Source organism: Punica granatum, chromosome 1 (assembly GCF_007655135.1).
Source record: "Punica granatum isolate Tunisia-2019 chromosome 1, ASM765513v2, whole genome shotgun sequence".
NCBI lineage: Eukaryota > Viridiplantae > Streptophyta > Magnoliopsida > Myrtales > Lythraceae > Punica > Punica granatum.
This window is the reverse complement of record NC_045127.1, coordinates 2880903-2993158: the sequence shown is the minus strand read 5'-3', so window position 1 is coordinate 2993158 and position 112256 is coordinate 2880903. Positions and strand designations below refer to the sequence as shown.

At 40.0% G+C, this 112256-nt stretch overlaps 16 protein-coding genes across 26 annotated transcripts; 8 read left to right on the top strand and 8 right to left on the bottom strand.

Annotated features, from left to right (window-relative positions):
* The first annotated feature begins 12847 nt into the window (after positions 1–12847).
* Positions 12848–15808, top strand: LOC116192112 (inorganic phosphate transporter 1-4-like). Its single transcript, XM_031520557.1, has 2 exons — positions 12848–13000; positions 13913–15808. The coding sequence occupies exon 2, from the start codon at positions 13940–13942 to the stop codon at positions 15572–15574; it is 1635 nt and encodes a 544-aa protein (XP_031376417.1). The 5' UTR covers positions 12848–13000; positions 13913–13939; the 3' UTR covers positions 15575–15808.
* Positions 15809–18438: 2630 nt separating this feature from the next.
* On the bottom strand, positions 18439–20420 carry LOC116202709 (11S globulin seed storage protein 2-like). Its single transcript, XM_031534346.1, has 3 exons — positions 19772–20420; positions 19228–19689; positions 18439–19141 (listed from the first exon to the last, which is right to left on the bottom strand). The coding sequence occupies exons 1-3, from the start codon at positions 20360–20362 to the stop codon at positions 18749–18751; spliced, it is 1446 nt and encodes a 481-aa protein (XP_031390206.1). The 5' UTR covers positions 20363–20420; the 3' UTR covers positions 18439–18748.
* Positions 20421–21066: 646 nt separating this feature from the next.
* On the bottom strand, positions 21067–25480 carry LOC116193039 (mitochondrial import inner membrane translocase subunit TIM44-2-like). Its single transcript, XM_031521771.1, has 14 exons — positions 25106–25480; positions 24886–24992; positions 24401–24484; positions 24234–24309; positions 23675–23719; positions 23145–23570; positions 22827–22895; positions 22620–22684; positions 22422–22490; positions 22194–22266; positions 22006–22110; positions 21857–21928; positions 21686–21748; positions 21067–21555 (listed from the first exon to the last, which is right to left on the bottom strand). The coding sequence occupies exons 1-14, from the start codon at positions 25181–25183 to the stop codon at positions 21424–21426; spliced, it is 1464 nt and encodes a 487-aa protein (XP_031377631.1). The 5' UTR covers positions 25184–25480; the 3' UTR covers positions 21067–21423.
* Positions 25481–27828: 2348 nt separating this feature from the next.
* Positions 27829–30199, bottom strand: LOC116193150 (11S globulin-like). 2 transcript variants are annotated; one of them, XM_031521933.1, is made up of 4 exons: positions 29817–30199; positions 29421–29701; positions 28559–29314; positions 27829–28464 (listed from the first exon to the last, which is right to left on the bottom strand). In XM_031521933.1, exons 1-4 carry the CDS (start codon positions 30157–30159, stop codon positions 28066–28068), a joined length of 1779 nt encoding a protein of 592 aa, XP_031377793.1. In that variant the 5' UTR covers positions 30160–30199; the 3' UTR covers positions 27829–28065. The 2 variants fall into 2 exon arrangements, with proteins under 2 accessions (XP_031377793.1, XP_031377794.1); XM_031521934.1 differs by lacking the exons at positions 29421–29701; positions 29817–30199 and having other exon boundaries at positions 28559–29320.
* Positions 30200–30970: 771 nt separating this feature from the next.
* LOC116212827 (structural maintenance of chromosomes protein 1) lies at positions 30971–38958 on the bottom strand. Its single transcript, XM_031547542.1, has 18 exons — positions 38363–38958; positions 37771–38007; positions 37260–37493; positions 36842–37080; positions 35878–36144; positions 35494–35764; positions 35034–35158; positions 34453–34562; positions 34266–34373; positions 34006–34145; positions 33790–33879; positions 33467–33675; positions 33039–33208; positions 32532–32641; positions 32063–32433; positions 31662–31913; positions 31354–31581; positions 30971–31253 (listed from the first exon to the last, which is right to left on the bottom strand). The coding sequence occupies exons 1-18, from the start codon at positions 38798–38800 to the stop codon at positions 31205–31207; spliced, it is 3648 nt and encodes a 1215-aa protein (XP_031403402.1). The 5' UTR covers positions 38801–38958; the 3' UTR covers positions 30971–31204.
* Positions 38959–40838: 1880 nt separating this feature from the next.
* Positions 40839–45295, bottom strand: LOC116192712 (U-box domain-containing protein 3). Of its 6 annotated transcripts, none has more exons than XM_031521324.1 (5): positions 45182–45295; positions 43892–44783; positions 43484–43600; positions 41618–43348; positions 40839–41264 (listed from the first exon to the last, which is right to left on the bottom strand). In XM_031521324.1, the coding sequence occupies exons 2-5, from the start codon at positions 44165–44167 to the stop codon at positions 41199–41201; spliced, it is 2190 nt and encodes a 729-aa protein (XP_031377184.1). In that variant the 5' UTR covers positions 44168–44783; positions 45182–45295; the 3' UTR covers positions 40839–41198. The 6 variants fall into 6 exon arrangements, with proteins under 6 accessions (XP_031377184.1, XP_031377189.1, XP_031377185.1 ...); XM_031521329.1 differs by lacking the exon at positions 45182–45295 and having other exon boundaries at positions 41618–43031; positions 43143–43348; positions 43892–45129; XM_031521325.1 differs by lacking the exon at positions 45182–45295 and having other exon boundaries at positions 43892–44175; positions 44434–45129.
* Positions 45296–45939: 644 nt separating this feature from the next.
* Positions 45940–48736, top strand: LOC116192713 (rho-N domain-containing protein 1, chloroplastic). Its single transcript, XM_031521330.1, has 2 exons — positions 45940–46095; positions 47428–48736. Exons 1-2 carry the CDS (start codon positions 46072–46074, stop codon positions 48538–48540), a joined length of 1137 nt encoding a protein of 378 aa, XP_031377190.1. The 5' UTR covers positions 45940–46071; the 3' UTR covers positions 48541–48736.
* Positions 48737–49073: 337 nt separating this feature from the next.
* On the top strand, positions 49074–51839 carry LOC116192715 (TOM1-like protein 2). Of its 3 annotated transcripts, none has more exons than XM_031521333.1 (4): positions 49074–49223; positions 49540–50074; positions 50509–50763; positions 51167–51839. In XM_031521333.1, exons 2-4 carry the CDS (start codon positions 49583–49585, stop codon positions 51428–51430), a joined length of 1011 nt encoding a protein of 336 aa, XP_031377193.1. In that variant the 5' UTR covers positions 49074–49223; positions 49540–49582; the 3' UTR covers positions 51431–51839. The 3 variants fall into 3 exon arrangements, with proteins under 3 accessions (XP_031377193.1, XP_031377191.1, XP_031377192.1); XM_031521331.1 differs by having other exon boundaries at positions 49075–49223; positions 51061–51839; XM_031521332.1 differs by having other exon boundaries at positions 49121–49213; positions 51061–51839.
* Positions 51840–56005: 4166 nt separating this feature from the next.
* On the bottom strand, positions 56006–60506 carry LOC116198601 (NAC domain-containing protein 21/22-like). Its single transcript, XM_031528822.1, has 3 exons — positions 60111–60506; positions 57923–58188; positions 56006–56820 (listed from the first exon to the last, which is right to left on the bottom strand). Exons 1-3 carry the CDS (start codon positions 60277–60279, stop codon positions 56395–56397), a joined length of 861 nt encoding a protein of 286 aa, XP_031384682.1. The 5' UTR covers positions 60280–60506; the 3' UTR covers positions 56006–56394.
* Positions 60507–74070: 13564 nt separating this feature from the next.
* On the bottom strand, positions 74071–77089 carry LOC116192813 (serine/threonine-protein kinase 19). 3 transcript variants are annotated; one of them, XM_031521462.1, is made up of 8 exons: positions 76783–77089; positions 76624–76692; positions 76442–76522; positions 75999–76091; positions 75700–75819; positions 75089–75160; positions 74892–74969; positions 74071–74577 (listed from the first exon to the last, which is right to left on the bottom strand). In XM_031521462.1, exons 2-8 carry the CDS (start codon positions 76651–76653, stop codon positions 74386–74388), a joined length of 666 nt encoding a protein of 221 aa, XP_031377322.1. In that variant the 5' UTR covers positions 76654–76692; positions 76783–77089; the 3' UTR covers positions 74071–74385. The 3 variants fall into 3 exon arrangements, with proteins under 3 accessions (XP_031377322.1, XP_031377320.1, XP_031377321.1); XM_031521460.1 differs by having other exon boundaries at positions 76624–76697; positions 76783–77088; XM_031521461.1 differs by lacking the exon at positions 75700–75819 and having other exon boundaries at positions 76624–76697.
* Positions 77090–77775: 686 nt separating this feature from the next.
* On the bottom strand, positions 77776–83649 carry LOC116192810 (dolichyl-diphosphooligosaccharide--protein glycosyltransferase subunit 2). Its single transcript, XM_031521457.1, has 20 exons — positions 83491–83649; positions 83158–83335; positions 82798–82990; positions 82601–82690; positions 82401–82463; positions 82126–82195; positions 81671–81735; positions 81082–81136; positions 80737–80852; positions 80521–80636; positions 80312–80381; positions 80046–80150; positions 79796–79885; positions 79559–79707; positions 79283–79394; positions 79123–79203; positions 78953–79033; positions 78642–78866; positions 78264–78386; positions 77776–78177 (listed from the first exon to the last, which is right to left on the bottom strand). The coding sequence occupies exons 2-20, from the start codon at positions 83328–83330 to the stop codon at positions 78061–78063; spliced, it is 2094 nt and encodes a 697-aa protein (XP_031377317.1). The 5' UTR covers positions 83331–83335; positions 83491–83649; the 3' UTR covers positions 77776–78060.
* A 1142-nt stretch (positions 83650–84791) lies between these two features.
* Positions 84792–87980, top strand: LOC116192812 (ABC transporter I family member 19). The gene is made up of 6 exons (XM_031521459.1): positions 84792–85149; positions 85716–85876; positions 86411–86462; positions 86714–86850; positions 87056–87142; positions 87346–87980. Exons 1-6 carry the CDS (start codon positions 84981–84983, stop codon positions 87625–87627), a joined length of 888 nt encoding a protein of 295 aa, XP_031377319.1. The 5' UTR covers positions 84792–84980; the 3' UTR covers positions 87628–87980.
* A 420-nt stretch (positions 87981–88400) lies between these two features.
* On the top strand, positions 88401–93814 carry LOC116192811 (serine/threonine-protein kinase tricorner-like). Its single transcript, XM_031521458.1, has 15 exons — positions 88401–88704; positions 89069–89384; positions 89823–89997; positions 90135–90218; positions 90356–90597; positions 91132–91348; positions 91606–91685; positions 91965–92049; positions 92206–92337; positions 92431–92544; positions 92650–92697; positions 92817–92901; positions 92984–93040; positions 93300–93320; positions 93414–93814. The coding sequence occupies exons 2-15, from the start codon at positions 89161–89163 to the stop codon at positions 93416–93418; spliced, it is 1569 nt and encodes a 522-aa protein (XP_031377318.1). The 5' UTR covers positions 88401–88704; positions 89069–89160; the 3' UTR covers positions 93419–93814.
* A 1091-nt stretch (positions 93815–94905) lies between these two features.
* LOC116215287 (ribulose-1,5 bisphosphate carboxylase/oxygenase large subunit N-methyltransferase, chloroplastic) lies at positions 94906–98812 on the top strand. Its single transcript, XM_031550935.1, has 12 exons — positions 94906–95326; positions 95641–95804; positions 95889–95972; positions 96082–96139; positions 96468–96521; positions 96852–96923; positions 97020–97100; positions 97184–97356; positions 97732–97834; positions 97911–98042; positions 98184–98306; positions 98491–98812. The coding sequence occupies exons 1-12, from the start codon at positions 94961–94963 to the stop codon at positions 98575–98577; spliced, it is 1497 nt and encodes a 498-aa protein (XP_031406795.1). The 5' UTR covers positions 94906–94960; the 3' UTR covers positions 98578–98812.
* A 386-nt stretch (positions 98813–99198) lies between these two features.
* Positions 99199–102803, top strand: LOC116215295 (indole-3-glycerol phosphate synthase, chloroplastic-like). The gene is made up of 11 exons (XM_031550947.1): positions 99199–99350; positions 99695–99936; positions 100261–100521; positions 100617–100793; positions 101013–101087; positions 101232–101276; positions 101373–101537; positions 101837–101915; positions 102110–102192; positions 102304–102372; positions 102508–102803. The coding sequence occupies exons 2-11, from the start codon at positions 99778–99780 to the stop codon at positions 102589–102591; spliced, it is 1197 nt and encodes a 398-aa protein (XP_031406807.1). The 5' UTR covers positions 99199–99350; positions 99695–99777; the 3' UTR covers positions 102592–102803.
* A 1355-nt stretch (positions 102804–104158) lies between these two features.
* On the top strand, positions 104159–109271 carry LOC116192336 (subtilisin-like protease SBT2.2). Its single transcript, XM_031520867.1, has 10 exons — positions 104159–104863; positions 105398–105551; positions 105967–106364; positions 106522–106617; positions 106718–106790; positions 106913–107195; positions 107283–107614; positions 107790–108060; positions 108164–108445; positions 108624–109271. The coding sequence occupies exons 1-10, from the start codon at positions 104643–104645 to the stop codon at positions 109052–109054; spliced, it is 2541 nt and encodes an 846-aa protein (XP_031376727.1). The 5' UTR covers positions 104159–104642; the 3' UTR covers positions 109055–109271.
* The last annotated feature ends 2985 nt before the right edge of the window (positions 109272–112256 follow it).

Here is a 112256-nt window from a genome sequence, read left to right as displayed (position 1 = left end):
TTCGGTAGAATTAAAATTGTGAGAGACATCACTTTTGCAATTCTGGGAGATCGAGTAGAAATGTTATTCTCCCTCTCAATAAATGCGCTTCTTCGGACTCGAACTTGCGCTCTCCTTGTTATACAGGGCTGGAGCTATTTACCACTCAATCAATACTTTGTTGATTATATATCTTATTTTTTTGCAATTATATCCATGAATCTAATCATTCAGAAGAATATTTTCTATTGGGCTATATGCTCAGCCATTGGCCATACTGACCTGTATTGTGAACTTACAGAGTATTTACGTGCATCGTGAAATTAGTCGGACGAATTTCACATTGCCTCATAAATTATATATGTATATATAATCTTTATATATTATATATATATATATATATTTATATCTTACTGACAAATTCAATATGGACTCTCTTTTGCTATATCAAACGTTCTTGTTCTCGAATTAGTATATCATTAGGAAAAGCATTAAAAAATTAGAGCCCTTATTAAATGTCTGTCTGGTCTACAGCATTGTTGGAAAGAAGAATTTGGCAAGTGCTGACGAAGAGAAACGTACGCAATTTCTTCTATTCCCAATAAAATGTATTTTTAATTTCGTACCTATTACCCCACAAAAGAAAATGTATCTTTCCGTAAAAGTAGAACAAGTGAAAGGTTTAGCTAGTTATATATGTGCATCTCCTTGAAACTACACGTACGTTATAAATAATGATTTCATCGGACCTTCCATTGTACGAGTAGTTGACCGGTCCCGGAACATCTTGAGCTGACTCACGTCTATGGTCTGCTCATATCAAATAGGATTGCCAATACATATTCAGAGAGTAATCACTTGCCGAATCCATTTTGAGTATTGCCCATCGAAGAGAGGGATGTACATAAAGGCATACGAAGTGAGCCATGATCATGACCCCATAGGCCTAGTTATTGAAGATCGGCAACTTTTTCAAACCTTTTATTTTTTTTCCCGGTATGCACCATGATATTGGAAGCCGAATAGACCCTGACTAATGCAGTTCGAAGTATGTTGGTCCATAAAGGGATGAATGTCTCCTAACATGCTCAAGTCATAAGACTCAAATCCGAAATTTTATTTAAGGGAAATAAACACAAACCGTTTGAACCAACCAACGATAATTTTTCACATCATTCTTACATTACGGATCATGTGAGATGATGTTGTACTACAAATAATTTCACTATATCTTTTACTATTTCTGAAAGTAAAATCTAGAATTTTCTTCCACCCAAGATTAATGATATAGTGCAGTGGCACAAGGCGTTATCCGGACTCAAGATATTTAAGATTCGAACCTTACAGGTAAAACTTATGTGTCCCTTTGTCTAGCTTTATTTATTTTTTATATTAGATTTATATACCTCATTTATTATCGAAGGAATAAAAAAACCTTGTTCGGTTTATTAATTGGTTTTACTTTATAAAAAAAGGTCATTCCTTTGACTATCAAAAAGAGTGACAAAAATAATAATTTAGAAGGACGATGTATAGGATGCAGATGCATGCGTGAGCATGATGCAATTGCGTAGCAAATAAGGCGGGGCAAGCCGGCCAGGGGAATGGGAAAGTGATGTACGGGCCCCACGGCAGGTGCTTAACGGCATCCTCCCCTAGACGTTCAAATTAACGGTTTTCATCCATCAGACTTGGCGGCGAGCGGCGGCTCAAAGTTTGTCTTTTTGTTGTCATCCAATCGCCATGCAGTTTCCAGTGATGCGACCGATGACGCACGTGCATAGTTGGATTCGTCCGATGAATTTTTTTTTTCTTGGGAGGTGCTACAGTGACACCAGCGACCATAACCCTCGCTTCCGAGCCGTGTGTAGCGTGTGGATCCCACATCTTACTCACCCATCCAACGGCCGAGGATAAAAGGTCATGGGACCACATATCCTCAATTCCTTTCTCTTGATAAGTGAAATCGATAAAAACGAATAATATTTGATTCGTCTAAGAGTGTTCTGCTGATTATCCCCATTTTCCGCACTAATTAATCAATCATATGATTGAGTAACAAATTATATTACGAGTAAAAATAATCTCTCATTTGAAGAAATGCGTGCATATGACTCTTCTCCCAAATCAGATTTAGCTATATTTGCTTGAAACTTGGTGTTCCCGCATCGTCAGGTCATACACTCCTTGGAGCCAACTTTTCCTTAGAGAGAGAGATGTCCCTAATCGTCATAAGTGCCCCCTCATGTAGATGGTTAGAACGGCATCCTTCGAACTTCTGTTTTTCAATGTCAAAGCAGCCGTTGCATCTCCCATCAACTCGAATTTTCAAACGAAACAAAAAGAGTGCAGCGTAGTGGCACACGCTTTCGCATGGTAATTAAGAAGTTGCAGGTTCATTACTCGTTATGAGACTACTCATGCCTCTTTATTAACTATTATAAAAAATTTTTATCCGCTATCTACGAGCCTTCCTCGTAACCCAAAAAAAAAAAATTCAAGTGAAATCAATAAAACGAATATCCCGTAACTTAAGCGAAAAAAGGACCATACAAGAAAAAAAGGAGCACCCCGTTTCCCATTGTAAGGCCTGAACTGGACGCATTTGCTCAATTTCAATCCACAGAGTAGGAGTCCTATTAAGACCAACATTTAGGGTGGGGAAATTTGACATTCCCAAAGCCCAAAAGGGAAATCCCCATCAAAATCGCCCAAATGCTCCGCAATGGCCCGAGTCATGAAATCTTTCTTCAGCCTTACTGTATATAAACATTTCTCTCACCCAATGCACACATACGAGTAGAGCATATACAAGGCCCATCGGTACGATTATCTTACTGTGTTTCATAGACAGTTTTGCTTAGACCATCTCCAGCGGCACAAAATTGCCGTCTCTCTTGGCCATGTGGAGCTGGTCAGAGACGCGCCCAAGAGAAAAAGCCGCTGGAGCGGCTCAGAGATGCTCCCTCCCACATGGCCAGACAGTAGAGACGCGCCAACCAGCGGCTGCCACAAACTTTTGACCGTAAAACAGGACATTGCAACGGGTACACCGCTAGAGATATATATGTAGTCCAATACCTGAACTTGTTGAGGTGGAGACTATAATGAACAGTCAACAACATGCATGAGACATTATTAATGAGGTTTTTGGGGATCGATGGTTGGTTCATCGCATGTGTCATTCTCAGTTAACTGCCGATTCAAATTGACAAATCAGAGAAGAACTGTTACCATACACGCACACATGCTCGACACAGGCCCCTAATGTCGGGAAAGGATTTTGAGTGGGAGTCCACAGCTCAAAGCACTTTCTTGGATTTTCTAGGATGATGCTCTATGCTCTAAAGGTAGTGCTCTTCCTTGATTTCACTGCAACAATGATTTTGCACTTTCTTCTCTTGCCAAAAGAAAAAAAAGTTTAGTACTCAAACATGCCTTAGTCTCGATAACTGGTAAAAGAGTACGGATAATCTCATCATGATAATCAAATTTAGAACCTCTTAATTATCCTGCAAGGATATGCGCTACTGCGCTATACTACTTTTCTTTGTTTGATGCATTAATTCAATATGATATTGGGATTGAACAAGAGCGCTGTCCCATCATTGTAGCAATTCAATATCATCGACATACTGAACCCGTAAGCTCATACTCTTGACTGGTAAGTACATATTTAGTAAGATGGACAGAGAGTTATAAATACTTGAATAAAGATGAGAAACAAATTCCATGCACAAACTATCGGTGGTCGGCATTGTTGAATATTTTAAGGTGTATGAAGGAAAGTCACCACTAGTGGAACTTAATCGGATGCATATTCATGAACGTCATATTCTCTTCTTCTCTTTTCATTCCCTTTCATCATGAACAATGAATGTTAATGAAATATCCAGGAACACTCTCTTTAAATGACAGCCCTCAAGAATGGACTTCACCACTTGGTTGTGTTTCTACAGTTTCTTATTTTTATATAGGCACATGGCGGCCAAAAACCATAGTGGGAGTGGGGGGATAAGTACAAGTTGGAAGAGATTTTCTGTTCTCCATGTATCTCCTCTTTTTGAAGTTTCCATCACCTTCATGGCACTAGCAAAATATATTATCACTATCAATATGTATATTGGTTGATGTGGTTCGGTGTTTATTTCCTCTAAATTAAAAAGATTTCAAGTTCGAGTCTTGTAACCATAGAAAATTCACAACTGGGAGAGTTCTATTCCTTGATGGATTTGCCCAACTTGAAATTAGATTAGTCAAATCCTATTAAATTTTTAGATATCAAATGGTACAAACCGAAAAAAATACTATCACTGCAACCTCTTGTTAAAAAATGAACAAAAAAAAATTCAGAATTCTCTCCCAAGCCAAAGAATATGGACGAATGTTACTCATCTACCGAGAACGTGTTATACCCAATCAGAATTGCTATGAGAGAGACTCTGTAAGTCACTGTGGGTTTTTTATTTTTTTTATTTTTTAGACTTGGAGAAATACTGACCAAGTGTTACTCATACATGATGGATGTATATCACATAACACCATATCACCAGACAAATAAAAAATCTATTTTAAATAAGAGAAATTTGAAAATTCTATTAGTTTGTGATATTGTCACGTGATATACTCATTATATGTAAGACTTTCTTGAATGAGTGACACTTGCCTAATATTTGCTCGAGTTCCAAGCCAACACTTCATCTCCCTATATAGAAATGTTTTCAAAGGCCTAAGTAGGGTTAATTATAAGTTCTGATCTTTGTAAAATTAAACATAGTCTCCGAATCACCCATAATGTTCTTTAATTAGTTTTCTCTATAACACACACACACATTATATATATATATATGTATACATAATATTTCAGAAGTATATATGACCACAAATGTCATTTTCCCTTGTAGTTGACAAAAGTCATTTTTTCTATGAGAAATGGAAGGCATAAGATATTAGTATTCCATAGAAGTTAGAAAACCAGATAAATCGCCAGGGCATCCCGCATGAATTTAATATCACATGGGATAATTAAAAGAAATCGCATGAAAGAATATTAGAAAAGAATCTTCTTTCATATAAAATACATTTTGCTGGTCAATAGATGGGTTACATAAAATCAATTAAGCATCACTGCAATGATTAATCTAACATCAAAGTTTATTAAAAGGAATTTATAATGCAAGTCGTGGCTATTGCGGCGGTCTGCTATTTTGCCTTACCTAATTGTATGACTGTCATTGTCCGGCGGTATGCATCATGCTCTTTTCACCTCTCTTTGTTTAGAACCATTCGTAGTGGAAACATAAAAATATACATTTTTTTGTGTGTATTTTGATAAATTTTTTTATTTACAAGACTCGAATATAAAATTTTATTTAAAAGGAATAAAAACCAAATCACTTGAGTTAATCTATGTTAATAAACAACAAAATATATATTTGGGATTTGGCCCCTTAATTTACCCGATAAAAACAACTATATATATATTGGAGATTCTATGATGTTGGCTAGCAAAAATAACTGTCACGGTTGTTTTATTCTTGACTGTTAAATCCCATTATGTAACCTACTAGCTTTACACGTGTCCAAGATTATGATTCACCCCTCATAATTTGATTATCGATATTTTCGATCATGCATCTTCTCGTCGACGCTCAGTCTCGCCTGTAAAAGAGTCGGATCCGTTTTGATATTAAACTGAACCGAAATATACCGGTTAAATCAAATAAAATGATTTAATTAATTAACAAATAATAAACAAACACTAAATATTATATTATGTTCGTACACTCCCAATTGAATAGAAATCAAATCTCCCAAATTGAAAGAAAAATTCAATCTCGCCAAATTGTAAGAAAAATTCTCCTAAAAGTATGATAAATGGATTGTCAATAAAAAATCAAAAAATCATAGCAAGAATCGAAAAAATTCTCAGAAATTCTAGTATGATATAAGATATATATATATATACAGGATTGTCTATCTTATAAAAGAGTTTCTTTTGTTAAAATAGCATGAATATAAATCACATCACATGCAATTAAGAAATTAAAAACGCAAATCTTTTGCATTGACTCTGGTCGGAGAAACAAAATTCACAGATACACAAACAAAAAGGAAATCGGTGTCAAAGAAAAGACATTCCAGCAAGTATATTTGAGGCAAATTGCAAAGGCAGCGGCCTCGACTAGTCAATGCATATGTTATATGAGGAGGTCTATCTATAGAGAATGCCACGGATGAGTTTCCGGCTTTTCTCAATTTTTCTTTCAATTTAATGAGATTGAATTTTCCATTCTATTCGGGAAATTTGATTCTTGTTTAATTGGGAGGATATAAATATAATATAACATTTGATGTTTGTTTTTTTTAGAGTAAATAAATTATTTTTTATTTGATCGAACCGGTACACTTTGGTTTGATTTAATATGAAATTGGATCCGGCTCGTTAACGGGTGAGATCGAGCGTCAATGAGAAGACGCGTGGTAAAAAACATTAATAGTCAAATTATGAGGGATAAATTTTAAACCAAAAGAATCAATGACACGTGTACGGTCATGATCTAAGTAAGAGGATCGGACGGTAAGAAATAAAATAACCATGGTGATTGTTTTTCCTCGCTAACCATATTATTAAGGGATAATTTGGATTATATAATTGTATTAAGGAAATTTGTATAATTGCCAGTCGACATACTTGGTAGTCGTAGATATTAGCCTAGAATGTTTTTCGGTTTCCTTTATTGTGTAACACTAAACGGCTATTTATCCGTTCATTGACATAATGGAAAATAAGTTGGATCGTTCCTAACTTCACATGGTATCAGAGCGTCTACGTTCTTGGACCAACTGAAATCCTCCCGGCTACGAAAATGTCTGATGTAAGTGATGATGAAAGGAGCCCGAGAAGGGACATCGGCTCATCAAAGGGCAGGAAAGCAGGGAATGACACTGGTAAGGGCGTGGAGATCCCAGCTGTTTATCATCTCACAGCATCAGACAGCACGGGAGCACAGGTGATCGGATGTACCCTCAATGGCAACAATTATTTGACGTGGTCGCGTACCATGATAATCGCTCTGCGGGCAAGAAACAAGTTGCCGTTCATCGATGGCTCTCTCGACAAACCGGGAGAGGACGACCCCCTGAGAGAAAGGTGGGAGAGGTGTAATTCGACACTCATAGCATGGATGTTCAACACTATGGAAGAAAGTCTCCAGGCCACCGTTGCGTACGCAATAGACGCAAAAAATCTGTGGGACGACCTCAAGGAGAGATACTCCGAGGGAAATCAGTCACGGGTCTTTCAAATTAAGACCGAGATCTGCCTCTTGAAGCAGGAAGGTTTAAGCGTCCGAGAGTATTACGGCAAATTGAAGATGCTGTGGGACGAGCTGGAGGTTTACCTGGAACATCCGGGTTGTAGCTGCGGAGCCAGTGCCACGATTTCGGCACAAAGGGAGACAGAGAAGTCATTTCAGTTCCTCATGGGACTGACCTCCGAGTTCAACACAATCCGATCCACCATCCTCAGTATCGAGCCGATGCCGAACCTTAATAAGGTTTATAAGATGGTTGCAAACGAGGAAAAACAGAAAATCGTCGCACGGGCTCGTGAATCGGTGCCTGAAGCTGCTGTGTTTCTCGCGAAAGGAGAAACAGGGGACGGAGGTGCAGTGAGCAGAGCACTGCCGTATCTGGAGATGGGGCACGGAGAGAGAAGACCTACATGTTCACATTGTGGAAAAGTGGGCCATCTGAAGAATTCGTGTTGGGCCTTAGTGGGCTATCCATCTTGGCATCCAAAGTCCAAGACCATAGCAGGAAGGGGGCCCGGACAAGGACAGGGGCGACAAACTGATGGGCCGCGAGGAAAGGCCCAGTATCAGCGAGGCCCAGAAAGGGCAAATATGGCCCAAACTGGGCAATCGGGCAGGTCACGGGCTGAACGACTTGAGGCCCTACCCGACGAACAATTCCAGAAATTATTGTCCATGCTTACTCAGGATAGCACGGATGTTAATCGGCTAGTCGGTAATAAATTTAATTTTGCAATTTTGCAAAATGAATGGATTTTGGATACAGGAGCTTCACGGCACATGACCGGGTGCCTTGAAATTTTTTCGACATCTCTTCCGATAAAGGGCAGTGCACCTGTTTATACACCTAATGGGAGCATGACACAGGCTACTCGAGTAGGAAATGTGATGATTGCAAATACTATCGAGATCACTAACGTGCTTTATGTGCCTGTATTCAATTGCAATGTAATTTCCATTGCCCAATTATCAAAAGAGATGAATTGCTTTGTGACTTTCTGCTCCGACTTATGTGTAATACAGGACCGCACCTCGAGGAGGACGCTTGGAGTGGGTGAGCTTCGAGGGGGGGTCTATTATCTGAGGCGAGTGGCCATCGCACCACAGACATGTCAGACCGTCTTGGAGGGATCAGTGGACATCTGGCATCGGAGACTTGGTCATCCGTCTCGCACAATAAAGTTAAATGGTATCGATCTAAATTTAGAAGATGGAAGCAATAAGGAGTGTGATGTATGCCTTAGAGCGAAGCAGACACGCTCTCAATTTCATTTGAGTATGAATAAATCTGAGTACCCTTTTCAGTTGATACATTGCGATTTATGGGGACCGTATAAAACTAAAGCTAGTTGTGGGGCCAATTATTTCTTGACCATTGTTGATGATTTTAGTCGAGGTGTGTGGTTATATCTGCTGCGAGAAAAATCTGAAGCTCGGCGATTTCTCATTGATTTTTATAATCTAATCAAGAATCAGTTTGATCGCACGATTAAAGTCTTGAGAAGTGATAATGGGACGGAGTTTTTGTCCAGGGAGCTACAAGATTTCTTCTCTTCGCATGGCATTATACACCAGACATCTTGTACGGATACGTCACAGCAGAATGGTCGGGTGGAAAGGAAGCATCGACATATTCTCAATGTTGCTCGAGCGCTTATGTTTCAAGCCTCATTACCGACACGATTTTGGGGAGAGTGTGTTTCGACTGCTGTTCACCTGATAAATATTACCCCATCACCCTTACTCGACAACAAAAGCCCACACGAGGTACTTTTTGGCAAGCAACCTAATTATTCAAATTTACGAGTTTTCGGGTCATTATGCTATGCTCATGCACGCACCAAGGACAAATTTGAACCGAGGTCGCGGAAATGTATTTTTATCGGATATCCCCATGGAAAGAAGGGATGGAGACTTTATGATTTGAAGAGCCGACAAATGTTCGTGTCAAGGGATGTTCGATTTTGTGAAACGATCTTCCCTTTTGCTGAAGAAAATGAGGAATCGAAGCAGCAAAGGAAAGGGAGCCCATTGTTTATGGATGGAATTAGACCAGCTATTTCCCTGGACGATCCTGAAATTGATCAGCCGAATTTGAGCCCAGCAGGCTTTAGATTGCGGCAACATGAGCAAGGTCCAGCAGCTGAGGAGAGACAGTCCAGCCCGAGCCAGCCCAAACGCAATGAGGGTTGGAAAGACCTAAGTCCAACGGGCTCTTGTATGAGACAGCAAGAGCACAGTTCAGCGACTGAGAAGAGGCCTAGAGGTAGTAGCGGGCCCAGTCAATCAATTTTGGGCACTGCTCCGCCAGAGCAGATTGTGGGCGGGACTTCTGAAATAAGGGGGAGCGGGATAATCACTATCGAAAGGGAGAAAGAACTCAGTGCGAATGAGGACAATTCTTCAGAGGAAGTAATTTTACGACGGTCTCAACGGGTTCCTAGTACACCCAAACGCTTCAGAGACTTCATCGTTCATACTGCTCGCCATGAGATCCCCCCTTCTCCATCCATCTCCGCGTACTCCTCAGGTATGTCCTATCCCATTGAGAGATTTATCGATTATTCGAATATCTCTAAAAATCACAAAGTATTTCTAGCTGCCATTGATTCTGACAGAGAGCCCACATCTTATCGAGAGGCCGTTCGGGATCAAAGATGGAGAGTTGCGATGGCGGAAGAGATTCGCGCTCTTGAATTGAATCAAACATGGACAATCGAACAACTCCCTCCTGGCAAATGCCCTATCGGATGCAAATGGGTGTATAAGGTGAAGCGCCGAGCTGATGGTAGTGTAGAGCGTTATAAAGCTCGATTAGTTGCAAAGGGGTTCACACAGGTGGAAGGAATTGATTATCATGAGACCTTTGCACCGGTAGCCAAGTTGGTAACTGTGCGATGTCTATTGACAGTCGCAGTAGCAAAGGAGTGGCAAATTCATCAAATGGACGTCAATAACGCGTTCTTGCACGGGGACTTAGACGAGGAAGTCTATATGGAACTACCTCCAGGTTTCTCCACTTCGAAGAATGGGAATGTATGTCGGCTCCGCAAATCTCTATATGGCCTACGTCAAGCATCGAGGAATTGGTTCTCGAAGTTCGCTGATGCACTTCGACAATATGGGTTCATTCAATCCGGTGCAGACCATTCTCTCTTTACCATGGCTCGAGGTGACATCTTTCTTGGCGTATTAGTTTATGTTGATGATTTGATCATAGTAGGCAACAGTCACAGTCATTGTGATTCCTTCAAGAGTTATCTGGATAAGTGCTTTCGCATAAAGGACTTGGGACCCTTGAAATATTTTCTTGGCATTGAAGTTACTAAAATGGACTCTGGACTTTTCCTAAGTCAACGGAAATATGTGCTTGATATTTTGACTGAGTGCGGTATGTTGGCATCACGACCATCACCGTTTCCCATGGAACAGCATCATCGATTGTCTATGAGTTCTAGTGACTTACTATCAGATCCTGCGAAGTACAGACGTCTAATTGGAAGACTCATTTATCTTACCATCACCAGACCAGAGATCAGTTATTCTCTTCATATCTTGGCACAATTTATGCAGGAGCCACGCCAAGACCATTGGGATGCCGCCATGCGGGTTCTTCGATACTTGAAGCAATCTCCTGGTCAGGGAATTTTACTGCGGCCTACTTCCCTCAAGCTGGAAGCCTTTTGTGATTCAGATTGGGCAAGTTGTCCTTTAACCCGTCGCTCTACTACGGGTTACTTTATTATGCTTGGAGGCTGCCCAGTCTCATGGAAGACGAAGAAACAAACAACAGTCTCACGCTCCTCTGCTGAAGCAGAATATCGCGCAATGGCAGCAACTGTAAGTGAGGTGATTTGGTTGCGGAGTCTTCTTTCTTCCCTTGGAGTACAAATGACCGCACCAACTCGTCTATTCTGTGATAACCAAGCTGCGTTACACATTGCAGCTAATCCTGTATTTCACGAGAGAACAAAGCATATTGAGATTGACTGCCATTTCGTTCGTGAACATCTCAAATCCGGTGTCGTGACAACCAACTATTTGCCTACGCGACTTCAATTGGCAGATATCTTTACGAAGGCATTGGGTCGAGATCGATTCCGCTTCCTCCTATCCAAGTTGGGCATTCGAGATCTTCATGCTCCAACTTGAGGGGGAGTATTAAGGGATAATTTGGATTATATAATTGTATTAAGGAAATTTGTATAATTGCCAGTCGACATACTTGGTAGTCGTAGATATTAGCCTAGAATGTTTTTCGGTTTCCTTTATTGTGTAACACCAAACGGCTATTTATCCGTTCATTGACATAATGGAAAATAAGTTGGATCGTTCCTAACTTCACACATATATATAGGGGTAGGAAAACAAGGCAAACGCCCAAGAAAGAACAGCAAAATATTTTTTTCGGTTACAAAGGACAAAATATTTAAATTCCTAGTTTACACATCATGCATTGACTATGATGATATAACCCTTCTGATTGAGAAATTTTGACCTTCCAATGTTATAAAATTCCAACTTATCACGTAAGCGTCCCTAATAAATAAATACTATACTACATGGGACTAATCAGTGAGTGCACAAATATTTGAAAAAATGAAATAGAAAAACCAAGGAATAATAGCAGGACGAGTTTTCAAGCTTAGTTGTAAGCCGAGACGAAGAAAAATTAACTAAACTTCGGGAAATAATAATAGCTAGGTTCCCTATTTCGTGATATGTTACACAACTGTTCCTTGCTAGAATCTATATATTTTAACCCAGCAAAGTAAACATCGAACGCGGTATGTTCCGATGAAAAATTATCCAAAACTACTTCCATATATAGAATGCTGAAGACCAACCACCATCACCCACCCCTCTAAGATCCTTCTTCATGTTAATGGAGAAGCATAACACAGGTCGTATATGTCGGTGAAGAATCCAACTCCGGTGATATATATCACTGTGTTGATCTGCGATGATCGCTGTGAAATGATATATGCCATCGATACTTTGCAGATCATTAGAACTTGCCTCCTCCCCGGATCCCCCGGCAATCATATTAATCATACAGACCGACCTACAATCGGTCAAGAGCTTTATATATATTTAACAAAGTTATATATGGACATATCATCGCTATCTTATTTCGCCGCCGACTCAATTGAATCGAATCCCATCCCATCCCATGGTATATGTACACACAACACTAGCAATCCATACTACGCACCTATTTATTGTATAATTACCAATTGGGCTCGCTTAGACATAAGAAGAGGGGATGAATAAGGTAAAATCTCAAGATTTGGTAGGAGTGACCAGTAATAATAATGTAATTATTAACTATCTAAAAAAGGGAGAGAAACCGTCCCCCCAGGCCAGGTGTTAAGAGAGGGTTCAGGGAGCAAAGAACGCCGTCGTATTGACAGCGAGGTTGACCGAGCAACCCAGAAAAAGCAGGAGGCGGGAAGGGAATATCCCCTTGGAAGATTCGGTTTGTTATCGGTAATGGCTTTCCTTCCCCATATCATGTGTCGTCCCGTCCCCTCCATATATATATATATAAATAACCCACAACCTCGTATCCGCACATCACCCCCTCCCATAAGAAAGCCTCCCTCGATCTCTCACTTCCTTGTCATACCCTCCTCCTCTCCCCCTCTCTTTTCAATCTCTCCGTTTCGTTGTCCCCAGCGCCGGAGCATCGGGACGACAGGAAGGTCAGTTCAGTCTCGTACATTATTTATTGTAATCTCTCTCGATCGAAACGTATATAACTCTTCAACCGAGTGCGAATGCGTTCATGTGTTATGGGGTTGATTTTTTTTTTTTTCCTTTTTTGGCTTTGGTATGATGGGGACAGACACAGCTTTCTAGTAGATTCTGGTTTTGTCCTCTTGTATAGTACAATCAATTGATTGATCAATCAACGACCCTTTTTTTTTTTTTTGGGGGGGGGAGAAGGTAAATCAAATTCAAGAGAAAGAAATGAATGATTCGTGAGATATGATTTGCATGTACAGAAAATCAAAGTGAATCTCTGGATTTTCAATCTGGAAACACAAAGAAGGAAATGAATTTTTGAAAATAATTGTAATGGTAAAAATTCGGTGTATTTTATTGGTTTTTTTTAATGGAGTATATTTATTGGCTTAATTTGTGGGGAGGTATGTGACCAGAATTTATTTCGGAGTCGGCATATTAGTGGCGGGTTGCCCTTGATAATCGTCTCGTCCATTGACTTCTTAGCTGCCAACTCTTTTTCTTATTTTTTTTTCCCCTTATATATATTTTTCACTAATAGTATAATTCTCCTATATTTTATAATCTTTTTGCTGAATTTAAGGTTTGTTTTTCCCCGTCAGAAGATGGTTGAATTTTTCGTGTTAACCAGACCCAAATCACCTGCTTTTTTGTCTTTTATGTTTAATTTTCTTTCCCGCTTTTGTCCCCATCTCCCCCGTTGGGTAGAGCAGTTGGACCTACTGTTCTCAATATCATCTCAAGCCCCAACGTCACCACACGAGAAAATTTCATATTTTTCGAGATTAAATCAAAGATGAAGATGGTTTTAATAATGTCTATGTATGTATATATAGAGCTTATAATTGTCATTTTGTGTAACTTTACAGAGAAGAGCAAGAGAAGGTCGGGCTCCTATGGCTACGGGGCAGAAGTTGCAGGTTCTGAACGCTCTTGACACCGCGAAGACGCAATGGTACCACTTCACCGCGATCATCATCGCCGGCATGGGCTTCTTCACGGACGCGTACGACCTGTTCTGCATCTCCCTTGTCACGAAGCTGCTCGGCCGCATTTACTACCACGTGGAGGGTGCCGCCAAGCCCGGGAGCCTGCCCCCGAACGTCTCTGCAGCTGTTAATGGCGTGGCCTTCTGCGGGACCCTCTCTGGTCAGCTCTTCTTTGGGTGGCTCGGGGACAAGCTCGGGAGGAAGAAGGTCTACGGCATGACTCTCATGCTCATGGTCATTTGCTCCATTGCTTCGGGACTGTCCTTTGGCCATGATGCGAAGTCGGTGATGGCCACCCTTTGCTTCTTCAGGTTCTGGTTGGGGTTCGGGATTGGGGGTGACTACCCGCTCTCTGCCACGATCATGTCCGAGTACGCCAACAAGAAGACGAGGGGCGCGTTCATTGCGGCGGTGTTCGCGATGCAGGGATTCGGGATCCTGGCTGGTGGAATATTCGCTATCATCGTGGCTTCTGCTTTTAGGGCGAAGTACGACGCTCCGTCTTATGAGGTGGACCCTGTTGCGTCGACAGTCCCACAGGCCGACTACGTGTGGCGGATTATTTTGATGGTCGGAGCTCTCCCGGCTGCACTCACGTACTACTGGCGGATGAAAATGCCCGAAACTGCCCGGTACACCGCCCTTGTGGCAAAGAACGCGAAGCAGGCAGCCTCAGACATGTCCAAGGTGTTGCAGGTGGAGATCGAACCTGAGCAACAGAAGATCGAGCAAATGGCTGCCGCAGAGAAGAGCGGACGTGGATCATTCGGGCTGCTCTCTAAGGAGTTTCTCCGCCGCCACGGGCTCCACCTGTTGGGAACCACGAGCACATGGTTCCTGCTGGACATTGCCTTTTACAGCCAGAACCTCTTCCAGAAGGATATCTTCAGCGCAGTTGGGTGGATCCCCCCGGCAAAGACGATGAGCGCCCTCGAGGAGGTGTTCAGAATTGCACGGGCCCAAACCCTCATCGCGCTCTTCAGTACTGTCCCCGGTTACTGGTTCACCGTGGCACTTATCGACCGGATCGGGAGGTTCGTCATCCAGATGATGGGCTTTTTCTTCATGACAGTGTTTATGTTCGCGCTTGCAATACCCTATGACCACTGGAGCCACAAGGAGAACCGGATCGGGTTCGTGGTGATGTACTCCCTGACCTTCTTCTTTGCAAACTTCGGACCCAATGCCACGACATTCGTGGTCCCTGCAGAAATCTTCCCAGCGAGGCTGAGGTCCACCTGCCACGGGATCTCAGCGGCTTCTGGGAAGCTCGGGGCCATTGTAGGGGCTTTCGGGTTTCTGTATCTAGCCCAGAACAAGGACAAGGCCAAGGCAGACGCGGGGTACCCTGCAGGGATTGGGGTGAAGAACTCACTCATCGTTCTCGGCGTGGTCAACTTGCTAGGAATGTTGTGTACCCTTCTAGTGCCAGAGTCGAAGGGCAAGTCCCTGGAGGAGATGTCAGGAGAGAACGACGAGGAGAGCGGCGGGGCCGGGGAGGAGGCAGAGTACAACAATAGCAGGACGGTTCCAGTGAGTTAAGAGGAAGAGTCCTCTCCGCATCCATCGTCTCGCTTAGTAATAATTCTTCATCTGCTCAGACATCGGCTGCGGGAATGACCAACTGATGTTTCGCGGTCTCATTCCAGTTGATTAATGCTGAGCTTTTGTTTTTTCGTTCTGATCCTTTTGTTTGTGTAGTAGTGCCTTGAGTTTTTATCTGAGTTATCTGCAGCTCAAGAAATGAAGCAGGTTTTCATTTTTGATTTCGTTTCATCGGACAGTGTCTCCATTCTTTCCATACGCATTTCAAATTGATCTAATTCACCTAGTTTTCGATGGTCATCGAAAGCAATTGCCATAGCGATGGCACCATACATTCTCGAAATGGTCCTTGCTAGCAATCGTTGGCTTAACAATTAGGCTGGAATATGACTCAATTGAATGGGAAAGGTTTTCCATGCTATTGACTTCTGGTGTGGAAATTTGTTCCATTATTGGAGAGACACAAGCAGAGTAGGTTGAGTTTCCCATCAAAATCAAGCCTACTTGATGTCCACACCCAAGTTGAAAACCCATGAAGACCAAGTGACTTTCTTCCTCGACTTTCGGCTGGACCAGATCCACAGACCCATAAGCCAACCTGATCCAACAGATGTTACGGGACCGAACCACAAAGCTTGATGTATATATCCTGATAGATGGACAAGAGTACTGGCGGACACTGGACATACTTCACTTTCATGTCGGGCTGCTTACCATCAGACAGCAGTTGTCATGCTGCTGTTGTCCAACATCGAACAGGTTCGGCATCTTCAAGACAGTCGCGAATTTCAGCCTATCTCCTAAATTATATAGCAAAGGTAGTTTAAGTCCATTGACAGTTGGATGGTAGTTTCCGAAATAAATTGATGGAATGTTGGAGAAGATCATATCTGCTGATTACTCGCAGCCTATGGGAATCGATTGTAATACATAGAACTTATGTACAGTGGTCCTCCAAATTACTGTTTAACTTATTGAAAATGGACAAACGCCTAAAACCAAACACAGAACAAGCTACAAACACACGACAGATAACATCACAATGCTATAATTGTCGTCGGGCCATCGCCTCCTGGTTCTTCATTTCGGCCCAGAACTTGGCAATGAACGCCTCTGCCCTCTCATCGATATTCTGCATCGACGGGGATGCCAGTCCCACCGACTCCCACATACAATCGTCATCATCACCGCCACCATCTCCTCCACAAGGCATCCCAGCATCCTCCGGGCCCGTGGGCATGTCGCTCTCCTTGCAGTCACTAGTCCCTGACCCGGACCCTGACCCCGACGACTCTTTGATACCCCTAACCCCTGTCTTATAATCCCCAAGTTCAGTCACACTCAAAGTGCTGTTAGTACAGGTAGGATCCTTAAAGAGCTTGTCCACGAACACGGGCGCGTTCCGCTTCTTGAACGCATAGAGGCGAGGTTGATGAGGACGAGACTTAACAAGCTTGTCACTCGATGATGGGCGGTTCTTCCCATGGACTCTCATCGGGACAGCCTTATTAGTCGTGCCAAGTGCTCGGGGTAATTTGTGAGTCCTCAGCGACCTATGGTACGTGAGTTTATTGGGGCGCCGGTGGAAATTCGGAAGTTTCTTTTGGAGCTTGGAGGTGAAGATCTTCCATGCCTTCCGGGCCGGCGGAAGCTTCAGGCTCAAGCTCAAACACGACATGCTGGGCGAATAACTATATCGGATGAATCGGGATAGCAAAGGACTTCGTTTTATAAGATTGGCTTTTGATTTCAAGGGGATGACATCGCTTATCTTGTACGCGCAATGCGAATATGCATATAGCTTAGCTTAGCTCTTACGCTAGCCATGTGAAAAGCTTAAGCTCCGCGTAGGAATGGACCCGACTGGAAGACAAGCAATAGCATGAACCGGCCACATACACCATCACTCTAAGATCACACCTCGCTGCTCCCCAGGGCGTATAGGCCCGGTACAGAAGATGATGTCTGGGGCTCTAAAGTGATAAAGGAGAAGTATACTTTGGTATTCCTCAAGCAGAGCAAATTGAGGAGACGCTTCTATGCTAAGGCTATGCCTACCTCTTGTGATTCGAGAATATATATACGTGAGTGGGGATACATTGCATATAGCTTGTGCCGAGACGAGCCCGGAAAATAGTCGAAATCATGTGAGGTTCGATCGATGAATATTGAGATTTTAGTAAATAACCAAATATAACACTTGAGCTAAGGATCAAGTTGGTAATTTTTCGTACATCTTCCCGTATCATATAGGGCTCCAAAATAAAGAGCCTTGAATACTAGAAGAAAAGCACCCATTCCTAACAAGATTAAGTGAATACACAAAATTGTGGTCATTTTGTTGCGGGGCTCACTCGAACATTCAGCACACGAAACATAACTTGAAGTTTCGGTGTAAAAAGGGCCTCCCATGAAATGATTAGAATTTAGTTCTTGCCTTCTTCGCCTTAAAATATCAACCTGTACATGCGAAGTTGCCGATTAGTTTTGGTACCTCGTGGGATCACATCGATATAGGCTTGGAACATCAACCCGCATAACGAGAATTAACCTTGACTGAAAGACAACTCATGTAATATATAAATTGAGAAGAACTTATAATATAAAAGATATATAAATTGAGAATAACTTATAACATAACCCCAGTGTGCTTGATCCGATTTATTTTTCTTTCCAGTGTATTTTTCTTTCTCTTTCCAGTGATCTAGGAGGAGCAGCTATATTTTTTATCTCTATAATATACTCTCTCGACATTTTCTGTTATACTCATTTTTTATATCAATCGACTTTCATTGATTACCGAGAAAAATAAAAGATATATATAATGAAATTCGAAATTGAGGGTGCTGACAAAGAGCTCAGATAGACAAGGATTTAGTGGCCACGTGTTTTATTGATCATAACTCAAAAGCTCTTCTTCTTCGTACATTTGACTTCTTAAGTACTCTCTCCTAAATATTATCCTCAAAACAACAAAGGTTTTATGTTATATATTTCACCATATAGGCATAGCAGTGTGGCCCCTTAAAAAGAGTACTAACTCAAAACCATACATACATAATATAGTTGTACGTACCGTCCATAGATAGCTAGCTAGCTAAGACAGATTAATTTAAAAGGGAAACGCTACATAATTTACTTAGGCCTTGGCCTGGGCCTAGGGCGGCTTCCTTAGGCTGACATTCGGATCGATCGACGGCTCGGCGACAGGAGGAAGGTCTGGTGCTCCCTGTTGTACTTGAGCTGCTGGGCCTCCCTGTTAGAGACCTGGTAGGCATTGGTGATGACTTGGATGGGCAGGGCCCGGAACACTGAGGTGTATCCTGCGAGCGGGCTCTTCATGGGCTGGCTCGACGTCTTGAAGGTGATCCACTCGAACCCGCTGCTCCCGGCTCGTGTCACGGAGGCGAAGAACTGCGGGATCACGAACATGCTGCCCTGGCTCACCTGCTCGTCGAACACGTTCCGCCCGTTCTGATCCACGATCTGCACGTGAGCGTCACCTCCCGTCACGTACACGATCCTGTGGTCCGTCATCGACCAGTGCAGGGTGTAAAGCGCATTCTGCAGTCGTCAAAATAAGTTAAGCACTAGCCAAATGAATTCAGCCCATACTCAAGCGGGTTTCAGTATATTGAATGTCGACTTACCGGGAGGAGGTTGCCTCTCTCGGCACTCATGTCTATCCATTGGAGGATCGGTAGCTTGTGCATGTTGACGATGTTGACCCTCCCGGCCTGCCTGGAGTAGACGTCCGCTTCCCTCCTCGTCTCAGTGTTGTGCTTGACCCTCATGGTGCAGAAGGTCTCCTCGAACCCGTTGTCAGAGCCGTATCCACGTCGGGGGTGGAACCGTCTCCTCCCCTCTTCCTCATAGTATTCCTCCTCCTGCTGCTCGTCGGGGACCATCACACGCATCCTCTCCTGGACGTTGAGGATGATACCCCGGTTGTCATCCCGCTTCAAGTTCCTAGCAATTTCAGTCGGGATGTTGTAGGCCTCGGCTAGGAGCTCGTCATCGAAGGGTTGAAATATGTTCTGGATGTTGAACCTCTCTCCTCTCTGGCCGGGCTGCTGGCTCTGCCGCCCTTGTCCTCCGGCCAAGAAGAATGCCTGTGATTTCAATGTAGATTAATGCAAACGTTGATATGACAAATTAGTTAGTGTAATGCAAAGAACATTGACTTCTACATACTCGAAGCCTTTGGTCGAGCTGGTTAGCTTGGTTGTTAAGGTCCGCTACAGAGACGGCCACAAGCTCTTCATTGCCGTCGTTGTGGCACCAGTGGACCGTGCCCTCGGGGATGGCGATAATATCGCCACGGCGAATCCGATGGACCTTTTGGTGCAGGTCTGGGGTCTCACCTCGCCCATACTCTCCCTCCTCCCATCTCTGCTGCCTGCCTCTGATCGACCTGCCAGCCGAGCGCCCGGAGTGGAAGGTCTCGGGGCAGCCTGGGAAGGTGATCCCGAGAATGCCTTCACCCTGCTCAATGAAGATGAGGTGGGGTGCACTGATGAACTGGGGTACCGATATGGTGTTGGGGCGGAGTACGGTCCTGATGGGAGCAACACCGGCGCACTGGAACTGGTCCTCTTCCTCGTCCCAGAGCTCAGTGACACCGCCCTCAGACTCAATGCGTCGGGTAGGCTGGCAAGCCTGGATGCGGTCGAGGCGGCACTGCTGGGCCGAGGTGAGGCCGGTCGTGGCGGAGCCCTTGCACAGGGCGACATGGAGGAGCTGGAAGGAGAGGGCTAGGACTAGGAATAACTTGGAGGCCGCCATGGCTGGAGCAGCAGCTTGGAGAAGAAGAAGAAAGCTGAGTCCTGAAGGGAAGAGAGGGTTAGGGCAATGGCTTTATAAGGAGGGACGGGGAATTTGCATGGAGGGCATGTCTTTGATTGCAGAATGCCACATTGCAATGGCTTCTGGGAATTGGGATTATGTGTTGGGCATGCAATGCAAAATGCAATGGAAGCCTTCCATGAAGTATATTTCAAATGTAGATTTTGCACCCTCCATTTGTCTTCCTGGCTCTGTATAGTTCTATCACATGAGACAATTAACTCTGTTGTCTTACTATTAGGTACTTCCTGGCTCGGCATGGTTCTGCATGGAAATGCCACCCAAGCCGTATAGGCGATGCGCGTCAGCATTTCACGGAAAATTATCGGGCACCAAAGTGCTAGGTAGACCCCGCTAAGTACGTGTGCAGACCGTTGCATCTATGCGAACTCCACTTAACACCCGAAAGGTCCTTCCCGGAATAGGATTAGCAGCCCTCGTCGGTCGGACCAGCATGATTAATATTTATATGTTAGAGAGCGTTTCTATGCAGCCACAACCAAAATTGGGGTCTGCTTCAACTCACGGGGAAACTATAAACAGTTCCATGTACATCGTTGGACGTAATTACCAGAAGCCGGAGCCGGAGCCGGAGCCGGAGCCCGAACGAGGGATCAAATGCTGATAATGAAAAGACATGATCAAGAGGGAACCCGATAATTTCCAGTGCATTTTCTTCACATCTCAAGAGTTGGAACAAATGGAGTTTTGAGCATTTTCTCTTTTATGAGGAGATGACTCTCAATCAAAATCATCTCTTCCTCAGACTAATATGTCCTACTACATAGAATCAGTTAATGGATCTTACACTTTCAAAATTGTAAAACACCGGGCTCTTGGCCAAAATCGGAACGAATATTGGGAAAGACCTTGATTATTTTTCCTACCTAACCTCGTAATAAAATAGGACAATTTCCCCTGCCCGAAGAGGGAAAATAACAAAAACCCTAGCAGAGGCAGGCCAGTTATCGTCCAAATGATTCAAATGTATTCATAAAAACTCATATGAGAGCTCGTACACCGATCTGCTGCATTTCTCGTAGCTTCCACACTGGGTAGAGTGCACCTTCTCCAAGCTCTTCGGGGTCTACTTGCTGCATCGCCCAAGCATAGTAAACTGTGTGTATCGTGTCCTGTACACATTATAAAGATTTTACAAGTTATGTTCCTACTGAAAGTGGAGCAAACAGAAGTTTGATATGCAATAGAATGAAACGAGGATCTATAAATTGCAAACCCAATTTTTTTTTTAAAAGTAATTACCTTGCCTCCTTCAGTCACTGCACCGTTTCTATCGCGTACACAATATACTTGCTGAGTTTGAAACTGCAATTAATTGTAGAACAAGTTATCTCTTCTTCGAGAAATTCATGTATTTTTAAACCAGTCATGACTGTCGGGTAGATTAGCGAAAAAACAGAGTACAAAACTCACGGCTAAGATGATTATGGGAGAAGTTCCCATCATTTTCATTTCTCTTACTTCCACCTCAGATACGTGAAGAATCTACATCAATGTAGCTTTAATATTAGGAACAGCATAACTTTTCACATCAACATCATCATCATATTTCAGTGCAGTACCTTATTATCGAAAAAAATGCCATGGCTCTGATAGGCACTGTGCTCTGCTTTACACCTCTCAATAACTTCGGAGCTACAATACTTCTTCAAAGTTTCAGCATCCCCCTGTACAAAGTATATGTTTGTTAGCAAGATAACCAATAATAACTATGTAAAAAGATAATGCGGTATGAAAAGAAAGTTCTGACCTTCATGTAAGCATTAAGCACAGGCTTCACCGCTTCTTGGATTTCTGCAACAAACTCCGGTAACGAAAAAGACCTAACATAAAAAATAAAAATAAAAAAGGAAAAGTAAAAAAAAAAAAAAGCACCAGGACCTTAAGCAAAGCAAAATAAAAAATTAGGGGGGGGGGGGGGGGGGGGGGGGGGGGGGGGGATGGGGGGGAGACAAAAGAACATCGGATGTGATCTTACGGGTCTCTACGATGGATTTCCTTCATTGATGCTGCAGCATCCGTCTCTTGAAAAATAGTTTCATTAATACTGCCAATGAGTGATGGAAGTTAATGCCAGAACATATAGGAAAGACAAAGAAAAGCAATACCATGCTGAACAAGATAACTCATGGGGTATTTGTTTGTCTAAGAAGGGGGTTTGGACTGAAGAACTTACTCCTGAATTTTATGTACAACGGGATTGTCAGTAGTATCCCATCTCTCTCGCATGTCTTCTGCAATCTACAGGACCAAATGAATACACTCAAAGTTAGACACGAAATGATTAATCAACAGAAACCATCTGGAGCAGAGATTGCTTTAGACAAAATGATTATGATACTACACAAATTACAAAGAAAGGACAAAAAGGTTGAGAACATACTTCTTGACTTTTTGTGACAACAGGTTCGCTCATATTACTTATCCGCTTGAACATGGGATGACCTTGCATCTGTACATTTAAAAAAAAAAAATTCACATTCAAGCAGCAGAAGATATCTAGTATTAAAAAATATATCCACCAACAATGATCATACACATTAATCACATATTATATTGTCCAGTTTTGTACAACATCTCAAGTTTTTTTTTTCTTGCAGGAAGAATATGTTTATTTAAGTTCCTTTTTCTATAATCTTTGGTAATTCAAGAAAAAGAAAACACAAAACTGTCGTACTTGTTCAAGTTAACAAATCCTAACCTTCCCCTTGAAGGCCTCCCACTTCTTGCTCCATCTTGACTGCTTAGTAGGCACAACAACAACGTCCGTTTTTGTACTTCTTTCACCGGCTTGTGGTGGAGCAGCTGGCTCGATGTGCTTTTTTCGGTTAGTCGGGGTACCATTCAGTTCATCCTTCAGAATATCGTATCCCTTCTTTGCCAAATCAACTACCTTTACTTTCTTAAGCCTCTCAAAAGCTGAAGAGACCTTAGGAGAACCAGAGAAGGCACTCGACTTAAATTTGTCATAAATTGTTTCCGTGTCATTGCTGGACCCTGCTTGCCGGCTTTTCCCTTCCTCCGAAGATGGATTAGTGTTTCCATCTTTGGCTTTAGCATCATGATCAGCTGAACCAGTAGAAGATTTAGAAGACTCTTCCTTCCCAATGCCAAGACGTTCTTTAACCTATAAGTGTGATTTCACATATTCAACTATATTTTTCAATACTGTGGTTATTTCTGATTATAAGGGTATGGCATCAGTAAGCAATAACAATAAGAGCATCCCACCTCCTCTCTAGCAGCGGAGATCTTCTCCTTCATATTAGCTGACACCTGAATAAAGTGATGATCACAAACTCCATATTAGATCGCGTCCGATTCTGTCAAACGAAGCAGATTAAGACATTGGGTGCACAGCCTTTTTGGACTCCCAAATACAAAATGCGACAGAGTACAATAGCCGAACTAGCCCTCAACAGAGATAACATGACCCAATTACAGTATCTATTGCATGCAAAAAGTATCATTATGTTTGTCAAATTAATGTTTACTTTGAAAGTGGGTGGAGAAGAACTTAAGCTCTTCTAAGACATGATCTATTTTCCATGTTCCACTATGTTCAGACATACATAAATGTGTGTGTGTGTGTGTGTGTGTTTGTTTGTTTTTCATGATTCGTCATGCATATACTTTGCATCAGGAGCTCTCTTACAGCCATTCGCAGCACTGCTGAACTAAGGCCAAAAGTGCAGTTCCAGATATAAAGGGAGAAACAAAATGGCCAAGTATCCCTATAAAGATGTCTCATCTCTTCTAAAGAACCAAATAAACAAGAATCAGAACACACCTTCTTTGCAGTGGCTTCGGCATCAGTCCAAACACCATCGACATGCTTGTAAAGTTGCTCTGTTGTCTGTTTTGTCCTGCACATGCCAGTTGACTGTTTCAGACCTCCATTGGAGCATATCAGAGAAAGCTTTCTAAGAGTACTGTCCATCTATAGCAGAATATTACCGAACTTTAAGATCCTCTTTAAACCCTTTGAGCTCATCTGCTTTATCCTTCAGCTCCTTGACTGATTGCTGAAATTCTTGATTGCTGCCATCAAAGGAGTGAGAAGACTGTCGGTATGTTGCATCCCAAAAAACAACCAGTCACAAGGACATAAACTGAATAAAAACCGAAATCATAGTGATAACCGAAACATCATCAACTGAATATTACCCGATAAAGAGGTTCTTTAGAATGAGCAAAAAAAATTTCAACAAGGGAAAGACCTACTACTTCAGGTTATTTTACTTATTGAAAATCAGTTTAGCCGTCAACATTCTTAGGAATTAATCCGAGCATACACCATTAATGCACTGGAGCCGTGTCCAAAGTCCTACATTTTGACAACTACAAGCAAACTATCAAACCTTAAAGTAGAACCAATCTATGAGAATCCATATGCAGCAAATGAATGAACAATTAAGAGAAGATAACAATGAGCAAAATACCCGGTGGCTTCACCCTTCACTTTCTTGGAGAATTCATTGAAAACACTGAACCGCCGATCACCAGAATGTGCATTCACCGGAATCGATCTCAGTCTCGAATTCAAAGGCTACAATCCCCACCACCCAAGAATTACGCAGAACAAGAAACAAGTCAGAAACATTTTTCAGCTTCCGAGAGAGTGAAAGTGATGCACATAGAGCCCCAAGAACGAAGCAGAACCTGTTGCTGAGACCGGAGGTGGATGAAAAGGGGCTGCCCCAATAGCGCCAAGTCTCGAACCAGCTTCCTGCTCGCCATTGGAAGGTCAGGCCTCGTCGGAAAAATTAGGGATTTGAGGCAATTACAGCACTTCTATGGTTTGCTTCACATTCGGTCCGCCGGACAGGAATTTAGACCGGCAGCTCAATCTCCTCTTTGAACTAAAAGGGAGAGGCTTTACAATGACAGAGGTTCGCGGCGCAGCTGGGTTTGCTCGCCGATTGGCGTTTTCGGAGGTAACGGCCGGAGACGAGGCGGGTGGCCGGCAGCGACGGAGGTTCGTCAGTTGACAGGTTGGGGGAGGGAGGGCCAAGGGGTTGGGGCTTCAAGTAATAAAGAAAGCTCTAGGGTTTTATATGGTGGAAATTAACAGAAAATACGGGGGCAATTTTGGGATTTAATTGAAGTAATTGTAATTGATTGCTGTCCCCTTGTCCAAGTCATGTATGTATCAATATAAATAAAATTGACTATAATATAATAAATAGGGATATAATAGCGATTTATGATCAAATTATAAAATATTTGAAATGAATTTAATATAAATATTTATATATAATTAATTCATATAAATATAATTGCATCATTTTCAATAAGTACACAATTAATTATAAATATGTGAATCATACACTATAAGTGAAATTGTAAGGATCTACTTAATTAATTAGTACAAAAATATTTTACGTTGATAATTTTCAGTATGGTGAATAAATGTAATGCAAATCATTCTTACGAAGATAAAGAAAGCTCTAGGGTTTTAATATTATTAAACTTACATTATTATTAATTTATTTACACTAACTACATTATATTAAAAAATTTCAAAGTATTATATAACTAATCTTATTAAATATTAATTAAATAGATCTTCCATCAAAATGATTGAATCATTTCATCTGAAATTATGGAACTTAATTTATGTAATGTTAGAAGAATAAAGTACAGGAAAATACTAAAATTAGAAAATTTTAAAGATTTTATAATTATCATTCTTTCATCAAATAAAAACTAAATATTTTGAATATTTCAGAATTTAAAATTGTTTTCATTGGATATAAGATTGATATTTGAAATATATATGCATCTATTACATAAATTATTTATAAATTGAATAAAAAAGTAAACTTTTTTGCCTATCAAGATAAACTATAAATTCATATTTTTTTTTCGGTTTCATGAATTCATATTATTAGTACTTTCATATTTAACTACTTGCTATAAAATTTTCTTCACAAAAAGTGCAACGTATGGGTTCAATGACCTAATTAGCAGATATTTCCTTGCAATCGGGGTTTAATGTTGCCAGAAAGAATCAATAAAATTATACAATTAACAAAGAAAAAATTTCGATAATTTGTGTACTTAATATCCGTTCATTTACTTGTCAATTGTTAAAATCCTATTGTTGATGCACACATACTCATGTCACCGGAGAAAGGTAGTATCACTTAAAAACTCGAGCATATATGAACCTGGCTACAACGTGTTTGTAACCTGAGCAGTTACGGATTCGTTTTGATCGTAGGCTGCATTGTATGGTCATTAAGTGAACTCTCAGTCTCAGGATCACTAGTCTACTATGTAACCTGAGCAGTACGTATAACGTGTGTACTCTAAATAGTAATGATGGGTTATTCGATATAACGTTTGGGTTGTATGTGAAGTTGTGCGAGCATTATACGGTCATTAGATTTCGTGCTTGCTGATCATCTACTATGCTGTAATTGAGAAGAGGAAGTCATTTGCAATGGTTGCAAGTGTCTTAACTAGTATGTATGACTTGATCCTGAAATGGTTGATGGTGTTGTTGACTTGATAATGCAAAAGTGTGTCATGTTCCACACTAACAAGAGAGAAGATCTCGAATTTATGCAGAATGGAGTTGTCTCATCTAACGATTAAACTTTTTAGATCGGAGATGGGCTAAAACTTTCTAACAAATCAACACATCAGTCCTCCTCAGACAAAATCTTAGATGTAACGATATATCATGTAATATTTATCACGTGACTATATTACAAGCTAAGCAATATTACAAGCCAATTAAGATTAGTCATTTTGATTTTTAATGTTATCACTAATTTAAAAAAAAATTCATTATTAACAAAAATAAAATTTTCATGTTTTAAGATTAGTCAATTTTAATGTTATCACAAATTTTTTTAAAAAAAAATTCATTATTGACAAAAATAAAAATTTTCATGTTTTATGAGAGAATATCACGTGATATACCCGTTACGCATAAAACCTCCTCGCAGGCTCGAGAAACCACCTCGTATAGGCGTAACCCACGACTTGATCCCAAATTATTCGATGTCGAAAGATATCCAAGCAATGTTCAATCCTGTCTGACTTGCCTGGCCCTAACATGGGTTTACTTGAAACCAAGGTCAATTGTAGCTTAAACTTTTTTTTTTTTCAATTTCAAGGGATATTGACCTTAAACTCTTCTTTCTTTTTTTTTCAAGAAAAATCCATCAAACTGAAAATCTTAATATCTAATAAATAAACATAAACTTAAAAATCTTAATTAAATCTTAATATCTAATAAATAAACATAAACTTAAAAATCTTAATTAATTAATATCTAATAAAGAAATATGAATATTCTAACTAGATATTGAATCTAAACTTATTAAAATTATTAAAGTTGAGATTGCGAGCGTAAGTAAAAGCCCTTGAAAGGTAGAAGAGTCATTATTTATTATTAGCCATTTACGTACTCTTTCATTTTATTGATTGTTCGAGAAAAAAAAAAGGCCATATATAAGGCCTATTACGTACACAGCTTAAGTACCCTGACTACAAAAACGACATCAAATCTAGTACTCCTAGGTTGGATGGAAGCCGTACGTACGTAGTAAAGTACTAGGAAGGAACTCATCCACGAACAGGACATGGATCCATCCCATCCATTGCTCTCAAGCCTCGGCCCTCCTCTGGATCATGGAACCCGACGCCGCCCTGAACAAGGTGCTCTCCTTCCTGCTGTACTTGAGCCTCCTGGCGTCCTCCCTCGAGATCTGGTACGCGTTCGCAATCACCTCATCGGGGAGTGCCCTCATGACGGAGGTCCTGCCCGCAAGTGGGTTGATCATGGCGTTGTCGCTGGTCTTGAACGAGACCCACTCGAACTCCTCGTTCTCAGCCCGTTTCACGACCGCAAAGTTCTGCGGGACCACCAGGATCCGCCCCTGCTGGAGCTCCTCGTCGAACACGGCCTGCCCGTTGTTGTCCACAACCTGGATCCTGGCCCGCCCTCTTAATGCGTAGATCACGCTGTGCGCGTTCAAGTTCCAGTGCGGCCCCATGATAGCGTCCTGCACGCACACATTTATCCATTTTTCATGTATATATGATGCATTTCATAGTACATATGACATGGAATCAACCGAACCAATCTTTTCGACATACTTGATGCAGGCGACCGTACTCGGCGCTGAGTTGGAGCCAGGAGAGGATCGGAAGGTTGTGGCTGTTGAGAGTGCTTATATGACCGGCTTGCCTGGTGTAGATATCAGCACGAGCGGGATCCTGGATGTTCTCCCTCAGCCTCATGGTGCAGAGGGTCTCGTCGATGCCGTTATCATTGTTGTCATTGCCGTTGCACTCGAGGCCATCGCAGCGCCCGCCACGACCACCACGCCCTTGGTACCTTTCCCTCTCCCTCTCCCTCTCCCACTCGGTTTCCCTCCTCGGCGAGGGCCGCCTCTCCCTCTCCCACTCAGTCTCCCTCCTCGGAGAGGGCCGCTCCCTCTCCCACTCAGTCTCCCTCTCCCACTCAGGCTCCCTCCTCGAGGGCCTCCACCACTCGGTCTCCCTCCTCGATGAGCGCCGTCCGTACCTATGCCTCTCCCTCTCGCTCTCGCCTTCCCTCTCCCACCCGCTCTGCCTTCTAGGGGGCCTCACGACCTGAAGGCGGCCCTCGACCCGCACGATGTTGTTCCGGTTGTCGTTCTCATTCTGGAGCCTCCTCGCCGTCTCCATATCCACATTGAACGCCTCCGCCAGGAGCTCTGCGTCGAAGCCACAGAAGATGTTGTCACAAGCGCTGCCTCCACCTCGGCCTCCGGGGCGGGCGAAGGGCTGCTGCTGCTGCTGCTGGCTGTGGCGCCCTCTCTGGCCTTGGACTTGATGCTCGTTCTCCGGGTTTCCGGCGAGATAGAACCTCTGCATGAAAAACACCAGTTCAGGTTTACTTCTGCTAATATATATATATATATATAGAATGTTTTCCTGATGGTGATGATCAATTGGTTATAATAATGTTACGCACCCTCGGGTTGATGTCGAGCTGGTTGAGACTGCTAGTCGTGTCTAGGAGGATGATTGCAACGAGGGGTCTGTCGCCTTCATTGTAGACCCAGTGAGCTGTACCGGGGGGCAAGACCAGGATATCGCCCTCCCTGAAGTGGCGCACCTTCTGGTGCCGGTCCTGGAACCGGGGTCCGCGCCTGCCAAGCTCCTCTTCGCCCCCGCTGAATCGGCCGCCACCGAATTGAGACTGCTGGAATGTCTCGGGACATCCCGGCAGTACCAACCCTTGAATACCCCTACCTGTGCAACCATGACAATATATCCATAACATCACGAACAAATGCCATGACATGCATATATATATATATATATATATAAAGCCCGCCATGTGCAAAATAGGTAGAGAGCGACGGACCTTGTTCGATGAAGATGAGTTGAGGTGCATTAGCGAAGGAAGGTAGGAGGAGGCCATTGGGCTCGATGATGTGGCGGACAACGGCGACGCCAGCACACCGGAGCTCGTCCTCATTGGGGTCCCATGTTTCGATGACGCCGGCCTCGCACTGGATCCGGTTGGTGGGCTCGAGAGAGTTGAGACGGTCGAGCTGGCACTCGCTCTCTCCCTTTCCCCGGAGAGAGGGCTGCCTACGGCCCACCCGGTCGGCCTCGGCCTCGGTGGCGAGGCAGCCGTTGGCCAGCACCAGTAAGGAAACCGCGAGGGGGAGCAGGACAGCGCTAGGAGGAGGATGGTTAGCCATTTTCCAGCGATGTAGTAGTGGAAGTGAATTGAAGGGGAAGTGTATGGAGATGGTGAATTTATAGGAAGGAGAGAGGGGGTGAGGGGCTGACACATAAGGGAGCTCTGAGGGTGCCATTCTTCGGCTTGCATGGCCGTCTCAGCCTTCACCTTCTTCCACCTCGCAGCCACCTTCATCGCCACTGCATGCGGCTGTCTGTAACCTCAGACGACGACAGACATCAAAAACAACGTACGAATACATACAAATCGCATGCAAAGTCTCTCGTACATGTTGTGTTTGTGTCTCCGAGTGTGTGCAGTACCTCACGCGGTCGTGTCGCTGCATTCCAAGGATTACATGCCAATTTGGGTGCAAAATTCTATGGTAGCAATCAATTTTTGAACCACTGAATTGCAATTATTAATAAATAAATAAATAATTTATTGACATCCAATGATCAAATAAGTTCATTACATCGTATAACTAATTGCACCATACTCCTCCTTTCTGGACACTAATTTTCGATTATAAGGGAAATCTATAAACCTAACCAAATAAAATAAAAATTTTAATAACTAATATTGAATTTGAAACCTTCGTCACGTCTTTTTTTGAAAATCTGGGCACTAACTTGCTAGGCTAAGACCCCCTCCTAGTGCTAATGTTTAAGCAGTCGAGATGTCAAAAGGATGTGGTTGGGATTGGGACAAGATGAGCTTTGAATCCCCGCGCGTATAATTAAATAACGAGTCGCCTTGCTATCGCAAGTACATGCTGATTTTTCATCGACTCCATCAAACTTCGGATCGTCATCCAGGAAGTGATATGATTTCAATTGTGAGATCAAACTTACTGCATGTAAAGGCGGAAGTGAAATCTACAGAGATTGTCATAAATTGTACATCCTACTATTCACAAATTCACAGGAGCAGTGACATTAACAGTCTCCGTTGCACTAGTAAAGACGTCACACCCCATGTATCTACCTGACCTATGAAGCAATAAACTCGAGTTATAGCTATTTACGACAATCATTAACAAACTCCCAAGGTTTGAGCCTCTCTCAGGCTTCTCGATACTTTGTCAGGTCAAACGTCAGGGTCCTCGAGCAGCTGCAGAAAGGCCGAAAAACAGTTAACATTCCTCGTTAAGTTCCGGTTCAGATGCCCATAACTTGGATAATAAAGGCCAGAAAACTAGGCGGGAAATTACCTTCTCTCGGAGTCCCTGTAGACCCCGACCAAGGACTCGGCCTTATCGTAGAAGCTGTCCTTGAGGGATATCACGATGCTCTGGAACCCATTTCCCCTGTCTGCATCCTGGGCAGCGCGGGTCCCCTCGCACGATTTCGAGCGTATGAACCCAGCCACCTTTGCCACATTCAGGTTGTCCAGTGCAGCGTCGACTTCATCCAATATAAAAAACGGTGATGGCCGATAACTGAACCAAAAGAGAACAAAGGTCATGGAACATCTTATGCTACCAGCTACCATCTCATTCGAGGAATCCTTAAGAATTACCTATGGATGGAGAAGAGTAATGCGAGGGCAGCAACTGTCTTCTCGCCACCAGAGAGTTGTTCCATGTCCCGGAACCGCTTGGTTGGGGGCATAGCAGTGTACTTAATCCCATGTAGGAACGGGTCATCCTCGTTCTCTAAATTTAAATATGCCGTCCCACCAAGTGGGTGCGTGCTGCTCTTGGTTAGCTGCTTGTAGATCTTATCGATATTCCCAGAAATGTGGTTGAAAGCTTCCATGAACAATTCGTATCTGTCTCGCAAACAAATAATGCCCTCATCAATTGCAAAGTAAAAGGTGATTATTTACGCACATGATTTGAGATCATGACCAGGTGTAATGTCTGATAAATGCGTTTTATCCCCTTCATGATTGTTACGTCATAAAAACTTGAGTAATACCTTCTTTGCTTAACAGCATTGTATCTGTCAGCAACTTCTTTTTCCTCCCTCCTAGCTGCTTCAAACTCTTCGGTCACAGCTCTTTCCTTCTCTTTCAATGCTTCGTACTGGTCCAGAGCCTTCAGATTGGGAGCAGTTCTTTCAATTTCTGATACTATCGCATCCAACTTTTGCTTGAATTCAGTATCATGCTTTTCTCGGTGCCTCTCCTGCAGAAGGGACCTATTCAGGTCACTAAAATCAAAAGTTGGGGCCGGTATTATTGATTCGGTGTCCATTGGATCCGGGATAGTAGGAAGTTCTATTTGCTCAAGTTCACACTTCTCCACTATTTCCTGCCTCTGGGTCAACATGTTCTCAATCTGTTGTTCCTGTATAACCAAAATATAGTTCTCTGTCAGGTAATGCACCCAAGAAAGGAAGAAGTAGTTCAGGAGTTGCTGCACATAGAAGGAAACCCCTGTCTAACCTTGGTGTTTATCTGACGGTTAAGTTTAGATATGCTTGTCGTAGCATTTGAAGCCTTTTTTTTCCACTCCTGCACCTCCTTTTCGCATTCATCAGACTTCACCTTCCACTCTATAGGAAAAAGAGGATGAAAATGCTATTGTTGAGACTGCCGAAAACATTTAATTTCATTCAAAAAAGAAAGCAAGGATACTCAGCTACCCGCATTCATGAAGGTAAATCCACGTAAGCCCATCCAGAGGAAAAAGTAAGCCACTTTTAATTTTGCATGGGTGTAGCATACTATGCCCATTGACAAAAAATTTAGGAAATTAGACAGATGATTTTCAATGCAGTTTGGAAGATCAGATGCATGTATAGCTACAGTCATCTGAGTAGAAAATGGTGATCTCTTTAAAGCTCAATGCCAAATACTGCACGTGGAATCTCTGCCATGGGTTGGGGTTGAATTTGAGATGAAGGTAATCATTTCCACTGAAAAAGATAAAGATGATAACGATAACCATACCTTTGATTTCTTCCTTCCAATTGCCGATCTCCTCAGCAGCTTGTTCTGCTACTGCTTTAACTTTAGCTTCCTCATTTTGAATGTCCTTCAGTTTATCCTCCATGTTGCCGATAGAAGACTCGAGCTCACTAATTCGTGAATCCACATCCCGCTTCTTTTCATACTCCAACCTTAAAGTTAACAAAGATACAGTTGATCACATATCTTGTGAAATGAGAACAACTGAAATAGCCGTAGCTTTCTATTTTTATCCGCGGGGGGGGAGGAAAAAGACTTGAAATAGAATCTAAGTAGCATTGACAAGATTAAGTTGCTGGGACAAAGTCATATTATCAGAGTGTGAGGAAATTAACAGGTCATAATTTTTTACAAAAAGCAAGCCATAATCTGCAGTTCAATAAACAACATAGAGCAAACAAAAAACGTACTGGTACTTCAACTTTGCTAGTTGGTCGCTAACGTTAAACCTCTCTTCAGCCATACTCTGTGCTTCCTTCAGCTGGTTCTCTTCATACTCGCGGATGTTTTTCACACCAACTTTCTGACTGAAATCCTTGTAGATTCGATCAACAATCTCATTAATCCTCTTCTCCAGCTTTGTGATATCAGAGTTCCTCTTGTTAATGGAGTCCTTCAACTGCAAGTATAAAAGGAGAGTCAACTCTGAGTGTGGCACTTGTTGAACTTATACATACAAATAAAATTTATGGAGGTTAGCAAAAGGAACATCAGAGGTAGCACAACATCTCACCTTCAAAAGTTCAGGATTCATCCGATTGATCTCAGTCCTTAAGTTCTGCCTCTCTTGTTTCAAGTTTTCAAGTTTGTCCTTTAAACTTTGCTGCATGAGATACAAGTTCACAGGTCAATAACCAAAAGGAACATCCTAAATAGGCTCTTTTTTTTTTATTTCATAAGCCAAAATGATATTACAGCTAAAATTGATAATTTGTGAAAAGGAAAACACCTTCTCAATCTCGGCATACTGTATTTTCTTCTCAAGTGCACTAATTTTTCCAGATACTTCGGATTCCTTTAGCTGCATCTCTCTAATTGAACCAAGCTCTTCAAGCTCTGACTCATATTGTTCTTTCAATTTTTGAAGACCTACAACATGTTTATAGAACAGGACTTAAAACACTCAGAGCTGTAAGCTTTGAATAAAAGGAGAGAGGGGGGTCTCAGAATCATGTAGCTCAATATGTCCCAAGATAGGGACGAAGTCACCTTCAATCTCCGCGTCATCCCATTTTTTTGATCGAGCTTCCATTCCGCCACTGGTACCTCCAGTCATCGTGCCAGACTTCGTAAGTAGGATTCCATCAACCGTAACAACTATGAAATCACAAAGATTGGACATTCAGCATAAATATAAATTAGGAACAGAAGACTAAAAAAAATGTAACCAACTCACCTTTGAACCTCTCCCCACTCCAACTGAGAACTTTAGCCTCGTCAAGATTGTCACAAACTAGAGTGTTGCCAACAGCAAAAAGTATAGCTCTCTCCAATGCAGGATCAAATGTACCTTTAGTTAAGCAAACACAATTTGTGCAATTTACAGAGAATGATCAATGATGACTAATATTCTAGCACATCTAGCATATTGAGCGAGAAGATGAAAACCTCAAACGCACACATTGACACACAACAGCAATGTAATAAGTGATGACTTGACAGAGGACTCTGCAAAACGCTGACACTTCCCACTACTTGTCCTACAGTTTGTCTATCATAGTAAAGGGTAAAACTCAATAAGGAGCTAGAAAGTATGATAACAATAACCACCACAGGACAACTGTTTAACATAATCCATGTTCAAGCATCATTCGCTCAGGCAATCACCTTTTGTACCATCACATCTGGTCACTACTAGATATGAAAAATGAGAAGGAAAGTGGTACATGACGAATGAATGGAAGCATATATAGTGGACTAAGGCGTGCAAAAAGAATATCAGTAAAATTAAACATTTCTCTGAATGTCCAAGGATATTGGATTACATCAAAAATAAGTTTCGAAGTCCTGCCTAGGGTGCGCAACCTCTCAATAAGTGGCTTTACACGAACTGATTGGAGCGGTATAAATGTCTGAGGTGGAAGCCTTGAATCTTTCAAGTACTGCAGACAAGAACACAAAGCAAAACCCAGATGGCTAAATTTCAGGCATATGACAAAACAAACACGCAAAAGAATCAAATGAAAGCTAACAAGCAAATTCAGTATGTGAGATAGTAAATCTCCAAACAAGATCATCAAGATATCTGATACACAAAAGTGCTCGATGATAGTTACAAGGCGTCTTCTGCATATTCAAGAAGGGGATGTCATTGTTTCTTCTTTATCGGTACCATAATTTTATTGTTACATTAGAGCTCATTTTTTCCACAGAAAAGCAACATAAATATTTCCAGATATCATACAAGCTGAATAGCAAGATTGGATAGCACTGGCACCTTGATGCATTCCTTCCCAGTATTTTCATCGTCAACAACCACAGCATCCATGAATTTACCCATTGCAACAGTAACAGCAAGATTATATTTCTTCTGTGTTGGCTTGCAAAGTTCAGTCACTCGACCGTGGACTCCTGGGAACAACTGTTTCAGTGTTTCCACTGCCTTAGACAACTTAGCATCTCGCTCAGTTTCATGTCTATCCGCCCGAGACTCACTTAGTTTATCCTCAACTTCATCAAGTTTTGACTTCAGATTTTCATGTCTAATCCTGTATAAACAAAACAGAGAAATTAAAGTTATGTCTGAATGTAGTCAAGTGCGAAAAACATGGATTAAAATTGGAAAGAATGAATTTGAGAGAAAACTCAAGATCATGAATACCTGGATTTTTTATGTTTATCTTGCATTACACGCAATTCCTTTTTCAATGCCGTGAGATCTTCCTTCTTCTTCGCAGATGATTTAAGGATTCCGTCCAGTCTTGACCGCATTTGTTCCTCCTGCAGTTCTAGCTCATGGTCTCGATTCTGCAACTGCTGAAGATTTTCTTCAAGATTCTTTTGAGCTTCAATATCAGCATGCTGCTGCCTGTCTAAGACTTCTTTCTCATCTCTCAGCTTCGCTGTTCTCATCCCAGCATCCTCTTTGCTGAAACATTATTTTTCCAAAGTACTTGTCAGCACTTTCTCATGATACATACATTTACGGCGACAATAACTTACATGCATCAAAAGAACAAAGAAGAGCAATTTGCTTGGGAAAGGGTGAAGCCACCGCAGCAATGGCGAGGCAGGGTGAAACATATCGAGTTTTTGGAACCCAAGCTCAACTAATCACACGACTTCCTCCAACTAACTAAATCACTATATCATGGAAAAAATTAAGCACCCTCACAAACCAATCAGAATAAACTTCTCCACAAATAAGTCCTAGCTTGTTTTGGAACACTAGAGGATAATTTCTCTATGCTGAACAAAAGAAATAGTAACCAAATTTGAAATTTGGAATTTGAAAAATTAACTTAAAAAATGCTCCGATCTGTCCCCATTTTATTGGTGTCTCCGAAGAGACAATCTTTCACTACAAAGATGCATCAGCTTTTCTTCAATCTACGAGAAAATCCTCAAAGCTATCATCATTCATCTCAATATGCAGTAATCTCAACAGGACCTCTTGCAGGCAAACATTTCTCATGCCAGAGCAAATTATTATTATTTGCTTTTCTGAATAGAAAGACATAATTGATCCCAACAGGAGTAAATTCAATTAAGTCTCAAGATATTTATCATCGACAAGAAGAAAAATTAGAGAGATTGACAATGAGAATGAAGCCAGAGGAAGTTACATTCTAAAATACTGCTGGAGCGCATCGTCATCCAACTGAAGTTTCTTTCCACCATCTCGACCTTTTTCACGCAGTCCCTCCAACTTTGCAGTCAGATCTTTTATGCCCCTTTCTAGCTCCGCGATATCATTGGCACGCTTCTTCCTTTCTTTTCTTTTTCTCTCAAGCTCTTTCTTGTTGCTCTCTATTTTTGAGCGGATGCGAGACTTTTCTTCCTTCAGTTTCAGAAGCTGAGGTTGCTGTCAACAGAAACAAAACAACAATAAAAGCAAGTCCTCTTGAAATAATAATTTAGCATGAGTGACCCAACTAACCAACCTTAAGCAAAGACAAAACAAAAATGAGCAAAATATGGAACTAAAACAACTCATATCTAGGTAACCTGAAAAATTCAAATCCAACAACCTAAAAGACTCACATTCTTGTCAAGCTTACTGCTTCTCTCAGCAATTCTCTTTTCACATTGCATGATCTCTTTTGAATATTTGGCCTGCTCTTTCTTCTTCTTACTTGCTTCATGCTCAAAATGTTCAAGTTCACGCAGAACCCCTTCACGATTTCCCTTTTCGTTCTGAAGTTCCTCATTTGTCTTTGTGATGTCTTTCTCAATGTTATACAATTGCCACAAATAGTATTCCTGCTTCAAATTTTTCTGCAAAATAAAAAGTTATCTAATTAAATAGAGATAAAAACCAAAGAGACACCATCAAGTATGAAATTGTGAACTTGGTGCAATGCAACAAGTTGCGAAAGTAGAATTAGACCTTGTCCAGGGATCATATTTCACTCCAGAAAATTCTCCAGGCTTCATGTGCAAAATATGTTAATAGTACTCAAATACATGCTGCAGATTCCACAACTAATCATTTTCAACTCGAAAGCAGATACATTACATAGTAATGCCGGAGCAAAGTATAACAGGAGCATACCAATTGCTCTTGCAGGTGGAGATGTTTCTCAGCCTCTTCCTTCTGTTCTTTCTTCTGCTTTCGCTCCATAACTACCGTTCTTTTCTTCTGATACACTAGCGCAGATTTTTCCTCGGCAGCAGCTTTTTCTACTTCAAGCTGTTCATAATCTCTCTTGAGTTCTTCAGACCCAGATATCTGCTCCAGCAGCACTGTGAGTTCCTTCGGATTTTTCGACGCAATGGACTCCACATCACCCTACATATGAAAGCCAATACCCAGAAGATGATTCCAGGATCTAATCCAATCAGCAACTACATACAATCAGATCATTGTCAGCTAATTATACAGTATTCTCTCTTTCTAAAATCCACCTTAGCGTCTCTTTCTCGTCCCTTGCTTCTCCTTTCCCGTCTCCATTTTGCCGTATTCAAAATCATCTCTTAGCTCAAATTAAGGTTTCGATATCAATTATTTTCTTCTTCAAAATTTGACAGGAATTTTGTATCATTGTATTCCGCACACACTAGCAAGTCAAAAGTTCCAGAAGCTGCCAACTAAACCGACATCAAATTCAAACAAGGCAAAAAATGTCAAACTCACAAACAATTACCTGAAACACGAGGAAATTCCTTGCATTCACGAGAATCCCAAGTGACTTCAGCCTCGCCTTGTACTCGTCCCAAGTGACCACCTTCCCGTCGATCCTGTACTCGCTGCCGCCAGTGCTGGTGATGGTGCGGGTGAACTGGAGCTCAGAGCCATTCCCCATCAGGTACACGAGCCTGACGAAGGCCCTGCGGCCCTTCTGCTCCTTCTCGGAGTCGTCGAACGCGTAGATGAGGTCCTTGAGCTGAGCGCCACGGAGCTGGCCGGTGCGGACACCGAGAACGAAGCTGATGGCGTCCATGAGGTTGGACTTGCCGGCACCGTTGGGGCCGATGATGGCAGTGAAGTCGTAGAATGGGCCTATCACCTGATGGCCCTTGTAGGACTTGAAGTTCTCCAGCTCCAGCCGGAGGATCTTCCCCGGCGACACCAGGGAAGGCATTATTAGGGTTTACGGCGGGGAGGAACTTCAAGGGAGATCGGATTACTGCCACAATTGACACTGAGAAGGAAAGCGGAGAGCTGAGGAGAAGCAGAGAAATTAGGGTTTCAGTGACGAAATTGGATCAGATTCGGAAATGGGGAGAAATTTTGGGGAAAATGGCGGGAGATGGAAGATCTTTATCGAGTGCAGTCATGCCGCAGTGACCAGTGATCGGACAATTTTTTGCATTTTTACAATTACGTCCCTCTTGTTGATACTCAGTTTCATTTATGCCCTTCCTTTTAGATACTATACTGTGTATGGTGAATGGTGATTTTATCAAAATTTTCAAATATTGGAATACTTTCGTAACAAAAAATCAAATAGATACCAATGGTTGATATCCAGAAAATAGCGTTTTCGTGTTGTTCGATCTAGGGATGTAAACAAGCCGAGACATTCGTGAACCGTTCGGCTCGGCTCGATGAAAACTCAAATTGAGCCCACTCTTATAAAGCTCGAGCCCAACTCAGATCGAACTTGCCAGTTAAATGAGCCGAGCTAAGTTCAATAATATTCGACTCGTGAAACTTGAGAGCCTAAACAAGCTTTATATATATATATATATATATATATAGGTATATACATTACAAGTTTCCAATCCAAATCCATGTGAGCTCGAGCTCACGAGCATATACAAGTTTGAGCTCGCAAGCCTGTACAAGTCAAGCTCTGTCGGCATGACGAGCCTATACGAGCCGAGCCGAGCCTTCACAAAATACAATGACCTTAGCCCAAGCTTGAAGAGTTAGGCTCACGCGAGCTCGAGCTCAAGCCCGAGCTCGCAAACTAATAAACGAGCCGAGCCTAGTTTATTCAGGCTCAACTTGGCTCATTTACACACTTAATTCGGACAATAGAAATGAAAATTACTGAGCGTAAAGGACCAGTTTCAAGTATTCAAAAAAAATTTAATTCGAAGGATTTATATCGAGGAAAAACAAAATCGCATTAAAAAGTAGGGTATAATTTTAGTTCAGGAATTTCAACTAGTTTTTTTGTCCTGTGCGTTGGACGAGTTGATTTTCATATATTTCTATATAATTTATTATTATAATTATTTACATTTTGAAACACCAATTATTTTATATAATAATTTTCAGATAATAATCTTCAATAGTTTTTTGTTATGAATTAGAGTACGTTAATTATAATAATAATAATTTGAAATTAATTATTTCAATTATATGTGTCATTTTTTAAATTAATGATTAATATAGCTCTATCTCATATATTAAATTTTGTAATTGAGATAAAAAATTGTCTAGTCCTTAAAATTCTGTTTAAGAGATCCATATTTTAAATTTTTATTTTTATTTTATTTATGAGTTTAAGCTCATAACGCTGTGTTATATATTTTTCTCCTATAGGATCATAATTTTATTTTATAAATTCTAGATATAATTAATTAATTTTTGTGAAGTTCTAGATCATAATTTTCCATTGTATATATGCATATGTTCGTTTTAATACACATATATATATCATTTCTTATAATAATTAGTTTGATTTTTGAAAAATATATTTACTTTTTAACATGAGAAATATTTTTAATGCTAATTTTATGTTTCATACGATAACCAATTAATAAAGTTAGACTAATTTCGAATGGTTCGATAAATAACTTCAAGTAATGAAATTCAATTATTATGTATTGTGTATTTATTTAATCGTTGTCTATTACATGTTTACACAAATTTAAACATATTTTTTTAAATATAAAGTTTTATGACATCTTTATTTCATATATTCAATTGTTATTTTTATATTGCAATAAGTCCAAAATTACAATAAGAAATGCTATATACGAAACACATTAATTATTTCAAATCAATCTCTATTAATCTTTTTAGCAAATTATTTTAATTATTTTATTTTATTAATGAGGAAGCATTATAATGTAGGAGTCAATTTTACTATTAATATTAAAATATTTATATTAATATTTTAATTAAAGTTCTATTCTATTATAGATAATAGATGGATGGCAAAACTATTTGTAAATTAAAAAATTTTCAAGAACTTCAGCAGTATATACAAAAGAAGTGTTTACTTATATACAACTCACTCAAACGAATAAAAGAATGCGATTACAGCGTAAATATGCAATCACGTGAATAATCTAAGAACGACAAAGCTCTACCCCAATTGCACATCCTTTAGTTTTTCTCCAACGGCAACTTCGATCAACAATCATTCGATCGAGGAAGATTTGAGAAATTAATTAACTACCAAAAAGAATGACAGCGAAAGACTATTTATAGATATCGAACAAAATGCTCCGCAAAGAACTTGCTCGAAAAGAAACCAATGACGAGCGGACAGCCAAATGGGTGGAAGAGCCATCGGTATGATTTTAAGATTTTCCCTTTGCCAAAGCTGCCTCTCGCTGGTTCCGGAAGTGACTCAGTAACTGCTGAGCCTGCAAAGAATGTCAAGAGTACAATTTGGCAATCAGATTATTATTCAATTACGGACCTTTCGATCGATAATGTGATGAAGCACAACAGAAGAAGATAAATTCATTTCACGTGAGAAGGAGCTGACTGAGGGAAATTGGCACGACAGGCTCAAATATACGGCCCTTAATTGATATAGTCCAGTGACCGTATGAGCTTATGGAACACCAATTCTTCCCGGAATGCATGCCCCAGATTCACTTGCAGTTTGGAATGGCTAAATGGGAATTGGATGCAATTGCATGGCATTACAGTTGTTATATTACTCTACCCAGTTTCCATATTGCATCATATACAGACCATATGGTGAACATACCTTTTCTTTTGCTCTCGGGGTGCCCGACTGGGATAAGGCAACTAGCGGAGGGACAGCCCCCTCTTGTAGGACTAGAGTGCAGAACCTCGGATTGTTAAGGCAAAGTTGCAAGAGCACTGAGGCCGCATTCTCCTTTCCCCTGCGTGATCCAGACTCCACGGCTTCAACTAATAGAGGAATCCCTCCTTCCCTTACAATCGCAACTCTTCCCTCCCCAACTGTTGAGAGATTTGCAAGGAGTGCCAAGGCCTTCTCAGCCATCCCAGAGGCAGGGTCCATCAGCTGAACGAGGCTTCTCACTGCTCCTGCCTGGACTATCCGGCCTTTGTTCTCGTGGAAGATTGAGAGGTTGAAGAGGGCCGTGGCAGCATCTTTCTTTCCCCTGAGCGTTCCCGACCCAAGAAGATCTACTAGGGCCTTTACGGCCCCAGAACGTCCAATTTTGGCCTTGAAGTCCCCTAGCGCTGAAAGGCTGAACAGTGCTGCAGCCGAATTCTCCCGAGCAGCTTCATTTCCTGACTGCAAAGCATGGACAAGAGGCTCAATAGGACCCAAACCAGCAATCAGGGCCTTGTTTTCCTCATTGATCGAGAGGTTGAGGATTGCAGACACAGCGTGTTCCTGTGTGTGCTTCACAGGAGAATATAGCAATGACAGTAAGTGCGGGATGGCCCCACACTGGCCTATAAGAATTCGATTCTCTGTATTGAGCTTCGCAAGCAGCCTCAGCTCTTCAGCTGCGGCTGCTTCTGCTTCTTTTGATTGGCTGTGTAGATCCTCCACCAGCTTCTTAACATGAGATTCTGTAGTCAAATTATCAAAATCTAGTCTTCCGTTCGGCAAATTTGTAATACTTGCTTTGGAGCCACTCAACTGATCCAGTGGAATGTGTGGATTATTATCAGGCTTTCCAGAATATCTTGGTGTCCCATCAGATTTCTGGGGCAGATAATCAGTACTCGATATCAAACTGGAGGTAGACTCACTTCTGCTATGAATGCTCACTTTTTCAACCGACAGAGAATCATAGTTCTCGTTCTCACTACTTTGCCCTCCGAATTCTTCTCCACTTGATCTACACGAAGCATCACTCCTTCGCGGATCACATCGGCTGCTATTTCTCCGAAAAAACCCAAAACTATCTGCTCGCTTATACTCCTGAGGGGACCCATGACCTGACGGAATTTGCATGTCAGAGCTGTTTGAAACCCTGACACTGTTCTGTTCACACCAACTTAGCACCATAGCTTTCACAGTATAATTTGGGATGAGGTTCTTATGGGTCAGCGGTTGATAGGTCTTAGGGCAAATATCTAGCCCGTGGTCAAACCACTTCTGTATAGAGGCCCTCTCATATGTTTGACCCGAGGCCACAATAACCGGATCGACCATGAGCTCCAAGGACAGAGGACATCTGAAGTAAGGAGGAATTGGAACCCCATTTGTAGTTTCAATATAGTAGGTTTCAACCATGTAATCGCGTATGTGTGAAATGACATCAGATATTTGGGTAACTAGACCTAACCTCTCCCCTGCTTCTTGGGTTGGAGCATTTATCCTCTCCTTCTCGACAGCAATACTTTCTTTCAGCAGTCCCTGATTCGACTTCAGATCAAGCATCTCAATAATTTTGGAAATGGTATCAGATCGAGAAAGTCTACCATGCTCTAGATCTCTAAGCACCTCCTCTATCAAATCGGCTACTGTATCCTGCTTGACAGGTCGGAGTTTCTGCAGAGACCAGTGAGGTTCACATAAACAACCAAATACAAGAAAATAAGGTATTTCTGCTATAAATGTTGCTCTCTTTTGTTCTCTTATTCCTTTTTTTAGCCAATTCAAACTTCACACATAATAATTGCATACCTCAATCATAGATAGGGTCGATGAAGATACTGATGATGGTGATAATCTCGATACTATTCGACAGATCTCGAATGAAGAGTTCTCAATCTTCATCAGCACTGGCTCACTCTGCAGAACCTGCAGAAAGTTTGATACTTTATCAGAAGCATGGAAAGAGAGAGTTAAAATACCAAAACTTTCTATCTAAAGCTCATTTATTTTCTGAAGGAAAATTACATTCACTTGCAAAAAGCAAAGAGCTTGGGAACTTAAATCAATTTCACACTTCCAAGTGACACCACTACAGATAGATTCTAAGGTGTATGTTAGAGCCAGGAATTTGGACAGACCAAAGGCATTGTTTATTTTATTACAGTACCCGCCAAATTTATTACTATAAAAGATGAAAGAGTCAGGTAAATCATTTACACTGGAAATTTTGCTCATCTTGGGAGACCAATTCTCCATCAACTCCCTGGCCTCATTAACGGCCACATCCAGCTCTTCACACTCCTTGCATAGAATTCGATCATTAAGTGGTGCCTTCTGTTCAGAAACTTCATCAAGCACTGGCTTCAAAAGCTTCAAGATTTCCATCGTCTTTCTATAACGAGGTTGAAGATGGACGGAGAACGCAGTCTGACAGAGAACCAGATGAATGAAGCGGGAAATGCTGTTGATTAAACCACACACAGCCGTGCCCATCTTTCCTGCTTCAATAACATGAGAAGGAAAAAAGCCCTCAGAACACTAAAACTAACAGATCATCAAATGCACCAAGAAGCAACCCGAGAGGGTCGGAGTGGCCTTTGCTTATGCTCCCTCCCCCGCTATTAATCCACGCTCTCACTCTCATGAGCAACAAATTACCCCAACTTTCAGGAAACATTTGATCAAACAGCTCTCAGGCTTCAAGCATTCATCAACAGGACACCATCAAAGGCAACGAAATTACATCGACATGCGCTTACCTTTGCAAACACAAACCTTATTTTCTCCGAAATTAAGCCATTCCTACCTCCCACCCAAGCGAATAATCAACAATTCATCAAACCAAGCTACCCCAGGAGCTCAAAATCACCTCTTTTCCCTCGAGGACTTCAGGGCATGGTCAGCAGAGCCTCGAAGAACACAGAGAAAGCAAGAACCTTTGAGGAGAACCTCCAATTGGGTAGCTGAAGATCAATGAATCTCCCAACAGAGAGATGCCCAGAGCCGTAAACCCCTTCAATGAATTCCCAATGGGGGCCGAGCAGGAGCAGGTTAAAATGGCGGGACCCCTCGTGGTTGAGAGATTTGTTGGGAGGGGTTCTGCTAATTGCTTTTGTGGGCAGAAATAAACACAGAGAGAGAGAGAGAGTGGGAATTGAGTGAGCTGTGAGCTGCTTATCGAAGAAAGAAAAAGAGCTATATATTACTGAGAAAAGTGAGCTGTTTATTAAATGTCAGAGACAGAGAGAGGGACAGAATCATCATCATTCATCATCTTCATCAGAAGTTAATGACTCCATTTAGAGACTGCAGAAATGGGGAGTCGAAGGTCTTCGGCCTTTTCTTTTTTCTTTTTTTGGTGAATTGCAGGCGGCAGATTGCATTAAAATAAATTACGAAATACAAAATCGGAGCATAGCAATCCATATAACATCACCAAACAATAGAAAATCGAGCTCAGATAGACAGTGACGAGCTCAGATAGACAGTGACTAAGAGAGCGAATACCTAAGGGGGTCGAAGGTCTTCGGTTTTAGCTCTTTTTGTCTTGCTCCACTGTCGATCTATCATGACCACAAAGTATGCTCGTGTTTTTCCGAACCTACATGGTCGAAGGTCTTCGATTTTAGCTCTCTTTGTCCCGCTCGACTGTCGATTTATCCCGATCACAAAGTATGCTCGTGTTTTTCCGAACCTACCTGTAATGTAAAATTCGCATAGTGGCAATACCTTTTTTTCTTTTTAATGTATCGAGAAATTCAATAAATTTCGACTAATCCAATTTATAGTGTTTGCCAATTACATCATGTTTAAGTATTGATGTCTGCTATTTTTTCATGCATTTATTCAGGACTATATAAATAGACACGAAGATAAGTAATTTCAATTTAATCCCTATAGTTTTAGCCAGTCAAAAAAATATTCTCTTCCCTTATTCAGTTGTATAAAAACTGTTTTAGTTTGTATAATGATTCGTAGTTGGCCAGTGACTTAGCACGTGAAAATCATCAAAGCACTTGTTTTTCTGATGCAGACTGTGTTGAAAAAAAGAGTGTTTAAATGTGAGTAATTACATCTTACTAATTGCCCATGTGATCGTCGACGAGAACCGATAACCATTCGTAAATATAGTAAGGAAAACTTTGGGGCTCTCGTTCTCGACCTCGAAACTCAAATTACAAAAGTTACGGTGACTAAATAGTAAATAAACATAAGAAAGGTCCCAGCAGAAAAAAGTTACTGCGGAACAGTCTGAATTAGGGCATGGAAGCTTATCAAAGCGGAGGGAGGGAGGGATGTAGTGAAAGCCGGCACATTTGACAGCTGCAGCTTGCAAGTTCAAGCTCGTCAGAGCTTAAACCCTAACCCCTTGCCTCCAAGTTCCGGACTTTTCCCTCATGGAGCTGATTGCAGGTGCACCGGTACCAATCCCATTTCATCTTCTCGAGTTCTCTTTCTTCTTTTGGTTCTTCTCATGCGTATCATTATCCTTCATTTTATCCGCAAGCGATTCGTTGAGCATGCCCAGCTTTTGCCCTCGGTCGTAGCCATTGATTAGTAGAGAGCTGCTGCTTGCTATTAATTTATAGGAAGTGAATGCTGCTGAGAAACCTGTTGGTGGGTTGGATATGTTCAGCAGTAGCAGCTATGGCGGCGAATGGTTTTCTGTTCGTCAGAATGATGTCATGAGAGTTTGGGAGTTCCGGCTGGTTTTTATTGTTCAAGTTTCTCTCTTTGATAACTTTCAGGATGAAATTTTGTTTCTTTTCCAATCTGAAGTAGGTGAGTTAGATGAGCTTGATTGGAGGTTCGGGGAGTGCTGGGTAGTAAGATGGTGGATCGGTAAGGAATCAATGGATAGTTCGGACAGAAAAAAAGATGAGAGAAACGAGCAAGAAATGAGGGGTGATGGCAGTGTAAAATTTAGTATCCGGGGATAAATATAATATAATTCTAGGACATTGCATTTGCCTCACACCTAAGATATCCTTGTAACCATCTTAGATTCATGTAAGCGGTGCAAGAGAGCTAAGAGACTCAAAGACGAGTTCCTTCTTTTGATGGTCAAAATAACTTTGAAACAAAGCGAGCATCTCAGAGGGTGGTTGAGTAGGTTCTCTTTAGACTGACGGGTCAATCCGCTTCTTTTGACCATCTTGTGGGAACCAATGCGCCTGTTCTGGACATGCTATATGTTGTTCATTGTGAATGGAAATCATTTTGTACTGATCTCTCTTAAGATTTGAGTCGATGGCACATCTGTCATTGGCTTGAGTTTTGTTTTTCCCACATTGTATTGTATAGGGCAGCGGGGGTTCATATCTATGCTCAAAGACTCTGGCTTGCTTTACTAGTATATACGGCATTAGTTTCTTTTGTAAAGTTGATGTTCAAATTGTATGGCGGGGTAGACGTCAAACACGTTTGGCTTTTGGAGAATGTAGCTTGTGGCTGTTGCTTTAGGCTTAGGCTCTGGTAGCAGTTACAAGTTGAATCTATTCTTGACCTATTCTAGGATTCTTTCTTCTGGAAACCCTGTACTAACCGCAGTCTGAGCTTTTCCATGGAAAGTAAATTACATAAAGAATATCTCATTCAATTAGATAGACTGATATGGAAGGAATCTCTGCTCCATGTTAAAGATGGAATAATTATCAATTATCTTTGGGCTTTTTTGAGCCAAATTCAGTGATGATTCTTCAGCACATTGTTTTCATGCAACACACTTGATGTTTTTTCTCGTACTCTTGCAGGGTTATGGACCAGCTGAGGGCAAGTGTCTCCCATGTTCTGGAGTTTCCAGAACAATTGTCAATGTATCGCCAAGATCTGCTTTCATTGACCAATATAAAAGCACTTCGCAAGTTCAATTCGGATCTCTAAGACTTTCTTCCAGAAGGGCAATTGTTTGCTGCAAATCGAGTTCTGCGGGTTCGAGAAGAAACCCGGATTTCCCAAGGCACAACAAGCATGGGTTCTCCAGTGGAAGAAACCGCCCGATGGAAGAGAGAGAGAGCTTTGATATCCTGGATGAATCAGATAGTTTTCCTTCAAAGAACGGTCCAGTTCTCTCCATTCCCAGTTCCCCAAAATCTCAAGCTACTGCTGTGCCAGGGCCCAGGGAGAAGGAGATTGTGGAACTCTTTAGGAAGGTCCAGGCACAGCTTCGGGAAAGAGCCGCAGTGAAAGAGGAAAAGAAGTCACAAGACGCCACAAAAGGACCGGGTAAAGAAAGCGAAACTGTGGACTCTCTCCTCAAGTTATTAAGGAAACACTCGGTGGAACAATCCAAGAGGAAAACCACAGGCACAACCATCAGAAACCTCAATACAGAACAGACCGAACAGCAGCCCTCGTCATCTTATGAAGAGAGAGGCCTGAGCTACTTTGATTCAGGTAACTCCGTCAGAGATGCAGCTCGAGTGCCTAACAATAATGCCTCTTTTAGCAGGCCTGTTTCGAACTTCCGCCGGAAGTCCCCGGTCCCAAGGATGAAGTACCCGCCCATTAATCTGGAGACAGAAAGAAATAGAAGTCGGGTCGAGATGCATCCAGAGCCTGAAGACGAGTCTGAGTTAGAACCCGAACCTGAGCCTGAGGCCGAGCTTGAACAATTTGAGGAAGAACCGGAAGCAGTTATTTCTGATGAAGCTGTATATCATGACATGTCAGGCGGGAATGACTTGGAACCGGATGAATCTGGAAACAGTGAAAATGGTGAAGAGCAGGACCAACTCGGAACTGAAGACCTCACTGGGTTGAAGGTTGTGGAACTGAGGGCTTTGGCAAAATCCCGGGGCATGAAAGGGTTCTCTAAGATGAAGAAAGAGGAGCTCCTCGAATTGCTCAGTGAAAGCTCAGCATAGTCACTTCACCTTAGGCGCATCGAAAATCTAAGCAGAGACCATGTTTTTACATTTTGATACACGAGATGAGATTTTTCTTGTTCCTGTGACAGATTCCATTTTGTTCTTAAGGGTTAGTGACACTCGAAACACGGAAATATTCGTTAGTTTCTTTCTTGATTACATTAGACAATCTGAAGTTCATCTTGTGTCCGAAGCCTCAAATTTTACCCATTTATTCTCCGTCAATCGTAATCTCAATGCAAATCCTTTGACATTGTCAAAAGTGAAAATAAGCTAAACATGTCATGAGATAGATTATTATGAGTTGAATTAAGGTTCACCTGATATAATGATTCTTCTGATTCTTAGATAAAAAGATTCATCTTTGAACACGACGGATATGCCATGTTGCAGGATTATATGAAATCGATTTATCGAACAATGGATGCTTAGAGAATATCACTAGAAGGAACTAACTATTTATCACAAGTACAAGGCTTCCTCTTGAATAATTGAAAAAGACAGGGGTGCCTGTGCAAATTCAGCCTTTTCCCTCTCGCATTTAATGCAAGAAAGACAGGACCAATTCAGTATCAGAAGGACGACGAGCAGAGCACCTCCCCGGCTTTTCCTTCTGGTTGGGTTGATGACGAGCTTCAGCTGGTGAACGCGGGATTTGCATCTCACCAAGGTCTGATTCGGTAAGCCCAGATCCTCGATTGAGCTCCTTACCTCATTCCGACGATCCATCGTCTTCTTCTCCTTGTTCTTGCGCTGCTTTTGGCCTCTGAGCTCTGTAATTCGTGTACTCTGATTGGTATATGTCCGAGTATCTTTGCTCAATGAGCATTTCCTATGAATTCTGAATCGACCCACAAATCAAGGTTAGGTTTTGATGCTGCGGAGCCGCTCGGAGTCGGGCTGGTTCATGTAAATTGGTTACAAGGTTGTAGTTTGATCGTATCCTGAAAGGAAGATTCTGAATTTTTTTGTTCCCGGGACCCAATCTGAATGCAGGTTTGTGTGAGAAATCGTGGAAGGATTGGGTGCAGCGGAGAAGATGGAACGGTTCGGTAATCTAGCTCAGTGGGGCGAGAAGTTGAAGACGAGCGGGGCTCAAATGAGTCGAATGGTGAGCGAGAAAGTGAAGGACATAATGCAAACCCCGACTCTCGAATCGAAGATGGTCGATGAGGCCACCCTGGAGACCATGGAAGAGCCCAACTGGGGCATGAACCTTCGGATATGTTCGATGATCAACAGGGAGGAGCTCAGAGGGCCTGAGGTCGTGAGGGCCATGAAGAGGAAGATCGCCAGTGGTGGGAGCACCGTGAGTCAGAGTCTGACTCTCGATCTGTTGGAGGCTTGCACGATGAACTGCGAGAAGGTCTTCTCAGAGGTGGCTTCGGAGAGGGTGTTGGATGAGATGGTGAGGATGATTGATAACCCTCGGACAGATCAGGGCAATCGAGACAAGGCCCTGCAGTTGATTTCAGCATGGGGCCAGTCGGAGAGCCTGGATTATCTTCCTGTGTTCCGTCAAACATACATGGTCAGCCATCATTTCAGCTTGCTATCACAATCGTACATGATTTGTTCGTCTTCCCATTTAGCTTCAGCTTCCAGAAAAGTTTATCTTTGAATTCTTGTTCGTGGTATATCAATTTCATCATTCTTCAACTAGATTACCTCTTAAATACTCGGGGAGAACAGGGCATGCCGTATCTGGATTAAGTAGTTAAGATTGTGGGAGTTCTTGAATATTGAATCGACTATGGCCTAACATAATGTTTACTTCATGATATGACAGAGCCTTTCATGCCTGAAAATGTTAATAATGTTGAGGCTTCGTGTTGCTGCCTCTATTATTGTTTCTTTTGCCTCTAAAATTCCAGGCTTTGGTGCCTACCTACCATGGATTTCTAGATTTTGTGTTTAAATATCGACTTTGCTAACATAGGGACATTTTCTTGCCCTGCCCAACAGAGCTTGAAAAACAGAAGGGAGCGTCAGCATCATGAAGAGAGCTCGTCTCCTGAGCAGTATGCCTTGGAATCATACATTCATCGAGAGCCTTTATCTCCATCTAGGGCTGAAGGATACCCTATTCCTCGCACAGAATTCCTGGGCACTGTTCAATTATCAACTGAGGAAAAGAAAGAAATTCTTGTCGAGACGAGAAACACCATTGATTTGCTCTCAAGCATGATCAATACTGAAACAGGACAAATTTCGGCTGAGGTGATGACTCACTCACTAAAAATGTGAACTCGTAGTCTCTTAGGATTGATTCGTGAGATCAATTATTTTAGCATCACTTTCTCAATTGCTTTTCATTCCAATTAAGTTTTGCACAATCGTAGTGTTAATATTAGGGTCGAAGAAGATAAACACGATGCTGAATCTATATGGGTCTGTGTAGTCTTTTTGCTAGCCAGATCTCCTGCTAAATTGAGACCCTGCTAGCAATCTAGAACTCCGTATTTATACTAATCTAAGTCTGTATCTCTTTGTTTGGTGTGTGGGTGCATCATATAGGAATATGAGTTGGGCTCAAGCATGTTGGAGAAGTGCAAGCTGTCACAGCCCATGATCCAAGGGATCATCGAGACCACTACTGATGATGAGTGTTTGCTTTTTGAAGCTCTCAGCCTCAATGATGAGCTTCAACAGATCATATCGAAGTTTGCCGGGGTTGAAGTCTGCAGTAAAGACCCTGACGAGACAAACACAGCATCTTCAGTCCCGTTGGGCAGTAAAGACCACGACAAGACAGATATTGCCTCCTCGGTCTCCTCAGGAGAGAGAGAGGCTCCCGAATCAGGCAGCAACCAAAGCAGCAGCGGTGGGCAGAAGCAGCCCCTATCTCAACTTGTTGGAGCTGATCATCAAGATCCCCCTGCAGTAGAGAAATGAAACCCGAAAGGATGGAAGAGCCGGTAGCTATAGCATGGGTGTACCATCTGAGTTTCGGAGAAAGTACAATGTAATCTTAGGGCATGGATATCATAGTAGACAGAATAAGCTTCAGTTCGAGTCGAATTGTTGGAGCTGATTATCAAGATCCCCCTGCACGAAAGAAATCATGAAACTCGAAAAGATGGACGGGCCGCTAGCTATAACATGAGTGTACCATCTTAGTTTCGGGGAAACTACAAGGTAATATTTAAAGCATAGATGTATCACATAGTTGACAGTATAATAAGCTTCAAGTTCGAGACGAATTGCCGGTTGCTCATGTTAGAGCTTTCTGTTTGTCGATGGCCTTCATTATGTCTTAACATTATCATAATTCATTTAACATACGTTGCCGGGTCTCAGAGTCTTCTTTTCTACGTGGAGAGTTTCAAAGTCCAACAGTTGAGAATTCGATGCCAACCTAGCTCGATGTTCTCCGAAACGGGCAAACTAGTTTGGGCCTATGTTGTTGCCTTTGGTCCATCGAGCAAAATCATAGAATTTATTGAAGAAATTTAATGTTATCATTGTATGACGGGGAATATTACTTCAATAATACAAAACCTTTTAAGTTATAACGCGGACGGTACAAATTTTTTTTTGTAACAATTTGATACCAAACATATTAAATTGTTTCAATCAAGTACAATACGTCAATTTCTGTCGACGCCGTTAAGAATTTCTGACGTGGCACATGACGTGGTAAGTCTTATGACATGTGGCTGGATGCCTTTAAGAATATCTGATGTGACACGTGACATAGCAAGTCTTATGACACGTGGTTGAAAACTTTCAGCATGATGTAACAAATGGGTACATAACCTTATTAAGATATAACAAATTGGTACAAAAATTTATTAAGATGTAACAAATTGGTACAAAACTTTATTAAGATGCAATGAAATTGTACAAAAAGTTTTGTATGATGTAACAAATTGATACAAATTGCGGAACAAATGACAACTACACCTAATTAAAATAATAAAAGGGGAGATCCATAGTGAATGGTGTTGCGGGATCTATGCATATCCAACGATGGGAAAACCCGTAGTCATATTACCATGAGCGAAAAAAATATATGGCAGTATGAATTTGCATCATAAATTTTGGTCCCTCTGGATTTCGAGAGAAGTACATAAGTTCGAAAGGAAATATTGGAAGAGAAAATAGAGGGAAGATCTTTCATTCCAAAAATTTCTAACGTGGCACGGTATTACGACTCCAGATATTTCATTCCAAAGATATTTTCATTACAAAGATCTTTCATACTACCAGATACTTTTTTCGCTCATGGTAATATGACTCCATATTATCGTAATACGGGTCTTTCCATCGTTGGATATGTATAGATCCTGCAGCACCATTCAATACAGATTTCCCCTTTTATTATTTTAATTAGGTGTAGTTGTCCTTTTTTCCGCTATTTGTATCAATTTGTTACATCATACAAAACTTTTTGTACCATTTCGTTACATCTTAATAAAGTTTTGTACCAACTTGTTACATCTTAATAAAGTTTTGTATCAATTTGCTACATCTTAATAAGGTTTTGTACCCATTTGTTACATCATGCTAAAAGTTTTCAGCTGCGTGTCATAAGACTTGCCACGTCACATGCCACATTAGATATTCTTAACAGTATCCAGTCACGTGTCATAAGGTTTGCCACGTCACGTGCCACGTCAGAAATTACTAACGGCGTCGACGGAAATTGACGGATTGTACTTGATTGAAACAATTTAATACGTTTTGTATCAAATTGTTACAAAAAAAAGATTTTGTACCGTCCGCGTTACAACTTAAAATGTTTTGTATCATTCAAGTAATTTTTCCTTGTATGATGCAACCACTAAATAATTATAGTTTGGGCCTTTGGATGTCCTCCTTTCCCATTACTATCGGAGTCCACGATGAAATACAATTAGCAGGTAGTGAACGAAATTTACGGTTCAAGATAGCAAACTGCAGTTGTATTCATTCTTCTATGATATTTTTCTCCCATTATCCTTTATAGTTTGCCCGGTAATAAACTGTTTTGTTTCCGTTCTTGTAATTTTTGATCGGGCATTTTCTCCTTGTATCTGTTTTTGTTGTGGACTTATCTGCTTGAGAAAAAATAGAATTGATCGATGAAGTTTTATGGTATCATTGTATGATGCAATCACTAAATAATTATAATTCAATGGTTTAGAAAAATGATTGCAGTGCAATGGCGTTTGCTATTGCAGCGCAATAGGTATATGAGCCTCCATTGTAATCGGGAAAAAAATGAATAAATAAATGAGCTGATCTTTCCTCTGTGTATGGGTTGATTCCAGACAAAAGCTCCTGATGCATGATGCATTGCATCTATACATATACGCATTTACATACACGTATATAATCCGAGATCCATGAGATCAAGCTGGAGCTGTATTCCATGTTCATAGGTGAAAAGGATTTGTCAAGTAATAAATTCCTCGTCAGAATATCTACTTGTATCTGAATATGTAACAGCTTCTAGTTGTGTATATGTATTCCCGAATTCATCGATTTTTCTCGAGATTGTCCATAATCTAACTCAAGCTTGCATGTGCATGCATACAATATATAGCTAACACCTAGTCGATAAATTGCTCCTCGGCGTGACTATATTAATTAATTAAGGACGCAAAGAGATAAAAGAGAACAAAGATAACTGCAAGAAAAATCGAATTAAACAGAGCGAAATCGTAAAACAATAATTAAAAATTTTATCATATGAATATCATGTCGTGAACCAAAATCATATTTCGGGTGTGATATAGTCTTTTATTCGAATTAAACAACACAACTCTATAAAATTTCCTACAAGGATTATCGAAATATACCTATCAGAAACATATCATTGTAGATGATTGAAGCCGACCACTCTGCGGCCTTTAGCTTGTCCACAGGAACTTGTTTGTCTCCGAGGATTATCGGCGGTCTCGGACGTCCTTCTTTTGCAGCAAAGAGAAATGTCTCAACCCTCCAAATTGGCGACAAAACAAAATGGCAGTAGGCCATTATACGAATTAAGCCGTGTGCCCATCTTATTTCTTTTTCTCTTTCGGTTTTGCGTTTGTATTTAATGCCCCAAATTAATATATAAAACATATCCATATATATATATATATTTTACATAATGACTCTAGGAATCAGTTTGCAATTAATTAATTAATTCACAATTAATTAACTTATTGTCAATATAATACCATTACAAATATAAGTCATCTTATGACCAAAACTTCAAGAGAAAAAGACTATTACGTCATCGATATAAGTTTCCACATCTAGACTTTCTAATTATGAAAACTTTCCAAATAAGAAAACTCTCGTATTTCCTTATGAGAATTCACCTCGATATTGGATTTGACTTGAAGATGTGTTAGCAATCCTGCAACTATATTGCAAGTCTAATCCAAGAATTGATTCCTAATTAATTGTCTTAATTAGACTCAATTCATCCTCAGTTAAAACACGTCTTATTGTGTGTGACTAACTAGGTTCATTACTAAGTGGCGATGATATTATAATGCCAAACTCCTTCAAAATTATTCGAAACTCTTTTCCATAACCAAAAGTTTAATTTTCAAAATGCCCTTGGTTCCCACGATTATGAGTGACACCTACCAGCATATCATGATAATCTAAATAGTGACGAATGTGCTAATTGTACATTCTAATGAACCTGTGACTATATATATTATGCACTCAAGTCCCTTCATTGTAGATCCTGATCTAGTCAGGGTTATGATAAATGTCAAATCCTATTAACTGACCATATGGAATCTTCGAGCTTCCATTCATAGATCATTAGGACTTAAATTAGAAACTCCTTTCTATTTTAAGTCCAACCACATTAGCCAATGATTTCCTAATCAAGAATAAAACTCAAATTCATAGAATCTTTCCCTGTTTACTTAGGTCAATAAATTATTTTTTGAATGGTCACTTACCTCCATACATAATTACCTAGGACCACTATTCGCTGAATACCCATGCTTACCATAAGCATATAAGCATGAGCAAATCCTAACTACCTATGTATGAGATAACCATTTCATCTCAAGTAAAAAGACTATATGCACTAATATGGTCTAAATATATTCATAGACGGCAATAATGCATCATTAGAATATTATCTAAACGTCACATTCAATTCACTTATCTCCACAAGGATGTACAAGTCTGTTTTGATATCTAATATCGACTAGTATGAGACTCGCTGCTCCATTTTCATTAGTATCTATATACTTCTTCACGAATACAGACAAAGGAAACGGTTATGTAGGAACAATAGTGTCCAGCAAAGATTCCAATGATCGTGAATAATTTAAAGAACTTGTACAAGATAGCTCTACCACTTATATTCACAACTTTTTGATAATGAAGTATCTGCCAAGTATCTTGAGGGCTTACTCTAATAAATAATTCATCAATAATAGAATAAATTTATTACCATAAATAGAAATTATCCAATTGTAATATCAGCTCTAGAGCATATAACTAACTAACAACAACATTGTCCATTTATATATATATATATATATTTGTGTAATTTACAATAATTGCTGTGGAGCAAACTAAATAAAAGGCGAAATCAAAAGTCCTACATATGTAAATGTTTTCTCTAGCTAGCACAACCTCCTAACTTTATCAATAACAATTATATATGTATAAAGTATAGTTATAAGCGTGTGTATATATATATATATGATATAGACAAAGTGCAACCCGTACGTACGTGTTCATCTCTAGAAGAAAACCCAAATAATAGAGAACATACATATGTCCAACAAAGCCATCTATCTCACACCACAAATGGACGAGTATCGACCATACGTATTCAAATCTTCTCACTCTTCACCTCAAGCTCTAAACTTTATCATCACCAACGTAATATATCAATTATTAGAATATATCACCCCCATCATCGTCCAAGTCGAACCTCATTCCGCTTAGGCTGTTGTTTGAGGACAACCCGTCAACACCCCAGAAGAAGCCGTGCATGTCGTCCATGGCCTTGGAGTTTCCGTCGCTTGAGTTCTTGTCCAGGTGATGCTGGAGGAGATGGAAGAGTGAACTGTTGTTATTGTCATTGCTGTTGCTGGTCAGGTTGTTCTGATGGAGGGTCGACGAAGCCGAGGACGACAAGAGCGGATCATAATTGTGGTTGCTGCCATAACCAGCACGGGGCATTAACGTCAAGTTGTTAGATGGAGGGCTCAATGTCGTCGTCTCCAACATGAAGTGGTGACTTAGGTCGACGTTCGAGTCGTTGATGTTGTCTGCTGCTGCTTTGCTTCTATGGAACACTCGGCACAGCACCCAGTCCTCCTGATATATTGCAATAATGTTTTTTTTTTTAACAATGGTGATTAATAATAATAATAATAATGTCAATAATAACAATAATAATAATAATAATAATAATAATAATAGTGTAAATAAACGTGCTAGAAAAGTCAGATTTGGAATATATTCACGTGATAAATAGATGCATGTATTTTATTTTAAATTCATACATGCATGCAATAATTAATATCAACAAGAAAGGGACAAACACCGCTGCTTTCGTTCCGGTTTCCTAGGGTTCATCTCACTCATTTTCCTTCCATTTCTTTCGTTTCGAGATTTCGATGATCGGGATACGTATGTAATTTCCTAGTGGGTGCCGACGAAAACAATTAAGGCACGTATGTACAATATGTCGTTTTAACAACAGTTCACATTTGATTCGAGAGGAAAATAGACTAACTGGCTAGCTTGCCGATCAATATTTGAAATCAAAATGCGTCGATATTTTAAAGATTCAAATTCACATATCCTTGTCTCACTGAAAAAGTCCACGTATTCCTGTCATTATGCTAAAAATGTTAGCCCATATATGGGTTTCAATGTTCCGTTCACGGACAGTTGTACACGACCTTATCCTTCACAAGCAAAATCCTTAGCAGTGTCGGCAAAAGCATAGTACTATCTATCGGTAAGTGTGTGTCTATATTAGCTTATATATACCGGAGTTTCTTACATATATATGTCCATGCATGAATCTCGATTTTTTATCATTTTTTTTTCAAAGAAAGAATCACTTCTTAAGTCTCTTTTGGTTTTTGTCATTTATCAGTTTAATACGGGTTTTCGATTAGCGATATGGAACTAATTTTAATTCCCAGGTTAGCTATATTTGATGTCTTGATGAGTAAAAATAACGTACTGTTTGTGGAAATTAACATTGGGATTTAGAAGTTTTAGATGGGAATATTCACTGGTATATACATAAAGGATTCTTTCCTAAAATAGAAATATAAAAATGTGCGGCCATGCACTTTTTTTTTTGTGGGGGGTGAAAGGCATGCACTTAATTAATATCATAGATTCCACCCAAAAAAAATGTAATGTTATAGGATAACACACAAACGACACACAAGAGAGTTACCTTAGGAGGCATATGCGGGGTTTCCAGGCGGAATTCATGCATGATCCAGCCAGTTTTGATCCCATTAGGAGCCCGGTTACGGTAGAACACCAGCGTCTTCCTCATCCCCACGATCTCATGCGTCACCGGATCGTGCACCGTCCGGTCCTTCCCAGTGGCCTTCCAGTACCCAGTGATCGTCGCGCGGTTGGTCCTGAAGCCGGTGGCATACTTGCGGTCGCGGAAACTAAAGAAGTACCACTCGTTTGCGTTGAGCTTAGCCACATCTACAATACAAATAGACACGTTGCTTAGTATGTAATGAATATTAATGGAAAAAGTATAATCGAAGTTATTACTATTTGTATATGGATAGGCAAGGAACATATGTATTTGCCCGGGCATGGCCCCTACGTCAACAAAAAGCCCGATATTGGGTGAATAAAATATATGATGATAAGAAGATAAATTATTCCTATCAAAAAAGGAGAAAAAAAGGGTAAATCCTTTTATCATAAACCCTTTCTAATGAGAAAACGTAGTTTAATAATATACGTTACCTATGAAATCATGCGATGAATTTCACGCGATATTATTATTATATATTTTCCGTACCACTTCATCTCTATTTTTTAATAGATTTATGACATTTTGCTTGCAATGGGAAAATAATTATTCAACGAGAACATAGATTGATCTTTTTATCAGAAAAGGCTAAGGAAAAGGGGAGGGGGGGAAGAGGAATTGGATAAAAACAAGAGAAACGAATCTTAAATCAGAAGCTCAAGCAATCGGTGAGTGTGTGTCGTGTGTGTGATGCTTTAAATACATTTAATTTATGTGTTGTTTTATTAAATATTGATAATATTTATGTATGTGAAGACAACTTTTTGAAAAGCTGTTGACCTTTTTTGTGGCTTTTCAGGTTATTGTGTGCGGGAAGTTTCAGAAACAATTATGTCATCATCTCATCTCCATAGAAGCAAATTTCATGGGCGTAATCAAAGGGCCCGACGATGCGGTGCCATTATTTTCTTAATTAGCATTCTCCCATAATATAATTATCATAACTACCACACATAATAATCATCACCACCAGATGAATTCTCATGTATATCACCGATATTTTTTTTTATAATTTAAAAGGCTAAGTCGGATTATTAGCTCGCTGTGGCTGCCCCAACTAAGGGAACCTAATCGCGACGAAATGTTCCTTTTGTCATAGCTCGCTGAGACTTTAGCCCAATTTGGTCACTGCACCTCACCAACACACTAGTAAATTAAGTTAAGACCCACTGAATCAAACATTATGAGCCGGCCACCGCCATCCCATAATACATTCACATAGTGGCGAGCTCTACGTTCTCAGTGAGATTCGAACTCGTGATGTTCAAGTGGAGCGCTTGATACTTAACTATTAGACTACCGTGCTAGTGGTTCGCCGATATTTATTTGAATATATGTACATAAGATGCTTTTTTCAAGTCTTGTCACACGTAAGCACCAGTGCATATATACCGTAAAGTGATAAGATAAAGATCTATGAAAGTTAGGGCGTAATTTCTTGGAAATGATTTTGAGAAAAAGAAGGCCGAGACGGACGACCGAATACTGGCTAAAGAAGATACATATGTTGGGTCAGATCAGAAAGACTACTATATCTACATGACATGATAAGACATATATGTATATATACAGTATGCACTCTCTCTCTCTCTCTCTCCCCATATCCTTTTCCTTCCTCCGAGCTCAGATGAAGGAGCAGAATATACTTAATTCATCCCGAAGTTGTTGACGTTATCATTATTAATCGATCTTACAGTCGAACTGTGCGAGTATAATCACAACATGGCAGATTCATTATAATGGCTAGCTATATGGTAGAGTTCCTAGCTAGTGGCCATTTGACAGTATCATCGATTAATAATGCTTCTATATCCTTTCATGTTATAGTTCAAGCTTGAAATATATAAACATATATATACATATAGAGGGGTAGCTGCAGATGATATCCTAGTGAATAATTAGCACAACCTATGACAATTGACGGCCGGAAACTGTATGGAGGCAGATGAAGAAGACTTGAGCAAAAAAACACGAGTTTCTGCTCATATAATGCGTATGCATACAGCAGATTAACACCAAGTGATGCTGGAAAACAAATAAACAACTATATATAGGCATAACGAAGAAGAAATATAATACATACCGGGAAGCTGCCATGGCTCGCAGGTGTGAAGGTCGATCTCGACGAGAGTGCCCTTAAGGATCTCCTCATTGGTGATCTTCTTGTAGAGGTAATGGCACACGAGCTCCTCATCACTGGGATAGAACCTGAACCCAGGTGGCAGAGTTGCTCCGATGTCTCTCAGCCCCATTAATGATCTCGGTCGTGTACGTCGGAAGAAATCACTTTTGTGTGTGCCCGGAAGATACGGAACGATAACTATCAGCTATCCTTGTATCTATCTCTCTCTTTCTCTCCCTTTGAGATTAATGATGAATGAAGTGAAATATTATAAGAGACCAACAAGTAGAGGCCTATTTATTCAGCAAAAAAAGAAGTAGAGGCCTATTTATATAGAGAAGCACTCATCAATGGGTTGCCTTGGCCTGTAAGTATTGCTTTGATCCATCACAACATATAGATATATATGTATATGTGCATATATTGTGTATATTCTAGTGTGGGGGCACCTCTCTAGCTAGCTTAGGAAGAGATTGTGTAATTAGTTATGAAGTTTCAAGAAAGACCATATTTACAAGTAATCCTCTTTCTCTCTCTTTCTTCCTCCTTTGTGTGTGGGGTATACCTTATATTTATTGCCATCCAAATATGCTACCAAATTAATGCACAAAGAGCCAAACCCATTATTGATTTTTATTGACAAAAGGGTCACCAAACTCCTCCAAAACACTCCTTTTTATCCACACATTATTATCCATTCCCTCCTCCATTTTCTAGTGGAAATTCCAATTATATGTATGGATATTCACAAGAGAATTTTCCATTTCAATTGGCTTTTCACCAAAATGTTTCATCAATATTATTAAGGAATTTTTCACACTTATAACTTTTTAAAAATTAGTTAAGTGAATTAATATAACTTAAAAGTTGAAGAACATCTGAACAATCTAACCAGCACTTAATAGAAAGCAAGAAAAAGATTAATTATATTCTAAAATGTTAAAGAAATCACAAGTTTACGGAAGGAGTCAAAGACATTGATACAAAAGCACCTCTTTTAAAACATACCTCTCGTACATATTCACATGTTCATATATCATAAGTTCAATGTACTTTTGTTGATTGTGGTCCTCGGTACAATTTCATTTTTGTTTGCTTGCTTATATATTCACACAATTATTAATTAAATTTCAGAAAAGATACTCTGATATCTTATGATAGCGTGCAGAGCTAGAGAAAACTAAAATTAAAATTAAAAAGAAAAAAAAATAACTGCATGCCAAACTCTTGAGGTATAGAGGAATGAGGTGGCGGCTTAATTTATTATCATTACACGAAAAACCTATCATAAGGCGTTTTTTCGTTGCTGCTGTCGTATGATAGTGATGCTTTTTTTTTTTTATGTCCATAAGCCTTATTTTAATTGAAGTTAAATTCGCTTACATACTCTAAGATATTGTCCGTGACAAAACTTTGCAACATGTATGCCGATCCAAGAACGACTGGCCCGGCCGAGATCAGATGCGAGCTGCGGTGGGGTCCGCATCTCCCTTTTAAAAAAATATATATTAATGGCCTGATCTTGAGCACGTGAACCGTTCGAGCTTAGCATATAAGAATCCTTCATGATCGATCATCAGGTATAGCTAGCTAGCTATAGTATGTATATTGGGTCCACTTAATGATGAAGCACGACATCGAATGGTTGTAATTGTATCTATAATTATGAACTTGTTGTAGATATGTTTTTGTGTGCGTGTATATATGTGCGCGCGTTTATATATGAACCTTATGGAGGGTGTCGGAGGAGCCAATAATAATGGGAAATACGGACAAAGGCATGTTTGTCACAACCATGTAGCCATCGTATGTTAATAATTAGGATGGCATATACTGAAAGATGATGACTGAACTGGGGACACTATAATTAGAAGAATACACGGATTGGAAAAATAATTGGAGGCCGGAATTTCTTTTTTTTTTTTTTTTTTGAAATTAGGGATATAGATATTGAATATGACATGACATAAGGAATTCTCTCTTCTTCTTTATTTTTTCTTTTTTTTAACGAAAGAAGACAATATGTGATTATTCAACATGTTAATAATTAACAAGCCAATTATAATACTCTTTTCTATTTCCAGCAAGATTAGATGGGTGGAACAGAGAGGAATTCATATGGCCCATTTTGTGAAGAGGTGAGAACACGCGTCATTTTCAACGGATTATCAGCAAGAAGAAGAATTTTATCGAGCCAAAGTACACATACAATCCTTCATCCATTAATCGCCCCGTGGGTCGTAAAATGATATTACTTTGAATTCAGAGTAACATATATGATTGAAAGCTGAAAAATTAACCAAGGCAGGAGAAGGTTCATTACGTTTTTCGATGTCATATCCTTTGAAATATTTAACATTAGACACACACATATGTATATGAAAAGCCTTGTTAAATCTTATCATTGATTATGAAAACAAGAAAATGTAGAAAATCAATGGATAATAATATGGTAGATATTGCATTTTTATGATTCGCAAAAAAAAAAATGATGTATATGGTAGATATTATTTACGATGAATATATAAAGAAATTCATGCAGATATATATATGGATGGGCTTAAAAGTCAAGATTCTCTCTCTCTCTGTGCTGGAATCTAGAGAAATATTCTCCATCAAATGGGGAATTATTAGCTAGGCAGGTTAATAACGTACCCTCTCATCATGATCAAAACATCACCAGACACATAATTTTTTGCTGAGATATACAGGAACTCAAAACCTAGGTGATTAGCTAGGAATTGTTAAGACTTAAGTTTATCATCGTATGTGATTTGGTAAATTAACCTACACTAGCTTGCAGGGTGCTTAAAGCACGGGCATGTACATATCGTAGAGCCATACCTCAAGAAATGGTGCCGGTTCCGACACTTTAAACAGTAACTGAAAGGAGTCTTATAGTTCCAATCCCCCCCTAAATTAAATAAAGTTTTTCACCGTTCCCTTGTAGCTAGTTTCCGAAATTTCTCAAATAATTTCCCTCGTAGTTATTGTCGTCCTTGGCAGTATCGTCGCAAATTGCACGGGTGTGGTCAAAATCGTGAAACTGGGCGATCCGAATTGTATAACAAAATATATATCTGGCTTAACTAAGGATAAGCTTATAACTTTTTATCTTAAGAGGCCGGGGAGCAATCGAATGATTAAGATTGACTTAATACCGATAGATCTCATTTTAACACTGAATTTTTTGGGGAAGGAGTAGATGGAGCAAATAAACCCTATAGCTAGACATATATTATATAGTTGGCAGATTAGTTGAAACCAAACCGTGCACCACATTTTCGGAAATAAGTTCATCGGGATTACTATATACATGCCCATGTAAAAAGGAAATTCAATCGATTGGAGAGATGATCTAGGGTTAGGGTTTCTTCTTTCCAAGAAGGGAATTCCGTTTGCTGGTGATGTTGGTGAATGAGTGACGGCTTGATATTCTTGGACGACCCAAATAAGCCCCAATTATTAATGTGTATATATATATATATATATATATAGCGATGATATATGATTCGGCAATAAACTAAGCTTTTAGTACTAGGGAATTTTTCTATTAGTGCTAGGAAACTCAATAAAATTTAGAAGCGCCTCGTGGTGAGAATGGAGTTGATGCTCGAATAAGAATTTGTGTCAACATATTTATTTAATACACCTAGTGATCTCGCTAATATATATATATATATATAAATAATATGAATTGTATATTTGCTACTAGCCCGGCCCTTTCAAAAGTGTCCCTTTTACTTTGATTTTATTCACTTCCATAAGTCATGGGCTGTATGTCTTTAATACACATGGACATGGGATCTTCACATCCCAATCTCTCTCTCCACATCACATTCTAATCATATGTGTCACTGACCCCCTTATTATTGATAATCGCCATTGGAGTTTTTAGAAAAATAATTTTGATTTGTTTTCTTTCAGCGTGTGGGCCCCCCTAACTTGCCAATCTATTCTATCCTCACAACTCAGCGCAAACTAGGCATTAGGGGCCCCAGCTCTCATGCAATCATCTGAATGCAAACATTGTCTTGCCAACTGTAGCAAATCGATCGGAACTCATGGTGATTGAGATGCGCTCGCCTGATGCATCGAGTGATTAAATCAGCTATAGCAGATCGAAAAGTGACAATAGAGATCCGCATTTTGATTCTCCCTCGTTATCATTTCATCAAAATGTACGTTTCCTACAATAAAAGAATTTGAATCGATAATTGATTTTATAAAATATTCGCAATGCTTTGCCTTAGGCTGATTGATGTATTATTAATTTCTCGCCAACACGTAGTTTTAGGATTTAATTAATGTGTTATTATCTTATTCACTGAAAATGAATATTTTATTACCTTAAAGTAAATATATTAATTCACCACGCGCGGATTTGTCTTATTGTTATTTGTAAATATATTTGTGTAGGACCGCTCGAATTAATTGATGGTACGATATTAATTAATAAGTGCAGAGATACCTAATTTGTTAATGATTATCTTTAAAGTTACTCGACAGGAATGTTCAAATTAAATATTTTGTCATGGTAATCTTAATTTTATATGCATACATATATAAATATATATAGCAACTATTTCAGTTAACGGTTCATGTGAAACAAATTTGTTCTTCCCATTTGATCCTCGAAAGAAAACATATACAATATTAAGTCGACTCCTGACCGTTGATTTCTTTTCATAGATCTCGTGCGTCGTCGTTTTTGAATGTAAACTCATATATACGACTAATCAGAATATGAAACGTGATATATATCATATATATTCTTCGACGGAGAGTACTCTTTTCCATATTGAATGATCATTATTGTCATCATTCTTAATTATAAGATGAGCTGGGGGCAGTCATCTGTCTTGCCTATTGATCAGACCTTTTTGGTCCATCTCAATAGTTTTCATTAGATCCTGACATGGATTTACGATCATATTGTTTGAAATGGATATATCCAAGACTTTTCAGTCCATCTCGATCGTACTCATTAGATCCTGCTCTGGATTTATGATCATATTGTTCGAAATGGATATACCCAACGGTTAGGATTTTCTAAGTGAAAAATAATTTGACTATTCCGTCTCCTTGATATGTCTGATAATCAGCAGCTCAAAACCGGAAGACAAAATGCCTCTTTACATGCGTGTATTCCTCTACAAAATATATAGGCGTTGTCAAATTAATGAAAGAGCACAATTATTGAGAGGGTAACTAATTAATTAATGAACTCCATCAATTTATTTACTTAATTATTTTTCTAAAAAAATTCCAAATAGATAAGGAATATTAATCTTAAGGTACAGGAATCGTTTCTGGAATGTCGTCGATTGGCTCTTTGCATTGCCACCTGAAGATCTTTACTGTGATACTTACATTTCTGTGGTCTCCACAATCACATTAATTAATTAGCAGATTTTGAATGAAAATATTTTATTTTAAAATACCGCCCGACCGACGTACTGGCCTTTACACACATTCATCATCATGTGCATAAAACTATATGCGATATTTAATACCGGAATCATGTTTATTGGGAAGAAATGATAATTTGGCGCAATCAAAAACATTCTGAAAGCAGACTTAACTCAATAGATAATAAAATGCATGAAATCATATTGGCCAAATGAATGGCTATATACGAAACGACCGTTTAATTCAGTGGGCAAAAGAAAGGAATAAAAAGTTGGATATGATGTGATCTAATAAGTCGCAGTCCGAGGACTATATAATAACCTTTAAGTCTTCATCAAATAAATCATAATTACAATCATTTACTAAATCAATAAAAATCAAGCTATATATATAATTTTCAAAAGATTCGTTGGCTTGAAATAATGGGAATTGTTTTTCTACAAGTATAAGCATCACTGGACACGCATGCATGTTCAGCTCCACCGAATTTTTGATTGGAAACTGTGATCTCCAACATATACATATATATATATATATGTGTGTGTGTATATATATCCACGGCCATAGAAGCCGATCTACATATATATATATATATGTATAGACGATCATGAAGATAAAATTGGATTTCCGTACGTTATATATCAATCGATCTCTGGTGAAGTTTACAGTAATACGTTTCGTGGAATGTTTTTCAGTTTTCTCAAAATAGATAATTCGATCACTTCCTTTGTTTTTCTTCATATTAAGTACTATACATCGTGTATAATTTGGTGGTCTTGAAACGCGTATATAACTAATCAGTTACTAATTATTATTCAACAAATCGAAGTTGTTGTAAGATTTTTTTGATTTTTAAATTATGAATTATAATTAGAGAAATGATATATCTCTTTTTGTTACAAGTGAGACTCATGATTTAATATAAGGAATGAAAATCTAGATAAAAAGACAAAAGTTATTTTACTAATAATAATTCTTAATTATCAGGCGAGAACGTGTACCACTGCACAATATATCTAATTGATAAGTTTTAACCAACCTGCCAATTTGTTACTCCAAATTCAATGCTAGCTTGCGTACGTATTGTGTTTGGATGTATATGTATATATGTGTGTCTTTTTCACCGGAAAATATGTCTATTTTATGCAGTCACGAGGGTCTATGTATACGGACAAGCGCACGCATATATATATATACATATACATATATGTATATATTTTGTTGGATTTTGTTTATTATTATTAGGTATTAATTTGTAATTTGGTGTATTAAAATGTATGGTTATTAACGGACATGCATGTTCCTTCCTAAAGACGTCCATTATTCGGGCATGAAAGTCCACAAGTAAAAGAAAGAGAACACCTTTTGATCGATGAAGAGTTGTGTCTATTTGGCAAAGAGATAACAACTTTCTGATATATATATATATATATATATATATATATGTATATGTAAAATATAATTACCATTATAATAATAAAAAAGATGGTGTAAAACAGTGACGGGCGTCTTCGACTATTGACTTAGAAGTCGTAGATTTGATACCTAGTGAGATTATCCGTGCCTTTTTATTAATTATTTAGGATTCTCTTTCATTACCAAGTTTATAACCGAAAAAATATAATTACCATTAACCTTAATTATATTGTCAGTTATAGTTATTTTATTACGAGATTTTGGAAAGTGAAAGACCATCCTTCTGACTTTATAACAGTATAGATATAATATGTACATATACATGTATATCATATGAGTTCAAAGCAGTGATATCAGCATCTTTACCTTCACATTTCTGTAGATAGTTTAAGTGGGCAATTTAGGAATTGATGCCTCTTGGTCTCGGTGATTTTCGTATCCTCAACTAATTTTCATCGGACATATCAGCAAGCCCCACGCAGATGTCAGAAAATCTCACTTAAAAGAACTTATCCTATGGGTTAATTAACTAAAAAAAACATAAATTTTTCACACTTTATCAATTTTAGTACGAATTTTTTTCTTAACCTTACACAAATTATCAATTTAATATCAATATTAGCATGACGTCATTTTTTTTTACCGGTAAGGCCTCAACGGCGGTCACTGGCCCTCAATCAAGATAGCCCGTGATGGCATATGTGCCCGGCGACCCCAATTGTGGGGTGGTGCCCATTGATGAGGCTCCCGCCGTCGACCCATTTTCCTTTTTTTCTCTACTTTTTTTTTTTCCCAAATTCGACTAGTAAGGGCCTCATCGGAGGCTACCGCCACCCCTGTAGAGTCGCTAGCGACTACTGAGATCGTCGGTTACCCCAATCGGTGGTGGTGTTCAACAATTCTTGTTTAAATTAATGAAAAAATTAGCATGTGCTAATATTCATATTACATTGATAGTTTGTGTATTTTTAGGTTAAAAAAAATTCGTACTAAAATTGATATTTTGAGTAATTATCCCTATCGTAGAAGATAAGTCTTGATGAGAGCCAATTTCTCCGTGGCCATGAAAATATATATTTTCGGTAGGTATAAACATATCTATATATATTTATGGTAAATAAAATATGTATATGTATATGTATATTTATATTTCTATATATATACTCTTCCCAACGTATATTATCTATGAGCAAAGCAAATATACATATACAAAATCCTGGGCTTTGCACTGTTTACGTAATGCGGGGTTTGCAGTAGGCAGAAAGCCAAGAAAGGTGGCGATGGCGAACTAACAAGCCATGCATTTTGGGATGTACTGCCACCATACACCTGGTGCATGTCGGTAAGGATGGCAATATGTGTAATGAGTCGTGTTTAGTTGGACAATGTCCAAATGAGTTCGCGTAAAAAAAAGCATAAACTTGAACACAATACGTTTATTAAACGAGTTAAGATATGAAAAACCAGAGACCGTGATCTTTCTATTCTCGGGTTGACACGAACATAACACACTTAATTCGTTTAATTAATCGCGTTCAAACGTGTACACTTACATGATACAATACGTTTACATAAGATGAACATATTCATATAATATTAGCCCGATTAAACACGATAAATACAAATTCAAACCATCTAAAGAGTCAACATAAAGTGAATTACATTGTGTAGTGGTGCAGGTTAACGAGGCATTAGGATAAAGATATAATTAATTTTGTGTACTCGAATATGTTTAATATATTTAATGTAAACACGTAAAGCGATGACCATTTAGGGTAAAAATCCCTTCATAATATGATATAGCACATTTAGATAAATGAATCCAGCTATACATACCTGTTAGGGTTGAATCCATTAATATATAATTATTTATCTTTCCTAAGTGGGATCGATCTGTTTAGATATAAAGCACGTTTAGCCTCAATCAAAATCCACTTAATCTTACATCATATTCCCTGTCGTGTTATCATGTCCCGTAAAAAATTATCAGCCCTACGTGTTGGAGGCCTGGCCAGCATTCAGTTGGGTCCTTGAGCCTACATGCACCGGGTGCATAGTGTCGGCGTTGTGCTTTTGTGTGTGTAAATTAATTTGTCTGCAGGCGTATAACTATGGCTGATGAGAAAGAGAGAGAGAGACTAATACCAATAATTAAGGTAAGCTCGATGGTGACACCTATGCAATCATAATGTGACGTTGTGATGCCTCTCTGGAGGGTCTCAGGATAGCGACTTACGCAATACATCCAACTTATTGTCCGCTCATAATTTTCCCGTCGGTAACACGTTCGGGATATGACACGTCCCGAGAGAAGTTGTTCAGAGCAAGTTTCCATAATAAGCGATACATATACGGACATAGAAAGATAACGGCGTGTTTAATCTACTCTATGCGATATTCGGTAAGTTAAGAGCCGTCAAAACCAGTATACCACCAGTTACTAGTTACTAGTTCCAGTAGCTGGTGAATTTCTTTTTTTCGACTAAGCTCATCTGCACATCTAGAATATATATCATATTATTATAGGTCACATAAAGGAAATCTGAATTGATATTATATGAAGTGGGCAAGCATGTGTAGGGCGGTATGTACATAAACGTGAAACATGCCAAGCGTACGCACGAGTCACTGGCGCCGCAAAAGTAATTGTGTCCCGACAAATGAAAATAGGGAGGGCCCAAGGAAAAGTGAAATTAACAAAGTGAATTTATATATTATTCATGCCATAATTTAAAAAAAAAAGCAAAAAAAAAAGAGTAATATATCATTGATAAAAAAAAAATATGGTTGCATCAAGCTTCTTCCATTTGATCCCAACATCCAATCATCTTTTTTATCCCCACCCAGATGAGAACACTGGCCCATATACCCTTTGTTGTTTGACAGGTGAAGAAAAGATGGTCTCTAGTTTCTTCTTTTCTTCCACAGTAGTCACACTCGAGGGCTGTAAGCTGAATGCCCCATTTTTTTTCATCCTATCCTTTGTGCTTAATTTTGTTTTGAACAGTTAGCCAACATATAAGAGAATATCGAGGAATATTTCCTTGAAACCAAAAATGCAAAATTAAGTTACCAAGAAAAGGGAAATTACTCATATAGTTTAAATGAATTGAAAGATTAAGTATATGTCCTCTAATTAACCTTACAAAGATTAATATATATACAAATATAATTTTAATCCGTCAGAAGTTACTTCCCCAAGCAACCAAAAGCGTAGCATATACTAATACATTTCTCTTTTTCTTCTTTTTCAACTTTACCCACAAAATTTGACTTTCATTCGTTTTTGTCCCTTCTTTTATTTTCTTCTTACATCCGCAAAAACGAAAACAAAAAAAAGTCAAAATTAACATCTCTTAACTATCATTAGATTAATAACTAATACAGGTCACACTCTACAAAAGTAGAGTACAATACCATTTTAATACTCACGCTCATTTTTTTCTTAAAATGATAATATACGTACTTTTTATCTATATAAATTTGTGGAACAATAATGGTGAAGTAGTGCTAGTTTGTTAGAATATTTTTCCGTTAGGATGTCTCCGGTTCTACCCAATCCCTCAATTCTTCGTCAATCTTTTCTTTTTCGTTTAAGCAAAAGATTATTATTATTAAACCATTCCGTCACTATATATATGTAAAATAAGGTCATAACATCATAGCCTAATATTATATACGTATCAAAACGTTAATGGGAGCAAATGAAATATATTGCAGTAAGGACAAAACTACAATAGTAACATATAAAAATTATGGGATACTTAGGCACAAAATTTAACTAGAATTATATGCTAATAAATACGGTGGCAAGTCTATGTGTAATACAAAATAAATATGGTACAGTTATATATCTACAAAATAAGAATTAGTATTTTCAATTTTATAAAATTAATTAAAACTCTAACATATATATAATTCTCTCCTTTCTATATATAGATACTATATAATCACTATTTTTAATATTTCATATATAACTTTTACCTTTTAATATTTTTCTTATCATATCATTAAATTAAGTTTCTCTTTTTTCTCTCTACGTTTGTATGTTCATTAAACTAAGACAATTTTAACTTTGAAGTGTTATATCAATTTAAATAAGTCACGCAATATTAACTAATTAATTAATATTCTATAATTTTCAACATTAAAAACATCGTGTTTTGCGTTTCGATCAAATGAAAATATTGTTAATTGAGAATTCTTTTGAAGACCTGCGACATCGCGCAGGAGTTGATTATTATGCTAAGAAATGATTTAAGATTGTCAAGGGTCAACATGTTTGCATTGTATATGGATCTGAGAATTCGCCTATTTAGGTAGTTTAAGTAGTATTTCAAGCTGGCGACTATAATAAGTATATGTGACGCGAGGACTGAAAAGATATTATCAAACAAAAATAAATGGTCAGGGTCCTAAACAGAATAGGGGTGTGGCCAAATCGCCTGCATACATTAAATCCTGTGTAATTTGAGCATGCGTACGTATATATCCCCACTAATTGCCCTTATAGGAAACATAGAACTTCATCCCTTGATAGCTCTTCCTCACCTAATTAATGAAGAAGCATGCAATACCACAAAACCATCTTTCTAATCATTCTAAATCAATCAGTTACTATCATTCCGAGTGAACACGTCGTACATACCTTACTTAATTATGTTATCTAGCTTTTCGAGCACGTACATAATCTGGTAAAATATATACGCCATTGGAAGCGCTGGACGGATGTTACATTCACCATGAGTCCGCAGTCGAGATAAAAACCATCGTAGCATCTAGAAGTTTCAGCGAATGATTATATGTGACAGGTGAATCCCGATCCATCTTATGTTTATGATCTCCTTGTTTAATTTGCCGATGGGGGCTGTGGGCCGATTTTTCTACCCCATCCGTACAATAATGGAGCAGCAAAACAATAGCTTTCAAGGGGGTTTGATATAATGAGAATCCGTGAGCTGCAAGTAAGCATAGATAAATCATCTCTTTTTATATTATCTTTGGGAATTTTCTTCCTTTTTCTCGATTTGTCAACTTCAGTGTTCTCAATAAAAAAGTAACCTCGAGCTTGTGCCTCACTTAACAACAAATATATAATAATTATGTTAAATATTAACTATCAATCAATTCAATAATTTTTTCGCAAGAATCACTCGCTTGGTACCGGTACAGAGGAAACGGTAGCAAAAGGACCTAAAAAATCTTACCGTCAAAAACCGAATGTAAAATCTCTTAATTCCTGACAAGAGCGTGTAAAACACCTCGTTTTTCTAAATGACTAAGTGATGGATTTTCTCCTGTTGTTGTTAGACAGACAAACTTACGATTTGAGCGACAAAAGGCCGCGTGTCTTGCAGTGTTAGGCTGTCCCTAAAGGTCGACAAATACTAATTTTCATAGGCTCACAAAACGTGACACCTCTCCCCCACATTTTCAAGATTCTTTCTTCTGCGTTAGGCCCCACTTGAAAAATCGCACAAAAATTAGGGGGAAAAAATACATAAAAAATGAAAAAGTGACCGTTAAATCATTATTATCGGATAATATTAACAATTGGTTGGAGATTAGTGTGCTAAAGCCCCCTTTTAGCCGCACTTGCTTTGCGATCGAGAGTTTGTGCAGCACATTAAGCTTTTGTGCAAGTTGATATGGAAGTTAGGACCGTTATCCCGCCTCGAGACCCGGAAACATAAAAAAAGCTGAATGGACGCAGACAGATACCAGTATGCGACGTGCACACAATGACCATGAGTAGGTAAATTAACATGTCACTAAAGTCACACCCCATGCGACCGTTACCGAATCATATAAGCGTGCATGTCTAGAGATTTTTCAACTTGTTCATTCATTTGGTCGGGCAACGAGGAATATGTGATTAGCCTTCGAAACTTGTTTCCGAGACTAAGCTTTGTGTGATCCTAGGCACCAAGGAGCCTGATGGATCCTATAAGTCGTCGTTATTTGGTTTATTATCCTCAGGGACTCTAAAGATCGCACGGCTCAATCCTTCATTGCAAATACAACGGAAGTAAAACATCAGGATAGTCCTAACATCCGATGAATATGACGATATTTCTGGGACTTCCCGAACCGTCTTTAGTACGAACTGAACTGTGTATTTAAGAGAGATTTTCCCCGAAATCAAAACTAGTTGTGTAATGGAAGGATTAACGGATTTGGGAAGTGTACGTACTAAGCTTTTTGACCTTTCTGGTTCCTTATGAGAACATTCAAATGATTCCTCCACAAGACAGAGACACGCGGGTACCCTTACCGAATTTCAGTTAACCCCTCCCATACATCTTAATTAGATTAGGCCAAACTTCATGTATACATATACATACATACATACATATGCAATATATATATATGTATGTATATATACACGTTCGTAAGTACATGTAACTATTATTCTTTTATATATATATATATATATATATATGCTGGGATTTAATGGATCGCAAGGGCGTTCGATCACAAGAAACTGCAAACGTGGCATTCGGGAGCAAAGCTTGCGGGACTAAATCAGTCTCAATCGTGTTTGTTTGTTATTGATTCGAACTTGGTTTTCAATCGCTTTCAGGCTGAGAACAAGAACCTCAATTGGATCACTCTTCTCGGAGATCATGCATGATATAGTGACGTGCAATTTGGTTTATTTATTTTTATCTTTTGAGTTTTTTTACGAATAATTAACTTTTTGAAATTACAATAATGAATAGTTTGAAACATTGCTCGCGCAATTCTGAAATCGACAAAAACCCTTCCAAGCAAGCGTACTTTCGAAAACTCGAACTTATATTCCTTTTTTTTTTTAATCATTCCTTTTTTTTTTAATCCAAATCGGCACTCTCTTTATTATTAATCGAATAGGATCGAACAATACATAAGCCCAAATGGGAAAAAAAGGCATACATGCCCAACTTATATTCTTTTTTATACGGGATTAAAACTGTTTATCACTCATATTACAAATATCATGTAATTTGAGAAGAAGAGTGTGAGATGGTGTCTCCTGACACATCAGAGGACAGCATATCCCCCTCCATTCGTTCCTTAAATATCCAACGCTAAGATTCAGTGGCCCACCTGATTTTCTTTTACCTTTTTTTTTGCTTGGTTACAATTATTCCATAGAAAATGCAATAATTATAATTTGTTATCTTACAAGAATATCACAATGTCGGAATAAATTGAGATTATACCGTTAATTACGCCGACACAATGTTCCCTGAGATGTAATGTGATTACAAGAAAGAAGAGACTGGACTAACGGTACATTCCCTTTCCTTGGCGTCTCGGTCCGGAATTTGTTGTCTTTCTCCGGGATTTGAAGAGGAGCAGGGATCTACAGCGGCGTGAACTAATAGATAAAGAAACAAAGAGATGGTCTCTTTACCTCTCTTGATCAATCCTTGGAGACCCGGACGACCAAACCGGTTGGGGTGCTGATGGTTTTTAGGTGGCCGGAACCGATCAGGTCGCGGAGATGAAACCTCATGTCGAGTGGAGACAGCCGAAGCCTCTTCTTCTCCAAAGTTGCCATCATCATCTCTTTGTATTTCTTGCGACTTAACAGACCGAGAAGCTCCTTCCTTCCCTACATTAGTTTATTAACCGGCGAACATGTCATTGAAAAAAATCATTCGAGGTTTACGATTGACAAGGATAGAAGTCTCATGTGAGCAGCCGCCACAATCCAAGAGTCTATTCTCCCCTTGCTTTTCTAGTTTTCACGGCGGGGACAGGGAGAATATTTGGAAGGGTTTGTCAACTTTACACGACCTAAGAACCCGGGATATGTTTTCTAGCTTTCTGTTTTCAGGCTTACTCTGACCTTTTTTTCAGCTAAAATATGTCCACAGTCGATTAAATCTAGCAATGTAGTGAATGTGAAGTGAATTATTTGCATACCTGAGAGAGGCCTTTAAGCACTGACCCGATACTGGGAATGGCAAACCAGTACATGTCCGGATCAATAAGCTGTCGTATCTGCAACAATAGAAACATGGTCTTACTGAAGAGAGTAACCCAAAATAATGAGATAGTGATATAAGGTCACATATAAACGGGAAAAACTTATATTCAGAAATGAAAATACCCATACTTACAAGAACTCCCCCATTTATGAGAAGCGATACGTGCTGATCTTTCACCTTCCCCCCAAGGGACAGAAGTGAACACTGCAAAATAATCAAACACTGATCAGGACCAGACGGGGTACTCACAGTAAGTGGCCACACGAAATGTAGTTTTTCAAGGCAATTAGTTGAGTTTCAAGTAAATTGTGCAACGTGTGTATATATATATATATATATATTCGCCCAACTGAACAAAAGTTTAAGAATTGAACATAATAGAGAAATATTATGAGTTACTTTTAAAAAAACCGAAGGCAAGAAGGGTAGAGTTTTTTTTTTTTTTAAATACAAGTACAAGCTCCTTTATCACAATCTCAAAAACTGACTTGCGAAGACCCCGCATCTAAGACTGAGCATTTAACAATTCACAGACTTCACCCGAGGTTCAAGAATGGACTATTGAATTAAAAAAGAAAATGAAAAGGCATGCTATTCAAACGATCCAACTGAAGAATGCAGCAGTAAATTGATTGCAGTATGATGGAATAGCATGCTTAGAGCAAAAGTACTGGATACAAAATTTTCTATTTGCTAAAGAGATCATAATCAGATAGAAAAGCAATACAATGACACTAACTCACAAGCTCTTCGTGTGAAATATTAGGCTCGAGTCTAGTGTCAATCACATGCATCTTAAACCAATCGAAAGCCTCAAGATTAGGCAGTTTCTTCTCTTCCTTTTTTTTCACGACACTATCAATCTGTTGACACAACAAAAATAGAAGAGAGCACATTGATAATCAGCTATATATGCAGAGAAAGGTACTAAATACATGCATGATAAGTACTTCTGGATATCTAATAACATAGACAGTATAGTTGCCAGTGCTTCAGCAGGTTCAGTATTGCAAATGGTCCTTCCGGAATCACGAGAACTGACCTGATTTATATAGTCATCCAAAAACATTACAGCATGATCATCTTGTCCAGTACTCAGTTTGAAAATGCGCAGTGTCTTTGCCCTTCTCAGAGACTGCAAAGGAAGGAAATTCCGATGGCTCTTTGAGAAAATCATCAATTGATAACATATTCAGAATATTTTACCCCCCCAAACAGGTCCATCATTTCATACAGACCACGTGATCTCGGATACGTAATTCACATCAATACCCTTCATTGCATTTCATTTCGCAAAAACTCGAACCGATAACAGCTATATAACTTAAACATGGATCTGGCGACAGCTATCTTAGCAAAACTATTCCGTAATGACGCCGAATTGCAAGTTACCAGGTAAATATAGCAGTGCAAACAGACTGATGAAGAGCAAGTTACACGAATTCATCGATGTAATCAAATGGAACACTAAGTCGTACTTCGCACCTCGAGTTCTCTATCCACCTGAGTCCTATCCATCACGCTGCTGTACAGCTGCGATCGCAGGATGAATGGCTTAATCGAGACCTGAACACGCACACCGGCAACGCCGCATCAAACTCAATGCACAACCAACAGGACAGCCAATGGAGATCAAAGAAAAAAGATGAGAAATTTTGCAGGGGAACCTTGTCAATGCGCGGGAACTGAGCTCGCATGATTTGGAGGGCCACCAGAGTGTCGGAGAACGTGAGACTCTGCTCTGCACAGAACACAGTCATGCACTCGCACCGAGAGTCAAGAAGTGAAATTGAAAGCCGAAAGGGCGGAGATTTTCTCAGGCGAACCTAAAGATTCGGCCGGATCGCTGGAACTGGAAGCCGCCGCCGCCGCCGTGGCAGCCTCGCCTTCCTCGTCGTCCTCCAGTTTTCGTTTTCGACCTCTCCCTGGCGCCATATCGAAGCTTTGAGCTTCCAGGCCTTTCCTTGGATCAGCAGAATGCTCTGCAGCTCAATGAGGAGTGAATCCGCCGCCGGACGGAGCTCACCGATTATCCGGTTGACGACTCGACAGACGAAATCCCGTCGCCGGAGAAGAAATTAAGAACTACTCAGGACAAGAGAGCCGAGAGAGTGCCAGTCAGACCTTAAACTTTGTTGGTTTTTCAAATATGGTCCATCTCCTTAATTTTTTCATTTAAGTCCCCCTGCTTTTTGCTTTTTCTAAATGTTCAAAGTCGTATTTGTGAAGTCGGATCATTTAGGTTGCGTTTGGTTTCATAGTAGGATTTTAAAATCAGATTTTGATTTTGAAAAAGAGTGGTATAAATGGGGCTCACCCTTTGATTTTGTATGAGTTATGTTGTTTTATTGTGGAAAAAAGTAGTATAAATGGGGTCCACTCTTTGACTTTGTATGAGTTATTTTGTTTTGTAGTGGGTGGAGTTAAGTTAGAATTATGATTCTAAAATTACATCCTAAAACCAAACAGGGCCTTAAGATTTTCTCCTTTACCAGAGACAGGAGGACTGCTCGGAGTTCATCTAGACTCATTTAAGATTTTCTCCTTTACAGAGACAGGAGGACTGCTCGGAGTTCATCTAGACTCAATCCGACGGTTGATTATTTGTTTGATGTGCCATTTTCAAAGGAATCACAACAATTCCCAGTGAAATTCGAAGTGGTGATGGCAACATCGCCAGAAACTGAGAGGCAGATGCGATTGATGAAATGACGATGAATAATGGCTGAGTTGGTTTAAGTTTTAGCTTCACCTATGAGTCCATTGGAACTCAATACGAGAGTTCAGTCCCGGCATTCATCCATTTTCCATCTCGGCGTACCAAATATGCCACAAAGCCTTTCTTTAAGTATCAAATCCATCTATGCCTTTTCCATTGTCAGAAAACAAAATTCTTTCACTAACACAAACAGAAATGCAAATCTAGCTTTTCCTCTGACAACGTTGTACATTAAAATCCATCCTTCCTCATTCCTAGTTATTCGACTTGGATGGACAAAACCTACAAAACCGAGTCAAGATGTCCCAGATAATTTATCTATTTCCGAACCGAGGGATCCCCAGAGCATCCCACTTCCTGAACAGGAGGTAGGTCTCTAACTGGCTTAGGCGGATTTCAACTTCGACGATGTGGAGGCCAAGTGGGAGAGAATTCTGTGACCCACAAACATCACGAAAACTCCCAAGAGACCGAGCGCCTTCAGTGTCGTGAATAGATCCAACTGCACGAATTATAATGAAAGCTAAGAGTGAGAACTGCAAATCTTTTAGGAAAAACGAGGAAACCACAAAATGGGAAGAGACTAACCTTCAGCCAGAAAAGCGCATATAGTGCCAGAATTGAACCGATTCCAACATGGAATAGGATGGCGAACATGGCAGGCACGGGAGCAGAGGGGAAGTTCTTTAAGTTCACTCCCAACTTCAATAGCTGCAAAGAAGCATCAAAGGATGTTAGCTCGCGGTTCTCAAAACATGGGAAACATTAGAAATGTATTGCAGTCCGAATTTGGAGAAACGACAGGGAAGTGATAATCTTATCCCAACTCTCCATGTTTTGAGACAAGATTCTTATCATCGAGTAAACAAATGCTCCATATAGCACCACAGTTTTATGCGTAGTTTAGTAAGATAGAAGATAAACAAGAGTCTGAGGTATAGATAGAATTGAGTTGAAGAGACCCACCCCAACCAAAAATCCGAGGAATGGCAACAGAGTGAGAGCCAGAAAGGCAAGAGAGAGATTTTCGGATGGGCGCTTCTCTGGAGCTCTAAAGATGTGGCTTATCTCTGCTTTGGGCCCATACTTTGAGAAAGGATCATCTGGCTGTGCAGCTGGTCGAGGTGCCTTCTCGGGGGCCTCTGGTAGATCCAATTCCACATGACCAAGGTCTTGACAAAAAGAATTTTCCTGAGAACAGGTGCACATCATAAAGCTGCCCGTGAAAAAAGCATGCTTCAGACAATGGGCTTTAACTGGAATCTACTCAAGCTTACCATTACAGCATCCCCAATGCTAAGCTGAATGTCATATCTACCAGAGAGATAGAAGAACTTCTCAACCAACCCAAGAAAATCCTGCAAGATGATGCCACAAGAGAGAAAGGTAAGAAAGATATCCCTGAACCAGCATGGGTGAAGATAAACACGTTCAAGGTAGACTTAACTAGAATGACTTGAAACTTCTTTCCCGAGTTTCCGACCAAGAAGATATGTTCAGCCTTCTCGTGTTTAAGCTTGAGAATTGCCTGCAGACAGAATCTTGGTTATATTAAGTTGAGGTTCAACATAAGTAGGAAAACAAAATGTGAGTTTTGAGTTGTCAACCTGATGAGGTTTAAAGGCATGGCCATGTGGGGTACTCAACTGGAAGGACAGACGCAGCTTTTGCAGGTGGTTTGCTGCTAATGAAACATCATCTTCTTTCCCTAGATTTAACCTAAACACAACACATGAAGTAAAAGAATACATCAATTTAACAGCAACTACTATGCAGACATCCATTCTCAACTGTATCCGCGAAATATGCAACCTCGCCATCAATAGAAAGATAAATGAAAAAGTAAAGGCAAACATAAGAATTACAAAGTTGAGGTGCAATACTTCTTTTGTGTGTCAACACTCCCAAGATCACTGTCAAGTACCGAAATTTCTGCATTTTCAATTTTAATAATCGCAGAGATATATACAGGAACTTTGGTTTGGCCGCCAGTGACATAAACTTTCGCATCTTCTGAATCTTGAAGCACAATCTGTAGAAAACATGAAACCTTATGTCAGCAAGTGCCATTACTTCAAGAGATCTGAAATCCATGCATCATAAGAAAATTGAAAGAATACCTCGAAAACAAATGTGTATTTTCCAACATCAATGGATGTGGGCAATAAATCCAGGATGTGAAAAGCGCCTTCTGAATCAAAGATGAGTTCCTATGACACAAAAATTCAGCTGAAGTCAGTCTAGATTGAAATAGTATGAATTAAGTGAGTTCAATTGGATCAAAGATGACTTATTAAAAAAAAAAAATTGGATCGAGATGGCAGCAGCAAAATAGAATAAACCTAAGGAGGAATAGGTAGTCTATTGTACCTGATTCTCAATTACAGAAGCGTCCTTTGAACCGGAAATGAAAGCACGCACCAGCTTCACTTTCAAGGGGGGAGATCTAGAACCAAGTGCCGTAGTTACCCTGACCTATTGAGTTCATCAAGCATAGATCACATCCTCGGTTTCAAAGACAGTCCAGTACTCATAAAATAAATAGTGAGCAACTTAATTGTCGATGATTATCTATGAATTACATCAACTTCAGTCAGCCATATTCACAGGTTGAAAATTTGGATCAGGAAACATACTTTGAGCTTGTCTTTGTTTGTCAAAGACACCACTGTGGCAGGGAGTGCCAATATAAGAGGAACAGAAACCCTGCAGAAGCAGAAGTACATCATCAAAACCTAGAATTACTGCATTTTGATAGAAAAAATGTTGGTCGCCAGTTTAAACTTTCATCTAACTTGAGAACCAGGATCACCCAACAAGAATCAAATGAGGAATTTGTATTTACCGGCTGTTTTCCAAGCAACTAAGAGAGTTCACTTGATTGAAAAATTCCTTGGCATCTCCAGGAATTCCAATGCTAAGGAAATATTTTGTCAGACCAAGTATATTGTCCTCGGGAAGCTGCAACATCAGTTAATTAATTAATTCATTAGAGCTTGTAAAAGCCAGAGAATTCATTAGCTAAAACTGTTCTTGTACCTATGAGTAAGTTAAAACTCACTTTCACTCTTCCAGAAGCAGTAGATGCAAACGCTGTAAGGCCTTGTACGACTGATGAGGTTGTTGCAAGAGGACCCACACCATCAACCTTCTCGTCAAAATAAAAGGTCCCATCATCTGCATCAATGCATAAATTCACTCAAACATGCTGACAAAGTGATATAAAATCTAAGTGCAAAATCATATTTTATGAGCTTCAGTAACATGATCTACCAGGAAATCCTAAAATTCAATCTTTTAAGCCACGATATTTAAGATGAAAAGTGTTACTGTTATGACTATGAGATACTTAAGACCAAGAACAAAGATGCATCGAGAGAAAAAGAAAAACTTCAACAGCATGTACCATATTTCTCAATACTGTCAAAAAGCTTTAGTATATCATTCTTCACAGCATCAATCTGCAATACAAAAGCAACATGGAATAATCAAATATTAGAAGCGGTAACATAGAATAACTTTAACTCCCAACATCAAATGTAACCCATTGTCCTGTGGAAGATAGATAAGTGAATTAATAATTCTTTTGAATAGTAAAAAAAAAGAGAACTCATTGGAAGACACCAAGAAGGTGCAAAGCATATGCAGGAGCAGATAAGAAGAATCCAAACATACCAAAGGCCCATTTCAGGAACAAGCCAGCAGTCAATCATATTAGAAAAACATGAAAATCCTATCTATACAACTGTACCAATGGTAAACAGGCCTAAGCCATCACTCTATCCCCCTAAAATCCTTCCTTCTTTCCCTCTCTTGATGTGATATTGCATGTAACATTCCCTAAAAAAATATGCCAGTCATAGCATTCAAGCCTTTATAATTATATTAAGAAAAAAGAGGAAGGGTAAAAAGAATCCGTCAATGAAGAGGCATGTCAACTTTAACGTTTAAACTACCCAATACTTCAACAAAGAGGTCAGCAATAAATGGATTACCCTTGATTGCCCTATCTCGTTCGATGCCAAAGAGATGACTCCAGCCAGTGTTTCAAGAGCCATTCCTAAAAGAGACAATATAAGTAGTAAATATATATTGTGCAAACTAAATACCGATAGAAAGTATCATACCCAAAATCTGAGATTCTCATAATAGTATTGATAACTTGAAAAAGCATCCAGCACAATTTAGACAGACAAGCTCACCCACGCATATATACAAAGACATGTAGTATTTCTTTTGCAATTCAGTCAACACTTTCTCTAACAGACAATACCAACTTCCATAGATTATCTCTTAACATAATAACATCTCAATATCCAGCTCGTCTATAATTTGATAGACATAGTAGTTTTTCATTTTCTATTTCACACATTAAAATCTATAATGTGTATATTGGAGAAAAAGTGGCTAGAAAAGGAAAACATTATCAAATGAATCAATAATGCTTTACCAGCGGCATATGTACTGGATACAGGATTATCAGAACTATAGCGCCATCTTCCATCACTCTGGCTCAGAGCCTGCCAAAGATAAAAATACATATGGTCAAAAGCAGATCAATTTGAAAACCTCACTGCATGAACTATATGAAAATTATGGAGAGTATTCCAATGGTTACACCATTGTTTTGGCTCCATTGGATGGCAACTTCTTGAGTTACAATGTAACCACTAACAAACAAACTAGTTATAAACCTAGCCCAACCGAAAATGAACGATAGCTAACCTTAATTGCCTGAAAAACCTTATCGGCATCCTCAAGCAGCACATCAACTACAGGAATTTGATTCTGCTTACAAAGAAGCGAAGATAAATCAATATGAAGAATCGTGTCAAAATGGCAACTATGAATAAGATAAGAACCTGCACGACACAAAGCATACAGATGTTCAATGTTCTCAAACTAAAGCACTTATCAAACATTACCTTAATAAGAACCAAGCCCCCAATTGAGTAGTAGAAGTCATTCAATGAACTGGCATCGCTTGGAACAGACTTAAGTCTTGAAGCTATGGCCTTGGCAGAGACAACAGAAGAGGACCCAAAAAAAAAAAAAAGTCAACAAAACCATCGCATGCAATCATAAAGTTCCACTAAACCATTAGAGAGTTTGACGATGATACCTCAAGCTGGGACTGCCTGACATCACATTTTAAAAGGCTGCTAACTTTCAATGCGTAGAATACATCCTTTACGGGCGAAGATGATGAGCCGAGAACTTCCACTGCCGATGAGCAAGTAGACCCGCGTACATTGGTCCTCCTCTCAATTCCAAGAATGTCAAATGATTGCAAGGCTTCAGAAGTCTCTTCTAAGCTGATCATGAGTCAACAGAAATCATCAAAACCAGAAATTGGCTTCGGCAGAGGAGCCCATTTCCAATCCAATTTGAGCAACAGAACAGAATTTATGGGTAATGAGGAAAACGCTGGATCTTCGGTATAGCGGGGGTTTAGCTGGGTTTTTGAGAGAAGAGGCTAAACCTTCCAAAGGATCCATCGACGGGGGCGAAGAGCTCGAGCGCAGCAGATCGGTGAGCATCAGAAACCGGCAGAAAATTGGACGCGGCATGGCAGATCGAAGCAGCAGCAACGAGCAGGAGCAGCAGCAGCGCAGCTGCACCACCTCCGGATCCCCATCTCGGTTCTGCGGCCATTAAAACTGCGAAGCGCACACCAAAATGGATGAAGAAACCAACATTAAAGTCAACAGCACAGTGTCACCAGCTGCAGATTTAAGATCGATCAGCTGGCAGAGAATCCAAGCTAGATCTTTTATGGATATGAATGAGCTGACGAGGCGAGAGAGGACCCGACCTCGAACGCCGGCGACGGGATCAGTGACAGTGCCAGCCACTCTCTCGGCGATTCTTTCTACCTCTGTTCTTCTTCGCCGTGTCTGACTGACTGACAGACCTAAAGAAGTCAAGCCAATGGCCGGGGTGGGAAGGAGGAGAGTGAGTGGTGGGAAAGGGGATCAGTCAGCAATTGGGCTTCGTCACTACCATTGGACCTGGGGACATAGACCCGGCCCAGTAATTATATTTGGGCCAGTGTTTTCATGGGCCAGAGCCCAACTAGAATGCTGGGTTTTCAACCCCAATCTCGGGGACGTAATGGTGGGTAGGGGAGGAGAGCGTCGGCTGAAAGAACCATTCGGTACTATCGTCCAGCACTTGGTTGGAGGAATTGGAAAAGCTAGGAATGAAGCTTGCAAGATTCGGTTCTCATCAATGAGCACGGAATTAGAGGAATGTTGAGGTCGGGGAGCAAGAAGGCGGCTTTGGACTTGTTGAGGTGGAGGTTGCCTAGTCTAGTGCAACCGACCGCTTAGTGATTGAAAGGGGCAACATAGACGACATGTAGTTTCCATGAAAACTCTTGACGGGGGAGGGACTTGGACTGACACGCTGAGGACGCGAGGTTACATCCGGCCCCTTGAGTCGGTGGGCAATTTCATCGGGGAGGGACTAGTCGTGTTAGAATGGAAGGTTGTCAATTTGTCCCCTTGAGTCAATGCATTCCGAGACTATTATCGATTGATCTTGTTCTTTATTTTCATCCCTATCGGCTCCACTAGGATACGAAGATCGGAGGCTGCTCTTATACGAATTGGTTGGTTGGCTGGCTCGTTCGACTAACCTAAAAACGAACTTTCCATGGAGATAAAATGCAATGCGGGGGATCTCAACTCCAATCCAATAAACCAAAAAGGTGCAATCTTTTTATCGTCCTCGGTAGAAAAATGCCATCTTTATTATTATAAGACCAGAAGACTAAAAAGCCTTATTTGGATTTACAATAAAAAAATTTTAATTTTAACTTTAACTTTAACTCAACACATTACATAACAAAAATACATATTTTCCAAGTCAAAAATTTTAATTTTAACTTTAACTCAATCCACTACACAATAAAAACATACGTTTCTCAAGTCAAATTTATAATCACATTTTTTTTTTCATAATCAAAATCAAAATTAAAATTATTTAATTTTGAAATCAAAGGCACCAGCATAATTCATGCGAGGTTGGTTAGGTGGGTGGGTGGGACGGCGAGAAGACAAGGCGATGTGTTGCGACTTCAGCCTTCCAACCTAAGCCTTTGAAGGCGTGGACACGTCGCAAGCCATCAATGGCCGCTCCTCCTCCGCCAAACACGACACGGGCTCAGCAGATGCATGCATGCATACATATATATATATATATATACACACACACACATAAGCAGAACAAGGCACCAGCTGAGGGAAGAAGAAGAGTTCAAAGCTAAAAACTTGAAGCCAGACCGGATCAAGTCCAGGAAAGATGGGGCGCAGTGGAGATGACGAAGGGGGCGATGCTGCATCGAAGACGGAGAGCATACGGGTGCTCGCCATGCAGTTCGCCTACGATCCCCAGTCCCCGCTATTCGCTGACTTCAACCTCACGGTCTCCCCCGGATCTCGCTGCCTCCTCATCGGCGCGAACGGCTCAGGTGAGGGCGAATGACTTCCGGGAGGGAGTGATTAACTAGCGCCGTCGGTCTGAATGTGCCTTGACAACCATGTTTTTGGATATAATTCTTTAGCTGTGCTTATTGGTTCATAGCTTAAAAACTCGCGTATGATTAGCTGCTATCAAGAAGCTGGGTACCCAGATTTCCATCTCTTGATCTTTGAAACGCAGCTCAATTGTTTATAGTAGCTGCTTTGGATTTTAATGGCTTCCCTATATCCGTGCTGAGTAGAAGTAGATTTCGGTTGCTATGTTGCAATGGAATGGTAGATGATTAGGTATTGGTAGGAGACAAAAGAAGGGGCGTGTTTTCATATCAGGGGCGAGCTAGGCGAATTTCTCCACAGAGTCATAGTCAAAGTTGGGAATTTGTGGGATTGGTGAATTAGTTGGGGAACAGGTTGGTTCTATTGTCTAATTAATTGATAGTTTGAGTTTTCGGGCTTACTGTATTAAATTTTCGTCGGTCGAGTGGAGCTGCAGAGTTGTCGGTGTTGTAGTTCTTGAGGAGCTTGACCGGGCTCTGTTTGAAAATTTTCCGTGCAGGCAAGACCACCTTGCTGAAGATTTTGGCGGGTAAGCACATGGTGGGAGGGCAGGACGTCGTGCAAGTACTGGGACGTTCGGTTTTTCATGATACTCAATTGGTCTGCAGTGGTGACTTGGCATACTTGGGAGGTTCTTGGAGTAAAACTGTCGGCTCCGCTGTGAGTTAGCAAACTATCCTTCCCTGTAATGCTGTATTTCCTCTTGTGTGGTTAATGTGGTTTATCCGATGCTTCAAGGCATTCTGTGATAAAACTGTGCTGCATCAACTGTACATAGAAGTGATGATGAAAATCTCGGAGGCATAGCTCCTGCATATATCATGTGCCTGTTGTTTGAATTGAATCAATTCCTTTGTTGTAATGAAGTTCTTGGGTTACGCGTCCATGCCATCATAAACAAAGCGTATCATCATTAACAGCCGGTCTATGAATGTAGTTGCTCCTTGCTGATCCTTTTATTTCCTTTTAGAATAACCGGAAGATAGTTAATCCAATTCTGTGTCTGCACTTGTTTATCATCTTAAGCTAGAGCCTAATGCTCTTTCTATTTGACTCACATATAGATGGCTGCATTGTATCTTTGCACACAAATCCTTCTTTCTGACTTCCGGTTCTGGTTTACCGCCCAGCATCCAGGAAAAATTCATGTATTCTGAGTAGTATCTAATTTGGACTGCTGTTGACAACTTTCAGGGCGAGATTCCACTCCAGGGAGACTTCTCTGCTGAGCATATGATTTTTGGAGGTGTGTGGTGTGACCAGTAGTCTCAATTTTTTTTGTTCCCCTAATTGGATAATCAGGCCATTACGCTTAATGGAGTTAAAATTGCAATATACTTGCACGGATTCATGAATACAAACCTAATTAGCAGTTATGGAGTCTAGTGTCTATAGTGCTGATATATGTAGTTTCTCATAATCATTATCATCCATAAGTTCCTATCTCAACTTGTCGTTGACTGATATATGTACCTGCCATGTGCATACCATGTGCAGTTGAGGGAGCTGATCCAGCGAGGAGAGAAAAGTTGATTGAGCTCCTTGACATCGATCTGCAATGGCGAATGCATAAGGTTTCAGATGGGCAACGCCGTCGTGTCCAGATATGCATGGGCCTTCTGCATCCTTTCAAGGTACTGAGCTTCTGGCAGGATTAACTCGGTAAATCAGCAGCCATAATAGATGCTTTCGGTGCTGTCATATCGATCCATAGAGGATTCTGTAAAAATCCTCATGTTGGCCCTTTTTTGCATTGGACCTTTATCTCGGATCATTTGAATGCAAGATCTTTGAGTTGATATACAATCTAAGAGGAGTTGGTTTCCCATGTGGCGGCAGGTTCTTTTGTTGGATGAGGTAACAGTTGATCTCGATGTTGTGACTCGATTGGATCTACTCGACTTCTTGAAGGAAGAGTGCGAGCAGGTAATGATAATGAATTTTCTGTCACATGTTTGTGATTATTTCTTCGCAAGTGGGCCTTGCACCTGGAAATACACGCATCGAACAAATTAGTGGTGTTGGGAGGATTATTTCTGGGTTGCAGTTTATAACGAAGTTCCAGGCATTCTTTCCGCCGACTGGCTGATATGACTGATGTCAAATCGTTATGTAAATTGATCTTGCAGAGAGGATCTACGATAGTGTACGCCACACACATATTCGACGGGCTGGAGGCATGGGCTACTCATCTTGTGTACATCCAGGACGGTGAGTTGAAGAGGGCCGAGGAGTTAACCCTGATCGATGAGCTGAAGCGCTCGGGGAACCTCCACTCTACAGTCGAATCTTGGTTGCGTTCGGAGACAAAATCCGAGAAGAAGAAGAAGCAACCCACGCAATCCCAGAGGACATCCTCTTATGGTTTCTCCCCTTTCGCCTCATCCAGACATATGGCATATTACCGTTGATCTTCGGCGACTACGTCGGAACCCGAAGGAAAATGATACTGAGTTCGATTCTTTCGTAGATTTTTCAAGCAAAAAGCAATGCAATAACCGCCCTCGATGTATCTTCTTGTCTTGTAGATGATGCTCCTCAATCTGTAGCATTGAAGAGGTTGCATCTTCGTATGTTTTCAGTAAAAAAATAATTCTAAAATTGAGAAATTTGAAAATCATTAATCAATGATGAAATGAAAATTTTTTAATATTATGGGACGGCCAGCAGAACAATGTTGGGTCAGTTGACTGCAGCGGCACCTGAGAATCTTCTTCTCAGTCTTACCCATATTTTTCTAAATAATATTTAATTAATTATTTAATTGGATTTTGCTGAACAATTCTTTACTGTTTTCCTCGAAGTATTGCAAACTGTCAGCCTGCAAAGAGGGACTCACGAACATAAATGTGATCGAATGAAATTACCAAAAACCCGTCTCCCCGAGTTTCGGTTACTAAGATCGTCATTTGCTATTGTTTTTATCGGTCTGCTTACTATCGATCTATTTTCTAGCACGATTGTTATTTGACCGGTTTTCTCGTTTGAATCATGATGGACTATGCTGTTTCAAAACACTTACACGTAGCTAGGCCTCGAGCCCGAATAAGCAATCCACCCACTCCACCGGACTCGACTCGAGCCTCGGGGGCATTTAGGTCATTTTATAGAAAATTTCAATTTTTAAGGAAAATATTATATAGCAAATTCTAAAAAAATGGAAAAATAAAGAAATTTAGGAAGAAGCTCGGAGGGAGGGAAGGAACAAACAATGAGATCGTAGAGAGAGAGAGAGAGAGAGAGAGAGAGAGAGAGAGAGAGTGTGAAGCAGAGAGATTCGCGCGGAAGGCAGGGGAAAGGAAATTGAAGGGAAGAGGACTCATCGGACCTCTCCCCTTCCCTCCCCCGAAATTCCCGCTCTTCTTTTTTCTATTTGCGCCCATCATTCCCGAACCCCATTTTAATGTTCTGCCTGTTCTTCTTCTAATCATTGCTGTTGGTGCTGTTGCTTTTGCCTCTGATCATCATTCAACCAACCCCACCAATCGGTAATCTGTACCCCATTTCTAGTTCTTCTTCCTGTTAAATGTTTTTCTCTTGGTGGTGATTTTCCGTTGATTCTTGAGTTTGGCGTGTTTTTGCTGCTCCGGGCCGGTATTCCCGCGTTCTTGAATCGAGTCGTTGATGATCGTGCCCTTGATCGATTGTGGTTCTGTTTTCGTGCGTGTTGGGTCAGTTTCTCATGTGGGTTCTGCCCAATATATTGTTCAGTGTGGAGAAAATGGTTTAAAAAAAAAAAATCTTTGATGATAACACTTGCAAGGAAGAGTTTCCTCAGGTGTTTTCCTGTGTAGAAAAATTTCAAGGTGACTGACATTTGACGATGAATCATCGTGCCTTTAACCTCTGCAGGCCTCTGCTGCGTTATTTGGAATTTTGGCGGTGTCTCAAAGCTCTAATTGCATATGAGAATGGTTGATGCTTGATGACCTTTTGAGGTTAAGATGGATTCAGCTAGGAGTTGGCTTCAGAAATTCCAGCCTCGAGATAAGTTGAGAGCAACATCGAGGAAGAAGGACCCGAGTGGCTCTGGGAGAGAGGAAGGATCTGTCCCATCAGGAGACGATGTGCCCTCTAGCGTCACGAAACAGAGAGTTGCTGCTGCGAAGCAGTACATCGAGAATCACTACAAGGAGCAGATGAAGAATCTGCAGGAGAGGCGGGAAAGGTAATGCTAATATTCCTCTCACAAGAATAGCTTTATTAGCTTAAAAGGGCATTATAGAACTAAAAGTTGGTATTTTACTCAGAAATATTTAGCCTTTTGAGTTTCTTGATTATTTGCGTGTTTCTCTTCTTGCTGATGATGAGCATTTATCTAGCAAGTTATTCCACATTCTAATCATTGACGAGAGAGAAATGGTGGGGCGGTCAACGAAGCTGAGAATTCAATTTTTATGATGGTTCACAGTCTTCGCACTAACCTGTTGATTTTTGAAGAGAGTTGAGTTGTATACTGTCACTTGAACTCTTTACAGCTCCTTCAACCTTATAATTTTTCTTTTCTTTTGCTTTTAGAAAACAAAAATCCAAGAGTGGTTCTTCTAGCTACTTCCTAATTCTTTCAACTGCATGTATTTATAATGGTCTTACCTATCGTATTCAGACGTAATATTTTGGAGAAAAAGCTGGCTGATGCTGATGTCTCTGAGGAAGATCAAAATAACCTCCTTAAGTTCCTGGAGAAGAAGGAAACAGAGTATATGCGCCTTCAGAGGCATAAAATGGGTGCTGATGATTTTGAGTTGCTGACAATGATAGGCAAAGGTGCTTTTGGTGAGGTACATAACTTCTTTCGCATCTCACCAAAAAAATATTTCTCTGAATGTTTCCCTCGTTGAACTTTACTTTTGTTTCTTCACCTTTTTAGAACATGTTTATGATGTTGAGATAAATGCAGTTTCTCTTTCTGTTTTAGGTTAGAGTTTGCAGGGAAAAGACAACGGGTCATGTATATGCCATGAAAAAGCTTAAGAAATCAGAGATGCTTCGTCGAGGTCAGGTAAAAACTCATAATTCATGATCCTGACCAAGTTACCTCAGTACTCTGATTTTGTGCCTATTTAATTCCATATTTTGACTTGTTCAACCCACGCTTCTAACCATGGCTGATTGCTGTTGCACTTATATTTTGTCTAGGTTGAGCATGTCAAAGCTGAGAGGAATCTTCTTGCTGAAGTTGACAGCAACTGCATTGTGAAGCTATACTGCTCTTTTCAAGATGAGGAGTTCCTTTACCTTATTATGGAGTATTTGCCTGGTGGGGATATGATGACTTTGCTCATGCGTAAGGATATATTGACTGAAGCTGAAGCGAGATTTTATGTTGCGGAGACTGTTTTAGCCATCGAATCAATTCATAAGCACAATTACATCCATAGGTTTGTTCTGGAACAAAGTTTTGTTTACTACGCAGTAAGATATTATAAGACTAGCTTGAGCTTTAAAATCAGTTGGGCCTCAAATGAGTAACATTCTCCTGGCTTGAGCTTGGCTTAGGGTCATACTAGGCTTGAGCTTATGGTTGCTCATACTTGATAAGTTTGAGGTTGAATCAACTCGAGTCATTTCCTTTGGCTCCCAGCACCAAGCTCAGCCTGAAGATTAGTCTGGTTGGACTCAAACTCGAGATAGAATCAAGCTCAAAATTCAAAATTACTTGAAAGTTAAGGTACATTTGTATATTTTGAGATTTTGATCGGGCTCACTAGTTATGAGGGCTGAGCATTGGCAAAAAATGGCTCAAGTCAATCAATGGAAAGCTTAGGACAAGCGCAGAAGAGCCAAGTTAATCCAAGAATTCATTGAGTCCACCAGTCTGAGCAACTCGTGAAGAGCTTGGCTTTCTTTCACCTTTGATAAGAAGTCATTAAGAGGAGCAAGAGGACTGATTTATCTCTCGTTTATTTGAACAGAGACATAAAACCGGATAACTTGTTGCTGGATAGATACGGGCACCTGAGACTCTCAGATTTTGGGCTCTGTAAGCCCTTAGATTGCAGTACTTTAGAGGAGAAGGATTTTCAAATAGGAAACAACAATGAGTCCTCGCAGAATGATGATCGTCCAGCAGCTCCAAAGCGGACACAACAAGAGCAATTGCAACACTGGCAGAGGAACAGGAGGATGCTTGTAAGTTTTTATGACTGCCTTGGGAATCTTTTAGTTGCTGCTACATCCTCTTTCTAAAAATGAGAAAAAGGAAGTAGGAAAATGTCAGAGACGTGTATACTTTGTATTACGAAAGCTAGGAAACTGGCAGCAGCTTCTAAAACCATGAATTCCACTTATTATTGGATTTGATATTTTAAGCTATTTGTGTTCTACTTTTGCCATTGGGATTCTCGAAAGCTGTTATTCTTGATCATTGCTATTATCTGAACGTGCAGGCTTACTCCACTGTTGGTACTCCTGACTATATTGCTCCAGAGGTCTTGTTGAAGAAAGGTTATGCGATGGAATGTGATTGGTGAGTTATGTATGTATAGAAATACCAGTCCCAGATTTGTCCAGAAGGATACCCAAGAAAGATGCCTGCTTTGGCACTGGGATCCTCTGTTTCTGTCTTACGTTTCATTATATTACACTCATAACAAATAAGTCAGCAATTGACATTAAATCATCAATTATTTTTTCCCTGTGGTCGCTGAATTAATTATCTCTAAATTTATTCCATTTTTCCTTCTTTGACTCCTATCGATTCATTTGGTTTATTTGTAAAAGAGAGTTGATGATTCAATCTTGATAGGTGGTCGCTTGGTGCTATTATGTATGAGATGCTCGTGGGTTATCCTCCTTTTTATTCCGATGATCCGATGACTACATGTAGAAAGGTATCCTCATGCTTTTAACGAATGTTGTGATAAAGCCCTCTCTTTAATGCTGATGATTGCTTGATCAGTTGAGGGTATATACGGTTTTTTCGGTTTTTTTTTTTTTTTGCTGAATCGGTTATTTCGGATTTGATCTCCTCATTCTGGTGGGTGCAGATTGTGAATTGGAGAACTCACTTGAAGTTTCCTGAAGAAGCAAAGCTTTCTCCAGAAGCAAAAGATCTGATCAGCAAGCTTCTATGCAACGTGAATCAGAGGCTGGGAGCAAATGGCGCCAGTGAAATAAAGGTGTTGTAGGGTGTGTTCTAGTCTAAGTTCTTAAACTTGTTTGCGCTTGATCATGAGTGAGAGGATTTAATTGGCTGCTGCTTTCGGTTTCAGGTCCATCCCTGGTTTAATGGTATCCAATGGGATCAGCTATACCAAATGGAAGCTGCCTTTATTCCTGAGGTTAAGGATGAGCTGGACACACAGAATTTTGAAAAATTCGACGAGGTATGATTATACTTGCACATTATGTATCTCTTCTAGTTCGATTACCAACAGTCATTTTTCAGTCATTATTCTGACTATTCCTCCCCCCCGCTTACTGATTTTCAGTCTGAGAACAATGCTCAAAGTTCATCAAAATCAGGCCCATGGAGAAAGGTGAGCTGACTATCTGTTATGTATCTTGGAGTATATGGATACTTCTGTTCTTTTTCTCAAAGTATGTGATTTCCGATGGTGCCACAATTTTGAGTTCATCTGCTTTCTTATTTGGGCAGATGCTTTCATCTAAGGACATCAATTTCGTGGGCTACACATACAAGAACTTCGAGATTGTGAATGATTATCAAGTTCCCGGGATGGGTACATCTCTCTCACGACCTCAACATGTTCTCTTTATTACACATGAGGTTTGGTTGCCTGACTTTGGTTTTCTGTTCTTTAGCGGAGTTGAAGAAGAAGAAGTCTCAAACGAAGAGGCCATCCATCAAGTCACTTTTCGGTATGCTTTTGACTCTCTCCATTTCCCGTTTGCATTTGTATTAATCTCCATGAATTAATATAGAAAGACCATAGATATTTACACAATACTCTACTTAAATCCAATAATCGAGGCATGTAAGAGACTCAAATCTCTTATACCTGCCTCGGTACCATATCAAGAAACAGGGCAGTTCATTTTGAAAATTCCAAGCTGGTAGATTATTTAATCGTTCTAATTATTTAATCTAGTCTAACCATATCTTCTGGAATTTCTGCAGAGGGCGATTCCGAGACCACTGGTACTGCTTGTGACGATCAAACTGTCAAAGGAAGCTCCTGAATTTTCTTCCTCAAATGTTTTCTTTTTTGACTTCTCCTTTTCCTTCTTTCAGATTAGTCGAGCAGCTGTGACATAAAACCGAACTCCCCTTCTACCAGGCAGATGTATCGGCCTTCCACAAATTGCTATCAATGTCACCTCTGTCAAGGCTCTCTTGCCAGGTTAACTTCAGATGGCTGAACTCGAAGGTCTCGAAAAACTGTTGGAAGTTCTCAACTTTTGAAGGAACTTCCGTTTCTACAGGATGATATAGATTTTCAACACAGATTCTTTTATCTTCTTTAACCATGGACGCATAACTTTTACATCTTTTGTCGTCTTTTTAGATCGTGTACATCTACGACAGTAATATATGACCTATTGATTCTGTAATATACAAGCGAGGATGTTGACACTCGCCCGGTTATTAGTGTACAAAGGTTTTGGAGGATCCTGTGGTCTTCCTTTGTTGCACTTGTCTTAAACAGTTCAAGAAGATCCGAAAGAAGAGATACTGTGGAGATTGAAATGATCCGACTCAAGTTTCATTGAAACATTTGGAGCTATAAATAGCTCGTGAGATTTTTACATAGAAGGAAAATAATAAATGGTATATTTCTTATATTCACGACTACCTAAAATATGGAGTACCAAAAAGACAAATTCTTATACAAATGTAATACTCTGTTGAGAAGTAAAATGAGGTAAATTTCATAACGAAAAAGAAAAGGAAAATTCATGAGTTAATATATGATTTGGGTATTCATCATTTATCAGATTGAACTTTTAAGTGAAAATGAGCTCAGGCCTGTGGAAATTAGCTCAGACCCGTATAAGCCCAATGGCAATTTTAATATGGTATCAGAACCTAGGTTATACATATGCATGCCTACGTGCGTGTGCGCACCCACATCACGCCAGGCCCAGTATGTCGAGTGCAGCTAAAGTGCGCCTCGTGTTAGTCCCTCTCGTTAGAGCACAAAAGAAGAGCTCGGCTAGAGGTCAATTGTTGAGGGCAGGTGTTTAAGGGCACGTGATAACGTGTAGACAGAAATAGACCACACATTGCATGTGAGGGCGGGTGTTGATGAGTAAAATGGGATAAATTTCATATCGGAAAAGAAAAGGAAAATCTATGGGTTAATTTATGACTTCAGTATTACCACTTATTAACTTGAGCTTTTAAGTGAAAATGGACCCAGATCCGTATAAGCCCAATGAAAATTTTAATAAATACGTCATACGGCTATATCCGGCTGTTCTAAGAAAACGGATATTGAGCACGACATATAAATCTTGAAAGGTTTACGATATCTTGGAAGAGCGCTCAACTGAATTCGTGTTCTAGCCACACCAATATAACCCCCAATTTACATAGACAATGTTCACCTAAGAAGTGGATGTTTGGAGACCAACTGAACCGAATGGGTAGAGAGAGATTTCAAACGACTGGGGAGGAAATCGAAATAACTAAAGTATAGGGTCAAATTGAGAGGGAAAAGAAACCACAGGGGCAAAATTGAAATTAACCGTTAAAGGCTAACCGTCCACTACCTCGCACTACCTCCATCTCCATTCACTGGATAAGCTCACCCTCTCTCTCTCTCTACCCCTCCCGCCATGGCCGAAGCTTGCTCGAGAATCCTCCAAACCACGCTGATCCCGCCCTTCTCGCCGACGCAGAAGCCCTACAGCTCCTACGGCCAGCGCGCCTTCTTCCCCAGGCACGCGCCGGTCCACTGCTCGGTCTCCACTGGCAGCAGAACCGCTGCCGAGGGCCAGAAGATACCATGGGGCTGCGATGTCGATTCTCTTGAGAATGCTTCCGCGCTCCAGCAGTGGCTGTCTGACTCCGGCCTCCCTCCCCAGAAGATGGCCATTCAGAGGGTGAAGGTCGGGGAGAGAGGGCTCGTTGCTCTGAAGAACATAAGGAAGGGCGAGAAGCTGCTGTTTGTGCCTCCTTCGCTCTTCATCACTGCCGACTCGGTGAGATATCAAAGCTCGATAGTCTCACCATGTCATACTTGAGATTGACTGAATGTGATTGTTCATCAAAATTCAGTACATTTTAGTGGTGTGCACCCTGCTTCGGTTTCATATCGGTAGCTCTTGAAGATAGAAGCTTTTCGCCTCAAATGATTGAGATAACTTTAGGAATTCGTTATTTTAAAGTTAAGGGAGGAAAAAGTAGAAAATTTCGAACAGTATTTGCTGAAAGAAGATCTACTGAAGAATCTAACAGAAATTTCTGATGCAAATGGGGGCAGTAGTCACTAAGTTTCCTTTACATTCGGTGATAGGAGTGGAGCTGCACTGAGGCTGGGAAGATTTTGAGACAGAACGGAGTCCCAGATTGGCCATTGCTTGCTACTTATTTGATCAGTGAAGCAAGTCTCATGAAATCATCTCGGTGGAGCAATTACATTGCAGCCTTACCCCGGCAGCCTTATTCACTTTTATACTGGTAAGTCTACTCCTTATTTTCTGGTTGAGAAAGTTTCACAGACTTTTCTTTGATTTAAGGTATACTCTCAGTTTCACCTTTCAGGACACGTGCGGAACTGGATAGATACTTGGAAGCGTCGCAAATCAGAGAACGAGCGCTTGAACGGATCACTAATGTTGTTGGAACGTATGGCTTCACTTTCATGAAGAACTTTTGTAGTGAAAGTTGAAACTTTTTGCCTATTGTCCTTTTTCCTCATGGCTTGTCGTTGAACATTGATTTGTATGTCGTGCAGATACAATGATTTAAGGCTCAGAATATTTTCCAAACATCCGTACTTATTTCCTGAAGAGGTATTTCTTTTATTTACTGAATGGATGTATATCTTAAAATACTTTATATTCCTGTCCATAGAAGAAAATCATAAGGCTTTTCATTCATGAACAAAAAGAACCAGCCTTAGAGAAAATCTTGCTTTCGCAGTGTATTGTTGTCCCCTTCAATATTACGATGTCTCAATCCAGCTAGTATTGATCATTTTGGTTTCAAAATGTTACTCATTTGTGTATGATGTAAATGAGTTAAATTGAGTTTAGCGGCCTTACTTTTCTCTGTGTTTCTTCAGTGAGCTTTTCATGCACTCCTATTACCAGTTTTAATATTTTGGTTTCTGATATGCAGGTCTTTAATTTGGAGACCTTCACATGGTCCTTTGGAATTATTTTCTCCCGTTTGGTGAGTGAACTTACTCGAGGAGATAATAATTTTTCTCACCCGCATATTCATTCTTACTGTGTATGCGTCAAAGCTATGCTTGTTCTTATAGATATAATCAAATTTGGATTTTTTTCCATCACCTGATGCCTCAAAGAATTTCTCATTCTTCTCTGGATGCTCTATTACCTTGAATTACCTGTCCAGAGGGTGGTTTGTGCAGTTGGATTTTCTCAAAGTATATATTTCCTACCTTAAAAATTTATCCTGAACCTCTTGCCTAGTTCTCTATGATTTTTGAGAGACTTAGCATTTAAAAAGATGATCAGTTTCTTCATTTTCCCTTCACAGGTTCGCCTACCCTCGATGGATAACAGGGTTGCCTTGGTTCCTTGGGCAGATATGTTGAATCATAGTTGTGATGTATGTTCGACAGTCAATTTTATTTTATTTTCCCCGCTGAAAATATTCGTTGTGGATAATATAAAATACCTAACTAGATAAAGTCTAATTATCCAGGTAGAAACATTCTTGGACTATGATAAATCATCTCAGGGCGTTGTCTTTACAACTGACCGGCAGTATCAGCTTGGTGAGCAGGTAACCATCTTTGACTTTAGCCTTAATTTGATGATGCTATCAGCAAAACTTTAAATGACAGAACTGTGTCATGAACTTTGCAGGTTTTCATATCATATGGTAGGAAATCCAATGGAGAGCTGTTGCTGTCCTATGGGTTTGTGCCTAGAGAGGGTACGAATCCCAGCGATTCGGTGGAGTTGTCATTATCAATTAAGAAATCAGACAAGTGCCACAAGGAAAAAGTAGAAGCTCTGAAGAAGCATGGACTATCTTCGTGAGTACTGCATTGCCTGTTTACACATTGGCTTAAAAATGCTTATGCTTAAATTTCATCTTTGCCGTATTCCGTGTGTTCCCAGTATTAGGCAGTTTAGTTTATTGCTTGACCTATTCATTCACATGCCTTTTGTTCAACTTAATAAAAAGTAACGAATATTAAAGCATAGTCATAAATGAAAAATCATTTGTTCATTCGGATTCCCTACTCTTTTAATTCATGTAATAAGCTCCATTCTCAAATTCCTATTTTTTGACAATCTTGGGCACTCTTCTAATAGGCAGATTATCTTGGCTTCAGACTTGTAGAACCTAGTGTCTTAAAGCAGTCTATCTGCTTGTTAGTTTTTGACTCGACTATGTGCTTGAGCAGATCTCAGTGTTTTCCTATAAGAATTACTGGATGGCCTGTGGAATTGATGGCATATGCTTATTTAGCCGTGAGCCCTCCGAGTATGAGCAGACAGTTTGAAGAGGTAGCTATTGTTCCTTCTCTCATTCTCAAAGTGCATCTATCAATCCATGAGGATTCATACTGGGATTTCTTGACAGATGGCGGCTGCAGCATCAAATAAATCAAATGCAAAGAAGGAAATTCGGTACCCGGAAATTGAAGAAAAGGCCCTGCAGTTTTTACTTGATACCTGCGAATCTAGCATATCCAAGTACACCAAATTCTTGCAAGTGAGTTTCCCATATTGAGACTTTTTGCTTTCAACATCATAACCTGTAACAAGTACATTTAACTAATTGTACAAAAGTTCCTTTTGTTAAGAGTAATTACGAGACTTCAGTTCATGGATTTTATATTGTTCTGATGTTCAGGGAAGTGAGTCGATGGACTTGGATGTGACTTCTCCAAAGCAACTCAACCGGAGAGTGTTCCTGAAACAGCTAGCTGTAGACTTGTGTACTAGCGAGAGGAGGATTCTTTTCCGTTCTCAATATGTGAGCACTACATCTTTCCTCAAGCAAGGATCGAAAAGCAATTTATAATTCTATTTCCTGCCAAATAAGCTTTGCCCATTTTCCTGCATGCTGAGATGGTTCTTCATTACTATCACACTTGGAAACTTACCAAACGCTGACTTGTTGGTGCAAGTACTCTTCTGATTGATTTTGCTGGTTTCAGATATTGAGGAGAAGACTGAGGGATATAAGGAGTGGCGAGTTGAGAGCATTGAGGATATTTGATGGTGTCAGGAAGTTGTTTAAGTGAGGCATTTTCCAAGCAGCTCTTCCATGGACACGGCCTGTTATGAGGTGGAAACTTGTAATATTTGATGAAAGGTTTCCTCGAATTCGGATGTAAATACATGCTGTCATTTGAATACAGAACGGATCGATGGGAAATTTTTCTGACGGCTGCTTCAGACCTTGAGGTGGAAATTGTATCTGTATCATCAGAGATTTGGACCTCATTACATACAATCGGCTTTCGCGTTTGTTTGAAACGGTGTCGCATGATTACGAAGAATCATGTTATTGTTGCTTTCACAGATGGATCTATGACTCCCAGGATGCAATCCAAAAATTGAGACTGTCATAACCAGTAAAGACGCCAAATCGAGATATTGTTTCTGAAAAAAAAAAATGGAGGAAAAATTGTTCTTCCTCTCCGGTCTTGCCACGTGTCCTGACATCGAATGGAAAACCATGTAAACTGGTGGCCAGAAACAGGAATTTTATTTGGAAAAGGGAGAGTGTTTATGTGGGAAAGATATTAATTTCAAATCCTTTATGCCAATTTTGTATGTTTATATGGAAAGGAAGTGATTAGCCCATAATTATTGAAATTGGGTGGTTGGCAACGTTGCCATAATATTATACTTCTGCATCTTGCACCCATCTCTTATTTATTTAGGTGTGGGAAAAAAAAAAGAAAAAAGAGAGAGAAATACAAAAAGGACCCAACAAATCCTACGACAAATCCTAATCCTCCCCCAGAGGCCCAGAGCAGAGGTGACTACTGCTGCTTACAAACTCATTGAGGTAAATAACCCTATTTCTCAACCTATGCATTAGGCTCGCGAATTCGAGATGTTGTTGCGCCCACTGCTTTATCATGCGGTATGTTCGGTCTTATATATCGTGTCGCTTTTCAACCATTAGTTTTGCTCGCAAATGACTTGAGATTAAAGTATGACGAACTTGGATCAAACCGATATATAATTAAAAATTAGTTTCAGCAAATAAATTGCGCGCACCTGATCAAGAAAGAGAGGAAAAATGACAAATTTGGGGGGAAATGACCGTAAATTTTGTTCCTTTTTAATTTCTACTATTGGGGCTGGTTAAATGATTTTTGTTGGCGGCTGTCCTGTCTGTGGCGACAGGGGATCGAACAGAACGTTATCTGGCGGCCTTTGTCTGGAGGTGTCCTCCGTTTGCGCCCACAATCAGCTGCGGTGTTCCGACAATGGAGGGGTTGGCTTCGCTGAATACGGCGACTAGGGTTGCGATCGGGGTCGGGCCTTCGCTTCTCAGGGACAAGCATTTCGCCAAGTCTTCCCCTCCTCCGTCGATTGCGATGATCAACCACAACAGCCCCCGCCTCCCCTCCATTCGAGCTCAGCAGGTAGCCTCCCCTCTCCTATAGTTTCAAGTTCCTTCCTTTGCTTGCAATCCCTCTTCCTTTTGAGTTGCCCATATTGCCAGTGGAGATGGGTTCTGCGAAAGTCGGGTTTTTTAACCCGCCGTTGTTCAGCTGGTCTTCTGGGCTTAATTGATGATGGAGTGATTAGCTTTGAATTGATTCTTAAGATTTTCTTGGCCAAAATATATTCATTTTCTGTGTATTCCACTGGCAATCCTGCTAACCCGAGTTTGACTTATGCTAGATCTGCAAAAAGTTTTAATTTTGAATTGGGTTAAGAGCAATGAGAGCTGATTTCAAATGCAGTCGGAGACAAGTGATGGAGCAAGTACAGTAACAGCGGTGAGCGAGTCCCCAGAGAATACTCTGAAGGCCAAGGAATGGGAGGTCGGGATGCTTCAAGACGAGGTAGCTGCTAGCCAGGGAATAAGAATACGACGGAGGCCGCCTTCTGGACCACCTCAGCACTATGTGGGGCCCTTCGAGTTCCGCTTGCAGAATGAAGGCAACACTCCTCGGAATATCCTGGAGGAAATCATATGGCACAAGGACATCGAAGTTTCACAGGTGAACCCCTTTAATTTGGTTCTGAAATGTAATTGCCCTTTCCTTTTTTTAGTTCTGATGGTTGACCGGTAATGCTTGGATCTGCTGTTGTTCAGTTAAAAGAGAGACGGCCCCTCGTGACACTTAAGAAAGCTCTTGACTCTGCTCCTCCGGCAAGAGATTTCATTGGAGCTCTTCGAGCTGCCCATGCAAGAACTGGACTTCCTGGGTTGATAGCTGAAGTGAAAAAGGCTTCTCCAAGCAGGGGAGTGCTGAGGGAAGATTTTGATCCGGTAAAAGCGATTCTTCTCCCTCATTTGGTCCCTCCAATTTTCACTTTTTTTAGTTACTAGATGCTCGTTGTTGCAGAATTCTTATTCTACTCCCTAAACAGATGATAGTTGGCAATTATTAAGGCACATAAATTTGAAATATGCCAGAGTCTATCTTTCATATTTTATTGAATGGCAATCTGTAGTTGAATTTGCTTAGTCTAATAGTCATCATAACAGGTTGAAATCGCTCGAGCTTATGAAAAAGGTGGAGCAGCGTGTTTGAGTGTCTTAACAGACCAGAAGTATTTTCAGGTAGACTATCTCTTTGGTTTTCATGGGGTCTTCTCACTTGCAATATGCAAAACTTTTTTCATTTAGGTAATGCTATAGTGGAATTTTGAGCCTGCAAATAGATTAACTATTGGTGATACTTGTTTTTGCTTTTGTGAACGTTAGGGAGGCTTTGAGAATCTGGAGGCAATAAGATATGCTGGAGTCCAGGTATTTTTACAGAACTATCATTATGGACTAAATAGCTACCAGGTAGGGCTTCTTCATTATGAGATTGTCATCTCTGACTCTAAAAACTTCCTGCAGTGCCCTCTTCTGTGCAAAGAATTCGTCATTGAGGCATGGCAGATCTATTATGCCCGGACAAAAGGTGCTGATGCCATTCTCCTGATTGCAGCTGTTCTGCCTGACCTCGACATTAGATACATGGTCAAGATTTGCAAGATGCTTGGTCTGGCAGCTCTTGTTGAGGTTCAACACTTTGCTTGTTTTCTTGCTGTCCTTCCTCCAACCCATGATTTTAATTAACTGGGGTGGCTGGCAGCCTTTTCTCTCTGTTACTGCAAATATGTTCATCGAGAGAATAAGGTTATTTTGTGACGAAGAGACATGGAAACTGCCTTTTGTTAGGGTCTATATGCTCCCATTCTGTCTTTGTTGTATTTTGTTTTAGAATATGCTGTGTATAAACAATAAGCTTCGTGTATATGTTGGTCATAAGTATCAAGACTCTTTCATATTGGCTATATTGAAATCTTTTGTTTATGTAGGTGCATGATGAGAGAGAAATGGATCGTGTTCTTGGAATAGAGGGAGTTGAACTCATTGGAATCAACAACCGTAACTTGGGTAAAGATTTATTTAGTTTTCGAAAAGCTTAATCCATGAATCTATGTTCACTTGAAATGTCGTCGTTAGTAAGGTATTATTGCAAATATGTTCCCTTCCGACTTCTACCTCTCTAAAGTGCTAAAAATGCCCTCAAACCGTGAGAGAGAAATCTTCGTTATTGTGGTTGATCTTTGGCCTTGACTGGTCTTTAGAAACATTTGAGGTGGACATCAGCAACACAAAGAAGCTCCTTGAGGGTGAACGTGGCGAACTGATCCGTCAGAAAGGCATACTTGTAAGGCTTCTCAACCCATCATAATTTCTACATTTTCTGCATATTTATGTGGTTAATATTTATTTACTGTTTTATTCGACCTGGCTCTTTTTTCCTTTGCGGGAATTGTAGGTTGTTGGTGAGTCGGGATTGTTCACGCCCGATGACATTGCTTATGTCCAAGAAGCCGGTGTTAGAGCAGTAAGTAAAGCCCTTTTTTAATGAGAATTAACTCATGAATCTGTCTCTTGCCCTTGGTGAAATCTCTGATAAAAGTAGTCAAACACATGAAAGGTAGATTTTCGTTGTAAGAATCATTTTTCTCTCCTGATGCAGGTTTTGGTTGGAGAGTCCATCGTTAAGCAGAGTGACCCAACCAAGGGCATTGCTGGCCTCTTCGGAAGAGACATTTCAGTGTGAGGGCAAAGCGTAAGTTATATAGATGAACATGAATGTACCTTGTACAAACAAGTTCGGGTGTCGGATATTAGGTTTGCCATCGTATCAATTGTTGCCCCTTCTTGTGTCCAGCGAACTCGGAGTGAGAGAAACAGACAAGAACTAGTTTAACACAAATGTCCTGTTGTTTCATTGTTCCTAATAAATATCAGTGAAAGATTTTATTCCGTTTCTGTCATTTACAATCAGACAGTCTTGATTCATCCGGTCTTTTCCAGTCGGTCGAGCAGGTTTTTGTTCCTTTCTCGGCCGAAAGATGCGACCCCACGGGAGAAATCGGGGGCTTTCTGAGAAGGTCATATTGATTAAAATCAAAGGGAAAGTTATGTGAATGATTGTAAGAATCAGGTTCTTTCAAAAGGGCCACACCTCCACAACGACTATAATATTTACAAACGGTCCCCAATAGTGGACTCTTGTATTATAGCATTTGGACCCACCTGTCCCTTCCACAACAAAAACAAATAAAAGATAAAGTTAGGGGGGGGGTAAGAAAAGAATTATTCCATAGTTTTTTTGCCCTTGTTTTAATTTTATTGACTCCTCAAAAATAAATAAAATACCTTATAAATTTCTCGGCGCGAAATTCCTATGTTAGTTTATTTTTCCATATTTGTTGGTATAACTTGGAGCATCATTCGTATGGTCTTACTCGGATAGCCAATCTCTTAACTTTCGCATAGGATGAAACTCGATGGCAGATAACCTTTTCAATGCTAATTTTCGGGTAATTCGATTGGGATGAAATTTGATGATAGCAAAAAACCTTTTCAAAGTTTGGGAAAAAGAGGCACATGGAGGATTGTTGACATAGAGAAAAAGATGCTTTATGGGAATGAAGCATGGGGAGAGAAACTTCATCATTTCCCTTCCCTTCTTTTACCGGAACAATCCCACAACGATCCATCATAGCACGTATATGCACCTACATGATAACCTAATATGCGTACTTCTCTTATCCGCACGCACCGGAGGCTATAGCATCGAGAGGCACCTCCAGTCTGCGTGAATCAAGAAATGCCTATACCGCAACCCGGTCGGGCGATAAAAAGTTGGAAGCTTTTCCTGTATACACACACCACCGTCCCATCCGACTAGAGGTCACGGGCAAAAGCTGAGTCACAGCTCACAAGACCACAAAGAGTTCCACATTCTGATTCTGACCTTCAAAATAAATTGGAACGTTGGAGTAAATGGACAAAAGCCGCATCCTCCCCGCAATAAAGGCCAAAAACTTGTACACCCCTCATTGATCCCTGAACTATCCCATCATTTTCATTCGTACCTGACCGTCAAGCGGCGGCTTTTAGCTGTCAAATGCACCGAGAATGATTCAAGCTATTGGATCGGGCCGTACAGTGAACCGGGTCGATGCGGTGATCATAAAGTTTGTATTTTTTGGTTTTGCCTTTGGCCGGTGGCTTCCATCAGTTCAGTGTGGAACTGAAGGGACCAGTCGAATGTCGGTAATGTGTTTGTTGGGGGTGTTGCTGCAGGTGGATTAAATTAAAGTATGTCCTTGGTCTCCAAGGTTGTGAGGTTTGCTTGCTGCATATGAAAATGTTGTCTTAGAAAACTGGTAAAAAAAAAAAAAAAACAATGGAAAGGGTCCCATTCTGCTCTGTTTTGGAACATTTTCCTTCTGATAAAGAAAAGGGAAGAAAAAACGTTCATGTGTGCAGCACCCAAGAAAGCTCTCAGATTCTCCATTAAATATTCCCAGCAACACTTCCTCTTCTACTTCTACTTCCTCGCTCTGCTTCCTTCTCCTCCTCCTCTCACCCGCCTCCCCTTTTCTGTCTTTCCCGTCTTCTTCCCTTCTCCCCCGCCAGAGGCTGAAGGCAAGAAGAGAGTAGAAATCACTCTCGGCCTCACTCAGTGAGCTTACTCTTCCCCACTAATGGAGGGTTGGATTTAATGGGCAGTTCTTGCTCTTCCCTTCAACATTCTTGGGAAGGGTGACTGTGTTTTTCTTGCTGGGGGCCTGGTACCATTCATTGTTTTCCCCGAAAATGGAGGGCTTGCGCCGGTGGCACCTGGCGGCGGTGCTGGTGCTATCAGCTTGGATGCTCATGGCGGGTGCTTGGTGTCAGGAGGAAGTCACTGCGGTGTACATAGTTACCCTGAGACAAGCTCCTGCTGCTCATGTCTACTACGATGAACTTAGGAAGGGCAGGAATGTCTTTCGCAAGGGAAGCTCTTCTGGGAGATTAACAAGAATGCACAAACCCAGGTGTTGTTTTTGTTCCTGTCTTGTCTTCTTTGAGTTTTGTGGCTGAATTTGCTCTGAAAGCACTTTCGGGGAGAAACAAATCTGTGTAGGGATGTTAGCTTATGAGTACAGAATGCGGCAGTGTAGAGTGGAACGTGGAAGGGGTAAAGTTTGAATCTTTGAATGCTGTCAGTCACATACGCGAAGGTTTGTTATGCCGTAAATGTTAGTTTGATAATCCAACCCGCAAAAGGAAAAACAAGAAGAGAAAAGTTGTGCTTCTCGTTGGTTATAGCGTACTTTGTCTCGTTCAATTTTTGGACTCTTCACCCTGAAGAATGTATTATTGGGTTCTCAGGATGTACTTACTTATTATGGGTTTGGTTTTTCTTTCTTTCTTGTTAATTTTTTCTTGTCCTTTTCGTTTTGAATTTCCTTTTCCTTTTGGATCCAATGATTCGAGAAGTTCTATACCCATTTTACGACTACCTTTTCTTATCTGGTTCATAATTTGAGTTTTGATGCACTACCTGAAAGTCTCCCTCCTGAATTTAGGAATGGTTCGCAGTCCCATGGGAGCTCTGGTTCTTATGTTGCCCGTGTTCATGATTCGCTGCTGAGGACAACATTGCGAGGAGAGAAATATCTGAAACTTTACAGCTACCACTACCTAGTTAGTGGATTTGCCGTTCTCGTCACCCCCCAGCAGGTAAATTCACTAAGACCTTGACTTTTGTCTTCATTGTTTTGATCTGTGTTATTACTTTCACTAGGATGTCAGTGCAAAACTATTTGTTGGAACATTTAACTGGTATCTTTCAGCGGTTCTTTGTACTGCAGAAAGACTTTGCGAGCAAAAATCTAATGTAGACTCATAGTTGAAAAAGAATCGGACTGGGTCAAGGTCAATCATAAGTCGTTGACTGCTATGGGTGCCTTGCTTAGTAATGTACAGTTGTGGTTGATCCAGTTGATGCATCCCATGATCCGGAATCTGTTTCTATTCCCAGTTATATGCTGTAGATTTAATCCGCTTCATACTTTGTTGTGCATTGCATGAGGGGAAAAAAGTACTTGTATGTGAAAAGAAATCTTAATCAGGCAGTGTTGGTAAACGTTTGAAGGCAAACAAGCTCTCAAGGAGGAGAGAAGTGGCAAACGTGGTTTTGGACTTCTCAGTTAGAACTGCCACCACACACACTCCTCAGTTTCTTGGTCTACCCGGTGGTGCGTGGGTAAAAGAGGGTGGGTATGAATCTGCTGGTGAAGGAGTAGTCATCGGATTCGTGGATACAGGCATTGATCCTACACACCCAAGCTTTTCTGATTGTATATCAGACCATCCATATCCGGTCCCGGCTCATTACTCGGGCGTCTGTGAGGTTACTCCTGATTTTCCATCAGGATCCTGCAACAGAAAGCTTGTTGGTGCCCGCCACTTTGCTGCATCTGCTATCACCAGGGGAATATTCAATTCATCTCAGGATTACGCCTCACCATTCGATGGTGATGGTCATGGGACGTAAGTCTTCCTCACGGTTCTTTAAAAATTTTTTATTGATTCAGAGTCTCAGACGCTTCAGAATTATACCCATCTGACTACAAATTATCTACTATCCGATTACTATTGTCATTATTGTTAGACACAGGGAAAACTGACAAATCTAATAGGTATACAGGCACACAGCTTCTGTTGCTGCGGGAAACCATGGGATCCGAGTCATAGTTGCTGGCCATCACTTTGGAAATGCAAGTGGAATGGCTCCTCGTGCTCAGTAATTATTCGAAACCACCTAATGGTTTCTTCTCAGAAGAATCTAGTTATAAATTTTGGTGTTACTTTGGCAGAGACTGAATAAATTCCCTTTTTTGCAGCATTGCTGTCTATAAGGCACTGTATAAGAGCTTTGGAGGTTTCGCTGCAGACGTTGTTGCCGCCATAGACCAGGTAATGGGACCACGTCTTGCGAGTCTAATAGATCCACAGCCGCCAATATATCTCGCGGTATCATTCTCTAATTTTTGCATGTAGCATACATCCTCATCGAATATGATTCTGGTTGTGTACAGGCAGCTCAAGATGGGGTTGATATAATAAGCCTATCGATAACTCCAAACAGGCGTCCTCCTGGAATTGCGACATTTTTCAATCCCATAGACATGGCTCTGCTAGCAGCCGTAAAAGCTGGCATCTTCGTAGTTCAGGCAGCTGGCAATACTGGGCCGTCACCTAAAAGCATTGCCTCCTTCAGCCCGTGGATCTTCAGTGTCGGTGCTGCCACGCACGACAGGGCTTACAGTAACTCTATCGTTCTTGGGAACAACGTGACCATTGCCGGAGTCGGTCTCGCGCGTAAGCCTCATCTCTTCTTTTGATACCTCTATGACTTCTACCTTGATTTCTTGTTAGTTTGACATCTTACTTTTTGTTTTTATCCAGCGGGCACCGGCAAAGACACAATGTACCCTTTAATTTCCGCACTCGATGCTCTGAACAACGACACAACTGTCACGAGTGACATGTATGTAGGAGAATGCCAAGATTCTAGTAGCTTCACTAAGGAACTAGTTCGGGGGAACCTTTTGATCTGCAGCTATTCCATTCGATTTGTGCTGGGGCTCTCCACAGTCAAACAAGCCTTGCAAACAGCTCACAACCTCAGTGCTGCTGGTATTGTGTTCTACATGGACCCATTTGTGATTGGGTTTCAGCTCAACCCGATCCCAATGAGAATTCCTGGCATCATTATTCCATCACCTGATGATTCCAAGGTACTGAATGGTCCCTACTTAGTCATTTCTTCTATTTTGTTTGGCATGAGCATGACGCTAATAGTTTACTGGCAGTTCTTGTAGATAATTTAGCACTATCTTAGATATGTTAGTCGATGCTCTGAAGTCTGAACAGTATCTCTGGATTTAATACTGTTTCTCCGACATATGACAGATCCTTCTTCGGTATTACAATGCTTCTGTTGAGAGAGAGGGACAAGCGAAAAGGGTTGTTAAATTTGGGGCAACTGCGCTCATCACTGGTGGGCTAAAAGCCAACTACAGCGTGTCTGCCCCGAAAGTCATGTACTACTCTGCAAGAGGGCCGGACCCAGAAGACAGCTTTCTTGCTGACGCAGACATATTGAAGCCCAATCTTGTGGCCCCCGGGAACTCCATATGGGCTGCTTGGAGCTCCCTAGGGACTGATTCAGTGGAATTCTTAGGTACAAAGCCTTCAACTGCCAAACATCAAATCTCGATGATTCTTACATCTCTGCCTGTTAGTGTTTGATGGATCTATTTGACACAATTAATTTGATTTTTCAGGTGAGCACTTTGCAATGATGTCTGGGACGAGTATGGCAGCTCCACACGTTGCTGGGCTGGCAGCACTCATCAAGCAAAAGTTTCCAAGTTTCAGTCCAGCGGCCATTGCATCTGCACTTTCTACTACAGCTTGTGTTTATGATAGGACTGGTGGTCCCATAATGGCCCAACGGGCTTACACAAACCCGGATATAAACCAGTCCCCTGCTACACCTTTTGACATGGGCAGCGGTTTTGTGAATGCTACTGCAGCATTGGACCCGGGACTAATCTTCGATTCCAGTAAGTCTCCCAGTATATCCCTCTCTCTCTCGTGGTGTATACTGATCGCTTTACCTGAGTATCAAAACCGTGGAAACAACTATCCGTGCTTGCTCCTCCATTGATAATTGAGAATCTGAGATCTTATTATTATAGTTCTGATTCAACGTTAAACTGAACCATGATTGGTCTCATGCAGGTTACGATGATTATATGCTGTTCCTCTGCGGAATCAACGGGTCAGCCCCTGTCGTTCTCAACTACACGGGCCAGAACTGCTGGGCTTATACTAACACGACAAGCGAACCTGACCTCAACTTACCCTCCATCACAATTGCGAAGCTAAATGTATCAAGGACTGTACAACGCACTGTCGCTAACATTGCTGACAATGAGACTTACACCGTAGGCTGGAGCGCTCCTTATGGAGTGTCCCTTAAGGTCTTCCCAACCCATTTCGATATATCTGCTGGGCAGAAACAGGTACTAACTGTAGCATTGAACGCAACTTTGAATAGCTCTGCTGCAAGCTTCGGGAGGATTGGATTGTTCGGGAACCGGGGCCATGTTGTCAGCATTCCTGTATCAGTTATCGTCAAGTTCTCCCCGTCGAACTCCACAAACATCTGAGGATTAGAATTCTGCTCTCTCGCTCGCTGTTGTTGTCATTACAAGTTTGTAATTTTGTCATGCCTTTTTTTTTTTCCCCTCTTCTTTTCTTTTTGGGCTCTAATTTGTTTATTCTTGAGACATGTAATATGTATTATCTGCACCTTCGTTAACTGTAATGTAACATTGTAGATATCATTGATCATTTCCCGGAAGCGGCATGTTTCACTTCGCTAAATTCTCGTTATATGATTCTACATGTGACATATGCTCCACTCATTGCCCGTGGGCAATGTAATAGTATATCATATTTGTTACCGACTTTCATAGTTCGACCCCGTAATAGACTTACTCTTGCAGCTCCATCCCAACATGATATTAATCGCTTATGAATATGGTAATTGCAAATCTATATCTATATGTAATATAAAGTAAGAGGAGGTCTTGTGTATAACGGATGTATCACGTAAGATTATGTCATAACATACATAGAAAATATTATTTTTGTCAACAATAAATTTTCCTTTATTTTTGTTTACATATTAAAACTTAAAATAACAAATCATTATTGGCTTGTGATATTATCACATGGTATACATGTTACATACTAGACTTTCTCAAGCTATGGTAGACCCATCCAAATGGCCTCAGATAAATGGACTTGTATCAATTATTATTATTATTTTTTTAAAAAAGATTTTATTTTAATCTTTTTGAAGATGTACAGTATGATAAAATTCGATTTTTTTAAATCTTTTATAGATATAATGATGATTGTTCTCCTAAACTAGGACACATTATAATATATATATATATATAGACACACAAAGTGACATGTTTACAAAAGGAGGAGCCCGCGGTCTCCCAACAAAACGAGAAGCCCCAAGAACAAAGGCATTAGAAAACAATCGAGCAAAATAAATCAAGATAACGACTGCATAGACTCCCCAATCCCTCCATCAACATTTATTTCTTTGATTAATGTACATATTTTTTTTCTTTGATTTATGTATTACTTTTTCTTTGATTTTTCGATTGTTCTTACAATTTATTGAGTGAATGAAAAAGATTTGTGGAAAAAAAAAGTTAGAGCGATTAAATTATGAGACGCGATGAATACAAAGAATAATGACTTAATCAACCTGGATACGGTTCTTCTGGATGAAAATGTACATAATAATTTATAATTTATTGCAATATCTATAATGAATTGGATAAATAAGCTATAGTCTCAAACTAAAATTTACTTGATTTCTAACTTTTTTTGAAATGATTTTTAAAATTTTTATATTTTTAAAATCAATATAATGTGCGGGACCTATTATTATTTTCACGTTTTTTAGCATTTTTGAAAACGAACTTTGGATTTATTTTTAAATTGTAAAATATATATAGATATAGATTTGTGCTATCAATCATTATTTTGTCGACTATTTTGAATATCTATAAAAAAAAGTTTAATTTTTAATTTTTTAATATATTTAAATCATTATAATTTGTGAGACCGCTTGCTATTTTCTCAATCTTTGCAGCAGTTTTTAGAAGATGAATTTTCGACTAAATTTTTAAATAAATAGATTTGTGGGACCAATCATTATCCTTTTCATTTTAACTTTTTTTTAAAAATATTTTTAAATTTTTAAATTTTTTAAAATTGGATAAATTGTTGGATTGGTTGTTATTTTCTCGAATTTTTTTCAGTATTTTTTTGAAAAAGATTTTTTTTCATTTTTAAAATTTTCAAAATATGAAGACACATATTTGTACAATCTACACAAAATATTATAAATACATATGTTCTGTATAAGACGTCAAAGATATGATGTGTTAGATATTTTGTATGATTCCAATTAATCGTAAGTCACATAAACTACTATGTGTATCAAATTTGGGTAGGATTTTATCTAGATCATATTTATCTTTTGCAAAGATCTATTATCATATTTGCTTTTCAAACAATTAAATCAAATCATAATTTTTATAAATATGATTTGTTATCATATTTTTCAATAAAAATAAAAAAATATTTTTCTACCATTTCATGTATATATATTTATATATCTAAAATATATAGTTTTAGTGATGGTAAATTATGACTTATAAAATTTCAAACCACGCAAATAATATAATAATAATAATATTATTATTAAAAAGCATAAAATTGAACACGTACAATCCCGTGCAAAGCACAGGCCCTATGACCTGTAATATATTATAGCAAAATATATGTGAATTATAGATGTCATTTCATATGTAGAGAAAGTATCGTATTAGAGAAAAATAATGAAATGGAGAGGGCAACTACCATTTTAAGTTTAAAAAAGAGAAATTGTCATGTCAGAGTGAGAAAGTGAAATAGACAATGGAACTACTATTTAGTATTTAGGTTAGAGAAAATGTCACGTTAAAGAGAGAAGGGGAATAGAAAACGAAACTATCATTTACAGTTTACAAAAGAGAAAGTGTCATGTAAGAGAGCGAAATTACCATTCAGGATTTATGAGAGAAAATGTGTCATGTTAGAGAGAGAAAGTGGGATAGAGAGTGGATCTACTATTTAGGGTTTAAGAGAAAGAAAGTATCATGTTAGAGAGAGAAAGTAGAATAGATAACGCAATTACCGTTTAAGGTTTAAAAGAGAGAGTGTCGAGTAGGAGAAAGAGCGAAACTACGGAGGGAGAGAAAATGTCATGTTAGAGAGCAAAAGTATAATAGAAAATAGAACTACCATTTACAGTTTAAGGAGAGAGAAAATGTCATATTAGAAAGAGAAAGCGGAATAGAGAACATAATTACTATTTAGGGTTTAGGAGAGAAAAGTATTATACTAGTTCCGTTGTCTACTCCATATTCTCTCTCTAAGATAACATTTTCTCTCCCTTAAACACTAAATGATAGCTATGTTCTTTATTTTACATGACTCTTTTTTCTAAACCCTAAAAGGTAGATGAACTATTTATTCCACTTTATTTCTCTAACATAACACTTTTTCTCTTATAAACCTTAAATAATAGTTTCGTTCTCTCTCTTGCATGATACTTTATCTATCTTAAACCATGAATAGTAGTTCCGCTATTTCTTTTATATGACATTTTCTATCTCATAAACACCAAATGATAGTTGTACTCTTTAATTCACTTTCTCTTTCTATCATGACACTTTCTCTCTCCTAAACTCTAAATAGTAATTGCGCTCTCCATTCCGCTCTTTCTACCATATCACT

What these genes read in the sequence shown, in the direction of transcription:
- LOC116192112 (XM_031520557.1), top strand. Translation starts at nt 13,940, where the DNA reads ATGGCTACGGGGCAGAAGTTGCAGGTTCTGAACGCTCTTGACACCGCG.
- LOC116202709 (XM_031534346.1), bottom strand. Translation starts at nt 20,362, where the DNA reads ATGGCGGCCTCCAAGTTATTCCTAGTCCTAGCCCTCTCCTTCCAGCTC. An exon ending in AGCTCGACCAAAGGCTTCGA is followed by an intron (nt 19,690 to 19,771) that starts GTATGTAGAAGT and finishes TTGAAATCACAG; the next exon opens with GCATTCTTCTTGGCCGGAGG. An exon ending in AGAGAGGCAACCTCCTCCCG is followed by an intron (nt 19,142 to 19,227) that starts GTAAGTCGACAT and finishes TGACGACTGCAG; the next exon opens with AATGCGCTTTACACCCTGCA.
- LOC116193039 (XM_031521771.1), bottom strand. Translation starts at nt 25,183, where the DNA reads ATGGCGAGCAGGAAGCTGGTTCGAGACTTGGCGCTATTGGGGCAGCCC. An exon ending in AAAGAGGATCTTAAAGTTCG is followed by an intron (nt 24,310 to 24,400) that starts GTAATATTCTGC and finishes TGGCATGTGCAG; the next exon opens with GACAAAACAGACAACAGAGC. An exon ending in GCATTTTTTTCGATAATAAG is followed by an intron (nt 21,929 to 22,005) that starts GTACTGCACTGA and finishes ACATTGATGTAG; the next exon opens with ATTCTTCACGTATCTGAGGT.
- LOC116193150 (XM_031521933.1), bottom strand. Translation starts at nt 30,159, where the DNA reads ATGGCTAACCATCCTCCTCCTAGCGCTGTCCTGCTCCCCCTCGCGGTT. An exon ending in AGCTCGACATCAACCCGAGG is followed by an intron (nt 29,315 to 29,420) that starts GTGCGTAACATT and finishes TTTTTCATGCAG; the next exon opens with AGGTTCTATCTCGCCGGAAA. An exon ending in AGTACGGTCGCCTGCATCAA is followed by an intron (nt 28,465 to 28,558) that starts GTATGTCGAAAA and finishes GTGTGCGTGCAG; the next exon opens with GACGCTATCATGGGGCCGCA.
- LOC116212827 (XM_031547542.1), bottom strand. Translation starts at nt 38,800, where the DNA reads ATGCCTTCCCTGGTGTCGCCGGGGAAGATCCTCCGGCTGGAGCTGGAG. An exon ending in GAGTGGGGAGAGGTTCAAAG is followed by an intron (nt 34,374 to 34,452) that starts GTGAGTTGGTTA and finishes GTGATTTCATAG; the next exon opens with TTGTTACGGTTGATGGAATC. An exon ending in TGAATCCTGAACTTTTGAAG is followed by an intron (nt 33,676 to 33,789) that starts GTGAGATGTTGT and finishes TTATACTTGCAG; the next exon opens with TTGAAGGACTCCATTAACAA.
- LOC116192712 (XM_031521324.1), bottom strand. Translation starts at nt 44,167, where the DNA reads ATGGGCACGGCTGTGTGTGGTTTAATCAACAGCATTTCCCGCTTCATT. An exon ending in CGACCCTATCTATGATTGAG is followed by an intron (nt 43,349 to 43,483) that starts GTATGCAATTAT and finishes TGGTCTCTGCAG; the next exon opens with AAACTCCGACCTGTCAAGCA. An exon ending in CCCCGAGAGCAAAAGAAAAG is followed by an intron (nt 41,265 to 41,617) that starts GTATGTTCACCA and finishes CATTCTTTGCAG; the next exon opens with GCTCAGCAGTTACTGAGTCA.
- LOC116192713 (XM_031521330.1), top strand. Translation starts at nt 46,072, where the DNA reads ATGGAGCTGATTGCAGGTGCACCG. An exon ending in AGCTGATTGCAGGTGCACCG is followed by an intron (nt 46,096 to 47,427) that starts GTACCAATCCCA and finishes GTACTCTTGCAG; the next exon opens with GGTTATGGACCAGCTGAGGG.
- LOC116192715 (XM_031521331.1), top strand. Translation starts at nt 49,583, where the DNA reads ATGGAACGGTTCGGTAATCTAGCTCAGTGGGGCGAGAAGTTGAAGACG. An exon ending in TGTTCCGTCAAACATACATG is followed by an intron (nt 50,075 to 50,508) that starts GTCAGCCATCAT and finishes CCTGCCCAACAG; the next exon opens with AGCTTGAAAAACAGAAGGGA. An exon ending in CAGGACAAATTTCGGCTGAG is followed by an intron (nt 50,764 to 51,060) that starts GTGATGACTCAC and finishes TGCATCATATAG; the next exon opens with GAATATGAGTTGGGCTCAAG.
- LOC116198601 (XM_031528822.1), bottom strand. Translation starts at nt 60,279, where the DNA reads ATGGGGCTGAGAGACATCGGAGCAACTCTGCCACCTGGGTTCAGGTTC. An exon ending in CGAGCCATGGCAGCTTCCCG is followed by an intron (nt 58,189 to 60,110) that starts GTATGTATTATA and finishes TTTGTATTGTAG; the next exon opens with ATGTGGCTAAGCTCAACGCA. An exon ending in CCCCGCATATGCCTCCTAAG is followed by an intron (nt 56,821 to 57,922) that starts GTAACTCTCTTG and finishes GCAATATATCAG; the next exon opens with GAGGACTGGGTGCTGTGCCG.
- LOC116192813 (XM_031521460.1), bottom strand. Translation starts at nt 76,891, where the DNA reads ATGGCGCCAGGGAGAGGTCGAAAACGAAAACTGGAGGACGACGAGGAA. An exon ending in ATATTTCACACGAAGAGCTT is followed by an intron (nt 75,161 to 75,699) that starts GTGAGTTAGTGT and finishes ATTATTTTGCAG; the next exon opens with TGTTCACTTCTGTCCCTTGG. An exon ending in TGCTTAAAGGCCTCTCTCAG is followed by an intron (nt 74,578 to 74,891) that starts GTATGCAAATAA and finishes AAACTAATGTAG; the next exon opens with GGAAGGAAGGAGCTTCTCGG.
- LOC116192810 (XM_031521457.1), bottom strand. Translation starts at nt 83,330, where the DNA reads ATGGCCGCAGAACCGAGATGGGGATCCGGAGGTGGTGCAGCTGCGCTG. An exon ending in TCCTCGGATTTTTGGTTGGG is followed by an intron (nt 78,387 to 78,641) that starts GTGGGTCTCTTC and finishes GCTTCTTTGCAG; the next exon opens with CTATTGAAGTTGGGAGTGAA. An exon ending in ATGCGCTTTTCTGGCTGAAG is followed by an intron (nt 78,178 to 78,263) that starts GTTAGTCTCTTC and finishes TAATTCGTGCAG; the next exon opens with TTGGATCTATTCACGACACT.
- LOC116192812 (XM_031521459.1), top strand. Translation starts at nt 84,981, where the DNA reads ATGGGGCGCAGTGGAGATGACGAAGGGGGCGATGCTGCATCGAAGACG. An exon ending in GTAAAACTGTCGGCTCCGCT is followed by an intron (nt 85,877 to 86,410) that starts GTGAGTTAGCAA and finishes GACAACTTTCAG; the next exon opens with GGCGAGATTCCACTCCAGGG. An exon ending in TGAGCATATGATTTTTGGAG is followed by an intron (nt 86,463 to 86,713) that starts GTGTGTGGTGTG and finishes TACCATGTGCAG; the next exon opens with TTGAGGGAGCTGATCCAGCG.
- LOC116192811 (XM_031521458.1), top strand. Translation starts at nt 89,161, where the DNA reads ATGGATTCAGCTAGGAGTTGGCTTCAGAAATTCCAGCCTCGAGATAAG. An exon ending in AGATGCTTCGTCGAGGTCAG is followed by an intron (nt 90,219 to 90,355) that starts GTAAAAACTCAT and finishes TATTTTGTCTAG; the next exon opens with GTTGAGCATGTCAAAGCTGA. An exon ending in AATCAGGCCCATGGAGAAAG is followed by an intron (nt 92,698 to 92,816) that starts GTGAGCTGACTA and finishes TTATTTGGGCAG; the next exon opens with ATGCTTTCATCTAAGGACAT.
- LOC116215287 (XM_031550935.1), top strand. Translation starts at nt 94,961, where the DNA reads ATGGCCGAAGCTTGCTCGAGAATCCTCCAAACCACGCTGATCCCGCCC. An exon ending in CCTTATTCACTTTTATACTG is followed by an intron (nt 95,805 to 95,888) that starts GTAAGTCTACTC and finishes TTCACCTTTCAG; the next exon opens with GACACGTGCGGAACTGGATA. An exon ending in TTCTTTTCCGTTCTCAATAT is followed by an intron (nt 98,307 to 98,490) that starts GTGAGCACTACA and finishes TGCTGGTTTCAG; the next exon opens with ATATTGAGGAGAAGACTGAG.
- LOC116215295 (XM_031550947.1), top strand. Translation starts at nt 99,778, where the DNA reads ATGGAGGGGTTGGCTTCGCTGAATACGGCGACTAGGGTTGCGATCGGG. An exon ending in TGAGGGAAGATTTTGATCCG is followed by an intron (nt 100,794 to 101,012) that starts GTAAAAGCGATT and finishes TCATCATAACAG; the next exon opens with GTTGAAATCGCTCGAGCTTA. An exon ending in TAAGATATGCTGGAGTCCAG is followed by an intron (nt 101,277 to 101,372) that starts GTATTTTTACAG and finishes AACTTCCTGCAG; the next exon opens with TGCCCTCTTCTGTGCAAAGA.
- LOC116192336 (XM_031520867.1), top strand. Translation starts at nt 104,643, where the DNA reads ATGGAGGGCTTGCGCCGGTGGCACCTGGCGGCGGTGCTGGTGCTATCA. An exon ending in GGAATGGCTCCTCGTGCTCA is followed by an intron (nt 106,618 to 106,717) that starts GTAATTATTCGA and finishes CCTTTTTTGCAG; the next exon opens with CATTGCTGTCTATAAGGCAC. An exon ending in TTGTTGCCGCCATAGACCAG is followed by an intron (nt 106,791 to 106,912) that starts GTAATGGGACCA and finishes GGTTGTGTACAG; the next exon opens with GCAGCTCAAGATGGGGTTGA.